Raw genomic sequence first — 128,667 nt, 5'->3', positions numbered from 1 at the left:
AGCGTTAAAATGCAGCGATGGCAAAAAAATACATTCATTACGATTTGTTCGCTCGTTGGATTCACATGAAGGCTAAAAAGGGTCCTTTTCAGGATCACAAAATTATCTTTAATCTAAAGAGTTTAATGTTTTGTTATCACTCGATATCCCCATCTTGTTCGGCTAAACCTTCCTGTTTAGCTATTGCGTTTGTCACTCGCCACAGCTTTCAAAGTTGGAAAATTTCTTCCCATCCAGCTTGTGACATGTTGTACAGTAAATCACATTTATCACCACCACTCAGTGTCGGATTGGAGGCAATTTTAACCTGTAATTGAACATTTGCGATGATAGTGGTACAGTTTCGACTTTCAATGTGGGGTCATAATTTGGAACCTGCACTCTATGTTTACAAAAATGTCCAACTAAATATGTCGCATTACATGACCGTCCAATTAGCTAAATGTCGAACGAACTAATTGTAAATTACTGTACTTTCAATCTGGAAACAATTTAAGAATTGGTGAAAATTGAATAATCAGGAAAGTCCCCTCTATAATAAGCTCAAAACAACTGCCAAATTCTCATACTCATCATATCCTGGAAAACAAATTATGAAAAAATCAATTTGTTTTTTATTATTATTTTGGATATTGTTTTAGAAAGCATTGAACTGTATTTCGTAAACTTTTTTTTGACAGGTTTAATGGCCCTGATAAGCGCCGTGTTTCATGGGATGGTTCCAATTTAGAAAACTTAGTACTCGTGGTATTGAAAAAAAACCATTTCGAACGCCCTCGATGCCGCCTTGTTCTGGATTTGTCACCAAAGCAGTTTGTATAAAGAACAAACTTTTTTCTTCTGCTACCTGCTGCCGTTTTGTGATTGCGTTTGAGTCTGCCTGTTGTTGTCTTGATGTCCACCGAACCAAAGAGCGAGCAGTTTTGCCAGCCAACTCGCTCACTTCAGCAGCCGAAACTCTATAACGGCTGCTAGGTGGACTGGTGCACTGGTAATAACGCGCTCGGCCTCGCTACCCTTGCGGAGCAATTGGCAAATACACCTACGGGAAACTGCAGTTCAACACGCTTCGAGCGGGATTTTGCCTTTCCCTTCACTTTTCCTCCTTTGCCATGTCCAGACATGGCTGCTTGTGTTAGTTTGTTGATGTGATGTGATGCGAAACGATGTGGTGTACGGTTTGGATGAGAATGATCGTCTGGCTCGCTCGAGAATTACGCATGTGTGAGACTGCGACCAATGTTTCGTTCATTTTTTTCTTTTTCCTTTCCAATCGTGCTTCATTCTATTTCGCTGCTGCTCTGGTTGCCCGTTTTGGTCGGTACGATTTGAGGAGTACAAAATGGACCAATCAAAAATGGGCACATAGTGCATTTTGACGATGCTTGATATTTCACAATTATTCAATTATTTATCTCAAGAAAAATGAAATGTTATTCGTAATGATAGCTACGTAGATATATTTCCTATCAATTGATGCAAAAACCTTTGCGATCTATTGAGAAATGCTCGAGTTATAAGCGTTCCAAATCTTGCATTTTTCCTACTTGTTCAGTGCCTAGATTTCCATTTCACCCCCTATATCTTCCGGTTAGACGTAGTCCTACGTCAATATACAATTGTTCACGAATCAACCCGAAGCAACGAAGTTTTTCAACCCGCGCAAAGATCCGATTGAAGGAAATTGCATCCATATCAAAATTTTCATTGAAAACTTGAGAATTGCTAAACATATCCTTTTAAGTTCACGGTGAAATAATTTTCAGAATGCCTTGGGACATTCGAACGTGAACATGAACGGGGAAATATTTTGACGTCTATATTCACCACTTTTTTCACGTTCACGTTCACCGAAGTCGGTGAACTATGGTGAGTTCACCAACATCTCGATTCCACGGTGGAAATTCAGAATCGTTGTGAAATATTGAATTAATCCACTTTTATCAATATGAATTGTGTTTAAACATGTTTTCAACTAGAAAATGTTTCTTCCTATCGTTTCAAGATGTTTTCCTCGCGTTTTATATATGGACTGATGAATTATTAACAAAAAAGTGTTTGTCCGCGTTCACGTTAACGGGAACTCTAAACCTACCTTAAGATTGGACCCCACCAGTGGTAATCCAACTTGGATATCGTCGTTTGGTTTTTCTGTTCGTTTTATGCGTTATTCGTATCGTGTGTTTTTCTTTCCGCGTCATAAATTGGACGCTTCGCGTAGTGTGTGATGAGCAAGAAGAAGAGGAAGGCAGGTTCGAGCCCTGCCTTCCTCTAAAATCAAACTGAAATCAAACTCCCCCCGCTGGTGGTGAAGGCGGTCGCTCTTGACAAACCCATCAGCGAATTTGAATCGATGGGTGTTACAGCAGTTTTGTTTGTTTTCCGTCATCATAAGGGCTTCGTTGGTGCCTTTGAGAATGCAACAATGCATTAAACTGACGTTATGGCTAAGCAGGCGGTAAGTTGAGCGCCAAAAAATTATTTGGGGCATCTTGAATGACTTACTGGAATGTTATAAGTTATTTGGGTTCGCGTGCCAATCGTAAAAACTGCCTTCAACTAGGATTGCATTTGTGCTAATATTGATCATAATGAGGCATTGCTACTGTTTTCGAGGTTGTTATTAACAAAAATGAGTTTATTTCGCTTGTTTAGTCACCAAGAAAGTAAATGTCGTTCTGGAATTTTGTATGTGATTAGGTTTTGCTTGCCAGTAGGAAAACCTCCTCCACTAAGAGTGACAGCTGCGCTTCCCTCGAGCATGAGAAAGTAATGCAACTTTTTTCGAGGCCAGTAATAATAACATAAGCGTTTCTCTTGAGAATAGCGCAAAATGATGAGAAGTGTTTATATTCCTAGTAGTTTCAAGCCACCAATGTATGGCGACTTATATAAAATAACAGTGTAGTTCTACGTCAACAATGCGGTCGTATCTTGGACACAACCCTCTATATTTTTTTTTGTTTATTTTCTACTAATTGAACTCAAACATAATTTGAATAATAATCACTAATAAATTGAAATAAAATGCCCTCCGAAAATCTGCAACATCTATAGTGTCTCTTAGCTTTCCCAATGTTCAAAACAGGCTAACAAAACTAGGCATTGAACTAATAAGAAACAGGCTAATGAAACTATGAAATGTAACTTGTCTTGCCTGTTTGAAGATTGAGAAAGCTTTGCTAGTCTATTTTTTTTATCTCATGTAGCTTAATAGAAGTTTATCTTGGCTATATTCATAGTCTCCTGTATTATCGCGCGGCGAGAATAAAGGGGACTATGCTAACTCACGAATGGCGTGAGATAGCAAAGCTTCTCGCTTTATTGTGGGAGCCGCCTTACTTATCACCTCCCATTTGATATGAGGACACGACTTCACGCAATTCGCTCGCGGGAAAACCGTGACTTGCGTAGAGACGTCGACTAATCGATCGGTTAACTGAAGTAATCGAATCTTCTTCTTCTTGAATGGCGTTAACGTTCCCTGTGGAACTTTTGCCGTCTCAACGTATGCATTAATTAGTGTCATTTATTAATACTTAGTTGAGTTTTCTTAAGCCAAATAACACGCCTTGAATGTATTCCGAGGGGCAAGCTCTAGAATACGCGTGACCACAGAGCAAGTCGAAGGAAATTTCTTTGACGAAAAATCCCCCGGCCAGAATGGGAAATCGAACCCGAACACCCGGCATGATAATGTGAGACGCTAATCACTCGGATACAACGAATAATTATCACAGTAATCACGACTAATGAAAAAAGGAATCATTTTCAAGGTTAATACGTGTTTAGGTCAAGAGTTAGGCTATACAATTATTTCAATTGGTGCAATAAAAATATTGTGCTTCATTTTCATTATGCACCCTTTTTTCATTCGTCCACGAAAAAATATATTTGAATTGACCAATATACTGAAATACCATTTCATTCATAAACCATTATTCTGCACCATGTTCATTTTAGAAATTTATTCAATGTAACTTCTAAAATTATGACATCATAATCTTTATTATCAATGTCTGTTCATTATTACAAAAAATATTCGCCCGATTAATCGAATACTGAAAGACAATTATTCGAATGAATCGAATGAAAAATGGCCCCACGGTAAATCGATAATCGAATAAACGAATGATTCTAATTGATCATTTGCTGTCGGTAGCCTCCAGTATCAACGGTTTCGCCAAATTGGAATAGCTCATAGTAGTTGACGTTAACGCCATTCAAGAAGAAAGAGTTGGACCAAACCCTTCCCTGCTCCCACCAAACACAGATCATTGTCTTCCGTCCACATTACGCAAATCGGCCTTGACCGCCCGGTAAAGCCGACTAAATGTGGACGTACCGCCCGGGCTTGCCGACGTGCCGAAAACCGACTCGAATCGAACCGAACCCAACCCGAAACAAGTGGGTCCGGTTCGAGAAAGTTGAACCAAAACAAAACGAAGTAAATTAGCGTTGACGATATTGTGCTTCGTGTGTTCGTGACGACTTCGAGCATCGGATGGGACTTCGGCTTCGTGCACCCGATGGGGCGTCCACATTACATAACGAACCGAATATGCCGCCTGGTACAGACCGATCGGCATCATTCGGCATGATGTGGACGCGTCTCAAGATCTTTGTCGCTCAGGATTCTCAAAATTAATCTATCTATTTCCTGTTGTATTTCGTTCAGTTCATTTAAACCCCACTTTTTGATCTGGGTCTTTCCCATGGCCTCCAAACGAGTGGATTTCCAAAGTAAAGGGTGTGTCACATCAAATTGCATCACGGAAAGAACGCTGTAGAAACTCGCCCAGTAGACCGATCCTTTTGAAAATTTTAGACAGTAAAATAAAAACTATTAAACAACTTTTGGCATTTTCTTTTTATTCATACTTCGAGCCCAAGCCCGTATGCTCGCACCTTCCTCTTTACCCCGTCCATAAGGTTCTGTACAACGTCAGGTTGTAGTTTTTTTTGAACAGAAATCCATTTTCTCTTGAAGTCCGCCTCCGATTTGACAACTTTTGGGTTCTTCCGGAGGGCCTGCTTCAGAATCGCCCAATATTTCTCTATTGGGCGGGTTCATTTCCTTAGGCACAAAGGTGACCCCGTTGGCTTCGTAGCACTCCAACACATCGTTTGAATAGTGGCACGAAGCGAGATCCGGCCAGTAGATGGTCGGGCCCTCGTGCTGCTTCAATAGTGGTAGTAAGCGCTTCTGTAGGCACTCCTTAAGGTAAACCCGCCCGTTTACCGTGCCGGTCATCACGAAGGGGGCGCTCCGCTTTCCGCAAGAGCAGATCGCTTGCCACACCATGTACTTTTTGGCAAACTTGGATAGTTTCTGCTTGCGAATCTCCTCCGGAACGCTGAATTTGTCCTCTGCGGAGAAGAACAACAGGCCCGGCAGCTGACGAAAGTCCGCTTTGACGTAGGTTTCGTCGTCCATTACCAGGCAATGCGGCTTCGTCAGCATTTCGGTGTACAGCTTCCGAGCTCGCGTCTTCCCCACCATGTTTTGCCTTTCGTCGCGGTTAGGAGCCTTCTGAACCTTGTATGTACGCAGGCCCTCCCGCTGCTTGGTCCGCTGGACGAATGAACTTCACAAATTCAGCTTATTGGCGACATCCCGGACCGAACTTCTCGGATCACGTCTAAACTGCTTAACTACGCGCTTGTGATCTTTTTCACTGACGGAGCATCCATTTTTGCCGTTCTTCACCTTCCGGTCGATGGTTAGGTTCTCGAAGTATCGTTTTAGTACTCTGTTGACCGTGGATTGGACGATTCCCAGCATCTTACCGATGTCCCGATTTGACAACTCCGGATTCTCGAATTGAGTGCGCAGGATTAATTCACGACGCTCTTTTCGTTCGACGACATTTTTCCAAATTTACGAAAAATTGCCAGTGAAGCATGGCCAACGTGATCTATACACTCTTATCTGATTATAAGCGAAAGCTGAAGATATAATTCCTAAAAATTAAATTTCTACAGCGTTTTTTCCGTGATTTGATGTGACACACCCTTTACAGGCATCTCTCAATCGCATGAATTTCTAAAAAATAATATTTTTTAAATTTTACTATTTTTAAAAAATCGGGAAACGTGAGAAAAAAACGTTTTAAACCGCGTTTTGTTTTTCAAACGGCCGCCATTTTGTCAAAAAAGATTTTTTTGACTTGTCCGAGGTTCAAAAAAATCGAAGCGTTGTGTAATCCAGGCGGCTGCATTGAGTTTGACGGTAACAAGGAAAGTGACAATATAACAGCAGAGAAACTTAACAATTTTTTCACGTCAAGTGTAGTCAATTTTGTTTTCATCAGCCTGTCTTCGCAATTGAGATGCTTCAAAACTATCAACATGGGAACTCTTAGGAAGGTAGTAGCCGTATTTATTGACTTGAAAAGGGCTTTTGAAACAATAGATCGAATAAAATTTATAAATTTGCTTTACAATTACAATGTTACTGGACCTGCATTGAACTGGTTTGAAAGTTACCTGAACGGACGATCACAAATCACTATTTACAGGGACAGTAAATCATCGGCGGGACCAGTGAATTTGGGTGTGCCTCAAGGAAGTGTTCTGAGGCCGTTACGTTTCTTGCTTTATATCAATGACATCAAACAGGTGCTATATGACAGTGACGTAAACTTATTTGCTGACGACACTGTAATATTCGTTGTAGCTGAGACATTGCAAGATTGCTATACAAAGATGAACCATGAACTGCAAAACTTAGACGAATGGTTGAAATGGAAAAAACTTAAGTTAAACTTGGTAGTATCGACACGCAATTTTGGCAGTGAAGGTTTTAGTATAAATATTGATGGGCAAACGGTGGAAAGAGCATCATCGATCAAATATCTTGGAGTTATTCTTGACGAAACGCTTGCCCTCGATGAACATATTGGGTTGGGGAAAAAGAAATGTCGTATATTGTCGAAATATGGCAACACTTAAACATATCTTGTGTTGTACTTATCGCATCGGGTCATACTATACGGCTATTTAAAGATGACAATCTGTGCTACAAGTGTCGTTTTGACAGTGTTGTGATTGTCTTTTTCAGTCTCAAGTTATAGCGCGTCAAAGATGGAGTCCACCAAGCAAGAAATTCGCCATATTTTACGTTTTTACTGCCTGCGAGGTAAAACTGCAAACTGCTCGCCAGAAGCTACGGGAGCTAGGATGGGCTCACCGTATAGTCCGGACCTGGCTCCAAGTGATTATCATCTCTTCCGGTCCATGCAAAACGCTCTTGGTGATACTAAGTTGGCCTCAAAAGAGGCTTGCGAAAACTGGCTGTCTGAGTTTTTTGCAAATTAGGAGGGGGAGTTTTATAAGGGGGGGGGGATAATGAAGTTGCCTCCTAAATGACAACAAGTTTGGGAACAAAACGGCGCATATTTGACTTAAATTGGATAATTTCACTTTCTATAAAGGATATATACTATACAACACATTACCAAGTGAAGCAAAGATAGCAACAAACCTTAGGAACGTTCCGTAGTATAAAGAGTTTTTGAAGCATGATCTAGATTTTCAACCCCGTATGCAATGTTAAGTAAAAGCAAATAAAGTAAAAGCAATTTCTTTCGAATAAAATAAAAAACACTCAGATTTTTTTGTGTTGTGGCGGATCTCATTGCAGAGTCAGGTTGATACGTTAATATTCCAGGTTGAATGTACCTAGCAAACATTAAATCGTATAATTTTGCACGTGCCAAGTCTTACAAGAAATCCGAATAAATCAGAATCGCATATAATATCAATCAAAGTATGTATCGTGTATATTTGAAATCGCATAAAATGTAAAAACTCGATTTTATATACCATTATCAAATTAAGTCGCAATTCGGTATAATAAACATCAATTTAATGATGTATATTGTCGTAAAATATATTCAATCCGCATCATATGCGTATATTACGCTGATGCAGTTTATGTGTCGTATAAGCGTATAATTTAAATCGATTCAGTACTGCAGTAAATCGTGTTGCATGCTGAAGCAAATCAGGAAACAGTAATCATATTAGATCCTAATAAAGAACCTATTACATCATATTGAAATGTTAATGAAATGCTGATGCCCTTGAAAGTTTTGACCGCTGTTGAATTAAATATCAGATAGCCGCACGAGATAGCTGGTGTATGATATTCCAGACGACCGGAGTTCGAACCCACATCGGAGCAGTTTTCCTCAAACATCAATCTGTGTCATTTTAAACATTCATATTCCACTCCCAACATAAGTCAATCAATCAATTATTATTTCTACGAACATAAATACTTATATATAAAAATGGCGATTCGTGAGGTTATAATAAACATTTCACGAAAATATTTTGCGCCATTTGTTTTTTTTCTATGTCTGTAATAAATTGTATATAAGTATGGCAAAAGTCGTATTTGGTGCTTTGACAATTCATGAATATATTCATATTAGATCGCAACTCAATTCCAACATAATCGCTATTATAGCCGGTCAAAGTTGCATATTCATCCAAACAGATTCGGTAAGCATTTGCCATGTATGTATATGGCCTCCACTTTTGCATGCAGATGCCAGTTAGGCGCATTATATGCCAACCAAATTTTAGGGCATATGATGTTATATATACGCTTGTTATGCGATTTAATGTTTGCTGGGTAGGGCCTGAAGTATCGGCTGGAATTCGGCTTAGGTTCGCTCAGCTGTCTGGTCTTGAAAATGACCATATTAGCAGGTCGTTGTCGGGTATCTAGTAAAGCGGGAATTCCTTTGTAAATTCAAGGCTAATGCTGAAATAGTTATTGGGTTCAATTCCCGATCGGTCTAGGGTCTTCCCGGGTTGGAAATTATCTCGACATGCCATTAAATAAATAGATCCAGATGATGATTTAAGTTGTTTTTTTTCGAATGGGAATCTATATTTGTGACATAAACAATCCCTTTTTTTCTATAAATTTCTTCATAATAATTATCAACAAGAGAACTCGTTCGGCTCAAGCCTTTGTAAGGGTACCATCATCATGATTTCATTTTTTTTTATTTCAAGACTTTGATGGTTGGGGGGTCTTCGTAGCCGCATTGGTTGCGCGTTCGCTTAGTAAGCGATCGATCGTGAGTTCAAAACTCAGGGCCCTCATTGACCATCTTTGTGTTGTTACAGAATAGCTACGTCCACGCAACAATCATCAGCGATGGAGATCGATCCACGGTCGAAATAAGATCGATTCATCCATACAACTGCTCTGCTCTGCAAGACACATCGGGCTGCTGTTCTATAAATAACTCAACAATGATCAATCAACTGTCTCCGCTGTCCGGTGGTCCAACTGGATAATGGAAGAACAGAAAGAATACTCTTACGCCTAAATGGCTACTGTGTGAATGTACCATATGTAATGGTATAGAAGGAATACTGGCGAATGGCAACTGTGTAATGTGCTAATTATAGATATGATAACCATGTGACATGTACACGATTAAAAATCGGCTTTGTTTCAGCTAGATTGTTAATGAGCCTTAAATAAATAAATGGGATAAAAAAAAAGACTTTGATGATGATGGTTTTGATTGATTTCTTTTTTATTTCATTTTAGTTTTTCAATTAATAAAAAAAAAAACTAAGAAGTCTGCAATAGTTTGAGCCCGCGCGCGTTGACAGACATAAAAAAACTTTAGATCGAATATAAGCAAAATAAGTTTTTCGCGAAAAAATTTAAGCATTCCAAGGAGTATAATTCTCCCATGAAGGAGAAGAAAAGAAATTTACGCCGTCCAACTCGTTTCGAGTCACCTTCGCTGGTTCAGCTCTCCCTGACTACGTGATGGTAGATAATTTGAGGTTAGCCGTGCGACTTTTTATTCCAAAGCCAATGACTTGTCTAAAGTGCAAGTCAGTTGGTCACACGGCTGCTTATTGTGCCAATAAAGAACGATGTGCCACTTGCGGAGAACAACATGAGGGGAAATCCTGCAGTGCGACTGAGCATAAGTGTCCATATTGCGGGGGATCCCCACACGTGCTCTCAGCTTGTGAAACATACAAGGCTCGCTGGGAGAAACAGAAGCGCTCTTTGAGGGAACGCTCTAAACGCACTTTCGCAGAAATTTTGAAGGGCGCTTCTCCACTGGCTCAAGAACAACAACCAATCAATACACACAATGTCTTCGCTACGTTGCCAGTTGACGAAATGGAAGCGGATACAGCTAACGGGGGCACGCCGTTTATTTCTCAAGGGATTCCCCGGCGCAAAAATGTGACCACTCCCAAAGTTCAAGGACAAGTCCCCCCGGTGATACCCCCTGTTAGCTTGCCCAAAAAATCGAGTGCAGCGGATAAGCAAAATCAGGTCCCTCCTGGCCTCCGTGGTAATAGTTCACCTTCGAACGACCCAGCACTCGAGGGGACATCAAAAACCCCAACTGTCCCTGTTTTTCCGTCAAGTTCAACTTCCCAATCGGGATTTATAAAGTTGTCTGACCTTGTGGATCAAATCTTCACGTGTTTTAATGTTTCCGACTCCATCAGAACCATTGTCACCGCAATGCTTCCAGTACTAAAGACAATTTTGCAGCAATTGATGCAAACATGGCCCCTCCTTGCAATGATTATCTCTCTTGATGTCTAATTTAAATAGAGAGGTCGGAGATATCACTGTTTTACAGTGGAATTGTCGTAGTCTTATGCCTAAATTGGATACATTCAAATTTCTAATTCATAAACTCAATTGTGATGTTTTTGCTCTATCCGAAACCTGGCTCTCTTCTCAAAATGATCTCTCTTTCCACGATTTTAATATAATACGCTTGGACCGCGATGACAGATACGGAGGGGTACTATTGGGGATCAATAAATGTCACTCATTTTTTAGAATTGACCTTCCACCTATTGGAGGGATCGAAGCTGTTGCTTGTCATGCAACCATCAGAGGCAAAGACCTCTGTATAGTCAGCTTGTATTGGCCTCCGAGAGCTGCGGTTAGCCGCAAGCAACTTGTTGACATGTGCTCACTCCTTCCTGAGCCACGATTAATCTTGGGAGACTTCAACTCTCACGGAACTGCCTGGGGGGAACAGTACGACGACAATCGTTCATCGTTGATATATGACCTTTGTAACAGCTTCAATATGACCGTTTTGAACACTGGGGAAACAACACGTGTACCTAAACCTCCTGCTAACCCAAGTGCTCTTGACCTCTCGCTTTGCTCGAATTCACTATCGTTAGATTGCAAGTGGAATGTAATCCAGGATCCCAACGGTAGTGACCACTTGCCAATCAAAATTTCTATCACCAATGGGTTGAATTCTTCTGAATCTATAAACATGGCATACGACCTCACAAGACACATTGACTGGAAAAAATATGCGGACGCGATTGCTCTAGCCATCAATTCCAGAGATGGTTTGCCTCCATTGGAGGAGTATAACTTCATTTCTCGTTTGATATATGACAGCGCGGTTCGCGCTCAAACGAAACCCATCCCAGGTTCCACTATTCGTCGAAGGCCTCCCAATCCATGGTGGGATGGCCAGTGTTCCAAGCTTTATGGAGATAAATCGAATGCATTTAAAGCTTTTCGGAAACGTGGAACCCCTGAAAATTTTCAGACGTATTTGGACCTTGAAAATCAATTTAAAAACTTGATCAAAGGGAAAAAACGTGCTTATTGGCGAAATTTCGTGGGAGGTTTATCACGAGAAACGTCAATGAAAAAATTATGGAAAGTGGCTCGAAACATGAGAAATCGCTCTTCATCCAATGAAAGCGAAGAATATTCACATCGATGGATTTTCAATTTTGCACGAAAGGTTTGTCCCGATTCCGCTCCAGTGCAAAGAATTATTCGAGATATACCACAAGATAGGTGCGATCTTGATTCCGAGTTTTCGATGGTAGAATTCTCTCTTGCTCTCCTTTCTTGTAACAATTCTGCTCCGGGATCGGATAGAATTAAGTTCAACTTGCTGAAAAATCTCCCTGATGTGGCGAAACATCGCTTGTTGAACTTATTCAATCGGTTTCTGGAGCATAATATTGTTCCAGATGATTGGAGACAAGTACGAGTTATAGCTATTCAAAAACCCGGAAAACCCGCGTCCGACTTCAATTCGTACCGCCCAATAGCAATGCTGTCTTGTATACGGAAATTGTTGGAGAAAATTATCTTGTTTCGCCTTGATCGATGGGTTGAAACGAATGGTCTACTCTCAGATACACAATATGGGTTCCGCAGGGGCAAGGGGACGAATGATTGTCTTGCGTTGCTTTCTTCAGAAATTCAAATGGCTTACGCCGAAAAAAAAACAAATGGCTTCAGTATTCTTGGACATAAAGGGGGCCTTTGATTCTGTTTCAATAGAGGTTTTGTCAGACAAATTACAATCTCGGGGTCTGCCGCCTCTATTGAATAATATGTTATATAACTTGCTTTGTGAGAAACATTTGAACTTTTCTCACGGAGATTCGGCAGTAAGTCGGGTCTCTTACATGGGACTCCCCCAGGGCTCATGTTTAAGCCCCCTTTTGTACAACTTCTACGTAAGCGACATTGACAATTGCCTTACACAAAATTGCAGCCTAAGACAACTTGCAGATGATGGAGTGGTGTCTGTCGTAGGATCAAACGAATCCGACCTGCAAGAATCCTTACAAGATACTTTGAACAATTTTTCAACCTGGGCCATTGGGCTAGGGATCGAATTCTCCACGGAGAAAACAGAGATGGTGGTTTTTTCTAGGAAGCATAGACCAGCAAAACCAAAGCTTCAACTTTTGGGTAAACCGATCACTCATGCTATGTCATTCAAGTATCTTGGGGTCTGGTTCGACTCCAAATGTACTTGGGGGGCCCATATTAGGTATCTGAGTAAAAAATGTCAACAAAGAATAAACTTTCTCCGTACAATTACCGGCACCTGGTGGGGAGCCCATCCCGAAGATCTTATAATGTTGTATCGAACAACTATTCTCTCAGTGATGGAGTATGGCAGTTTCTGTTTTCAATCAGCTGCCAAAACACACCTCATTAAACTCGAGCGAATTCAGTATCTTTGTCTCCGTATCGCGTTGGGATGTATGCCCTCAACGCATACCATGAGTCTCGAGGTTTTGGCAGGCCTACTCCCACTAAAAGATCGCTTCAATTTATTATCTCTTCGGTTCTTCATCCGGTGTAAGGTCATGAACCCATTGGTGATCGGAAATTTTGAGCAGCTGATCGAGCTAAATTTTCACTCCGGATTCATGAGTTCATATCATGAATTCATCTCCATGCAGGTTGATCCTTCTTCGTATATTCCCAACCGTGTTTGTTTCCCTGACTACATCAATTCCTCTGTGCATTTTGATCTGTCCATGAAGCAAGATATCCATGGATATTCAGATTACCAACGATCGAGGATCGCTCCAACGATCTTCGATGAAAAGTATGGGGGTATCAATTGTGATAATATGTACTTTACTGATGGGTCCACTATAAACGAGTCCACAGGATTTGGAGTGTTCAACGAATTTTTTAGCACCTCACACAGTCTTCAGAATCCTTGCTCAGTGTATATTGCTGAATTGGCAGCGATACACTGGGCGCTGGACAGCGTCGCCTCACGACCTGTTGAACACTATTACATTGTAACGGATAGTCTTAGCTCTGTCGAAGCTATCCGTTCAGTGAGGCCGGAAAAGCACTCGCCGTACTTCCTTGAGAGAATACGAGAAATTTTGAGTGCTTTATCCAGACGCTGTTATGTCATTACCTTTGTCTGGGTCCCTTCACATTGCTCAATTCTGGGTAATGAGAGGGCTGATTCATTAGCAAAGGTAGGTGCAATTGAAGGCGATATTTATCAGCGTCAAATCGCCTTCAATGAATTTTATTCTTTAGTCCGCAAAAATACCATAGTTAACTGGCAACGCAAATGGAACGAAGATGAATTGGGCCGGTGGCTCCACTCGATTATCCCTAAGGTTAGCCTCAAACCATGGTTCAAAAGTCTGGACTTGAGCCGGGACTTTATTCGCACCTTCTCCCGACTCATGTCCAATCACTGTTCGTTAGATGCGCTACTCTTTCGTATTAATCTTGCCGACAACAATCTTTGTGTTTGTGGCCAAGGTTACCACGACATCGAGCACGTTGTTTGGTCGTGCGAGCTGTATCTTGTCGCCAGATCGAATTTAGTAGTCACCCTTCGGGCCCGAGGAAGGCAGCCCAATGTGCCGGTGAGAGACGTGTTGGCTCGGTTAGACCTTGATTACATGTCCCAAATATATGTATTCCTTAAAGCTATCGATCTTCGTGTGTGATTGTCCTTATACCCTTAGTTTTTCCTTTTCCTTTTCCTTTGTGAGAGATCGGATCCCTTCTTAAGAATAAGATGAAATGTAAATACATATTAGATATAAGATAGGTTTAAGAATTGAGTGTGATGAGTGTGATTGAGAGTGTGATTGAGAGTGTGAGTGTGATCATTGTCAACATATCCTCATATCCCCTCCTTTTCCTGAAGAAAATATGTCACCCTTCTAAACTCGAGTTGACCGCGAGTAATCGGTTTCCTATATTATTAACATTAGAATTAAGGAAAAATGTTTATATACTAGTAACAATACAGTAAGGAGTTCGGCTCCTTTAAACCTATGTAACTGAGCCTGTAAAAATAAACGATTTAAATAAAAAAAAAAAGGAGTATAATGTGGAAACCAGAGGGATAGCTCAACTGGAATACTCGTAAATTCATCTTCTTAACAGATAATTATATCGTGATTTTTCTGTGTTGTCACAAATCTCATTGCAGATTCTGGTAGATGCGTTTATATTCCAGGTTGAATGTAGGGCCTGAAGTATTGGTTGGAATTAGGCTTAGGTTTGCTCAGCTATCTGGTCTCGATCACATTTGCAGAATGTTGTCGGGTATCTAGTAAAGCGGGAATTCCTTTGTAAATTCAAGGCTAATGCTGACATAGGTATTGGGTTTATTTCCTGATCGGTAAAGGATTTTTTCGGGTTGGAAATTTTCTTGACATGCCTTGGGATAAGTAATGGGCCTGAAGTATCGGCTAGAGTTAGGCTTGGGTTTGCTCAGCTGCTTCAACTCGGGAACGATCGCATCGTGGCCGGGGATCTAATAAAGCGGGAAAATTCTTGGCTAATACTGATATACTGTATTGGGTTCAATTCCCGATCGGTCTAGGGTCTTCCTGGGTTGGAAATTTCTTTGACATGCCATGGAATAAATACGTTCACATAATGGCTTAAATTGTTCTTTCGATTAGTAATCTATGCCTGCGAGATAACCACCCAGCAAACATTAAATCCCATAACAAGCGTATATATAACATCATATGCCCTAAAATTTGGTTGGCATATAATGCGCCTAACTGGCATCTGCATGCAAAAGTGGAGGCCATATACATACATGGCAAATGCTTACCGAATCTGTTTGGATGAATATGCAACTTTGACCGGCTATAATAGCGATTATGTTGGAATTGAGTTGCGATCTAATATGAATATATTCATGAATTGTCAAAGCACCAAATACGACTTTTGCCATACTTATATACAATTTATTACAGACATAGAAGAAAACAAATGGCGCAAAATATTTTCGTGAAATGTTTATTACAACCTCACGAATCGCCATTTTTATACATGAGAATTTATGTTCGTAGAAATAATAATTGTTTGATTGACTTGTGTTGGGAGTGGAATATGAATGTTTAAAATGCCACAGATTGCTGTTTGGTGAAAACTGATCCGATGTGGGTTCGAACTCCGGTCGTCTGGATTATCATCCACCAGCTATCTCGCGCGGCTATCTGAAATTTAATTCAACAGAGGTTAAAACATTCGAGTGCATCAGCATTTCAATGACATTTCAATATGATGTAATATGTTCTTCATTAGGATTTAATATGATTTACTGTTTCATGATTTTGTTCAGCATGCAACACGATTTACTAAAGTACTGAATCGATTTAAATTATACGCTTATACGACACACAAACTGCATCAGCGTAATATACGTATATGATGCGGATTAAATATATTTTACGACAATGTACATCATAAAAATTATGTTTATTATACGGAATTGCGACTTAATTTGATAATGGTATATACAATCGAGTTTTTACATTTTATGCGAATTCAAATATACACGATACATACTTTGATTGATATTATATGCGATTATGATTTATTTGGATTTCTTGTAAGACTTGTCACGTGCAAAATTATATGATTTAATGTTTGCTGGGCAGTCCGTTTTCTTTTCAATTTGCCTACTGGTTAGTTGATGAAAAAAATATAAATACCGTAATATAATTACTATCAATAAAATAACTCGTTCTGCTCAAACCTTCGAAGGGGAAAGAGGCGGGACCATCATCATTATTAACCCTCTACAGCCCAAGCCCGCCTTTAGACGGGCTTCGCGGATCCTCTTTTCAAATTATTCAGACATTATTTTCAATGTTCACCCCCAATAGAACGTCTTTAGAATATTTTCATCTATCACACATACACATTGTTTTTATGCTGGCAGCTTTCTGCTAGGACTATTTTATGTCGTAAGTCGGAAATTCGAGAAAAAAGTGGAGGAGTTTTTTTTAGATAAATAAAAAACTTGGGCGGTAGAGGGTTAAAAAAAATGCGTTAAATGAGCAGAATGGATAAATAGAATTCTTGCAACACGCTAACGTCAGACCACATACTGAAAATGTCATGAAATGGGTAGAAACAAGTAAAATCAGTACTTCTCTGTATTCTGTAATTACAAACATAAAGATGAGTAAAGGCTGCAGCTGCAGATAGAATATACTTCGTAGAAATAATCCTTTTTTTTCTTCACGAGTGTGTTTACCATCGGCTCTCTTATCCATTACCGGTACGTAATGTGTGATCGTTCCTCAAATTCAGACATTCAGTTCGCTACATTCACCCACGCGATCAGCTAGGGTTCACCTGTATTCATTCAAATCCTCATCGGCACCTTTGTTTTCATTTTACCTTTCCTCCATTCGAATGAATGAACGCTTCCCTCCCATTTGGACCGGCTCACCTCAGTCTACCATTACAACTCGAACGAATTGGACGTTGTTTGGTTAGTCGATCGGCATTTGCTAGTTTTTTGTTTTGCGGGTTCGTCGCCGGGTTTGTTTTCAAATCTTTCGATGTTCGGTATGTTTCGCTAGGCTTTCGTGTCCCGCGTGGTTGGAGTTTCGTTGGAAATCTTTATGGCATTACTCACCTGGTGGTGACGACGGTTCCATAGGAAGACGCTGACGACCGTGTTTGTGTTTGTGGGCTTTATGTTTTTGGTGTGTGGCTTTGCGATCGTGTTTTGCAGTGGTTTCGATGGTTGTCTCTCGAGTGTTTCATTTTGTTGGTTTTTGTCTTTTATCCTACGGTTGGTTTTAATCGAAGATGTTTTTTTCCGAAAAACTAAATCACAATCACTTCATTGTCCAGCGCGCATTGGAAAGCTCCTGCTTGTAGACATATTTTTATACTAGAAATGAAATTATTCAAACTTTGAACGTGGTTTTAATCAGACAATAAATTGTTGCGGAAGAAAGGAATCAATTGCGCGCGATTTAAATCATCGAGAGAGGGGAATCTGTATCGAAACTTTCTACATTGAATTTTGTAAGCAATAAAATTGCTAGCTATGGGTGTTTCGCGAGCTGTCGCAAAATCGTGTGCTTTCTTGGAGGAGGTTAATATGTAATATCCTGAAATATATTTCCACTAGTCTGCATATAATTGTACCAGTTTCAAGTTGTTTATCGCTCAGTTTTCTATTTTCATTTTCGGGTATAATAAACACTTTTTGTTGATACACGCGATACGAGCAGTCTCGAGTGAACATTAATGAAATGAAGTGATCGTTAATCAGTGAAGTGAAATCCAATCCAATCCGTTGATAAGTCATTCGGTGGATTATATGAGATCAATCGAAGAGGAAGTGCACAAATTGAGTGGGGGTGATATTATTTCTCCAAAAAGTGTGTCGATATCGCCACTGGTGATCAGGATTGAAGCAATTGAAGACACCGTCATCGGATACTAGTTTAGTAACGAAGACCCAAAATCGTAGCTGGGAGTATGTCACGAATTATGCACATGAGGAAGGTGGTAAAGACGTAAGAGTTGTCTTCTGAATACCAATTAGATTGGCGGCGGATACTTGACCGTTGCTGGAAAGCTCAATCCAATTCATGTAAGAATAAGAAATGTAAGTAGATTTTTGTTTCCTGGTAATAAACTATTTCGCGCTAACTACCTCAATGGAGTGTTCTAGAATATACATTCAAAATTTTCAAAGAAAATAAAATTTATAATGTCAAACACAGTATTCGAAATTACTTTCTTTTGGGATTTTCATTGTCCCTTATTTGTATACTGATTGCTCGAAATGAAAATGAAGAACAAAAGTAATCACTTTTTTGTATGAATTTCGACGTGTCATTTGTGACAATTGTTGGAATAAATCCTTCTTTAGAGATTCGTTCATTTCTTTCAATTGAACATAGTGGGGCACATTAGGAAGGTATAAATCCTTGGGTACCGCTGGTATCGAGAGTACCACGCTGCATTGCGATCATTCTGCACAATGGGTTGATGCAAGATTAGGCCAAAAACTACATTGTCATTTGCATGCTACTTTCGAATAAAAAAATCTTTTGGTAGACAATCGGCGCTGTGAAGAATTGACTGCTAGGCGTGAGTGAAAGAAAAATTGTATCGACTTTTTTGACGTAGGACTACGTCTTACATTACAAATCCGAAAACAGGTCACGCTTTTATGAAATGAAGTTAACGTTAATAATTTCATTTGCTACGAACGGATTACATCGATTTGTTTAATTTGTTTGATTTGTTTGATATGTTGTACATTACTATCCCATAGTCTGTATATGATTTAAATTGATAGAAATTGGAAGCATTCCAATTGCCCCATACATTTGTACTGTCCATTTGTGTGCTTTCCCGTTCAGAGCTGTCAATAATGAGCAACTTATCGACGAGCAACGAAGGGGAAATCGTAAGATTGAAAGTCTTCGTGAACAAAGGAAAAGAAGAAGAACGAAGGGGAATTTTTGCCTAGAATATGGATCTCTCTGAGGCAAACGTTTGTCAACATTCTTCTTGAGGACACCGACTGGACAACATCGTTGCTGGACGAACTGGACGGCGAGGGATCTAGTGCCTTTCTCAAGGCAATTGTGGTGGAGGAGTAATATGAGAAAAGAGTAGAGTTTTCCAAGGACCTTTTTGAAGGCTAGAGACGAACGAACCAAAGAAGTTTAAAGTCTCTTTAATTCAACAATGAAAGGAAAGGCAAACGTTCAGTATCGTTCTAGATACGAAGCAATTAACATCGCTTGTTCTTCCACGTTTTGCGCCATCACATGTCTTCGTTTCAGACTCAGCTGGGGACGCGACCAAGTTACTCACTCACTGATGTATCTGGCATTGGAATCATTGCATCAAACTGACGCCATTGCATTAATGTTTTGAGCTACACAATTGTGAGGGGAATCATCAAGCTAGCTATCGTAGGCTTACCAAGAAAATAATTGTTCTGCAATTCTGCCTGTGATTTGGTTTCGCATGGCGGTAGCAAAACTCTTTCCAACAAGCTTAGCTGTTAGCTTATCTAGACAGGCAAAATGAACAGAAAGGGTTTCTGTTGAGAAGAGCGCAAAACGGAGGTAAGTGTGTGTGTATTCAGATGCTTCAGGCCATCGAATATGGATATTTGTGTGCATTTGTGCGTGCTTCATAACCCGTACGTAAAAATAGTGCATTTTCGCTACGCTGAAACCCCATTTGAATCTGCTACCGTGTGCATTGGTGGTGCAAATTATGCAGCCGTAATGAAAAATTTAAACAAGGAGGCAGATAGTGGGAGGGAAATATTTGCGCTAGGGTAGTAGTGATGAATATCTGCTGCGACAAATATTCAGTCTTTTTCCAAGCAGTTAACATTGTTTGTATTCCGTCATCATAAAGGCTTCGTTTGTGCCTTTGCCATTACATCAATGCATTGAACTGACGCTATGGCGAAGCAGGCGTTAAGGTTGTGCGCTAAAACATTATTTGGAGAATACCAAGGATCTTGAATGTCGTGATCTAATTTTTTTATTTGGGTTCGCGTGCAAGCCGCAAAACTGCCTTCAACTTGGATTGCATTTGCGCTAATCTTGATCATAATGGAGCAATTCTACTCTTTTCGAAGTTATTGAGATTAACAGCAAGAGATTATTTCGTTTATTTAGTCACCATGAAAGTATATGTCATTCTGGAATTTTGTATGTGATTTGGTTTCGCTCGCCAGTAGCAAAACTTTCTCCACTAAGGATGACCACCAATGTATGGCTCTGTATGCATGCTATGGCAAACGCTTGTTTGGCGCTTGATTTACGTTGTACGAACGATGTCTAGAGGTGCGATTCTACTGAGGCAATACTAAATAACAGGCAGCATGATATTTGATACTTGCAAATATTGTCATTGTTGTTGTTTTCATACGGTGCCAAAGATATATTGATGTAGTTATAAGATGTAAAATAATGGTACTGGCGCAACAAGTATATGATCGACTGTAGCAGAGTCTATGTCCTCTGCGAAAAAGGCCACTGGAATAGCGTTCGAGGTGAATTTTCAATGCATTGACATGAAACAAATTGCGACATACGATAGGGCTAGTGTATTGCTCTGCGAGGGCGAGAATGAATCATCAATCAATTATCGACAATTGATTGTACAATAAATAAAACCATTTCAGGGCGATCAAACCATTCTACTAAACAGTTATTTCTGAAATTTCACAGCATTATAGAATAATATCCGATGTTATAAACAAGCGACATATATAAAATAACAACTTAGTTCTAAGTCAACAATGCGGTCGTGTCTTGGACACAACCTCCTATATTTTTTTTCGCTAATTTTTAGAACCTTTTGGGGTAATTGGGAATGTGCAATGAACTTTACTTCATCGGTTACAGGTTTTCTCGGAGATGCATAACAACCAGTTCCTTGCCATTAGTTCCCATCCAACGATGAACAGGTTTCGTCATCCATAATCATATAGTAATGTGATTATTGACATAAAAAATTGTTAACCATATTGCTCAGGTGTTACTTTTGGGTTATGATACTGGCGGGCGAGTTTTTCGTTTCCTCGTGGAAATACCAACTTGTTTCAAATATTGATTAAACGTTTTGTCAGCTAATTATAATTGTTTAACCAATGCGACGTGGGTTTTAGCACCTTCAGCTCTTCGTCTCAGTTTTTGGCGTACTTTTGCGTCCACAGTGGACAGGAACCATCCTTGTTCGAATCGGTTTACCATGTTCCAGCATAGAAACGCTCGTATAAATGTTTGACCGACCGAGACCCATTGAAACGTAGCTTTTCACTATAACACATTTGTTCACCTCACGATGCAAACGAACCATCACGTGGAGGCATTTCACACTTTTGGTCATAACTTCACGAGAACAACTCGTATCACCCTCAAATTTGGAATTTGAGCACTATTTTTTTTATAAATTCGTTAATTTTTATAGGTTTAGTTACGTATTTTTTAACGTCGCCAAACTCTCATCTTTTTTTTACTAGTATATAAATTTCATTTTTTCTCAATTCTATGATTAGCTAGCTGACCCGGCAAACGTTGTTCTGCCATACAAATTATTTCGAATGAATATACTATTTTAGTGAACATTTTGGCAAAATTCATAACTTCTGGGTCCGTTCATGAATCAGGAAACCAAAGATACTTCAGACAACTTCATTCGAAGATGATGTACCGGCGGATTTGGCAGAATAATATGATCATTGAATGTCTTGCTCAGCTGAGGCGAATATGGTACCGCCTGGTGTTTGTCAATGTCAATGTCTGCGTTGTTGATATTTGTGAATGATTGCCTGCTAATATCAGTATTTCATCATTGATATATTAGATATACGCTTACGCTTGTGACCATGTCGTTAGTGAAATCTTTAGGAAACATTTTCCATCAGCCATGCAAGCCGATAAAAAATTCAGATCATCATGCTTGTAGTAAAAGTATCTAACAATCGCTCAAATTCCGGAATACGATAGGTTTGAAACTCGATTGAATTTTATTGACTTGATCGACATTGGGCCTGATCACGAACGTCACATCACGGTGAAAACGGAATGAAATGCATACAAATCGCATAAAAATCTTTTCTTTTTCACCGTGAGGTGACGTTCGTGATCAGGCCCATTATCAGACACAATTTTCATCCAAAAATTTTCCCTCATTTGTAGTGAATCTGTTACATAGTACACATTAGGGTGAAAATGGCCATGTCAAATTTCAAAAACCGACCATCTACATTTTGTTTAACAAAATTACCTGTGCAATATTTCAGCTCAATCGGAAATGATTTAGGAGTGCCTCAAAGCGCTCAAAGTTTTGATTTTTTGACCCTCGAAAATCTCTCTAATTTTCATTATAAATTTTTGTTTTGAAAGCGTGTTTATTCCACCCGAAAATAAATCACCATTTTCCCTGAACATAAATAGAACACGAAGCTCAAAGTCGTCTAGTCTTCATAGTCGTTTATAATTGCGTGGAAATATTACCACTTTGCATAACTTGGTTGGAATTCAGACGAACGGATTACAGAATGCAAAATTCCGATCCGTTCGGGTAATTCAAGTTCTATCGTATTCAAGAATTCGGGTGAGTAGTATATCAGTAGACGGATCTGGAATTTCCGAGGAAACTTTAGTATCGATTTTCTCAGGGCGTATTTTGTCGAGTAAACAAACTAAACTATGTGTATGAGATAATCTTACATTTCGCCATCCGAATGCCGAATATATCCAGTAACGTGTCCAGAATTTAAAAATTTCATTTTTGGTGTGAACATACGTGCTGTAATGTCATGACAATGCATTACGTAGGGGAAGACGGGGTAAGACGGACAACTTCTAGTTTTATAAGAAACTAGCTAACCCGGAAAACTTCGTCCCGCCCATTTACTTGATTAATTCTCGAGTAATGCAGAAATTTGTGTTTTATTTGTATGGCAGCCACCCCTAAGAGAGGGGGGAAGGGTATCTAACCACCATAGAAACATTCATTGCACCCTAAAGTTTCCATATGCCTAATTTGGTTTAATTTGCTTGATTAATTCTCGGGTAATGCAAAAATTTGTGTTTCTTTTGTATGGCAGCCCCCCCTTTGAGTGGGGGAAGGACTGTCTAACCATCATAGAAACATTTATTGCACCCTAAAACTTTCACATGCCAACTTTGGTTTCGTTTGATTGATTAATTTCTGAGTAATGCAAAAAATTGTGTTTCATTTGTATGGCAGCCCCCTCTAAGAGAGGGGGAAGGAGTATCTTATCACCATAGAAACATTTATTGCATCCTAAAACCTCCACATGCCAAATTTGGTTTCATTTGCTTGATTAATTCTCGAGTAATGCAGAAATTTGTGTTTCATTTGTATGGCAGCCCCCCCTTTGAGTGGGGGAAGGACTGTCTAACCATCATAGAAACATTTATTGCACCCTAAAACTTTCACATGCCAACTTTGGTTTCGTTTGCTTGGTTAATTTCCGAGTAATGCAGAAATTTGTGTTTCATTTGTATGGCAGCCCCCCCTTAGAGAGGGGGGAGGGGTCTCAAAATATCACGAAAACCTTCCCCGGCCCCAAAAACCCCTACATACCAATTTTCATGTCGATCGGTTCAGTAGTTTCCGAGTCTATAAGAATCAGACAGACAGACAGACATCACTCCATTTTTATATATATAGATCCTCAGTATTTTGGCATATATGCTACGCAAGAAGCATTAATAGCATATTTTTGTCATTCCGAAACACCTTGCAACACTTGAGCGCACGAAATATACAAAATTGTAAACAAAACAAAGTTTTCGTCCAAACGATCTAATTTTCAAGGTAACCAAAATAAGGATTGCATTAGCAAAAACTGTATATTCCGTTAGTTGCCAGTATTCCAGTCCTTCAGTAGATTGTTCCGGTTCTGCTTGCGTGAAAAGGTATGTAAAATATAATATTAAATGCGTGTAAAGTGCAAAGTAATGCAAAAGGTGTTCTGGAGGGAAGACGGACCATTTCCTACGGGGTAAAAGCGCCACACGTTGTGATATTGAATGATTGTCATATCAAATAAAATACCATCGTTTTGCTCGTCTCTTTACACACAAATGCCTCGAAAGTACATAAAGAAGTCGTCGCGGATGCAATGGACGTTGAATAAGCTGAATATGGCTAAAGCGGCAGTGGATAACGGTATGTCCATCAGGACAGCTTCAGTCAGTTTTGTAGTTCCTAGAACCACCAACAAAATCACCGACGATGAAGCTCGGATCCATTGATCAATTTTTTACCACTACTCAAGAACAAGAACTGGTGGAGCATTTGCTGCAGCTGGAGAATCGAATCTACGCCATCACAATGCGAGATGTCAAGAAACTGACATTCGAACTGGCTGAACAAAACAACATATTGAATCGGAACTAGAAATGGCTACTTCGAGGTCATTCAGACTTCACGTGAACAGATTTGAGAGGTTTTAGACCCACGTAGATAATCGTCCTTATAGATTCCGAAAATTTGGTAAATTTTTCACGAATATATTCAAAACTCTGCACGTGGAATATGGATGGCCTTTCCAGAAGTTTGTGTGTAGTTTATAAAGAACCGTAAACATTTAGTACCTTAGACAACACTGTTACTGTTATTTTTACTAGACTAAAGTGTTTGAAAATAGCATCACTCCGTCTTTTCTGGTAATGGTCCGTTTTACCCCATGGGTGCTCCTTCTTACCCCGCCAAAAAAATATAATGTATTTTTTTGAATTTGATTTTAATGAATTTTAGTTTATTTTAAAAACTATTTTTTATCATTTCCAAAATTAATAAAAAAACGCCAAAAAAGTTATATCAACAGTTTCACATTTTTAGTAGTATTATTATTATATATAATATAATATATATTATAATATAATAAAATACTTCAATTATATTTGTCGACCATGGATTGTTGGCACAGCTCACGACATCATAGAATGACGTTTTCCTGACCACGTCGAAACATCAATCCAATTTCATTTTGTAATGAGATGTAATATTATTACGCATTTACGCAACAGCATCATTAGCTATGTGGATAGCTAGCTGCAATCCCAAAAAAGATGACCTGCTTCCATGCATACGATGTCTGCTTCCATGCATTCAACAATTTTAAAGCGTTGGGGGACAGATGATTTTATTTGCCCATTTGACGCTCCAAGACACGAAAAGGCATGGTTTTTGCCGAAAATGGAATGCTTTCTGGCAACGCTAGCTTGGGCGTGGAATTTGAGTGTTCCTGTGAAATTTTGATCAAATGAGAGAAGCGCTATGATCGATTTTTTAAGGTCAAGCAGCAACTCGATCGGCTTGGGCTGGACCTAATCGACACCTTTAGTCTCGGGTTGGTGCCTATGGCTCAAACTGTTCGATGTTAGATAGCTTCCAGCGGGGCTCAGCAATAAACCATCGCCCTTCATTTTTTGCAATATGTTCTAAACTACTCAATAATGCAGAAACCAAAACAGCTGTCCCGGTGGCTCGCCGATCTTCACGTTTTCGAAGATCGCCTCTAAGGTTAGCCTTGTACAGCTGTATTGAGAGAGAAGATGTTGGGAACATGGACATTCCTAATGATCAATCGATCATTACAAACAAACATACAAACATCGCTGAGCTCACGCATGACATCTAAGCTGTCATCCTTTGATTCGCGCAACAACATAAACATAACTAAACAATGTATTGTACTTCCGTGATCGTTCAGTGTTGTTTGTTTTTAGTTCGTTCAATAATAGTTTTAAGGCAGTATTCTAGTCTAGAAATTTGAAAAAAATCAAAAAAAAAATCCTTTCTTATTTCTGTAGTTTAGTCATTCAAGAATATACCCTAGAAAGGACTTATCGAAAATCCTATTATTTACCGAGTTAGAGCCATTTTAGTGACGTGGTATCTAACTTGTTACGGCCATAACAATGAACTTAAACGCGTTTTTCTCGAAACTATTTTTTTCAAACTGGCGTACACGATATCTCAAGTTCATCTGAACCGACTCATGTCGAATTTATATGAATACAATCTACAGGCGTCTCTCTATCGCATGAACCTCTAAAAAAATTTTATTTTTAGAATTTTACTATTTTTAAAAAAATATGAATCATGAAAAATCATTTAAATCGCATTTTGTTTTTCAAACGGCCGCCATTTTGTTAAAAAAAGATATTTTTGACTTGTCCGAGGTTCATGCGATAACAGCATCTTTACTGATTCAGAATCTGTTCGATTTTCTTGTTTCAGATAACCAGAAGGGCTGGAATCGTGTACATCATGGAACAACATTTTTTACAACCTCCTCATTTTATCAGCTACAATACTATTTTAGATTTGAGTCTTCGTTCAATTTATGTTTAAAATTTATGCTAAAAGATAGATTAACTAATAATTATATAATGGATAGTAAAAATATTGTTTGTTTTATTTTTACGGAACTAGTAAAAACGTCCGAAATTCGTGTCTCTACAGTAGTATACCCCCATAATTTGTTTGGAATTTTCGTTCGTACGAGTTCTGTTTGAACATTGGGTGTGTGTGGTGCAAAATTGCAGAAGCGCTCTCCACCAGACCACATGAAAATCGACGTGATGCGTTTATCGAATAAAATTGCGCCGATGTTTGCGATATTCTTTGTATCGAGCAAAAACTCTCCGTATGTTATCAACATTCGGAAAGCAAGCTATTTGCTCGATAGCTGGATTGAGAGATTCAATCATCTCTCTCAATTCAGCTATGGAGGCTTTAAACTTTTACAGATCATTCACCTGTAACCACGCCTTTTCAATTCAACTAGCAATAATCGCACCTCGGATGTACCTCATTGGTTACGATATCGCCACTGCGCAAAGCTTGTAACCACGCCTTGAAAAAGGTTAATTTAGAAACCTAAACACTCGGTCTTGAAAAAAAAAAATTTTGGAAGCCCTCGGCGCCACCGTCTAGTAGTTGCTAGCTGGAATGACTGCTGAATCGAGATTGAGTGATTTGAAATCGCAGATGGCTTATTTATATATAACTAGCTGACCCGGCAAACGTTATTCTGCCATATAATTTATTTCTAGAGAATATTTTGGTTGGTAAAAAATACGAATACATTTCAAGAGAGTTTGTATGTTATCGTTCAGATCTGTAAAATTGATCTAAATGATGATTTTCACTGCAAAACATAAATACGCGTACCTCTTTCTTTCGAATTTTCCCTTTTTTATTTTAAATATCCTTGTTCTATATATTCTATATATAGGTATGAATAGTAAAAGTTTTCGGATTTTCCTATTTATCTCTAACATCCTCCAAAGTATTCTATCATTCTTATTTGGGTGAAGACAAACTCACAAAATATAATGACGACGTAGATCTGATTAGCCGTTCTCCTGTGATGATGTGTCATACGTACGTGAGAAAAACCTTTTTTTTATATACAGGCAAACCTATTTTTTGTGCGGGGGATAGGGACCGCACAAAAAAGTCGCAGTCGCAGCTTTAAAAAATTGTGTTCGGTACACATTCTGAAAAAAACTTTTTTTTGTGCCTATCTACCGCACAAAAAAAGTGCGGGTGAAGTTTTGCACGGACCGCATAAAAAAAGTTTCCCCAAAGAAAATAACTCAAATCCCAGCCATTCACCGTTTGATTTCTTTTTGTTTTTCTGCTTTGCGATGGGACACTTTGCCTTTTTGGTTGCGCGTGGCTGTTTTGTGCTTTTAGTTGCATGTCGAAACGTTTTGCGGTTAGAAATCATGTCATGCAAAAACTTAGAAAAACTTAGAGCATTGGATGAGTGGAGGGGAATGATTTCAGATGTGGATAATTGTGGAAATATGCTTTTTTTCGCACTGAAATGCATATAAACCATCGAAAAAAACTAAATGGACGATAACTTCGTCAAATATGCTTCTTTTCATACACCGCACAAGAACAGAAAATCGCACAAAAAAAAAATTCGTACAAAAAAAATTGGCACAAAAACAGGTTTATGAGTTGAAAGCGGTCGAAGCGTGAACAAATGACACACTTCGACGTGCAAAAATACATGCGGGTACAAAAGTACAACCGGCTTGCATGAATCAATAACTGGAACTTAAATGTTTTATACTTTTGCCTCTGGGCTTCGTATTACAGCTTTAAACTTTATGGTTCACAAGCCTCTAGTATATGTAAGTCTGATTTCCCCAAGCTCCTTGGATTTGAAGTCTGTGTTCGGAAAACCGTATTTACCTGTAACTCATAAACCGTAAACCTGTAACTCTGGTTGCTCCTTTAGGTCGGTACAGTTTGAGAGGCACAAATCGGGCCAATCAAAACGTGGAATTTAACGCGTTTAGATAATGGTTTTATCACAATTATTCAATTGTTCATCTCAAGAAAAATTGAATTTATTGAATGTACTAGATGCATAGAAATATTTCCTATTAATTGATGCAAAAATCTTTGCGATCTATTAGAAAATGCTCGAGTTATAAGCATTCGAAATCTTTAATTTTTTCTACATGTTCACTATTAAGATTTTCATTTTACCTTCCCATATATTCCTGGTAGATGTAGTCTTAAGTCAGAATATTACGCTTTCCGTTCCGTTTGTTATAAGAGCGGCTTTGAATTTTTTCAGTTCATCCGTCTCTAGCCCTGAAAAGTGCCCTTGTGGGAAAGCTTAGCTCTAATTCCTCTCCATGTCTTGAGAAAGACAATTAATTCCGGCTAGACGTTCTTCAGCAAACGGTGTACAATCTGCAAGCATCAAACGGGGAAGTAAAGGTGAATATTACACCGTCGATCCATTAGCTGCCTGTTATTGACGGTACGGGTAGGTAAGCACACAAATGGACAGAACAAAAGGATGGAAAAATAGGGATGCTCCAAATTTTCGTTAATTTGAACTGTTTCCGAATTAGGGAATTGTATTATATAGCAAATAATTTTTGTTTTTTAAATGTGTAGGTTAGGTTTATCCTGGAGTGTATGGTAAATACCAAAATAATTTATAGGTTTATACTTTCTTCAATTTGTTATTCTATGTGATCGAAATAAGGTGGCGAGTCACATAAATGAAATAATGAGGATTGTTGGTGGTCCCCTTGCGTTGAAGCTAAAAAGTATTTGAATACATTGAGTTAATACCCATTGACTGAACTGCAAAAAACATAGATGACGATAGTTAACGTGGTATCTTCGTACGACGCCAATTGAATTGATAATGCTTTCCCAATAAATATGCTATGTTTCGCAGAATGCACAGTTATTTTGAATTTGTGATTGATCTTGCGTATGCTGTCGATCGTTTGCATTCAATGATCGATTACTAATTCATGATTCCTTCACCTCGCCCAGCTTATTGTGTCGTTAAAAAATATATGTCCCGAAATCGACCCCTCCCATTGGCTGGTGTGTCGTTGATGAGGCACGAACTTTGCAATATGTTCATATATCTTGCCTCCGCAAAAGCGTTGACCTAAAATCTACCAACGTTTGCGGGGATCTGTTTTTTATGGCAACCGCCTCCGCTTGATAGACAGTTAGCATGTCTATCATTTTCAAAGATTTTTGACGTGCACGAAAGGTGTTCTTCCTCTACCGGTGTGTCTCATTTGCGCTGTGGGGTGTGCGTGTTAAAACATTTTTGTGTTTTCATTGCCAGACGTACCAAATCGAAAATGATGACGTTTCGGTGGATTAATTCTGTGTATACAGTCGGAGTTCAAGTGGATTTGTGTGTACAAAAATATACCCCCGACACAATGGTCCGGAAGATATGCGTTTTACCGTTGGTCGCATAATAATCATCGTCGCCCCGGGGGTAGCGTTTGGATAATCAAAGGCGGAACAGCGGTTAGACCGTGAACTTACGAGTTCACGGGTTTCGCGTGGTTCCCATGATACAATGGAATATATCTAACCATTTATTGGATGAATTATGTGTTAGATTTTGTACAAATATTCACCTTCATGCGTTGTTTGAACCTGTTTGAACGACTGGATTCGTACTTCGTTCGTTGTTTACAGTGAAAGTCGTTCGCGATTTATTTTTCCACTTTATTTTTCCTAGAGGATCATTCACTCATGTGTGTTCATTGTTTCGCTTAAATGAATATACAGTGATACAAACTCGTAGATCTCTTTCTCCTTCTTTTGGTAGTCGAAAACAAGGTTTCGGAACATTCTATTCAGATGATGTCATTGTGTCATATGAGAGTTAAAAGGTTTGCTATCTGTTTTCAGAATGATGGTTTTTGACGTAGGATTACGTCTTTCGGGAACATATTGGGGTACAAATTGAAAATCGAAAATCGAGCCCACAGCGAAAATTGTCCAATTTCGAACGCTTATTGCTCAGTCATTTCATGATTAATTGATGAAATTTTCGCGTCAATCGTTTTCGGTACTCCATAACATTTTTTTTATATTGAAGAAAATAATATATGTCATGAAATTAACTATCGACCAATTGGAAAGTCTCAATCCCTATCCTAACGGAAATACCCACTTCTGATTGACGACACATGCGGCGGGTTCCTAACATAGGCATCAAAACCAAGCTGCCTGGGGGAAACCGGCATTGCAAATACATGAAGCAGGGGTAACTTTTGTTCCTACCGAAATGTGTTCCCTAACAGAGGCATCAGCACCAAGCTGCCTGGGGGAAATCGGCATTGCAAATACATGAATGTAGGGGGAACCTTTGCTCCCACCGAAATGTGTTCCTTCCTATTGAATTGTATTCCCTAACAGAGATATCAAAACCAAGGTGCCCGGGGGGAAATCGTCATTGCAAAGCGGAGACGAATGAATCATTAGATTTACAGCTTATTCTGTATTCCGACGGATTTCCATTTCGTTCGAAACCGTAACTACGTTCGAGTTATAATTTTGCATTCTCTTTTTCGAACGTTTCGAAGAGAAACAGATCGAACGAAATGCAAAAACAACTCGAACGTAATACAGAATGGAATTCTATCAAGTCGTTCGATATATTTCGAATCGTTCGAAGTACAGAATAGGGGTGTTAAAGTCTCCGTAAAAAAAGAAGAAGAATCATTGCAAATATATGCAAGTCGGGGGCATTTTTGTATTGCAGGTAAGGTGAGTGAGACGATTAATTCTAGCAAATAAAGTTTAAATTTGGAACTTTAATGTTGGTTGCTTTCTGAAATTTCATATCAATGACCGATTGTGTATTGTGAAAAATTTAGCACAAGTGTAAGTGTAAAATTCTGTATGGTAGCAGTTGTGTTAAAAATGACTTGGTATATGAAACGATTTATTTCAATTTCCATAAATAAAAACCAAGGTGTGTTCCCGCTCGAGAACGGGTCGTTTGGTTTATGCTGTCTGTTTTGTTGTGTTCATTTTCACCCAAGGAAAGTTTATACGGCGAGATAAATTGGAAAAGTGAATAAATATTAGAAAATGTGATTTACCATATGTTATACATACAATACTAGTTGTTAGTCCAATTAAAATTCGTATTCGGTTGAATATACATTCAGAAAGTAAAAATTATAAAAGAAAATTACCTTTTCTATTTCAAATATGTTTTCTCTATATTAAAGCAACATGTTGTTACTGATGAGAAAAATTGATAATTGTGTTCGGTATTGGTAATTATCTTATATTCTATTGGTGAGTATTTTTTTCTTTATTTCATCCATACATAACACAGGAGGCATCTCGTCTAGGTTCACAGAGGGCGGTTTTCATCATATCTCGTTCCACTTCGGTACCGTTTTGTCTCATATTCCGAACAGTCTCAAATTCCGAATACTTCATTTTTGAATGTAAATTTACTAATTTTCCATGTTATATATAATTGAATAATGAAAACACAAACATTCTTTGAGGTATAGGCTTCACTTTGACATCATTTACAGGTATCGATACAGCCTGTAATTTATAATATTAGACATTTGCAAAAAAGTGACAGACAAAACCAATGATAAAATGTTTGCGCCAGTTTTTGTAGTTGTTTCAACTTTGTTTGTTGTTTTCATGTTAAGTGTTAGAGAATGTTTGAACCTACAATAAATGGGTGAAAACAATGATATTTTAAGCAGAAATCTTCATTAAAATTAATATTGCAGTAGTGTTCGGAATATGAATCAAATTTCTATGCTTGATTCAAATTCCGAACACTTCATATTCAAATGTAAATTTACTGAACTTTAATGTTACAAATTTTACAAGAATTTCAGGGTTTTGATAATTCAATTATCAAAACTCTGAAATTCTTTGGGTTATTGCCTTTATTGTAACACCATTTACAGGTATCGATACAGCCTATAATTTATAATATTAAGCATTTGCAAAAAGGTGACAGTTAAAACCAACAATAAAATGTTTGCGTTAGCAAATTCTGTAAAAAACAAGCATCGTTAATTTTTCAGTGTTATTAGTTTTTTCACCTATTTTGTTTATTGTTTTCATGTTAAGTGCTAGAAATGGTAATGATCTACAATAAATGGATGAAATAAAATAATATTTTATGATATTTCAATCTTCATTAAACTTAGTGTTCGGAATATGAGTCAAGTTTCCACGCATGATTCAAATTGCGAACACTTCATTTTTGAATGTGAATTTACTGAACTTTAATGTCATAAATAATTTAATATTCAAAACCCTGACTTTTTTTGGGTTATAGACTTCATTTTAACATCATTTACAGGTATCGATACCGATATAGCGTCCTTGATCCCGAAACCATGTGAACTATAAGAAACAAATACAATCAATAATTACAAAAGCAAAACCCAATTTTTTGCGAGCATAATATTTTTCCGAAAAAAGACTAGCTAATTGATTTTAATTTGATATATCGATCATATGAATCGGTTCAGTAGTTTTAAAGTTATGTTTTTTTTAAATTGTATTTTTGCTGTTAGGAATTTGAGACAAAAGTGTTCGGAATATGAGTCAGTGACAAAATGGCGTTCGGAATTCGAGACAGAAGTGATTAAACATATTTCCAGTTTTTCACCATAAATATGCATTTGTGAATCAATTTTATTGCAGTCAAATGAAAAAGAAGGCTCTATTGTATCCAAAAATCAAACTAATTTCGTGAAAGAGTACCATTTTGAGTAATGAGACACTGTTTAATGGCCAGCAAAGCTTAAGTGTTCGGAATATGAGACAAAACGGTATCTTTTATCTGATACGCACCATCCAACGACGGTTTACCATTCTTCTGTCATCATCCCTCGGTAAACACTGGTGGAGTGAACAAACAATACCCAACAACCAAACAAAACGGCCCTTTTCAGGGCCACCAAATAATTATCAAAGAGTTTAACGATGTAATTCTTCAAACATATCCAAATCAACAGATAGCTTAACGGAATCCTACGTCAACTATGCGGTCATGTCTCAGACACAACTCTCCTGTGACTTTTGACGTGGGACTATGTCTAACCGGAGTATATGGGGGGTAAAATGAAAACCTAAACACAAAACATGGAAAAACTGAAAGATTCCGAATGCTTATAACACGAACATTTATTACTGGATCGGAAACATGTTTGCATTAATTGACAGGAAATATTTCTACGCATCTATCGCAATTAATAAAATGTTATTTTTCATTAGAAAAACAATTAAATAACTGTAAAATGTTAAGCGTTATCTAAACGCCCTAACTGCCTCGTTTTGATTGGCCCAATTTACGGTTTCCCCAACACAGCCTTCATAATCAAGCAGCCTTGGGGAAATCGGCAATGCATGAAAGAAATGAAAGTATGAAAGTATGGAGATTTTTGTTCTCACCGAAATGTGTTCCCTAACAGAGAGAAGTAAGAAAGGAGATAATCTGAAAAACATGAAAAAAGCAGAAAAGCAGAGAAACGGAAAATCAAAAAGCAGAAAAGCAGAAAACCAGAATAGTTCTAGTGTAAACGAACGAACGTGATGAATTATAGAGGTTTTAAACTTTTCAGTTCATTCGCCTCTAGCTAGTGTAAACAAATTGAGGAAGGTGCACACCTTGAGAAGCTTTGAAGAAGTCTCACTTTAAAATCAAGAGGAAATTGAACCTTGTTCTTACATTTATTATAAGCTCTCCGATCGCCAGCGATCAGTCTTCAGTGTGGGGGGAATACACGGATAGAAAAGCAGTAGCGATAAAGAAAATAAAGATATTCATTTCCCGAAATGTGTTCCCTAACAGAGACTTCGAAACCAAGTAGTGTTGGAGAAATCGGCATTGCAAATACATGAAAGTCGGGGGTATTTTTGTTCCGACTGAAATGTGTTTCCCTAACACAGACTTCAAATCCATGGAGCGTGGGGAAATGGGCATTGTAAATAAATTCAAACTGCGAGTACTTTTGAACTCGCCTTTGTGCAGACCAGAATGTGTTTCCTTAACATGGTCTTCTAAACTTAGGAACGTGGGAAAATCTTGCATACATTAGAGGTGAATGAACTTTTAAGTATAAAGGCTCTATAATATAAAAAGTATAAGTTGAAGTTGTTGCTGTAAGCAAGCCGGGGGTACTTTTGCACCCGCATGTTTTGTTGCACTCCGAAAAGTGTTTTCCTAACACGGATTACAAAAACGGGTACGAACACATCGCTTTGGTTCGGTTATAAGTGCCTGAAGTTCATTAAATCAAGCAAATTTGTGGTTCGAGAAGTACGTACACTTTAGAGATGCAAACTTCAGATGGAAATGTATAATAAAATAATCGTTTGATAATTCTTCCGTTCACATATTTTGTCCTATGCATCATACCAAACGTACAAGGACTGTCATTAAATTTATTTGTAACGAAGGACATAATCTATCACAATGGATGTTTCGACCTTAGATGGCATTTATTCAATCTCTTTTGTGAGTAATATATTGAATTCGATTGAATCCGGAAATTGTTTCATTCAATCATAAATTTAATCAATACAAACAAATGATTGCTAAGCTAAGCTAGTCCCCACGTCAACTTTGCGGTTATATCATAGATATAACCCACCCATTTTTTTTATTTCCCTAAGAATTGCGAATGTATGTGCGAATGTATGAAAATTGACTCAAACTCATAATCGTACTCTGGTTGAAATTTCAACTCGATTCATAAGGCGTTCATCAATTTCAGGGTTCCATCATTAGTATGGTATCCCTTGTTCATTGCAACTATCTTCAGCTGTCTTTAGCCGTTATCTACGAGTTTTTCGTGTATTCGGAAGGAATATTCATCCATTTTTTGATCAAGTGGTTTTTAAAATCGTTACATTTTGAAATTTGATTGTTTCTAAATTTTCTACATAGATAACTTTCATATTTTTTTACGCTTTTTACGCACACTCATCTACGAGAATAACATCTTCCCAGTCTTCCCCTTCCATTCTTGATCGAGTTATGCACAAATTTGTGTTTCATTTGTATGGCAGCCCCCCCTTAGATAGGGGGAGGAGTCTCGAACTATCATAAGAACCTTCCCCGACCCCAAAAACCCCTACATACCAATTTTCATGTCGATCGGTTTAGTAGTTTCCGAGTCCATAAGAATCAGACAGACGGGCAGAAATCCATTTTTACATATATGGATAGATAGATAGATAAACAGCTGTCTGAGTTCGAATATCCCATTGACATATTTTCAATGTATTAAAAAAAAGAATTCGGCTTTTTGTTCCAGGCTCATCTGAGTGCATCCATCCTTTCAGAGTTTCTAAAGAATTCCTATAGAATTTTAAAGCACACATTTCTTCTTCAACTTTGCTGTTTGAGTCGAGTCGTGTGAGTCGTGTATTAACACCCTTTATGCCGTGGCTACTATATGGCCACCCACAAATATTTTTTTTGTCGCGCATTGAATATTATTTCAATATTCTATTTAACCAAAGATATCTAAAGGTATCAGGGAATACTCCATTTTTTTAGGGTTGTTTCAAATGTTCGAAATTAATTTGGGAGTCATTTTTATGTAGAAAATCCGGGATTTTAGAGCGCCTGTAGAAAATTTTGTTGAAATGAAACAGGTTGATAAGTTTTTCACTGGAAACGTTCTATTTAGGATTTAATTTGTAAGATTTATAGGCCGTTTTTCAATAAAATAAATGGTGTATTTGATGAAAAATTCAAATTTTAAATTTTTTCTTTGTAAGTCTATATAAAAATTATTCTTTCTCTCTGCATCAGAAATATTGTTCTAATTTTTGCATAACCAAAGGTGCAATAAAGTGAGCTTACAAGGCAGTGACAAACAGTATTATTGGGGCTAAAGGGCAGTGGCAACTATATTGCCATCAATTATTTCAACTGTTTCAATTGTTTTTTTTTATCAAAGTTAAGCATGTGTTCTTCCTTATGCAAGGATTATGTTCTCTGAAGCTGGAGTCGATTGGTTGCCTAGTTTCCACGGCCTTATAAAGGGTTAAAGCGGGTAAAAGGGGTTAAATGTAAGTAAGCTTGGGATTCGCCGCAGCTTCAACAGCTCGTAAATAACAAAAAAAAGTTGCATTAAAAATAGATCATACGGAAATGGTATTTTAGGTTCCATATGAAAAGAGCTCAGGTAATCGAAGAAGGACTGGACTCAAGCGGCAGAAGAGCAGAAAAGGAGAAAAGCAGAACAGCACAAATCAGAATGCAAAAAGCGGAATGGTACCAAAACAGAAAAGTAGAGAAGTAGAAAAGCGGAAAAGCAGAGAAGCAGAAAAACAAAAAGCAGAAAAGCAAAACAAGAAACAAAAAAGTAGAAAATCAGAGAATTAGAAAAACTGGAGAAGGCAAAAGCAGAAAAACATAGGCAGAAAACTACAGAAAACAGAAAAGCAGAAAAGTAGAAAAGCAGAAAAGTAGAAAAGCAGAAAAGTAGAAAATCATAGACAGAAAACAGAAAGCAGAAAGGCAAAAAAAGTAGAAAAATAAGGAAACAGAAAAGCTGAAAAACAGAACAATAAAAAAGGAAAAAAAACCGAAAATCAGAAAAAAGAAAGGCAGGGAATCAGAAAAGCGGAAAACGGGAAACAGAAAAAAAGAAAGACAGAAAAATAGGAAAGCAGTAAAGTAGAAATGCAGAAATGAAAGCAGAAAAACAGAAAAGCGAAAAAAGCGGAAAAAGTGTAGAAAATCATAGGCAGAAAAGCAAAAAAAAAAGTAGAAAAGCAGAAAATTGGAAAATCAGAAAACAGACAAATGCAGAAAACAAAGAGCAGAAAAGCTGAAAGATCAGAAAAATAAAAAAACAGAGAAAGAGGAAGGCAGAAAATCAGAAGATTAGAAAAACTGGAAAGCAGAAAAGCAGAAAAGCAGAAAAACAGAAATGCAGTAAAACAGAAATGCAGAAAAGAAAACAGAAAAACAGAAAAGTAAAAAAGCAGAAAAGCAGAAAACCAGAAATGAAGAGAAGTAAGAAAGGAGATAATCTGAAAAACATGAAAAAAGCAGAAAAGCAGAGAAACGGAAAATCAAAAAGCAGAAAAGCAGAAAACCAGAATAGTTCTAGTGTAAACGAACGAACGTGATGAATTATAGAGGTTTTAAACTTTTCAGTTCATTCGCCTCTAGCTAGTGTAAACAAATTGAGGAAGGTGCACACCTTGAGAAGCTTTGAAGAAGTCTCACTTTAAAATCAAGAGGAAATTGAACCTTGTTCTTACATTTATTATAAGCTCTCCGATCGCCAGCGATCAGTCTTCAGTGTGGGGGGAATACACGGATAGAAAAGCAGTAGCGATAAAGAAAATAAAGATATTCATTTCCCTTCCATAGTGTGTTTTATAATCGCTCATCAGCAATTCCAAATGAAATCGTCCTAAAAATGCAGATTTTAAAAACTTGTATTTTTGGTTCAAATGAAAGTGTGTATTCCGTTTGGGTTGGAGGAAATATGAGTTTTCCACAGCAATTGGGAATTTTTTGACTCAAGCGTAACTTTTGAAAAGGGCTTATCGATTTGAGTAAGAGAAATCTTTGATAATTTATATCTCAAAAACTATGAGTCGTACCGTACCGAAATTCCTAAAAATTCGATGTTCCACAAAGTTCGTCAAAAATAGTTTTACCATCTTGGGCCCATTTTTAAAATTTTCTGCATGACTTCTATTTTGTATGAAAAAATTTAAAAAAAATTAAAAAATATGTATTTTGGATATTGCAAATTGAATTTTTATTTTGTAAATGAAAAAAAAGAGTACTATTTTTTTCTCAGTGTACATATTTTTTCATATTCAACCATCAATACTCTATAACTCTTTCTAAGACACTATTTCGGTACGACCCAAACGGAATACACACTTTCATTCGAATCAAAAATACTCATGTTTTGTCATTTGTTGATTTCATTTGGAATTACTCTCATACTATTATATTGTTTTCTCAGACATAAAATTGGACGTATCAATTCCCAACGTCTCAAGTTTCGCATTTCATCTCGATCGATTTCCCGCACCTCGTATCCGACTGTGCAACATACGATAAACGATGATGATTTCGCGTAAAATATAACCTTCGATTTCGAACGATAATTGGTATACGGTTTCAATGAGTTCAAAACGGATTCGTCGACACACGATGAACTTCTACGCTCAATACAATCTGGGAAAGCAGCGTACATCATTTTTGAAGGTTGATACAATTAAAGCTCTGCAAAATGCACAAGAGCACTCAAAGGAGATCTTTCGTTTGCAAGATTCATTGGAAAAACGCATTTTTTCGTTGTTTTGCTTTTAGGTGTTGCCTTTCAAAACAGGGTTACAATCGTTTGTGGATTGCTATCACTTTTCAATCGCTCCATGAAAGGGTCCGTATTGGTAATATTTCACTCAACATTTTGTGCAATTTCATCCCAAAGAATCTGCCCAACAATTCATTCATCATTCCGAAAAACCATTTAGGCTGATCATTCGAATGGGTGGCGAGGAGCCTTGTTTTCGGGGCTTGCTTGATTGGGCGCAAGTTTTCGCATACTTGCAGGTTACGGAAGCAAGCAGGCCTCATTATATATTTGATCTTTTCACTTTTCTCGAAGTGTTTTACCTTCCCTGTTTCACAATTTGCACTTGCTTGCGCCGCACTAAATTTGCCATTATCTCAACTTCCTTTTGGCTGTGGAGTTAAAATGAATTTAACGATTTACTCGTAATTTCTTGGGGTGAAGCAACGTTTCATTATTGTTTCCTGCGGTGCACCAGCATTATGGTTGCTGATGGTTTTGCTGCTAGCATAAATCAAACGATTGAACGTGAACTAGAAAGCGAAAGTATGCAGTGAATCATCTGCTCAAGCCGCATAATGTACCATTCTCATTCAATGTTATGTTAGCAAAATCCATTGGGAAGAATATTAAACCGAAGCAATGAGTTAAAAAATGCCAAATCATAACATCCAACTAGTGATTCGATGACTTTTGATGTGACGTTATAATTGTAAATTGCTAGCAACTTTTCCATTGCTTTGAAGTTACGATCAATGGGTAATGATCTTAACCTAGCTGAACATTTTCAATTAGTTCTGCTTAGTATTTTATGCACTAGAGAAACGGAAATATAAATTACTAGCTGGTTTGTCGAAAGGTTTGTTGGTTTTGTCGAAAGCGACGAACTGAAATTTTAATTCCCCAGTCTTTTGCTCGAATCTTCCTCTTAATGAGGAGTTTTTATCATTTAGGATTACATTATGCGTGTCTCGATTATCATTTATTTTGCTTTTTATGTCGGCTTGTCAATGTTCTTAATCCTGCGGATTTGTCTTCCGCAGATGGTCTCGAATTCATGGCGAAGCGCATGTTGCAGTACAAATTTAATACTTTTTCACTTCTTGTTGTTTAAGCTCTTTTCGTTTTTTGCTTATGTCACCTTTATTGACTGAGAAAAAAACTATGGATGGGTTATACCTATGATATAACCGCAAGGTTGACGTAGGACTGCCATTGGCTTAGTAATCATTTGTGTTTATTCAATTAAATTAGCAATAATCGCATCTCGGATGTTCCTCGTTGGGTACGATATCGCCGCTGCGCAGAGCTATCTTTTGCGTGTAATGATTCAACTAGTGAATGAATGAAACAATTCAATTGCAAACAAATCTCAATTTAGGTCAATTCATGCATTATGGTAGTATTTATCGCAGCAAATAGTTATAAAGAGATGAACCAGCCTATGACTGAAAGTCTCTATAATAAAGAATAAAAAAAAGGCAAATAGTTATCAACATTTTGCCTAATCATCGAACGGTATGTGTAGAAATTCAGTGAGCTGGCGACATGGAGGGATAGCTTCCAATGCAGTCTTGAATAACCGAGCCAAAGCGTTGCATTTGTACCCGCTTTTGTATAACGTGTTCGGAGTGTAAAAATGCATGGATGCGTTAAAGTACTGCCTACTTCCATATATCTACAATGTCGATGTTCCCAACTTCTTGGTTTCGGAATCTGTATTTGGAAAACAACATTTCGGTTTGCAAAAATGCAGCGAGCACAAAAGTACCCGCAATTTGCATCCATTTTGCAATGCCGATTTCCCTAGACTCCATGTTTTTGAAATCTGTGCTAGGGAAACATTCAGATTTGCAGAAATGCGAGCGAGTGCAAAAGTACCCGCAGCTTACATCTATTTTGCAATGCCGATTTCCCCAGGCTCCATGGTTTTGAAATCTGTGTTAAGGAAACATTCCGATTTGCAGAAATGCGAGCGAGTGCAAAAGTACCCGCAGCTTGTATCTATTTTGCAATGCCGATTTCCCCAGGCTCCATGGTTTAGAAGTCTGTGTTAGGGAAACGTCCATTCATCGTACCTAAATCGTTGCGCAATCACAACTGAGTGGATTACCGAGCGGCACTCGCTTATATACCGATTGGTGATTTCAATAGCCTGTTTTGAAAGCAATTTTAAGGCCATTGAAACAAGTTTTTGGAGAAAAAATAACAAGTATATAACGCGTAGACATTTTATCTTTTGAATGAAGTGTTTATCATACTATTTCGTTCAATCGTTTTGGAGCTATTCATACTCAAAATCTCGGTCTCCGGCGTAACGCTTTCGTTTTCGAAACTTTGATTTTACACCCCGGTATAGAAATGAAAGACGTAGTCCTACGTCAAAATGCTGAGAGGATTATTGGGACGACTCACCGGGACCACAGAGTTGCTGATCAAAATAGTATCCACTTCCTTGGAAATAATCAGTCCTACTCTGCCGTAATCTCGCAAAGTGACGCAAGCGCCAAGATTGACATTTCACTTTTTTTTATAAATTTATAAAGAATACCAACTGCTTTCAAACAACTGCGAAGTTTTACAGAAATGTGAAAAAATGACCCCGTAAAAACCTAAAAACAAAGTGGCGCAAGCGCCATATCCACTGTGATGTGGCGCAAGCGCCATTTTCCCTATGGTGTGACGTAATTTGATTGTGATGCGGAGTGATTTTTTATCTGATCTGATAGCATAGGATGGATTAGCAGGGACAGCAAATTTCCGACATCTTCCGTAATGAACATTTAGCATAATGAAAATCACGTTTCCGAAAAGCTTTTAATCCAAAACAGTCCATCCCCATGCAGTGCTACATTTATAATAGCAATTTTGGTTCAGAACTACAAATCATGTACTTTGCTCTGTTTATGAATTTTGTCAAATATTTGAATTCATCACATCAAACTCATCTCAAAGGAAAAAATATCCTAGGTCGATCACATATTGCACATAAAAATTGTAACTAATTAGTTGCAACTCATCAATTCAATTGTTGATTATCAGAATTGATGTCTTTTGATGGCAATGATGTCTTCTATCCTCAGGTATCTAGGGACAAAGGTTCTTGACGCTAATTATTTTCTCTTTCGGATGGATCGAAGCTGAGTGTTGATTGAAGGGTATATGTAGGATTTGGTGAAAAGCTGCATTTGTCTAAATTCTCCATCGACTGGTAGTCGTTTGGCCGAACGCAGAAACTCCCTCCACTTGATCTACCCTTTGATGTCCTCGGACCACCAATGCAGCGCTTCTTTGCCCGGAGTGGTTTTCGTTCTCGAAAGCAAGGAAAGCAATTCTGGAAGCAAGAATAGCGCTAAATTTTTGAAGGACGCGAAAAAACCCTTAACTGGAAAACGTTACTGCTCCCACCGTGTTCTCAAGACCTGGCACCATCGAAATATGACCTTTTTTGCTTCAATAGGACTTGCACTTCAAGAGCAGCTTTATGATCTGCGAATGGTTTTCGTAGAAACAAAATAATGTTTTATTGGAAAGGAATCCACAATTTGCCTGAGAGATGGGCGAAATGTGTAGAATTATATGGAATTCTTCGAATAACAAATATTTTGAGGTCGTCCAGAAAATTATGTGTTTTCTTTCTCGGAAAAATCCGACAATCCAACCTGCGCACCTGGTATAACGATACTACAGTATGTAACAGTACACCTTGTCCAATATATTGTCATACAATTTTTAACGTAGGACTACGCCTTCATTTCTGTGCCGTTACACCTCAAAGTTTCAAAGTTTCGAAAAGGAGAGTGTTACATTCATAGTGCGAGGTTTTGAATTAACAATGAAATTAACACATTGTCGGCAGAGTGGTATGATGACCACTGCATTCGAACGATAGGATTAAAAATTGCTTTGAAAATAGGCTATTGGAATCACACAAATCTATATATGAACTGGCGCTCGTTCAGAATCTATTCAGTTGTGATTGCGAATGGTTTCGCTCACTCGCCTGAACACTATGCTCTTTTCGTCCAATTGCATTTCTTTTCTGTCGTCGGACTGAACGGAGCGAACATTGATACATTGATATGAAAGCAGCAATTCTATTATCGAATGCTCACGAATGGGGGGGGGGGGGGTTGAGGAGGGGGGGGGGGGGGTTGTGGTATTTGCGCTGGGTATTTCCGAGGAGGAATCGATTCCACCTTTGAGCATTGATGATTCTTTTGCGGCTAAATGGAGTGTTATGATGATCACTAATGCTCGTCTCTCTCAATCCCATTTCTTTCCTGCCGTCGGACTGAACGGAGTCTTTAGCGAAAAACGAAGTATCGATGATAATTCGATACAGATTGCGTACAAATAGTGCCATTGGCTATGGATTGGATAGTGGATATTAATATTTCACTATATCAAACAAATTGCGTTGTTTGGAGGAAGCAGCACTTCTCTCACATAATTTTCACGAATGCCGCAATCGATCGATGAATTCAAATGAGTTTAATTTCAGTGTATCCCTGTATAAATAATTTCATATTTATACTCATACACTCGCACACCAACAAGAAAAACTTTGAGCGTTCGTTCAACACATTCATTCATTCATTGCGAATTTATTCAGATGCAACTTCAAACAAATGTTTACCGAGTCAGCGGTAACCCTTCGTCTACCTTGCGGTTATAACAAAGATATAACTCACTTCTCGTTTTTTACCTCGCGGTAGTGGTGAAGCAACACCGCATATACTATCTTTGTATTGGTGTAGTCTTGCACTATGTTTACACAACCCATTGACGGATATGTGCGATTATCTCCAATCAGTGTCCATTATCGAAATGTTACGGAATCGACAATGCATCATGTGTTTAAACATAACTTGGGATGTAAAGTTTTCAAGAAACGGAGTTTCGGAAACTTCGAAGAAGTAACGGATTGAAAAGGAAACTCTCCTACTATCACGGCACAGTGGACAAGACGTTGTTCTTTTGGATGAAAAGTTTTTACACTTGCAACAGTTACACAATGGCCAGAACGGCAGATTGTGGACCTACAGTTCAACAAATGTGCTAGGTAGTGACCTCAACATCCCATGGTTCTCCAAAGCACCGCATCCGTGATGGGTGACAAACTTCAAAAAAAGTAAAAAATGATTTTTTGGACTATCGATCAACTTTGGAAAATCATAACTCAAAAACGGAAAAACGCCTCTCTGGTTTCGACACATAACACAGTGGAAAATTCTCAGCTTTTTAGAAAAAAACATAAAAATATAGCGCCCTTGGTCCCGAAACTACGAATACAATGAAAAACGAATACAATCAATAATAACCAGAACAGAATTCGAATTTTCTGCAAGTGTAGTGTTTTTTCAAAAAAGGTGATTGGCTTTAGTTTGATATGTCGATCATCTAAAAAGGTCTAGTAGTTCAAAAGTTATGAATTTTTGAAAAAAAGGGGAAAAAGTTGATTTTTCGGACAACCCTGAAATGGAAATGGTTACCTTACTGAAAAAATACGGGTCTAATGTCTTGCGATAAAGAACAAAACTATCACTTTTCACGAAAATCTGTGAACCACCATATCGGATTGGCATGGAATGGCTGATTACAAGTTCTCATAATTGGGATGTTGCAGTCTCCAATGCTCTGTACGTGTGCCCGACACGGAATACTTCCTATTGGGATGCAGCTGACCATTAATCAGCAACGCCCCCTGGTCTGTACCCCACATCTAGCGTGGTGCGTTTTTCTCGACTCGAGGAATCCAGGAAAGAATGCTCACTAGCCGCCACAATCCTCAGCTCTTGGTGAATGATCAGTGGGCTGCACAACCTTCGGCCCGTGTATCTGTAGAGAGTATGTGTATGTATTACCGCGACTAAGTAAAAGTTTATAGATCGGATAGGAGAGATATAAAACAGGAATACAACGAATACAACAACGCATCATGGAATGCTGTATTGTTGTCTATAAAAAAAATGGAAGGTCAAATGTGTTGGTAAGCGCAAAACCCCAGAAAGGAATGGTCTGATTTTAACCATTTTTGTTTTGTTGTATTCATCTCTTCCCATATATCAATAGAACGAAGAGAAAAATCGGAAAATTTTCGGAAAACTCTGAAGGAAGGTCAGAAAATTCGGAAAATTGAATTTCCATATGTTCTACAAAGACATCTTTGTCAGTCTAGTTGGATCTCGCGTTTGCGGAACTATGAATAGTGTTCCATTGGTGTGAGGCGAAAATGGCAATAGATTTTCAGGTGGAATGAAAATTTACTCTTCTGCATGAAACATGTATTCCATGTAATGGAAAAACATGTTATTTGCAAGTGAATCAAGAATCTTGAGCGAAAATCTTGACGAGTTTCGGTAGAAGTAATAGGAAATTGTAAAAGGCCAATTAGAATATCAATCAACGGAAATTTCTGCGATTCAAATTCGCTTAGTAAGAAAACGTGAATGTTGATATCAAAAAATACAATTTTGGGCGGGACAAAGTTCGTCGGGTTGGCTAGTGTATGGATAAAAAAGATCGAAAAATGTTTTGCTAATTGCAAAACTCGAGAACGGATCGCCCGATTTGAACTATCTTTATTTTGTTGAGCTCGTCTCTACCCATAGATCAATGCACAATGGTCCAGGAGATGCATTTAAGTGGAAATTAGCATTTAGAGCTTGACAGTTATTCTCTAGACAAAAACTGTCTTAGACAAAGTAGTTACTCATGATAGAGCGCTCGTTTTTATGTTGCCAAAAATAGGGTGACCAAAAATGTCGATGAAATAAAAAACCTAACTTTCTTATCTTTATACATAGAGGTAAACATAGTACGACAATGTTGTAGCATCAATTATTTGAGACATCTTTGTAGAACAAAGTTTTTCTCTATCTCTTGAAATAACCGATATAGCGCCTTTTTTCTAAGTTACGTTAGGGTCATCATGAAAAAAACTGTTTTTTTGCTCTAACTTTTATATTTAAAATGTTACATGCAAACTGTCTTTGAAAGACTTTTAGAACTCACTAATACCAACATTTTTCGATGCAGAACTTGTCAATATCTCAACTTTACTAAAAGTTATTGATATTTCTTCCCAAAAAACACACTCTTTTCATTTGTTTGTCATTTTTTCTGGGGCAAACGTAAACAAAGTTTATTGGCGACATTTGAAAGAACATATTTCACTATACATGATGTGTGATTTTCAAAACTATTATTTTTTGTGTTTGAGTAAATTAAGATTGAAATCATGAGTTTTTGGATGAAAACCCATCAATAACATTGAGCAGGATTGAGATATTGACATGTTCTGCATCGCAAAATGTTGGTATTGATAAGCTCTAAAAGTCATACGAAGACCATTTTGATGTAGAATTTTAAATATAAAAGTTAGAATAAAAAAACCCGTTTTTTCATAGTTACCCTAATATGGAAGAAATGTGACTTTTCAACGTTAAGGTGAAGTTTAAGTGGCTATTACATGTATAATGGGGTAAAAATTGTGATTTTTGAAGATTTTGCTTGAATTTTCACCAGGAATTGTTTATATCGATATTGCAGCCAAATTAAGAAATATAGAAGTTGGGCGTCAAAGAACAAATTGTACAAAAATTTTCTCATCCTTCAAATGAAAGCAACAGAATCGTCTTCCGTAGCGTAGTTTTTAAAGTAGAGCTTCATGTTCCGTTGGTTGTAAACAAAAATGATAATGGATCCACAGGTGACGCACATTGAAAATTAAAATTATGAATGGACATATTTTTTTCAGTATCTAGATTCCATGTAATGGAGAAACATGTCACACAACACATATCATGGACGAATCAGCGGGTCAGAGCGGGTTTCAAAACGTAATCCGAATTTAACATTTCGAATGCCGGAAGCCATTTTAGACATGAAAAAATAAGAAAAATTACAAGCGCTTCTAGGTGATTTTAGTCTAGCCTTTTTGTTAGATCATTTTCAAGGCATTTTTGAAGACCTCCGAAACTTATCGAGTACATAAAGTTGAATGTTCAGTTAGTGTCCATCTTTACCACCCCATGTGTCCATTTTTTTCGCCAAGTGTCCGTCTCTCCCGACTCAATCCTACATTTTCAAAAATGTCGAACACATTTTTTTTCAAGATTTCTGCCTCAAAGACCAATTTTGTTATAAAAAGGAACCTAGACTATCAATTTGTGTCCTTCTTAACCACCCTTCCCCTAATTGTTTTGTGAATGATATATTGTTTCTATAAAATTGACAATAATAATCCGAGTTATACTCCCGTCCTGTTGTATTTACAAGAAAATTAAATATCTAGCAATCCCAACTGTAGTGTGTTATTTTTCAAAATATTGAAAATGAATTCTCTTCTACACGATTGTTAAATATTGGGGTTCACATTCAGCTCAATTCAATTCAATCAAAAGAACAAATCGGTAGCTGTGATGTAAAATTGGTTCCACCTTCCATAATCATTTCGTTGCGCTAATTTAGTTGTTATTGGAACAATTTGTTGACCCAGTATTTGCCACCCAACAAAAAAAAACATGGGCGAACCTCCAGCTGATCACTTCGATCCATCGAGAGCCACTTCCAATAAGCGCGTATGTTCGTTACGAACGACGACCTATGAGTCATCGTAAAAAGCCCAGGCCGCGAAAGTTTCTTGTTCGTTGTTTTTGTTATAACCTGAATTTGAACGAAACTCAAATACGCAGAATACAACACGATGTGAGGCGATTTTACATCACGGTAACATTAGACACTGTAATAAAAAATAAACAGCATCCGAAACCATCATTCAGATTGTTTATGAAGGCATCAAATGATTTTAGATACTCGTATGACATCATCTTTGATGATGTCGAACGATTAGCTTGGGATTGTATTAATCATCAAATGTTTCTTAGCAGACTCACAGTCGGAAGGCGCTAATAAAAAATAATAATGATCATCTAATTATCAACAAATCGTTGTCATATTTTATGATGATAAAATGCAATGTGGTTACTTTTATTACCAGACCACTTTAAACAATGCTTAACTCTACATTGCGCGATTTCGAATAAACGTAATATTATTAGTTTTTCTTAAGAACTCGCAACACGTAACCATTGTTTGCGCTGAACCGCGCACCGATTCAAATATGCACAGGGAATGCACCGCCGCAAACATTTCCCAAAGCATAAATTATGAATCTAGGTCAACCGTTTTGCGACCATTCTTTCCTTTTTTTTCGCGCACTTTTCTGTTCATTGGAACTGTTTCAACTGTTTCTCGTTGCTGCTCATCAATGTCTCCTTGACAGCATTTGAGTGGTTGACTTGATAGAAAATCCCAGAGGTTGATGCACTTTTTATCGCGTAGTTTTCGTTCGTTGCTTGTTTAATGTGAAAATTACTGGTGCCCGGCTAGTTTACCGCGACCGCCTTTGAAAGGGACAATGTGACAATGACAATTAGTTGTTTTATTATAACAGTGGTTCCGGCCGGTTGTAGAGGTCGTGTATCGAAACGGTTACAAGTGCATTCGGGTACGAAGTGGTTCAATGCTTTGCATCTGATATAGGGGCGTTTGCAAACGTGGGAAAATATAGCCCCCTTTAATCAAGATACGAGAAAAACTAGTTGTTAGGCTAAGAGTCTATCTTTGATTGATGCTGTTGTTCATGGCTAACACAGTTCTTGCATTGCTTCGCCAAAGTAAAAATGAAAATGGATTGATTTGCATAAATAAATTAATTGCATGGCAGTTTCTTTGACTTTTCGTTTTTAACAGTGATACGACTTTTCGACGTCTGCTTTGCCACATATTGTGTTTTTCGATGTACCAGAAAAAAATTATAGATATAAATTACCTTAACACCTTTGGTCGTTCGAAATGAGGTTGTACAGAAAGAATTTCCATCAGCGGTTGATTCAGTGCACAGTCAGCTGAAAATCAAACTGAGTAGTTGAAAATAAATTACATCTAGCAGATCCCAACTAATACAGAGCCAATGATAAAAAATTGAAGTTAAAGGTTGGACAGATTATTTAATTTCAATTTCAGAATTATTTGGGAAATTCTAGAACATCTATGACATGACAAATAATTCTACGTTTTGTTCTTGAACTCTATGGATCTATCGATATATGAACAAACCATGGACTTCTATACAACTGACTGATGGAGACACTTGTGTTTTCGATTGAGAAGTTACCGCAGCACATCTATAGGGGAATGTGGCCCTGATCGACCCCCTCAATTGCAACGTCCATTCATCACAATCTCGTTGCTACTTCGGCATTGAATTGTATTTCATAACTGTTCAACTATGTTTTATAATGGTTGGTGTTGTTCATGGGTCCTAAAAATAGAGAAAACAGAGGCCAAACCGGAAGTCCCCTTTTTCGACACCTTCAAAAATGGTGGTCCTAAACCGATCTTTATTTTTTTTGCAGCGAATCTACTTCCAATTAGCCGGAAATGACATACGCTCCCAATATATATGTAACTAGCTGACCCGGCAAACTTAGTCCCGCCCAAAATATATTTTTTGTTATCAATACCTACAAACATTCACGTTTTCTTACTTACGATCATAGACCAATCGCAGAACTGTTCAGTGGTTCATCTTATAATTGACTTTACAATTTACTTTTAATATAAATTTCGAAGACTTCTACCAAAACTTGTAATTATAATATCAGATTATTTTTAGACACAATTCTCGTTCAAGATTTTTCAATCACTTGCAAATAACATGTTTCTCCGTTACATCGAATAAATGTTTGATACTGGACATCTGAGAATGAAAAAAAGCCCTAAATTAGATATTTCCTTCTTCGAGTTTTGTTCTTATCAACACATTCGGCGATTTATTTTTATTTATAGAGATAGAAAAAGATATAGGAGTGCGTTTTATCACATTAAAATTCATTTCCACTTTCGAACAAAAACCAATTTCGTTGGCGCAAACATCGACTGGATCAACAACGCTTGTAACTATGTAATCATAGAACATATGAGAATTGAATTTCCGAATTTTCCCATTTCCCTTTAGAGTTTTCCAAAAATTTTCGATTATCATGTTTGGTTGAAATATGTTTCATATTTATACGCGACCCCCTCTCCATTCCAGGGGAGGGACGTTTCTCGTACCCAAAAACCCTCACATCCCAAATTTGGCTCCATTTGCTTGATTAGTTTCGAGTTATACAGAAGTTTGTGCTTCATTTGTATGGCATCTTCAGTTTCAAAAAGTTACCTCATGAAAAATGTTGACTACCTCGAAAAAACACCCTATGCATAATATCAGCTCAATCGGACTTGAGGGAGAGATGCGAAAAGCGGTCAAAGTTTGAGTTTTCTGAAAATCGAAAAGGAAATGGGGTTTTCGAAAAAAAAAAAAATTGATGTCAAATGTCTTAAAATTGCATGAAACGTCGAGATCTGGCATTTTATCGTTTTTCTGTTTGAAAAATCGATCTTTGAAAAATATTTTTTTTTGAGATAACTGTAAATCTCAACTTGTCATGCAATTTTAAGACATTTGGCATGATTTTTTTTAAAACATCACACAGGAAATTGGGCCCTTTCTCATTCCAGCCGCAATAGTGTTAAGATGTGTTACCGAGTTTCTGGGCAAGATAATATACCCCACGTAGCTGGGTCATTCACATTGGTGATCCTGCCAGGAACTGGAATTTTCTGTTGCATGGCGCGTGACGGTGTATATTAAGCGTAATGAGATAGTGAATGGAGTGTCTAAAAAGTTTCGGAAAATAAAATTCGTGGAAGGGAAAAAACATGGCTGTCGCCCGGGCCCAAAGAACTTAGACAGTTAACAGGTATGCTATGTCCTCGTGTTAGCATTAGTAAATAGCGTGCAGTTTGTGACGAATTTTCAACCAAATCTCCGAGTTCAATTTTATGAAAAAAACACACAGAAAAATGGGTTTGTATTAACAAAATTCACAAGTTCTTCAGTGTTTTTGAACACAACAATGCACACTATTTGATATGTTTTGATGTTTTTTTTGTTGTTTGTTAGATTTACGGATTGTGTGATTTCCACATGTCACACGGTAGATGGAAGTGAACATTTTTTTTCGCGATGGATAAGAAAGGAAGTGGCTCCTGATGAGCGCCCTAGATTCAATTGAAAACGGATCGAGACGACCGCGTTGGGTTCATTTGAAGGCGGATCGAGACGACGACGTTGGGTTCAATTGTAAGCGGATCGAGACAACCGCGCCAGGTTCAATTGGAATCGGATCGCGACGACTGCGCCAGGTTCAAATGAAAGCGGTTGGAGACGACCGTATTGGGTTCAATTGAAAGCGGATCGAGACGACCGCCCCAGGTTCAATTGAAAGCGGATCGCGCCAGGTTCAATTGAAAGCGGATCGAGACGACCGCAATGTGTTCAATTGAAAGCGGATCGAGACGACCGCGCCTGGTTCAATTAAAAGCGGAGCGAGACGACCGCGTTAAGTTTAATTGAAAGCGGATCGAGAAGACCGCGCTATGTTCGGTTGGAATTGAAATGATAAAGATACTAGATTAAAATATGTTCCGTGAGAAATAGGTTCGCACTCCTGAATTTCAAAGTGACTCGAAAAAATTCGATGAGATTTTATCGATCGGATCGGACTACGAAGGAACAGAAAAGGGGCGGTGTAATTGCAGGATGGATGCAGTGAGAATGACAGCTGCGGTATCGAGCGTGATAAAAGAGAGGAAACCTTGAAAATGATGGCAACTATCATTTGTGGGTGGCATGAAATATCGAAAATAAAAAAAGACTAAAGAGAGACAAGTTTTCACCCATTCCCAGATTTATGTTTTTTTAGAGAGGGGGAGAATGTGTGGATCCCAGAATGCACATTGCCAGCTATAACTGTCTCACCTTATTCGCTCATCGCACAAATCGCACATACCTCGATCACAGCAACTCGACGAGCAAACCTTGAGCTTGGCCTGACAGTTGATGTGAGAACATCACACAGGAAATCGGACCCTTTCTCGTTCCAGCCGCAATAGTGTTAAGATGTGTTACCGAGTTCCTGGGCAAGATAATATACCCCACGTAGCCCCACGTTATTCACAGAAACCCTCTACGATATGGGTATTGGGTGAAAGGGCTATAATAGTGGAAGTCGTATATCGTATTTTGATGCCATTTTGAAAACGAAGATGGTGGCTTCCGGTCCATTGAAAACGGCACCAATAGACTGGAAACACAAAACGAGACGAAGAAAGTGTTAGAACGAAATGGCGGTAGTAAAAGAACACATGCACAAACGGAAACGGAAACGGGTACGGATAAAGAACCGGAAGCGGGAACAAAAGCAAGCTTTATGGACAGATTGCTGAAACGCTGAAGATGATCACCGACTTCTCAGACTGAGAGAATGTAAGGGTTTTTGTTTTGTTTTGTAAGGAGAATAAAAGCTTCAAGGGCCAGACATGTGTCATCCCATGGCGTTTTGTTGGACTCACCTGATGTAACACCTAACTTCTAAAAACAACTTTTCAAATTTTGTCGCTATTCGTTCATCCACATTCACCTCTGCTGACGGTATTCCATGTGCCTTCATCAAGACACATTTCATTAACTCTGCAGCGCTTTGTTTCAAAACGTGAACATACGAATATCGCGTGCTCTGTAGTTTCAGCTACATGCCTGACATCCGAACAGAGAGACGACATTGTATGCTCGGGACATAGGTTGCCAGGAGCAACCTATGACTGGAAAGGAACTGAGTCAAATAGAAATTTACAACTCTGACTATTCACGTTGAGAATATCGGTATTGGAATGTTCGTCAACCTAACGTTCGCATCCGCGTTCGCCTCTTGCTGCCACTTGGACGATTGCTCTGCTCTCATCGTTTTGTGTATTTCACTGACACCCTTTTGCTTATAGCATTCGCTTCTCTCTGGGATGATGATGAATGGGATCATACCTGCTATAACGCATACTTCTTCAGACGATCATGTTCTATACACACTCATGGCTCGTAAACCCATGAATCGGAACATGGAATTCAACATTTTTCGATTGTGATCCGTCTTCAGAGGCAGAATCTTCATACATCGGTAGCAAACAACGATACACTAGCTAAAAGATATCTTTTGTCACTGCTAGGTCGACCGTTGTTCCAGCGTGATTCTAGATGTGGCATTGACGGTCTTCGCAAGCGTACAAAGACGTTTAAGTTTAGTCGGTCGTCAATTTTCACGTCCAGATACTTCAGCATGTGCTTTGATGGTATCAAATGTCCTCCGACGGTGATTTCTATCTGCACCATGCTCCGACGGAATCCCTGACGTGGCCTTGAAATCGGCCATCCTTGCTTTCCCCGACAAGAACTCCTTCAATAGTGCCAGCAGAGAGGTCATCGCCAAGGCGATAAACAGATTGAAGGTCCCTGGCTACCTGTACAGGATACTGAGAAGTTATTTCCAGAATCGGATCCTGGTATACAACACAGACAGGGGACAGTTACTAAAGAACATCTCGGCGGGAGTTCCACAAGTTTCCATCCTAGGTCCAACGCTTTGGAACACGATGTACGACGGTGTACTAAGGCTGAAGTTACCCAAAGGTGTGGAGATCGTGGGATTCGCGGACGACATCGTAAAAACGGTAATCGGCGAGACGCTCCAAGAAGTGGAAATGATGGTGACGGAGACAGTAGACAGGATCGGTAGCTGGATGGACAGTGTAAAGCTCCCCATGGCACATCACAAAACCGAGGTGCTGTTAGTGAGCAATCGCAAGGCAGTGTTGCGGGCATAAGTCTCGGTCGGAGGACATAAAGGGTGTGTCACATCAAATTGCATCACGGAAAAAACGCTGTAGAAATTTAATTTATAGGAATTATATCTTCAGCTTTCGCTTATAATCAGATAAGAGTGTATAGATCACGTTGGTCATGCTTCACTGTCAATTTTTCGTAAATTTGGAAAAATGTCGTCGAACGAAAAAGAGCGTCGTGAATTAATCCTGTGCATTCATTTCGAGAATCCGGAGTTGTCACATCGGGACATCGGTAAGATGCTGGGAATCGTCCAATCCACGGTCAGCAGAGTACTAAAACGATACTTCGAGAACCTAACCATCGACCGGAAGGTGAAGAACGGCAAAAATTGATACTCCGTCAGTGAAAAAGATCACAAGCGCGTAGTTAAGCAGTTTAGACGTAATCCGAGAAGTTCGGTCCGGGATGTCGCCAATAAGCTGAATTTGTCAAGTTCATTTGTCCAGCGGACCAAGCAGCGGGAGGGCCTGCGTACATACAAGGTTCAGAAGGCTCCTAACCGCGACGAAAGGCAAAACAAGGTGGGGAAGACGCGAATCCGGAAGCTGTACACCGAAATGCTGACGAAGCCGCATTGCCTGGTAATGGACGACGAAACCTACGTCAAAGCGGACTTTCGTCAGCTGCCGGGCCTGTTGTTCTTCTCCGCAGAGGACAAATTCAGCGTTCCGGAGGAGATTCGCAAGCAGAAACTATCCAAGTTTGCCAAAAAGTACATGGTGTGGCAAGCGATCTGCTCTTGCGGAAAGCGGAGCGCCCCCTTCGTGATGACCGGCACGGTAAACGGGCAGGTTTACCTTAAGGAGTGCCTACAGAAGCGCTTATTACCACTATTGAAGCAGCACGAGGGCCCGACCATCTTCTGGCCGGATCTCGCTACGTGCCACTATTCAAAGGACGTGTTGAAGTGGTACGAAGCCAACGGGGTCACCTTCGTGCCAAAGGAAATGAACCCGCTCAACGCGCCGGAGCTTCGCCCAATAGAGAAATATTGGGCGATTATGAAGCAGGCCCTCCGGAAGAACCCAAAAGTTGTCAAATCGGAGGCGGACTTCAAGAGAAAATGGATTTCAGTTAAAAAAAAAACTACAACCTGACGTTGTACAGAACCTTATGGACGGGGTAAAGAGGAAGGTGCGAGCATACGGGCTTGGGCTCGAAGTATGAATAAAAAGAAAATGCCAAAAGTTGTTTAATAGTTTTTATTTTACTGTCTAAAATTTTCAAAAGGATCGGTCTACTGGGCGAATTTCTACAGCGTTTTTTTTCGTGATGCAATTTGATGTGACACACCCTTTATCATCGACATAGCTTCCAGGTGGCCAGTGAAATACCTCGGAGTTATGATCGACGATCGGTTAAATTTAAACCAGGAAGGGTAGTCAGATTATATTTTTCATTATTAACGCTGCTATAATTTTTTTTTTGTACAATTTCTCGCTCTGCTCTTGTCTGTGCAGTGGTTTTCGCTATAATAGAACGGGACGATATATGCGGTTCAAACTTGTATGCAGGCTTCGAAAATTGTGTGCGATGTTTGGTACAGCTCGGATATGCAATCAACAGTCTTCGTTCCTCTCTTTGTTTAATCATTTAGTGTAACACAAGTGATTACTGTCATTCATACAAGTATCTGAATGATCCACTCATGTTCGGTTATATGTTCGTGAGAGGTTACTTGCATGACACATTTTGTATCATTTGATATTGATCGATATCAAACACTGGAGGCGCCTCTTGGCAAGTGTATCTTCGTCGATACTGAGGTACGGTGGCCCTGTTTGGTTGGCAGCTCTGGAAATCCACCGAAATCGGAAGAAGCTGAACAGCACATTCCGGCTCATGGCCATGCGAGTCGTAAGCGCGTACAGAACCATCTCGACAGAAGCTGTGTGTGTAATCGCCGGGATGATTTCCAGCTGCATCACTCTGGCGGAGGACAGCGAGTGCTACAAGCGGCGGGAAACCAGAGGTATCCGGAAACTGATAAGAGCGGAGTCGATGGACAAATGACAGCATTAATGGGATATGATGGAAAAGGGTAGATGGACGTACAGGCTAATACCGGTACTATCGACCTGGTTGAACAGGAAGCACGGCGAGATTAACTTCTACTTCATGCAGTTCCGGTCTGGACATGGCTGCTCCAGGCAATATATACATCGGTTCGGACACGCAGTGTACCCCCTCTGTCCGAAGTGTAGAGACATGGAGCAAACACCAGAGCACGTCGTTTTTGTCTGTCCCAGGTTCACCGCAAGGTGCGAGGAGCTGCATGCACCTCATGTCGGGGATATTGAGGAGGATATGTGTCGCGACGAGAGAATCTGGAATGCCGTGAACAGAGTAACCACACAAATCATGTCAGAGCTGCAGCGAAAGTGGAGGACCGACCAACGTTCTAACAATGCCTGACGGTGAAAGATGAAAAACGGATGCTACCCCACGAGAGTAGCTGTGACGTGGTGCGCGTTATGTTGGAGGGCTCTACATAATCGGCGCTCCGCTGGGAAGAGGTTCATGTCTCGACAGGTGAGAAACCCTGCGAGGGTGACTGTGACGGGTTGCGAGTCAAGTTGGAGGGCAATTCCTAATCGGTACACGTCTCGACAGGTAAACGGATTCTGGAGAGCAGGAATGTGAGCGGTGTGGAGTCCAACAAAATGCAGACTGGCAACGTCAGATCGTGAAATGGTAGGTGTAACATTGCGAGGGTCGTTCCGACGGAGTAAGCGTCAAGGAGTGCGTCTTCGAACCGAAGCATACCCCACGAGAGTAGCTATGACGGAGTGCACGTTATGATGGAGGGCATTACCTAATCGGCGCTCCGTTGAGAAGAGAAATCCTGCGAGTGTAGCCGTGACGGGTTGCGCGACATGTTGGAGGGCAATTCGGTTTACGTCTCGAAAGGGTGAACGAATGTTGGCATAATTGAAATGGCACGAAAAAAGAAAGAACGCACTTCACCTATTATCACCCTATTATTACGCTCCTGAAGTAGATGCCTGGATGTGGTCCCGGGGAATGAGGCTACGAATAGAGGGTTTTAGTGGATGAGAGCCCCACTCGACGTCTGGTTTATCCCTTCCCTTCTTCTTCTTCTTGAATGGCGTTAACGTTCCCTGTGGAACTTTTGCCGTCTCAACGTATTCATCAACTAGCGTCGTTCATTAATACTTGGTTGAGATTTCTATGCCGAATAACACGCCTTGAATGTACTCTAGAGTGGCAAGCTCTAGAATACGCGTGACGACAGTGCAAGCCGGAAGAATTTTCTTTGACGAAAAATCCCCCAACCAGAACGGGAATCGAACCCGAACACCCGGCATGATAGTGTGGGACGCTAACCACTCGGCCACGGGTATCCCTTCCCAGATAAGGCTAATAGAGCGTTCTTCACCTCTCAAAGAAAAAAAACCCGGTGGGATCTTGGTCGTATGCTGACAGGAACGGGAACCTATCTGAGTGTCTGTTCACCATGCAGGTACGGCTCAAAACAGCATCTGTCACTATGTAGCGGCACCTCGGGGTGATCGGAAGGTCCAGGCAGCACTAGCATGAACAACCGAACGGCCCGCAGACAGGAAACCAAGACGGCATTGAAGAGGACTACCCCGATACAGCGAACAATGACGCCGTACCGCCCCGTACGATGATTGCAATTGAGGAGGCCGTTAATCAGCTAGTGAATCGCAGAGTAGCTGATAAGGTTGGCTTCGCAACGGAGCTCTTCAAGGAAGGGTCAAAAAACATATACAGTGTATGCAGAATCTGAGGCACAGAACAGCTGCTGACGGAGTGGAAAGAATGGGTACCCTACACAATCTTTACAAAAGGGGACGAGAGGGAGCTACCGTACAATTATGATCCTAAATGATTCCTATAAATTTATGTCTCACATCCTTTCTCGCCAATATAAAGCATAGTAACTGTCCAATAAAAATTGCAAATTGAAGGGACGGCTTTGTTCTTCGTATGACTTCAGTCAAAGTGATATCGAATAACTATACTTAGATAACAGACAACAGCCCTACCCTTAGGAGCTAAATTTCCACCCTCATTGCCAACGGTTTCACCAAAACCCGTGGTATGGATACTCAGAGGACATGTCTCAATAACTAATCTTAGGGGAATGCAGTAGTTGATTGGGTGCCTGTTTTGCCCTCAGTCTCCAATAAAAAAGAATGGTTCAGCGATTGGAAAGATTTGCCTCTACAGTCTATGGATTCTGATGTTGTCAAATATTCGTCACAAGTAACCAAAGAGAACGCCTTCTCGCGATCAATGAATCACTAATGTTGTTCAAATAGCATAATCTTTCTGGAATTTTAAACGAACTGCAAAAGATAACCAACATTACATGCCAAATCTTCATAACGTAAACGGATTAAGTAAACAATTATCTTAGTTATAAAATAGGAACACAATGTTTACTGAGAACCACATTCCATATAATTGAATAGGAAAAGAATAATTCATTATCAACCATTTCGTTTCATCGATCATTACCGAAACAAACACAACCAGTTTCAGAACGATTTTTTTGCGATCGTTTATCCTCATGTCAACGTGGTTGTTCACAAATACGTTATGTAGGGAGCAATACGCAGCTATCATTTGTATGGTAATTCGGTTGACAAACAATTTTTAGGAATACTCTCGGAGTTTGCATTGATTTAGCACTGATTGAAAACAGGTATTTTCGAGGTCAGGTTACTGATATTTACTCAGTATTATGTTTAGAGCCACGCAAGTGCTGTTATTTTGTAAGACTCTCGCGCATGAAATCGAGATGTAGCCCAGTAGTCAAACGACAAGCCATTCGAGTATGTTTCTGCTGTAACTTTCTCGGCTGCAATCTCGCAGAACACACATTAGCATAAATTTGCATTTCTACCTCGGATCTCAGTGGTATTTTTTGCCGCCATTTGTTGGCGGATTTCTACGCGCGTGGTTTGGCGGTGTAATTCATTCCATGCGTGTTACGTGGCTGCAGCAGTGAGATGCGGGCAAAAAAAAATGAAGACAAATGTTGTAAATTGTTGTAAGTAATTGAGAAAGGTTATTCATTTGTGGGAAGACGCGCGCGGCACGCAAGCGAAATAAACCTCCAGCACCGAGAAGATGCATCTACCATTGCTGGGCGATCGAACTCTTGTGCGTATCGGCGTGTTTGTTCATTGAAAAAGGTATTGAGAAATTGATGATGAAACAGAGAGGCTGTACGCAATTCGCTTCGAGAAAAGTGCATCAATTTAGGTTCTAACAATGGCTGAAGGCTTCTGTTTTGGATGAGGAATAGCATTGTCTCAGCCTTTTCGGAGCCCATCGATGGTAGCGAAGAAAGAAACATATAGTGTGTGGTGTATACATGCGCATAAGTACAGTTATAGAAAGTCTTATGTATACTCGCTTCCACTGCTCCTGCTAATTAAGCTTTTATTATGAAACTACTCAGGAAAATTGATTATTTTCGCTTATCTTTGTTGTCGGCTGCGATTCATTCATTAATATGTTAAAAATGAGGAAGGGAAACGAAACGACCATGATTAATGTTGCAAATATGATACAAATCTCTTACTCGGGCCTGAAGACCCATCAGATACGAACTTATGCCTTACGAACGGTTGAATATTCCGAACAAATACGACCAAAGTGCTATTTCTGGTTATGTCTGTAAACCATATGAGCTCTCATGTCATGCGTAACATTCTTGGGAAATCATGAACCGTGAATACTGTATTACTTATAAATATACCTAATTGAAAAAACGCGCTCAATTCTGGAGTCCAGACAGCGTTCTGATGATTTTTACAGCTTCTGAAGGCTTAAATCACTTTGTACATTTTTATTCTAGATTCGTTAAATTCCAGTTACACTATATAAAAAAGCGCAAATATATTTTAACCAACAACGACTTTTCAGCATGACATTAGCGAAAACAGGTTGTGGAGAACACAAGAGAACAAGTTCCGGATGTTATTGTAAACACCAGAGAAAGAAACGAAACCTCCATATAATTTTATGCTTGACTCACTTATTCACACCAATCAAACAAGACAACCATTTCTGATTATTACTTTGTTTATGAATCTTTCCTCTTTCAGTTTATGGAGACTGAATTGATTGAACAAGAGTGACAGCGGTGATGAGCATTGGACAAGTTCCTCCTCGGGTCCAATAAGCGTTTAGGATCGAGTTTTTGTTCGAGTGAGGCGATTGATCCGAAGGAGATTCAGAAAATAGGTACCTGGCAGAATGTCGAAAACAAATTAAATTAGCGAAATGTACTTCCCGACGCAATTTTATCGGAATAAAATGTGAACAGTGTGATACGATTGGAAGAAGTGAAAGGAGCATAACAGTAGCAGCCACATCACCTTTTGTTTGCATGATGGGATATTTTTCAAAGCGGAACATCTTCATATACTGCTGCATTTCGGCGTGTTTATCATTGGTTTGTATGCGAGGAATATACTTTTACAAATGTTAATTGTGATCACACTAATATTATTCTGGAAAATGAACACTGTGTTAACAATCAAATATTATTAGGGGTATAAATTGAAAACCGGCTCTCGCGTCGTGTTACACCGCTTGTTCATGCATGTCGTATATCAATGTCATATCATTCGAACGATCTATTGGGTAGCTGTTTAAATCTGGCAAGAGTTTTTGATTTGGTTTGATAATTGTTGTCTGCGTAGTTATTGCCATTTGAAAAGTGTTTGTATATATTTCTATGTTTAATTTTCGGATGATTTTTGACGTAAGACTACGTCTTTCATTTCTATACCGGGGTGTAAAAAAGTTTCGAGAACGAAAGCGTTACGCTGGATACCGAGATTTTGAGCGTTAATAGCTCTTAAACAACTGAACGAAATGGTATGATAAACACTTCATTTGAAAGATAAAATGTCTACGCGTCATATACTTGTTACTTTTTCATCCAAAAACTTGTTTCAATAGTCTTAAAATTGCTTTCAAAACAGGCTATTGAAATCACCAATCGGTATATAAGCGAGCGCCGCTCGTAAACCCACTCAGTTATGATTGAACAGCGATTGGAGCATGTTGTCGCTGTTGTTGTGAAGCTAATTTCGTTTATCATGAAAACGCTGATGAACGGTGTCACCAAGAGCCTGTTTGTGCACCTAAGGCCAAAAGGGAATCCATCAGGAGGAGAGTGATGCCACGGTTCCGCTTGAAACATCGGAGCAGCCGCCACACAAACACACACACATACACGCGCGGAATTCTCGTTGCTATCATCGTTGCTTAAAAATAATCTGCCAGTTCCCCTGGGAATTGAAAAATACATTCATGCGAAAGAGTTTATTTTAATGTTTTCTATCCATATAACACTGCAACCAAATACATTTGGTTTTGTTATTTTTCAATCAATCGCTATTAACAGGAAAGCTTCTGAATATTTTTTTTCCCCATCAGTGGAAATTTTCGTATCCAATATTGGATGCATAACATGAAAAACGGAAAATGTTTCACATCGCGAAAATCAAGCCATTTTCGAGCGATTATTTGCTTTCTACTCATATAATGCTGCGACCAAATACATTTCGTTTTGGATTTTTTCAATCAAGTGCGATCAACGTAAGACCACGTCTTTCGGCAATTTATTAGAGGTGCAATAGGAATTCCTGCTCTACGCGCACTGGCAAACAATGTTTACTCAACAATTTCTCAAACGAGAAATGGGTGTTGTGAGAAAGGATTAGCGAACGCGAAAACGACAAACGGGAGAAAGATACGTTTGGAGGTTGAAGGAAATTGGCAGAAAACTTTTTCATTCTATCATTCAAATAATGTGATTCATACCACATCGTTTGGCCAGAAAGAGATTATTAATGTTCAAAGGAGGAATCGAGTCCTCCGAGGAAATTACCCAGCGCAAATTAGAGTCGACTATCGATTGCGGCATTCGTACACAAATAATTTTATAATGCAGTTTCACCAAAGTGATTTCTTCGGATATATTCACTACATCATGTCATGTATTTCATATTCTTCATTATGAAATCCATATCCATGGCACCTATCGGTAACGAATTATTATCGAAACCACGATTTTCGCTAAATACTCCTTTCAGTTCGGCCTGTAAAAAACTTTTCTGTACTCTAATCCATCAAATTTGGAGCCCTGAAAAGGGCCGTTGATTATATGCTAAGCTAATATTGCACGCTCTCCTCGGATACGATGGGCCAGCTGGATGTCCTTGGGCATGATGTGACGCGTTTTGCATGGATAGCACACAAATTGGTATCTTCGAATAAGCCTCCTGCAGCGTCATAGCCGCGGAACTTTGGAAGCGCAAGTCGGTTTTGAAGTCCTGAGCAATTCTACGATCCAAATGCTGCAAAGGTAGCTGCGGATCAGCAATTCGGTCGACTTCTGATAGCGATGAATTTCACGCAAAGTTCCCGGTCGATAGCGATGTGGCTTCTCCACCTATCCTGCTACTGGTGCGCTTATCCGAGCTGACTTCGTGTGCCTTACCACCGAATGACTAACGAGCTGTCTGCGAAAGACTAACGAGCTCGAGTCCTCACGGTGCGAGAGTAGAGTAAGAAATGAACGAAAGCAAAGGAAGCGTCATTTTATAAACCATAAAAGTATAGAATCTAAATCCCACCCTTATTATATTCGTGAGTATACAGTAAGCTTATATAATAAAGAGGGTGGGGTTTACATTCGATTCTTTTATGTTTTATAAAATGACACTTCCCTTGCTTTCGTTCATTTCTTACTCTACTCTCGCACCGTGAGGACTCGTTTCATCGGGACTAAGCAGACAGCTCGTTAGTCCTTCGGTGGTAAGGCACACGAAGTCAGCTCGGATAAGCGCACCAGTAGCAGGATAGGTGGAGAAGCCACATCGCTATCGACCGGGAACTTTGCGTGAAATTCATCGCTATCAGAAGTCGACCGAATTGCTGATCCGCAAGCTACCTTTGCAGCTTTTGGATCGTGGAATTGCTCAGGACTTCAAAACCGACTTGCGCTTTCAAAGTTCCGCGGTTATGACGCTGCAGGAGGCTTATTCGAAGATACAAATTTGTGTGCTATCCACGTAAAACGCGTCACATCCTGACATTCAGCTGGCCTGTCGAATCCAAGGAGAGGGTGCTATATTAGCTTAGCATATAATCAACGGCCCTTTTCAGGGCTCCAAATTTGATGGATTAGAGTTCAGACAAGTTTTTTGCAGGCCAAACTGAAACGAGAATTTTCGTTTGGATGCCATACAGCATCGAGAAAATTCCGGAAAGATCTAATCGTTGCTGAAAAATAATCTGCCAGTTCCCTGGGAATTGAAGAATACATCCATGCGAAAGAGTTTATTTTAATGTTTTCTAATTATATGCGAACACAGCGACCAAATACATTTGATTTCGTAATTTTTCAATCAAGTGTAATTAGCTGGAAAGCTTCTGAAGATTATTCTTTCCCATCAGTAGGATATTTTCGTATCCAATAATGGATGCATAACATGAAAAACGGAAAATGTTTCGTATCGCCAAAATTATATAATTTTCAATCGATTATTGCTCAGTCGCCGAAATTTTCATACTCAGAGAGTTCATTCTCCTCTAGTTTGCCTTCCAAATTGCCATCGTAAACCACACCTTCTCTCGATTCAATCACGCACGAAAAGCATACTGAAATGATATTCTGCTGGTGAAACCCATTCATTTTTCGTGAGGCGTCGTGCACAAATTACGTAACGCGATAAGGGGGGAGGGGTTAGATGTTGCGTTACTTTCTGTTTATTAGAGATAGGAAATTGCGTTACGAAATGGGGGGAGGTTCAAAATCCGGATTTTTGCGTTACGTAATTTGTGCACGACGCCTGAGGACATCGACAAGACAACATCGTTACTGAACGAGCTGAACGGCGAGGGATCGAGGGATTCATTACCTGGCTTGACTTGACCTGAAATGCAATCAGTTTGTTTTAACTGTGAGGGAGCGCAGAAAAGCCGATCGATCAGAAGGAGAAGAGAAGGTGACCAAGAGAGTATCAGCAATACGGTTCCTCGGGAAGACATAGAAGCAGCCGCCACACACACACACATACACGCGCGCAACTCTTTTCGTTTGCTGGTTATCGAGAGGAAACCTGAAAAGAAATGATCGTTGCTGAAAAATAATCTGCCAGTTCCCCTTGGAATTGAAAATTACATTCAAGCGAGTTTATTTTAATGTTTTCTATCCATATAATACTGCGACCACATACATTTGGTTTTGTGATTTGTCAATCAAGTGCAGTTAACAGGAAAGCTTCTGAAGATTATTCTTCAGAACAAGGTATTTTGTATCCAATATTGGATGCATAAAACCTTGAGTCTTCAAAGTAACACTCTCATTTTTGAAGTCACCCAAATATTTATTTATTCATTCATTCAGGATGGATTTAGATTCAAGTTCAAACAAATGATCTCTAAATCAACGATAGTCCTACGGTTATACCATAGATATAACCCACTTCCTGTTTTTTTTCAAAAAATCAATTTCAACCAAACTATTATTATATGTACATTTCGCCATTCATCGGGTAATTTCATATTTCGATCTGTGCAGAACTTCTGTGGTTTATCTGCGAACTCCTTTTTTCTAGTGTTGTTCGACAGCTCTTATGTCTGTTTTCCATCAAGAGAGTTCAAAAACAAATGGTAGACGCCAGAGTTGCCAAATATTATAAAATTTCAGATTTTTTTAATTTCTGTTTTTATGAATCGTAAAATTTAGTTGATGCGAATTTAATGATCTTAAATATTTTAAGTAAGGCAATCTCAAAAAGGATAAAGGATAAAATAAGTCTTTTAAATACCCATATCTATAATATAATAATGATATCCATAACAACTCGTCCAAGATTGTCTGGAGAATCTTTTCTCGTTGATTCGTGCAAAACAATGGCGCTCAACTCCATTGTAGTTCAGAAACAACTTAAAAATCGTGACTCTTTCGCCATACATGACCGTAGTACCGAATGCTTCGCATACAGCCGATACACAAGAACATCTTGTTGGATTAATTGACTTGTTATCAAAGCGGCGAGAAGAATGTTCAGTCCAGAAATTGATGGACAGTGAAGCAGCATCGACATCATATCGTATTTCAGCTTCATCTAATTTTAGTGATAATGTGGATGACATGAATATTGAATTCGACGATGAGTACACCGTTGATGAAGCGAAAACTTTCCTTGACAGAACAGAACAAAATTCGTAGCTCTTTACATCATCAAAATAAGTCAGCGGGAAAGAACATGTGTTCGGTAATGGTTTGCCGGCAATGTTCCGGTCTAAAACTCACGATTTTTATTTACGAGCTAGAGCTAACAACTCTGCCATCTGCATAGTGAATGATGAGACTTTCCATTTCTTCTTAGCAATGGAAATTATATTTCGAAATATGAAATCGCATTAGGGACCTAACGAAGCTAAATTGACAAATGAGTGTTTTGCCGTTCACTTTACTCCATTGTGAAAAAACACATACATAAAATTGCATATAATTCCTTCACATTTCCTTTAAACTAAATATCGTAATATTCATTGAATTCGCCATAACCATCTCTAAATTCGATACAAATCCAACGCTATTTATTTTTATTGGAAACACTGAAAAATCGGCTTTGTTTACAAAAATTATCGAAATCAGCCAATCAGAAATCAGAACGACTGACAGAAATTTGGTCCGTAAAAGACCCCCTATTGTCTGATCTTATCTTAGCTATTAATAGTCGACAGTTGATTTTTGCAGAATCGTAAAGTTTGGACATCTGTCAACCAATTATTGTTTACAAGTCTTGGAGTTTTGCACAACAAGTTATATTTATATTTAATTCCCATCAGAAGAAAAGTGCAGCTGAAGCGCATCGTATACTTTCGGAAGTTTGTGGTATCTCTGAACCCTCGGATAAATTCAGTAGGGAATGGTTTGGACGATTTAAATGTGTTGATTTTAGTGTAAAAGACAAAAAGCGTTCGGGTCAACCGAAAAGGTTTGGAAACGTAGAATTAGGGACATTACTCGATCAGAGCCTGGAGAATCATTGGGAGCAACTCAACAAGCTATTACGAAAACATCCAGAAGCAAGGAAATTATGTTCGATGCCGTACGCTTTGAGTGGAATACGCTTTAGTTAGAATCCGTAAATTATTAGAAAGAAGGAAAAATTAATGACTAGCAAAACATAATGTATTGAATAATGTATTAATTGTTACTCAAATAAATGTGTTTTTCATGCAAAAACGAACGAGTTAAGTTACATACCCAATAAAAAAGTACAAGGGTCTGTGCCTAGAGGCACGAACGGAAACTTGACGTAGGATTTTTAGAACAATTGCTTTTGAATCGATTTTTATAACTGTTTAGAAATCCGTGAATTTAGCTCATTCAATACTTCATATGGTGGTCCTAGAAAAACGGTTTGTTATTAGAACTGAACTGAATTACAAAAGGGTTGTAAGGGTTTTTTTCTCTCGAAAAACCTTTATTAATCAGATTAAGTTACTTATCATCTAACGTTCACAGAGTCAAACTTCACCTTAAAATATACTTATTTGCTACGAGGGTCGTTCAAAAATAAGTTTCAGTTCTGAGGTACTTCAGGCGTTCGGCGGTCAACGATTCGATAACACTGAAGAAATTAGTGACGCAATTACATCGTACATCAAAAAGTTGGACGCTACGCACTTCGCGCTCGGAATAGAAAAACTCGTGCCAGGCTATGAAAAATGCCTCGAACGTTACGGCGATTATGTAGAAAAATAGAAAATAAAACGTAGGTTACGAAAATTACCTTATTTTTTGTCCTAACTTTATTTATTCGCAATTTCTGAAACTTATTTTTTGAACGACCATATATACAAAAGCAACAATTTAATAATAACTTCATTTGATACTAGATACTAGATTGATTGGACAGGATTAATTTTTTTGGGCTCGGATGGAGTGCGGTAGTTTGGATTGAAGAGAAGGCTAGGAATCAAACAGTGATATCATTTATTTTGAGAAAATGATGAAGAGAGAGCACAAGGTTGAGGTCGCGACTAGCTAAAATGTCTCTAGCCGATAAGTCAGATCGTCTTCCTAGTGCCCTGAGTGATTCCGATAGACGAGCCGAGGCAGAATAAAAGTTTGTACAGGATCAGACCACGTGCTCGATGTAATGATAACCATCACCACAAATTGTATGAGTTGTAGTGGTAGAAGAAATCCGGAACCATTAAACATTAATGCTTACCATTTTTAATAGTAAAATGCTGAAAACAAACACGAAACACATAACACAAAAAACTCGACGTTAGTCGCACATAAAAATCCTTATTAATAAAACCGTTCCTACAGAATACGAGGGCGGTTCGATAAGTACTTAGCCTCATCGCCCGATGGTGTCAGTATCGCAAGAGAGGTTACTTATCGTGTAGTACATTCTCGGCTACTGTCAAAATTTCAGCCGAATCGAACTCGTTTTGTTTTGACCGTGTGTGGAAGCGGGCGTGTTCGCGGATTCTATATAAATGGAAAAAAAATGGAAATTCCGCCGTTGCCACGGTCAAATTGGTCGAATTGCACTATGAACTGCTGCCCCATCCACCGTATTCTCCAGATTTGGCCCCGCGTGATTTTTTTTTTCGTTTCTAAACTAGAAAAAGTCACTCGCCGGGCAAAAATTTGAGTCGAACGAGAAGGTCATCGTCACCACGGAGGCCTGCTTTGTAGACCTCGAGAAAACGGATTTTTCAGATGAATTAAAGAAATTGAGCATCGCTGAGTCGAGTGAATCGAGCTGAAAGGAGACTATGTTGAGAAATAAATCACCACATTTCCAAAATTTTTGTTTTTTTGTAGGCTAGGTGTAGGCTAGTCGATTGATCGCCATTTTTCATCCGTTAATTTAATTTAGCTGAATACGATGAAAACCCATAATCTACAATGCATTCTTAAACTTAAGTTTAAATAGCTAGCTTGCCTCGGCCAAATTACAATTGTCTGAATTGCATGTGGTGGGTTTTATCGTCAGAAGATTATTTGTTTATCCAAACCATGAATTGTCCCAGCTTACTTCAGGTTTTTTTTTTCTGATGAACAGACAGTATATGTATGTAACAAATGAATTGAAAAAACCGCTCGCGAACGGTTGTCCCATCTCTACCATGAAGGCCAGAGTTCGAAATGTATGCAAACGTTTGTCGTTGGTCTTACGTCGAAATTGAATCATAAATGAACCAACCGTTATAGTTGCAGATATGACTTACGATGTTGTAATGTTGTTCTACTAGATAAACGGGGTTTTACACAAATAAATAATATCATATTTTCTTATGACAGCACATTTAGTCTAACATTTAGAGCCTCTAGTTTTATGATACGAGGTGATTTATGACATAATCAGTATGCGTATCATCAACGATTCTAGCAGTATTCCTAGTTAAAAAAAATAACTAGTTTTGATTTTTTACTCGAGATATTGCTAGTACACCAAAAAATAATTTTCATCTCATCTTATGACATCCTCATTTATAACAATCAACGAGTTGAACCATAACAAAAATGTGCTACCCTCCCATACTGGCGAGACTCAAGCGAGAGGCGAGTTCGTGTATAATATACAGTCAATCTCAAAATTGAGTATACACCTCGTGCTGATTTGTTATCTAGAGTTTTTCGGGGTTAAAAAGTGAATAATTAAATGCGACTTATATTCATCTTGGTGCTCCCGTTGTGCTATCATGCCGGGTGTTCGGGTTCGATTCCCGTTCTGGCCGGGGGAATTTTTCGTCAAAGAAATTTCCTCCGACTTGCACTGTGTTCACGCGTATTCTAGAGCTTGCCCCTCAGAATACATTTAAGGCGTGCTATTCGGCTTAAGAAATATCAACTAAGTATTAATAAATGACGCTAGTTAATGCATACGTTGAGACGGCAAAAGTTCCACAGGGAACGTTAACGCCATTCAAGAAGAGGAAAACCGCGGGTAATACGGACAGTGAGGGTAATATGGACAGGTGGTTGATTTCTATAGATACATTTTGAAATTCCGATTTCTGTTAATGAGAACACCTTCTACATATTATTATATTATATTTAAGCCACCTTATGGTAATGAATACTGATCAAAAGTGGAAAAGGGAAACAAAAACCGAAAATCATACATGATTCCGCGTGAGGATGTAATTTTTGCTGCTTCGATATTAGTTAAAGTGGTTAAATAAAATTCAATTCGCTGATGGTTATATTTCGGTTTGTGATTTGTGAGTTAACAGAGAAGCGATATCAGGTATGCACGGAAAAGTAAATTCATTTTTGAGTGGGAAATTTTTAATTATTGAAATAATTGTAGTGGTGGGATAAAACGGACAGTTGCCAGTGGAAGTGAGATGAACTGTGAAAAGTCGGCTTAATCTATTCCTAAGGAATGCCCTGCGTTTATAACTGGAAATCAGATAGCCAAATGTGAACTGTTTAGAAGCTGACTGGAACCAAAAGCAAAATAGTTGAGGGTCTGTCCGTTTACACTGCTGAAATATCAGTTTTAGGTGGATTAGTGCGTTTTTTTCATCATTTAACCGACATTCGTGATGAGTTCAGACCTTGGTTGATCGCGATCGATAAACCTCTACGCTTCATATTTTACAAAACTGTCCATTTTACCCCCATGTCCATTATACCCGCATCGAAAAGAATGTTTTACTTTTCGGTCTGTTTTAATTCTAGTAAAAAATATTGAAAAACACTTTTTTGTAAAATATTTGGCCAATTAGGTAGAAAAACAGTATATTGAATTGCAAGAAACTGCATCAAAGTTTTGGGAAACATGAGTTTCCAAGAATATAATTGAAGTTCTTCTGTCCGTTTTACCCCCACCTCCCCTACTAGTAAAATTGACGCAAGTAATACTATGTTGAGACGGCGAAGTTCCTCTAGGAATGTTAGTGCCATTTAAGAAAAACAGGAAGTGGGTTATATCTATGGTATAACCGCAAGGGTGACGTAGGACTACCGTTGATTTAGAGATCATTTGTTTGAAGTTGAATCTGAATTCATTCTGAATGAATGAATATTTGGAGAACTTCGAAAACGAGAGCGTTACGTTGGAGGCACAAGGTTTTATGCATCCAATATTGGATACGGAAATATCCTACTGATGGGGAAGAATAATCTTCAGAAGCTATCCTGTTAATTGCGATTGATTGAAAAATCACAAAACCAAATGTATTTGGTCACAGTGTTACATGGATAGAAAACATTAAAATAAACTCTTTCACATGAATGTATTTTTAAATTCCCAGAGGAACTGGCAGATCATTTTCCGGATCTTTCTCGATGCTGAATGGCATCCAAACGGAAAGAATTCCGCGCATGTATGTGTTTTTTTTTTTTTTTTATAGAGGTGAGGAACGCTCTTCCAGCCTTATCTGGGAAGGGATAACCCAGACGTCGAGTGGGGATCGCACCCACAAAAACCAAGCCCTCTACTCGTAGCCTCATTCCCCCCGGGACCACATCTAGGCGACTACTTCAGGGGGCGGCTGTGCTCATGTACTTCACGAGTTTTCAACGCTAACTAGCGTTGATCCTTCCCTTTTTCTCTATACATCTTAATTACGTTTCCGTTGTACTCCGCCACGCACATCCGCAGCACAGGCTTCCTTTTACCCGTCGAGACGTGTACCGATTAGGAATTGTCCTCCAACATGACGCGCAACCCGTCACAGTTACCCTCGCGGGGTTTCTCACCTGTCGAGACGTGAACCGATTAGGAAGCGCCCTCCATCTTGACGTGCGCCCCGTCACAGCCACCCTCGCAGGATTTCTCTTCCCAACGGAGCGCCGATTATGCAGTGCCCTCCAACATAACGCGCACTCCGTCACAGCAACTCTTGTGGGGGTACCCACGATTTGATGATGCTCTCCTAGGCTCTCGCTCCGCCGAAACGACCCTCGCAATGTTCCTCTCTCTATCCACCAACAGGCATTGCCAGCATTTTCTTGACCCTGCTCTCCAGATACCGCTTACCCGTCGAGACGTGTACCGATTAGGAATTGCCCTCCAGCTTGACGCGCAACCCGTCACAGTCACCCTCGCGGGGTTTCTCACCTGTCGAGACGTGAACCGATTAGGAAGCGCCCTCCAACTTGACGCGCGCCCCGTCACAGCCACCCTCGCAGGATTTCTCTTCCCAACGGAGCGCCGATTAGGCAGTGTCCTCCAACATAACGCGCACTCCGTCACAACGACTCTCGTGGGGTACTACACTTTGCAACAGCCCTCGCATTAGTTCCTCTTCTATGGTCAGGGGTTATTACTACGCTGGTCGGCCCTCCACTTCCGCTGTAGCTCGGACATGATGTGTATGATTACACTGTTCACAGCGTTCCAGGTGCCCTCGTCGCGACACATTTTCTCTACTATGTTCCCGGCATGAAGGGCAGGCAGCCCCTCGCGTCTTGCGGTGAACCTGGGACACTCGAATACCACGTGTTCTGGTGTTTCCTCCACATCTTCACACTCCGGACAGAGTGGCGACGTTGCGTGCCCGAACCGGTGCAAATATTGCCTGAAGCAGCCATGTCCAGACAGGAACTGTGTCAGATGAAAATTCACCTCCCCGTGCTTCCTGTTCAGCCAGGTCGATAGTACCGGTATGAGCCCATACGTCCACCTGCCTTTCTCCGCCGTGTCCCATTCCTGCTGCCACTTCAAGAGTGATTCTACTCTCGCTGTTTTCCGGATACCCCTGATTTCCTTTCGTCTGTAGCACTCTCTGTCTTCCGCCAGAGTGATGCCAATAGGGATCATGCCGGCGATAACGCAGACTGCCTCCAACGAGATCGTCCTATAAGCGCTCGCAACTCGCATCGCCATGAGCCGAAACGTACGGTTCAGTTTTCTACGATTCCGGTGGGTTTCGAGAGCCGCCGACCAGGCTGGTGCTCCGTACCGCAGTATGGACGAGGATACAGCAGCCAGGAGACGCCTTTTGCTACTGCAAGGTTCTGCGTTATTCGGCATTATTCGCGCTATCGCGCTAATGGACTTCTCTGCTTTCTCGCAGACGTAGTCGACGTGGTTGTTGAAATTCAGCCGGTCGTCGATCATAACTCCCAAGTATTTCAACCTACGCTTAGAAATTATCACGTGTTCCCCGACTGTGATTTCCGCTCGCTGCACGGCTTTGCAGTTACTCACCAACAATACTTCCGTTTTATTATGAGCAATCTGCAGTTTCGCTGCTTGCATCCAGTTCCCTACTGAGACGATGGACTCGGTTGCAAGCATCTTCACCTCTTCGAGTGTCTCGCCTGCCACTGTGAGAGCGATATCATCCGCGAAGCCCACGATCTCCACGCCTTTGGGAAGCTTCAGATTCAGTACTCCGTTATACATTACGTTCCAGAGCGTTGGGCCCAGGATAGAGCTTTGTGGTACTCCGGCCGTTATATTCAACGTTGTCTGCCCCGTGCTCGTCTCGTAGACTAGGACGCGGTTCTGGAAGTAGCTTCCTAGAATTCTGCACAGGTACCCAGGAACCTTCATACGATGTAGGGACTCGGCAATGGCTTCCCAGCTAGCGCTGTTGAAAGCATTCCTCACGACGATCGTTACTACAGCACAGTGTCGGTCGCCCCTCCGCTTTTGCTGTGATGCCTTCTCTGCTTTTTCAACCACTGTCCGGATAGCATCAACGGTGGACCAGCCTTTCCGGAATCCAAACTGCATCTTTGACAGACCATGGTCACTCTCCGTACATTTCGTCAGTCTGTTGAGGATAATCCTTTCCAAGAGTTTCCCAAGAGTATCCAGCAGGCATATAGGCCTATAGGATGTTGGTACCCCCGGGGGCTTTCCTGGTTTTGGCAGCAGCACTAACTTTTGGATCTTCCATTTCTTATGAAAGTGACCATCATCCAGGCATTTCTGTAGCACTATCCTGAAAATGTCCGGGAACGCCTGAATCGCCGTTTTCAAGGCCGCGTTGGGGATTCCGTCGGGGCCGGGCGCTTTGTTTACCTGCATTCTCTTCGCCACTGCTACCAGTTCTTCACTGGAAACTTGAGAACGTTCGGTAGCTATTTCGGCGTACGGTGTCGGTGGCCATATCGTAGGATCATGCATCGGAAATAAACCCTCCACAATGACCTTCAGCTTCTCGGGACACGATTCGACGGGCGTCACAGGTCCTCTGATCTTCGCCATCACGACTCGATACGCGTTGCCCCATGGGTTGGCATCTGCATCTCGGCACAGCTCCTTGAAACAGTTCGCTTTGCTCAGTGTAATTCCCTGTTTCAAGGCGGCTCTAGCTGCTCGGTACACCGTATTACGTTCCTCTCTATCAGCGCTATTTCGTGCTCTCTGAACGCGTCTTCTGGCTTGAAGACAGCTAGCGCGAAGGTTGCGAAGAGAGTCGTTCCACCAGTAAGCTGGGCGTCTTCCATTTTTTGGTACAACTTTCCTCGGCATGGTAGTGTCGCATGCTCTCACCAGTAGATCTGTCAACTTTTCTGCGTTCCAATCTGAAGCTCCGCTAGCTAGACGAAGTGCTTCGACGAAAAGGTCATTGTCGAAAGCATTCGTCTTCCACTTCCGCTCACCGCTTGTTGTCCTCCGAACTAGCACGTGGTTTCGTTGACCGATTCTGTACCGGATCGCCTGGTGATCACTGTGCGTATACGACTCGCACACTTTCCACTCCGTACTCGCCAACAGCGACGGACTGCAAAAAGTAACGTCGATAACGTCGCGCCCATCTTTCCGGAAAGTGCTGGTGGTACCTTCGTTCAGTAACGTTACATCCAGCTTTGCTAGAGCTTCCAGTAGACTGTACCCTCTGATGTTGGTGCATCTACTTCCCCACTCCACCGCCCAGGCGTTGAAGTCGCCTCCAATGACGATCGGTATTCTACCGATTAGTTCCTCGGTCATTGCGTCTAGCATCTGGTGGAATTGCTCAGTTGTCCATCTCGGGGGTGCGTAGCAACTACACATGAAGATTCCATTAATTTTGGCGATTACGAAACCTTCATGTGAACCTCCAACCACTTCCTGGATAGGATATCTGCCCATCACCTGTATTGCAGCAATCCCTAAGCTATCCGTCGCCCAGCTGCCATTATCACGGGGTACTCGGTACGGCTCCGCTATGATTGCAACGTCGCATTTTGTCTCTGTTGTCGACTGCCACAACAGTTGCTGAGCTGTGTTGCAATGGTTCAGATTGATCTGAATTATCTCCGTTACTGCGATTCTGCTAACGCCTTCTTATACGAGGGACACTTGAAGCTTCCTGTCGCATGGTCGCTGCCGTTCTCTGGTTTGCAGAGCAGGCATTTCGGTTGCTGCGTGCAGTCTCTCGCAACATGCCCTTTCTCACCGCATCTCCTGCACAGTTCAGACCTGTCGGGGCCTGTGCAGCTTCTTGCCTGATGTCCAAAGCCCATGCACTGGAAGCATCTCTTCATCCGCTTGGCCACCCGGGGCACCATCTTCAGCGAGCAAACCGACCAGCCAACTTTTATTTTGGTCGTTTCTACCATCTTATTGGCTGCGACTGTTGAGAGCCGTATCGACGCCGTCTGCGTGCCACCATACGCCTTCCTCATACGGATCGTCATTGGTGTATTGTCCAGCTTACACTGTTCTATTAACTCGCGCCTTAACTCCTCGTCTGTCGTGATTTCGTCGAGATTTCTGCATTCGACCACTGATTCCTGGGATAGAGCCCTCACCTTCGCCTCCTCACCGAGCGACTTCGCAACCAGTTCCTTGAAGGCTGAACTTTTGACCGCCGGATCCCTCTTGAGCTCGAAGAGCATCTCTCCTTTCTGGGTGCGCCTGGTTTTCACCACATTCTCTCCCAGTTCTTTCAACTCCGGATTGTCTCTCACTTTCCGCAGGAGTTATGCGTAAGTCACTCCTTCCTTCACCTCGACGATCAGAGCATCTCCCTTACTTCGCTCGCGTCTGGGCCTGTTTTTTTTTTGTCTCCTGCACACCTTTCTTCTTTTCTTCTTTCTTCTTCCGTTTCTCCGTTTGTTTTTCGACAGTGCGCCATCCACTGCCTTCACCTTCCTTTTTGTTTCCCAGGTTGTCATTTTTAACCTTCTTCAGGTCTTCTTCATCCCCTGGGGTATCCCTCTTCCTTTTGTCCGATCGTGGGTTTCGTGGCGTCTTAGGCGTCTCCTGTATCTCGACGGACATCTTCTCCCTTGCTTCAGCGAGTGCTTTTTCAACAACCTCTGCTCGCGTGATCATCTCCTTCTGTTCGCGGTCAGCAGCCGTAACGGCGGATTTGATGCTTGTGACTAAATGTTTTATCTTAGTATGGACATTGTTTTTGTCCTTAATGAACTCGTAGAGCTCGTTCACTTTTTTCTTGACCTCCATCAAGCTTGACCTCCCGACCTGCAGCCCTTCTAAAGAAGTGGTGGTGTTGGCTTTATGCGTTAGCACTTGTATCAGGCTAGTCTCTCCTTGTTGTGGATGCTGTTGGCGTCCTATAGGATTCGCTATGGCTGTCTGGTTGCGAATTGGTGATCTCTGGAGCTTACCGCTCCTTGCGAACACGCTCGCCTCTCCAGTTGGTGTGTCTTCATTACCGTCGTTTCGTCTGTTAAATTGTTCGATGGTTTTCATGTCTGTTGGCATGTATGTGTGTGTGTGTGTGTGTGTGTGTGTGTGTGTGTGTGTGTGTGTGTGTGTAGCGGCTGCTTCGAGATCTTCCCGGGGAACCGTTTGTGGCATCACTCTCCTCCTGGTGGATTCCTTTCTAGCCTAACGTGCACAAACAGGCTCTTGGTGACACCGTTCATCCGCGCTTTCATGATAAACGAAGAGCATCACCACAACAGCGACAACATGCTGCAATCGCTGTTCAATTAGAACTGAGTGGATTTCCGAGCGGCGCTCGCTTATATACCAATTGGTGATTTCAATAGCCTGTTTTGAAAGCAATTTTAAGACTATTGAAACAAGTTTTTAGATCAAAAAGTAACAAGTATAGAACGCGTAGACATTTTATCTTTCGAATGAAGTGTATATCATACCATTACGTTCAGTTGTTTAGGAGCTATTAACACTCAAAATCTCGGTCTCCGGCGTAACGCTTTCGTTTTCGAAACTTTGATTTAACACCCCGGTATAGAAATGAAAGACGTAGTCCTACGTCAAAAAGAGAATATTCATCTTAAAATCGATCCATTTTACTTTCATGTAGTGGTAAGAAAAATATTAAAATGGTCACATTTCTTCTTCATATCTGAAATACACACAAAAAAAACGGGTAGGTAATGTCGGGGACATAACCGGAGTGACGTAGGACTATACAAAGGGGACAGCTTTTGTTAAATATATATTTTAAATATATTGTTTTATTTTCTTCTCCTACGTGAATACCTACCTATCTACCTGAAAAATGGATTAGTTTACTGTTTACTCTTTATGAATATGTTGATGGTTCTGAAAAGAACCTGTGGTGTTGTGTTTTTGTTATCACTCGATATTCCCATCTTGTTCGGTTAAACCTTCCTGTTTAGCTATTGCGTTTGCCACTCGCCACAGCTTTCACAGTTGGAAAATTTCTTTCCATCCAGCTTGTGACATGTTGTTCAGTAAATTACATTTAATGCGACGTGCCGGAGAAACACTTTACCACTCACTGAAACTAATTGTTGCCTTGATAAGCGCCGAACCGAAGCTGCTCTGTTCTTGATGCGGGTTTTCTGATTGTCGTGAGCAGCTTTGCAAGCCAACTCGAGCACTCCGACGGCCGAAGCTCTATAATCGCTGTTAGGTATACTGGTGCTCCGGGACCAACCCGTTCGGCCTAGTTACCCTTGCGGAGCAATCAGTGAATGCGACCAACAGGGAACTGGAGACCTGCACGGTTCGAGTGAGACTTTGCCTTTCCCTTAACTTGTCCTCCAACCACACGGGTTTACGGTTTGAAAGAAAATAAGATATTTTTTTGGGGTCCACGTGTTTTATACTCAAGCGGTACACACTCACAGGATAGAGACAAATCGGCAGACTCAGCCAGAGGGGCGAGTCCAACGAGACGAACGAATGAGCGTTAAAAGGGAGCGATGGCAAAAAAATACATTCATTACGATTTGTTCGCTCGTTGGATTCACATGCAGGCTAAAAAGGGTCCTTTTCAGGATCACAAAATTATTTTCAATCTAAAGAGTTTATTGTTTTGTTATCACTCGATACCCCCTTCTTGTTCGGCTAAACCTTTCTGTTTAGCGATTGCATTTGCCACTCACTACAGCTTTCACAGTTGGAAAATTTCTTCCCATCCAGCTTGTGACATATTTTACAGTAAATTACATTCAATGGCATGTCGCATTACCACCACTCAGTATCGGATTGGAGGTAATTTTAACCTGTAATTGAACATTTGCGATGACAGTGGTACAGTGTCGACTTTCAATGTGGGGTCATAATTTGGACCCCGAACTCTATGTTTACAAAAATGTTCAACTAAATATGTCGCATTACATGTCCGTCCAATTAGCTAAACGTCGAACTAATTGTAAATTACTGTACTTTCAATCTGGAAACAATTTAAGAATTGATGAAATTTGAATAATCAGGAAAGTCCCTTAACTATCAATAAGCTCAGAACAACTGCCAAATTCACATACTCATCAGATTATGAAACAAATTATGAAAAAATCAATTTGTGTTTTATTATTATTTTGGATATTGTTTTAGAAAGCATTGAACTGTATTTCCTAAACTCTTTTTTGGGAGGTTTAATGGCCCTGAAAAGCGCCTTGTTTTATGGAATGGTTCCAATTTAGAAAACTTAGTACTCGTGGTTTTGAAAAAAACCATTTCGAATGCCCTCGATGCCGCCTTGTTCTGGATTTGCCATCAAAGCAGTTTGTATAAAGAACAAACTTTTTTCTTCTGCTACCTGAAGCCGTTTTGCGATTGCGTTTGCCACTCGCCACTCGCTGCAACTGCCTGTTGTCTTGTTGTCCACCGAACCGAATGTGTTCTGTTCCGTATGCGGCTTTTCGTATCGTCGCGAGCAGCTTTGCCAGCTAACTCGATCACTTCGGCGGCCGAAATTATATAACGCCGGCTAGGTGGACTGATGCACTGGTACTAACGCGCTCGGCCTAGCTACCCTTGCGGGGAACTCCAGATCAACACGGTTCGAGCGGGATTTTGCCTTTCCCTTCATTTTCCTCCTTTACCATGTCCAGACATGGCTGCTTGGGTTGGTTTGTTGATGTGTTCTGATGTGAACCGATGTGGTGTACGGTTTGGATGAGAATGATCGTTACGGCAGCGGAGCGGGGATTTTTAAGCTGACTGGCTGGCTCGAGAATTACGCATGTGTGAGACTGCGACCAATGTTTCGTTAATTTTTTTCTTTTTCCTTTCCAATCGTGCTTCATTCTATTTCGCTGCTGCTCTAGTTGCCCGTTTTGGCCGGTACGATTTGAGGAGCACAAAATGGACCAATCAAAAATGGGCACATAGTGCATTTTGACAATGCTTGATATTTCACAATTATTCAATTATTTATCTCAAGAAAAATGAAATGTTATTCGTTATGATAGATGCGTAGATATATTTCCTATCAATTGATGCAAAAACCTTTGCGATCTATTGAGAAATGTTCGAGTTATAAGCGTTCCAAATCTTGCATTTTTTCCTACTTGTTCAGTGCCTAGATTTCCATTTCATCCCCTATATCTTCCGGTTAGACGTAGTCCTACGTCAAAAATCTCCAATTAAGACGTAGCAAAATTGAGTGTAAAGTAAGTAAAGTAGAGAGTAGAGAGTAGAGTAGAGAGAGAGAGTAGAGAGTAAAAGAAAATTGAAATCAGTTCAGAAATGTTAACAGATAACAAAAATTAATCCCCTAGTATTTGGTCCCCCCTTTGGCGTCTAGCACTACTTGCCTCCCAGATTTTCGTAACCGTCGTTTTGAGTTCCGCCTTGTTCCTTGGATTTTTATTCTTCAGATGGTTCTTGATTTCCCACCATCGGTACTCAAGAGTGTTCAAAACCGGTGATTGTGGAGGTGTTTTGAGTTGATTGGGACATTATAGAGCAAGCATATTCGCATCATGAAGGCAGTTTGCTTTGGGTAATTATTCTGTTGAAAGTAGTAATCACGAGGGAGACCCAATTTCTGAAGTTCACCTTTGAGGAAGATCAATTAAGCCATCTTGAACATCGCCGATTCGATAAACTCCATGGTTCCAGCTTCAGAAGCCGCCACTGTACCATACGTCAACTGACTACCACCCCCGTGTTTTACTGTGGGAACCAAATGCTCATCCCGTAGCACCGATCTGGTTTCATCCACACAATCTGTCTTCCATCCGATTCAAAGAGATTGGCTTTCGGCTCATCCGTATAAAAGACCCTGTTCCAAAACTACTTAGGTCTGTTTACATATGCCTTAACAAACTGTATTCGTTTTATTCATATTCACCTTTGAGATTACTCCTTCATCATCAGAGGACAGGATCCGTTTGCGTTCTCTACCCGGGAGATTTTCCATGGTTCCTTCGTATTTTCACTTGTTTATGATTTTCTTTACTGTAGAGTAGGTTCTTCCGACAGCAGCTGCTATTTCCCGCAATGCCTTTCCTCGACATGTCTTACTTATTATCATTGTACGTGTAATAATATCTATTTCTTTCCTCTTACTTGCCAACTTTTTCAAACACAAAAAAAAAGAAAATAAAAACCATCACTGCCTATATGCATCAAAAGAAAAAATGTATTTAAAATATTTTATTCCAAATAAATGGAGAGTGTCGTCAATTAGCGGTTGTACACTCATTTTTGCGATTGACTGTATATTTTATAGCAATATAGTAGCAACATGATAGAGCGAAGCAAGAGACACATTGCAAATAAGCATGCATTAACTCTTTTCGCATATTTTGCCACATACACTCTTGAAAAGGTGCTTTTATTTGTGCATTTTATTCTTCAGTAGACGAAAAACATTTTTCGAAGGAAGAGGAAGAGGAAGAGGAAGAGGAAGAGGAAGAGGAAGAGGAAAGTGACTCTCGGGTCAGAAACAAATACATCTTTCCTCTCGAACCCCTCGTACCTCATTATCTTGTAGCGTTTAACGTCATCTGCGGGATTAGTGGTATCCAGGTGGATGTAGTAAATAGAACAGCTTTGAGGGACTTCTGATTGATGTCGCAGTCTGCGCAGATCCAACTTTGACACATAATCGCCGATCTATTAGATACGAGTGAAACCATCTCGCAAATCTGGAATGAATCTCGAGTTTGTTCAGCCTTGTTAGAAGAATTTTATGATCGATACGGTCAAAAGCAACCATAAATTTTATTTATACTGCGTCCATCTGAGCATCTAGCTCTTTTCTGTGCAGACAGAATGAAACAAAGTAGACCAAATTGGTAGCGACTGACCAATCCATGCTGATCTGATAATAAATAGTTCCTGCAACAGGAAAACATAGCATCATTTTGAAAACTTTCGAACGGGTGCAAAGTGATGTCTTTCTTATGCACTGAGAACATCGTTGTTTGCTTCCATAGCGAAGAAAATGTACTCTGCTGTACAGTGGAGTCGAATAGAACCGATAGAGGGTAAGCAGAATAACACTTTTGTTTGATATTTAACACGCAAGAAGGAATACCGTCAGGCCCGGGAGCCAAAGAATACTACAATTCTCGGGTCGCAGTTTCCACAAATTTACTGGTAACCCGAAAGATGCCGAGATTCACTATGTTGGTTCGAGTGTCTCTCAAGGCAGCAGTAACTTGCATTTCGGAGGATGAACGAAATGCAAAATGCTGCTACAACAAGTTGAGTGCTCGCTGGAAGCTCTCCGCGCTTGTACGCTTTCTGGAAATTGAGGCAACTCAGCAACTATGTCTTCAAATACAATTGACGACGGTATATAGACAATGAATAATTTTTTTCCGGACCAATGAAGTGATATGGCAATAATTTTGTTCGAAAGATAAAATGTCTGAGAGTAATATGTTTGTTACTTATTTACCCGAAAAATTATTTCAACAGCTTAAAAATATACCCCGATAACAGGCTATTGTAAAAACACAAATCTGTAAATGAACTTCCGCTCGGGAATTCATTTAGTTATACTTGTGAAGTGGCTGGAGAATGGTGTCACTCGTCAAAGCACTATGCTCTCGTTCTCCTAATTCCGTTTCTCTTCTGCTGCCGGTATGAACGGAGTCTGTAGAGAAAAACGAACTATCGATGATAAGTCGATATAGATTGTGTACAAATGGTGCCATTGGATATGGATATCGATAGCGGAGAATACTACATGTTTAATACAGATAATATTTCACCATATCAGAGAAACCACATTTTTTTGATAAGAGCAACAGTGCCAATGTCGAATGTTCACTAAGGCTTTGAGTTGATTGGCGTAGAAGCTCACATGGGTTCCGTACATTGTTGGTTTTCATACCATTAGTTGCAGAGAGGGTGAATTTCAAGTGAATCGTTGCGAATAATACAATATTAGTGTGTGACTTCTATTATCGAGAAATCACCCAACACGCTCCTGCGAAGCCGAATCGTTCTTTCGTTATCGTTGGTATGTCAAATGGGGCGATGCTTGTTGCTGTACAACTGGATGTGGGTAACGTGCGGTGTGTGTGTGCATCAAGTATATGCATAAAAGGTGGGATATTACTGTGAGGCATAACAGGCGATATAGGCTACTATTATAGCTTATGGTGCCACACATCCTCCCCCATTCCAAAAATTTAGAAGAAGTGCAAAGTAAAACGTAAATAACGAAATGATCATTTGGTTAACCTTTCATCGGTTTCATATAGAATATTTCTTAAAAATTATATTGCTATACCTATCGTTCGGTAAATCACTGTCAAAAAGAATCTGGTCATCCTGATACGCTATCGATAACATCCGTCATGAGCCATTTTTACCTGCTCTAAGTAAAAAAAAAAGTTGGCATAAAATCTTTCGCGAATGATTTCGCTTGCTATCAGTTTTAAAAAAAGCGATTGATCAACAAGATTCTGCGCAATCATACCGATCCGCTATTGACAAAATTGCGCGCACTCATTCCGAGCCGCTATCGATCGAATCCTGCGCAGTCATTTCAAGTCGCTATCGACATAATTCTACGCGGTCATCCCGATCCACTATCGACAAAATTTTACGCGGTCATTCTGAGCCGCTACAAACAAAACGATCCGCTGTCGATTTAGAAAAATGCAGTCATCTGCGTCATCATGCCATCATTCCGGCCCGGTTCCGAATGTGAAACAACAAATATATATCCTATGAAGATCTGCTGATGGCAGTATGTTGTGGATCAATTTAATGTCTTAATAAAATATTTCAACTACCTTTGTAATATAAAAGCTTATTTATGAGATTTAATTAACTAAATAACGAGTCGATTTCTGTTCTCCATACGGTCGTCCCTAGCCGTACTTGTCTGCGCGGTCGTCTCGATTCGCATATAGTTTTACTTCCATTTTTACACTGCACGGTCGTCCCGATCCGCACTCTTATCATTATAATTTTTTCTACGGTCGTTCCGATCCGCAAATGATTTTACTTTCATTTTTACACTGCACGATCGTCCCGATCCGCACTCTTATTATTACCATTTTTTATAGGTCGTCCCAATTCGTACTTATTATCAATAATTTATCTATTTTTACCTCATTATATTTAAAAAAAGTTGAACATATCGGTGTTAATAATTAGTTCGTTTTCCTTTAGAGTAACGCTTATTATTATTCTATGACTCGTAATCTTGATTTTCAATGCCCCCGTCGCACAAGAGAACCACTTTTGAAGACATTTAATTTTGTGAAGACTGTTCAGTGTGATAGCCTACGTGGGCTTTTAAGGGATCTTATTACCATGAAACTCCAATTATTGGTCGAAAATATCACCCAAAAAAAAAAGGGAGAGCTATCGTCTCAGTGTCATTCGCACGCTTGTGTCACTTGTTTACTTTTGTTCTTAGTAATTAACGGATACTTTTGTCCCGGGGTCACTTGCTCAAAATCCACAAGCATACAGAATGAATTCAAGAATGAAGCGACCCCCATTTAAAATTCCGGAGAACCTCCAGCGGTCTGAACACATATTGTCTCTAAAAGACACTAGTTCATTTGCACTCGAGAGTTCGAACGATTGTGACACTGTATTTCCATTATTGGGCCCATACTATACAATAGATTAACTTATATTTTTCAAACGACCACTTCACAAATCGAAGATTTTCCGGTCACATACCGTTTCAACAAGTAGCTCCGTGGATATGGTCTGAGTTACAACCAAAACTACAAAGCTGAAATGAACAAATTGAGTTATCACAGTTCCGCCTTTGTGGAAGAACTGGGGCTACATGCACTCAGTCAACGGTTCATCAAGCCAACTATCATTTCCAAGCCCATAAAACAAAGTCCGCAGTTGCGCAATACATTCTTTGTTCACACCTAGTGAAATAAATCTCAAAACAATTAGAATAAACACTGAATATTCCATCAAATCCATCACTTGTTCAAAAGTAAATTATTCCTTTTTTTTATCCCTTTTGTTTATTTTAGGCTCATTAGCATTTTAGCTGTAACAGAGCCGAATTTTAATCGTGTACATGTCACATATTTATCATATCTATAATTAGCACATTACACAGTTGCCATTTTTTCGGCGTTAGAGTATTCCCTTCTATACCATTGCAAATGGTACATATTTACACAGTAGCCATTTAGGCGAAAGAGTTTTCTATCTGTTCTTCCATTATCCACAGTTAAGACTGGAGAGCGGAGACAGTCGTTGATCCATTCTTGAGTTATTTATAGAACAGCAGCCCGATATTTCTGCAGAGCAGAGCAGTTGTATGGATGAATCGATCTTATTTCGACCGTGGATCGATCTCCATCGCTGATGATTGTTGCGTGGACGTAGTTATTCTGTAACAACACAAAGATGGTCAATGGGGGCCCTGAGTTTTGAACTCACGATCGATCGCTTACTAAGCGAACGCGCAACCAATGTGGCTACGGAGACCCCCATATATTATTCCTTTGAAGACAATTGAATACCCTTTTTTTACGCACCACGTGAAAGACATTTAAATAAAAATACCTGGCATCCCTTCTTACGTCAGCGATGGCGATTGACCAACGACCACTTTCCGGATCATGCTTAAGTTTCCGTTTTTTTCACCTTTTATGAAACAAACTCACTTGCGGTGTGGGTGATTCCTCAGTAAAGATATCCAGAATTTCTGCTGAAAATTCAGCAGTCTGGCAGGATCGCCAAAATGTATGACTTCTATTTATTACCGAGAAATCACCCAACACGCTCTGCGAAGCCGAATCGCTCTTTCGTTACCGTTGGTATGTCAAATGGGGCGATGCTTGTTGCTGTACAACTGGATGTGGGTAACGTGCGGTGTGTGTGCATCAAGTATTTGCATAAAAGGTGGGATATTACTATGAGGCATAACAGGCGATATCGACTACTATTATAGCTTATGGTGCCACACAATTAGGTTGGGGAAAAATGATCCATTATTTTCTCGATAGCTAGCTGTAGCGATCGATATCTCGCGTAATATCGAGCATACAATTTCATGTTTATGCTAGTTGTAAAGGTGACATTTCACACTAAAAAATTCTTTTGCTGTTTTTTTTTATTCTTCCATTCAGTTGTGAGTTACAGGGTGTTAACAGTCGAAGTAAATAAAGAGAAAGTTCGGTACATTTTACCTAGTTATAGTTCTACTAGTTAAGCTAGTTATTGAGCTAGTCGTATAGGACATGGTACCGAGCGATCACTCGCATTGCAAAACATCCTGAACAATAAGAAATTAGGGGGTCTCCGTAGCCACATTGGTTGCGCGTTCGCTTAGTAAGCGATCGATCGTGAGTTCAAAACTCAGGACCCTCATTGACCATCTTTGTGTTGTTACAGAATAGCTACGTCCACGCAACAATCATCAGCGATGGAGATCGATCCACGGTCGAAATAAGATCGATTCATTCATACAACTGCTCTGCTCTGCAAGACACATCGGGCTGCTGTTCTATAAATAACTCAACAATGATCAATCAACTGTCTCCGCTGTCCGGTGGTCCAACCGGATAATGGAAGAACAGAAAGAATACTCTTACGCCTAAATGGCTACTGTGTGAATGTACCATATGTAATGGTATAGAAGGAATACTGGCGAATGGCAACTGTGTAATGTGCTAATTATAGATATATGATAACCATGTGACATGTACACGATTAAAATTCGGCTCTGTTACAGCTAAAATGCTAATGAGCCTTAAATAAATAAATGGGATAAAAAAAATAATAAGAAATTGGGATCAAGAGAAGACTGTAAAAATCGACTGTAAGAATGGTAAGAAATTTTACAACAAAACGGTGTATATTTGATCCAAATCGGACAATCCGAAGCTTAATTGATAAAACTTTAAATTTAACTCAAAACTAATGGATTACTATTCCCCAACCTAATATTATAAAATAATGTTGACAAAGATATATAATGATGGTAATTAAAGCAATATAAAACTACCTGTGGTGGCAACAAATGTCTTGTAAAAGAGATACATACTGACAATAAGTGCACAAAACACGTGTATTGTTCTCACAAGAATGAAACTATACATGTATCAACTATCTTCAGTTGCTTCTAAGAAGCCACCGATCGATCCTTTTCAGGACCACCAGCCAGTTCAAAAGAATCAAATTTTATGTATTCCCCTGTATTAGTTAAAACTCAACAGTTATACTTATCTACTCACATTTACAAGAAAAAATGTTCAGCAAATTATCGAAATATCCATTCATTTAATCAGAGAATCAAACAGATGATTACTAAGCCAACGGTAGTCCTACGTCCACCTTACGGTTATATCACAGATATAATCCACTTCTAGTTTTTTACATTAATTTTAACGAAAACCAAAACGTGCTTGTTCATGATGATGATAATATAATGGTTATCAACTGTTATGAGCTACAAGATGCTTCATCCTCTGTCATGTGATCTCGATTTATTGAGGAAGTAGGACCCACTTTTGAATTGATTTCTACCAATGATGACTACACACTTTGTGTTTAGTACAAATAAACGTGTATGCGTGACAAGTATATTATCACTTCGAAGGAAGGAACAGGTTTCCAAATGCATAACTTCCGAAATGATCGATGCAATGAACATAACACCAAATTTTGACGCACGCGATACACATTAGATTTGGCATTCGAACTGCATTTGAAATTAGTTTCTTCTCAAACGGAAGGAATAAATGGCACGTGGAAGCAAATTTTCATTACCGTCAATTAGTGTGTGGAGGAAGTTTGAATTGAATCAGCCTTTGTGAGGAGGATACTCCAGTGCTTTCGATCGCTGGTTTGAATGGTATTTCAAGTCGTTCAGCACCATTAGCTGGCGAGTGAACAAAATACCAACCAATAAATCAAAAGGATTCTGTGTCTCCGGAACAACAAAAGTTACACTACGAACATCCTTCCATCGATGTTTATGATGTAATATGATGTCCAGTATCTGTTTATATTTGTGAAAGCTCTTATCTACTATGTTGTTCATATCACAGTATGGTTGCAGTAATTGATCAATGTCGGAGATAGAGTACTTCTGATTTGGCGAAAAGGAATGCCAGAAATGTTGAATTCTCTTCTTTTGGAATTATATTTCCAAGTATGTTTGATACCATTTTGTATATGTTTGTATTTATCAGGCGATCCGACACGAGACGCGAAACACCAGAGACTTTCTGTTTCATTCGGTACACCTTGTTTTGTCCATTCCATTTTATTTTCATAATTAAATTTGCCTTCTCGTTATTGCTTGTCATCAGCCTAATTATGCATTATGATGTATACGCTAATTGAATAATCGAATCTGTTGATTGACAATCGCTTTTACACAGGAAAGTATGTATTATCCATTGTTTGTCGGTCCTCATCGAATTTGTACCATTTATTAGCATGGCATCGAATCCATCTAATCATTCGACCATAGCAAAAGTAGCGCGATCATATCGAAAGACCGAACAAAGAGGCCAGCATGAGTTTGCATGTTCTCACTGACCAACAACCCAACATAGTGTAAGTGGCGTTTTTTTCCATTTCATATGTTGCCCTTGCAAATAACTATGCAATCATGAACTTGTTGTTGGCTGATTTTTCTTCTTCTTCTCTCGACTAATTCCGCACTGGTGCTGGCCGGCTAAACATAGGCTACCGACTACTGATACGCGCCTGTCTAGTTCAGCTGGTGGCTTTCGAGGTCAACCCGCGGGTACACACTTGTGCGTACAATATTTTTAAACATCGGCAATTAACAATGCATTTATGGCAGCTACCCGCACGGCGGTCGGCATGTATTGTTTTGGAGAAATTTCGGTCAAAAGTGAAATTCCACGCTCGGTGGGAAATGTTAATTAGCAGCGTAATTGAATGCCCGCTGCCGGTGCTTAACAAACCACGGTAAACACCAAATCGACACAGGTGATGGATTCGGAAAATTGACGCGCGGTTCGCTGACACGTGGCCGGTTTGGGAGTTTGCAGAATTGTTTTGATTCGTTATCGTTGAGTGGCCCTAAGGAATTTTAAGGTGAGCGTGGGCATGAATGTTCACAATCGATTCATGGACACTGTTGAATTGTGATTTTTTGATGCGGAGGCTTCTTTTCGTTGCAAAGGATATTTTTAGCATCTTAATTGTGTATCAAGGGTTTTTTGAGGTCAACTTGTCTATGGAATTGGTATCATCTTCTCGAAATTCATTCAAACTTTGCTCGCCAAAGCACGAGTAAGTTTTGGGCAGCACTTTAATGAGACCACGGCTTGAAGTAATTTCTCTGGTACGATGAAATTCGTATTCGCTGATAAATTTGCAAAATTTGCAAACTAGACTATGGTATCGAGGTGGCAGATGTAAATCGATTCATCATTGAAAATGGCCCCTCACATTAAGACCTACCCCGAAGATGCTAATGGCCATTACCATGTTTTTATCGCCCCGTTCAAAAAGTTCTGCGGATTTTTAAAAAAGCCAGACAACTGAAAATAAATTTTAGTTCGGTCGATTCCATTAAACAAATCAGGTACAACAAGCTTTGCGTGATTGTTAAAGACCGCAAGCAAGCAAATGAAATTACTCAGTGTAAACTTTTTTTTTATCTTGGCTTATTTTTCGTCGGCCCTCCGGAGGAAGACGTAACCAGAGATTTTTCGCCTCAGAAATTCCCAACGACACTAGCTGGGATTGAATCCAGGCCGATCGGATTGTGAGCCCAGTAAAGTCGGATAAGTGTGAATGTGCCGCACGGGCTTGCCGACATGCCGAAAACCGATTCGAATCACACCGAACCCAACCCGAAACAAGTCGGTCCGGATCGAAGAAAGTCGAACCAAAACAAAACGAAGTAAATACGCGTTCACGGCATTGTGCTTCGTGTGTTCGTGACCGCTTCGTGCACCCGATGGGGCGTTCACATTACATAACGAATCTTAACGAGTCGCCTGGTGCAGACCGATCGGCATCATTCGGTATAATGTGAACGCGCCTCTACGCTTACCATACAACGACTGGCGCCGTCTAGTGTAAACTTTTCACGGAGAAATGTGTTGTTAATATTCCTTCAAAAGAAGTTGAAATTGATTTCATTCAGTATCTTATTCCGAAAAACGGAAATAATATTCCAAATCAGGTTCGTCTCGGGTAACCATTCCCGGAAAAGCTCTTCCACAATTCGAGGAAATCAACTCTCTCAACCAACGCTCCAAGATGTCTTATGCTGAAATGCTCAAAAGGGTTGTGGCAAAAGAGACCCCTAGTCCTGAAGCACAAGAGAACCCTTGCACAATTCTGCCAACCGATGATTGTGAGAATTTTACTTCCAATGAAGAAGCATTCAAGTCATTACTGGGAGGCTTGAAAAAAGAAACTCACACACTCTTTTGGGGATCAAAAATGACACTTCTTCTCTAAAATCCCATTACCATCGCTTCCAGGAATCGAGGTAGTCGCTTGTGAGACAAAAACGAGGAGGAAAGATCTATACATTGCTTCCGTGTATATTCCTCCCAAATTCGAGATTTCATGCAACCAACTAGTTGGCATTATCGACTTTTTACCTGAACCCAAGTCGATATTGGGTGATTCCAAATTCACATGATACGGCCTGAAGAGAACTCTACGATGATATTCGTCTCTCAATCATCTATGATCTGTGCGATAATTTCAAAATGTCAATTTTAGACACTGGAGAAACTGCAAGAGTACCCATACTTCCTTCAAGATGAAGTAGACTTGTATCTCTGTTCATTCGCTTTATCGTTAGATTATAAGTGGGAAATAATCTAAGATCCTCACGGTAGCGATCAATTACCTTGTTTGCTTGTTTCTATTGCCAATGAGATGTGCCCGCAGGAATTGATCGAAGTTGTATACGTTCTTACCCTCAATATTGACTGGGAAACTATATCACAGTGTATCAATTTGACATCTGAACTCCCACCTTTTGAAGAATATGATTTCTTTGTCAGCTTGATTTACAACACTGCCATTCAAGCACAAAATATTAGTTTACCTGGTATGAAATCTCGCCGACGTCCTGGTGCTCCTTTGTGGAACAAATGCTTATTTCGTTATAAAGTAACGTTTCGATTATATCACTGGGCGTTTTTATCACTCCTCGTTTATATCACTCATGATTTTATCACTTAATGTGTTTCGTTTATATAATATAACGTTTTTCGAAACAAAAGAAATAATAAAAACATAAAAAAAATCAATTCGACGTTGTTGAACAAAAAATAAGGATTAGGCAGAAAACATAATTTTTAAGTGTTCATACCGCGTCCAGTGATCAGTTATATTCACGTAGGTTACGAAAAGTTTTCTTACTGTGGGATTTGTAGCGAATATTGCGCATTTATTTTGACAGCATTTTGTATTATTTTCATAAGCTCAGAATCAACATTATGGATGACTCTGAGCAACTTTTTCTTTGATTTTTTGGAATGAGGTGTACCTGTGTCATTTTTCAAGTTTGATCCTTGTATGAACCAGTAGTACAGTATTTATTTCGTCAATTATTGGAGTTCCATGTGAAAGTAGCAGTAATACATTTTTGTGACAGCTTTTGCGAATTGATTGCTTCCATACAAATGAAACACAAATTTCTACATTACTCGAGAATTAATCAAGCAAATGAAACGAAATTTGGCATGTGCAGGTTTTATGGTGCAATAAATGTTTCTATGGTAGTTAGTCACCCCTCCCCCCTCTCTAAGGGGAATTAATCAAGCAAACGATATAAAATTTGCAATAAATGTTTCTATGGTGGTTAAACTATCTACCCTCCCCCTCTCTTAGGGGGGGCTGCCAAACAAATGAAGCACAAATTTCTGCATTTCTCGTTAATTACTCAAGCAAATGAAACCAAATTAGACATATTGAGGTTTTGGGGTGCAATAAATGTTTCTATGATGGTTAAACTCTCCACCCCCCTTCTAAAGGGGGGGGGGGGTCTGCCATACAAATGAAACACAAATTTCTGCATAATCCGAAAACTAATCAAGCAAATGGAGCCAAATTTGTCATGCGAATGTTTTAGGGGACACGAAACGTTTTCATGGTGAATAGACACTCCTCCCCTCTCTCTGATGAGGGGGGGGGGAATGCCATACAAATGAAACATACATTTCTGCATAATTCAAAAACTTATCAAGCAAACTGAACCAAATTTGGCATGTGGAGGTTTTAGGGGGCAAGAAACATTTCTAAAGTGGTTTAACAATCCTCCTACCTGGAAACACAATTACAGGGGGCACACAAACACAAACTTCTGCATAACTCGAGAACTAATCAAGCACAGTTTGGGATGTGATGGTTTTTGGGTATGAGAAATGTTTCTATGATGGTATGACACCCATCTCTCTTCAGGAATGAAGAGAGGGTCCCATAAAAATATTACACATATTTCAACCCAAAATATTCCAACCAAACATGACAATTCAAAATTTTCGAAAAACTCTATGTTGTTCTATAATAACAGCCATTAGTCCATATGATGTTTGCGCTAGCGAAATTAATCTTTGTTCGAAACTGGAAATGGATTTCAATGTGATGAAACGCACACCTATATCTTCTTCTATCTATAAAAATAAAAATGGATCGCCGAATGTGTTGATAAGAGCAGAACTCGAGGAAGTAATTGTCATATTATATCATATTAGCATTTATTCCATACAACGGAGAAACATGTTATTTGCAAGTGGTTGAAAAATCTTGAACAAGAATTGTGTCTGAAAATAATCTGATATTATAATGATGAGTTTTGTTAGAAATACTAGGAATTTTATAGTAAAAGGTAAATTCAATGGGGTCGATTAGAAGATCAATCAATGAACAGATCAGTTTTGGTTAAATCAGTTAAGTTACCACAACTGCCATGAAGCACTAGAATGCTAACATGAAAAGGGGTAGATTCAGTCGAAAAGCACTACAGTACGAGGGCAGTCCGATAAGTACTTAGCCTAAAAAAACAAACATTTTGGAAAAGTGGCGATTTATTTCTCAACATAGTTTTCTGTTAGCTCGATACACTTGACTCAGCGATGCTTCAACTTCTTTAATCCATTTTAAAAATACGTTTTCTCGAGGTCTGCAAAGTAGGCCTCCGTGGCGGCGATGACCTCCTCATTCGACTCAAATTTCTGCCCGGCGAGTGACTTTTTCAAGTTTGGAAACACAAAAAGTCGCACGGGGCCAAATCTAGAGAATACGGTGGATGGGGCAGCAGTTCGTAGTGCAATTCGACCAATTTGGCCGTGGCGATGGCGGAATTTACATTTTTTCCATTTTTCTAAAATCCGCGGACACGCCCGCTTCCACAAACGGTCAAAACAAAACTACGAGTTCGATTCGGCTGAAATTTCGACAGTAGCCGTTTACGAGAATGTACTACACGAGAAGTAATTTTCCTTGTGATACTTACATTATCGGGCTAAGTACTTATCGGACTGCCCTCATACTCAAACAAAAATTGAAGAAGAGTGGAAAGGTGACTCGGGTTGCTGCTGAAATAAAAAGATTATGCATTTAAGATTCCCATCGATACAACTTTTTGATATTTTTTTTCTTCAAGAAAGTGCAATGCATATAACTTTCATTTTCATTACCCAACATTTTACAAACTATTCCCCAGACAAACCTGATCATTTTGTTCCGGATTTTGCTAAAATCGAACATCATCGAACGGATTCGCTGAAAAGGCTATTTGAATACCAGTTCGAACATAAGCAAAAAAAAAAATGTTTCCAGTGTAAATCTTGCACCGCATAGAGCACAAAGATTATTCATGAATGGACATCGTTGTACCCGGAAACATTTAGAAAAGATTACGAAAAAAACTAGCCATAAAAAGTAAACAACAATAATGTAATCACATAATAAGATAAGAACAAATCGTGTTAATATATTCATTGAAAACTGCTGTCACTAACTGTCGATAAACGGTGCCTTAAAATCTGACGAATAACGAGAAAAGTGCAACATTTTTGTTGCCTCTCTCCGTATACAAACTGCATTGTTTTCCGCAGTCGGGGTTTATGACCTTCGTGAATTGGTGCAATTGTCTGTAAAATCACGATATCTTGCACTCGAAACAAAAGTGAACGCGAAATTCCGACAACCGTTTGTTCGTGCCTTGGCAAAATACAGAGCTGATTATGGAGCTCCCATTATTATATAATTGACAGTAATTTTGTGAGGTGTAACACCCTATGCTAGCCAGATAGACAGATAGCACGCATAACACAATGCCGTGGGAAGCATGCACTTGCTCCGTGGAGGATGGCATTTAAATCGCACGCGCGAAATGCCGACGCAGCGGTTCAGCGCAATTATGAGGGGAGTTCAGTGAACGCATTGTCTGCCCACCAGCGAGATCCACCGTTGAAACCTAAAAGGTACCTAGAAACGGGTGTGCTCCCGTGGCCGAGTGGTTTGCGTCATAACTAACATGCCGGGTGTTCGAGTTCGATTCCCGTTCTGGTCGGGGGAATTTTTCGTCAAAGAAATTTCCTCCGACTTGCACTGTGATCACGCGTATTCTAGAGCTTGCCACTCAGAATGCATTCAAGGCGTGTTATTTGGCATAGAAATCTCAACTAAGTACTAATAAAAAATGACGAAAATAATACTACGTTGAGACGGCGAAGTTCCTCTAGGAACGTTAGTGCCATTGAAGAAGAAGAAGAAGAAGAAGAAACGCTGAAACAATTTCTAATATAAATATAGTCCTTCAACCAAAAAATACATAAAAACGCATTGTCCGCCAAATAAGTGGCGCTGGGCTTAGCACCGAATGTTCTCACGAAATGGTGGCCCAGCCAAAGATCACGCGTTTTTCGGAAGTGTTATTCTATTCTTCTGACGTGTAATAAAATGCTTTTGTTGTTTCCTAAGGTGTGCTCCAATTCTCTCATTCATTATTTTTATTTGGAAATCATGCTGAGGAAAGGGGTGGACTCAAGCGGTTGCGCCATTTCTGCCACTCGTTCTCATATTTTTTCTTCAGTCAAATGCAATCTCACATTGCGCCAGACTCGCTCTGTGGGGCAAGGTAGCTCGCGATAAGATCTTGACTCTTTGATGGCGTGTTACTGGTGCCATGAACACCGCGAACACTTGGCTGGAAACGGCGTAAATTGGAGTAGCATTATATTTTAAGGTGAATGTAATGTTTGTTTTGACTGTATGATTCGTATTCTCGAATGGCGTGTTTTCCGACAGTTAACGAAACAACAAATTAAGAAGAAATATCATAACTGCTAAGTGAAATGTATGTACTAACAATGCTTTCATTAGATCGTTGACACTTCGAGTGGTCCTGGGTTGCAGCACAGTAAAAGTATGAGAATGCACATTGAACACAGCAAATTTGGAGGAATATTTAAAAGAGTCTTTTTTCTAAAATACATTTCATTGCTTGTTGTTTTGATCGATTCTCAGTCACTTTCGATAATCACGACCATGTAGACAGATTTTGCGTCAGTTTTGCCACATAATTTAACAAACGAGGTTATCTTTGATCGTCGAACACATCAGGAAATGCTTCAACCGCTGAGTTATAAACGAAAGATAATGTGGAGGAAGAGAATTGATCAATGCAGATAGGTCCTCTTAAAAAAATACACGATATTTCTACAGGGTTTTCCATTTCGGGCTTCCGAAAGTATACAGCCCTGCGCTGACAACCGTTTGACATAGCTGTCAACCAAAGCGTCATATCGTTAGTTGAATGTCTGCCATTTTACAATATGGATCGTTTTAGCATCGCACAACGTGTTAATTTTGTTAAATTATACTATAAAAATGATGAAAAACCGGCAAATGTTTTTCGAGCATTACGGACGGATTTTGGTTCTCATGGACGGCCTACAGAGCACACAATCGCTAATGTAGTGCGTAAATTCGAACAAACTGGATCCGTAGCGGATATTGTGAAACCTGTGCATCATCGTAATGTGCGTTCGGCCGAAAATATTGCTGCTGTTGCTGCCAGTGTGGAGGATGACCCGAATGTTTCGATTTCACGGCGTGCTCAGCAATTGGGCTTGTCAAACACACCATTGTGGCGAATTTTGCATTTGGACTTGCACCTACATCCATATAAAGTCCAACTGGTACAAAAATTAGAGCGTGGTGACCATGGAATGCGTCGGGCATACGTCGATTGGGTGAACGAAGAACAGCAGCAAAATGCTGAATTTTCGCATCAAATTTTCACACATTTCGAGCTCGGTGGCTATGTGAACACCCAAAATTTCCGTATATGGGGCTCAGAAAATCCACACGTGATTATTGAGAGGCCATTGCATCCGCCAAAAGTCACTGTTTGGTGCGCATTATGGTCTGGTGGAGTCATCGGGCCGTATTTCTATGAAAATGAGGTCGGCGAGACGGTAACTGTGAATGGTGAGCGCTATGGCCGCATGTTAACCGTTTTTTTTTGCCACAAATTGAAGATATGGATACGGATGGTTTCATGAGGTTTTAGCAGGACGGCGCCACGTCACGACCGAACATGGCCATATTGCGAACGAAATTTGAGGGACGCATAATTTCGCGTTTTGGTGATGCCAATTGGCCGTCCAGATCATGCGATTTGAACCCGTTAGACTTTTTTTTGTTAAACATTTGAAAGACAACATTCGTGAAGTTATGACCGAGATACCGCCCCATATGTGCCGAAAAGTCATCGAAAATTACCTGTTCCGGATCAAGGTGTGCGAGGAAGCCCTAGGTGGACATTTGATGTTGTATTTCACACATAATGGCATAAACCAAACTTTAATTTGAAATAAAAGTTTCATCGACATTCGAATTCTAAGTGTGTTTTATTTCAATTTACTTTTGGAATTTAAAGTTGGGAAACCATGTATATCTTCCGGGAGATTTGTGGGTAGCAAGCTAGAACATAATCACTTATTTTATCCATGTATGCTGTAAGCAAGATTATGTTTTTTTCAAATCTTCGGAAGATAAATTCTTCTTCTCCTTGAATGGCGTTAACGTTCCCTGTGCAACTTTTGCTGTCCCAACATATGCATTAACTAGCGTCATATTTATTAATACTTAGTTGAGATTTCTTAAGCCAAATAACACGCCTTGAATGTATTCCGAGCTCTAGAATACGCGTGATCACAGTGCAAGTCGAAGGAAATTCAAACCCGAACACCCGGCATGATAATGTGAGACGTTAACCACTCGGCCACGGATGCATTCAGAATTTAAATAATTTCAATTAATACAATACAAATACATCATAAAAGAGCAACAAGCAGGCGAATTAATATGTCTGACAATAATGAATGGATGAATGAATTGAAAGGAAAGCAACACAATCTATATTTCTCCATCGCTTCTAACTTCATGAAGATTTATTTATTTATTTTATTTATTTATTGTTCACCATCTTCGACAGCGTCGAACAGATTCTTTACTTAAAAATAAGTTGATTTAAACTCCTTATTCTAACACTAAACATATTTTTGGACGAAGAAAAATCGAACTCCTTACAAACATCATTAAACGATCGCAAACACAAATTAAAACAATTGTTAAAACCATAGATCATTCTGTGGAATAGTAACATAAATAATGGAGAATTCCGGAAACGATGAGGAGGAATATTCCATGGAACTTGCTGTAGTAATTCGGGACAATCGACGTTGTCTGTTATGAGATCGAAGATGAATAGTCGCTGTAACTTTCTACGCCAGTCAGAGAGGGTTTCCAAATTGATCAATTTGCAACGGTCAGGATAGCTGGTAAGGTTGACTGGATCATTCCATGGGAGCTGACGCAAGGAAAACCGCCTGAAACTTCTCTGAATCCGCTCTATTGCTAGAATTTGCGTAACATGGAATGGAGACCAAACAGGAGAGGCATATTCCAAAATGCTGCGAACAAGAGCAACACAGCGTCTTGAGGCAATATATATCGGTGAAACCTGAATTTAGGCGTCAATCAAACATCAAAAAGGGCTCTAGAAGATTTGTATGATTTCAACATAAAATCATTAAAAGCATAAATGGGTCGGATAAATGAAAAGGTGAGAAGGAAACAAAATGTAATATCATATTCGAAGAAAAATGATTGTACGATAGCTTTTAAAGTACACACGCGAAGGGAACACGTCAAAAACGGTAGACCAATTTTTGATCGTTCCACCCTTTAAACATGAGCTTGAGCGTTTATTTGTTTCGTTTTGTATATTGCGGCAGGAGGTTTGGTAAAAATCGTTGTCTATTTTTGACGTAGGACTACGTCTTTCATTTCTATATCGGGGTGTAAAACCAAAGTTTCGAGAACGAAAGCGTTACGCTGGAGACCGAGATTTTGAGCGTTAATAGCTCTTAAACAACTGAACGAAATGGTATGATAAACACTTCATTTGAAAGATAAAATGTCTACGCGTCATATACTTGTTACTTTTTCATCCAAAAACTTGTTTCAAGAGTCTTAAAATTGCTTTCAAAACAGGCTATTGAAATCACCAATCGGTATATAAGCGAGCGCCGCTCGTAAACCCACTCAGTTATGATTGAACAGCGATTGGAGCATGTTGTCGTTGTTGTTGTGAAGCTAATTTCGTTTATCATGAAAACGCTGATGAACGGTGTCACCAAGAGTCTGTTTGTGCACCTAAGGCCAAAAGGGAATCCATCAGGAGGAGAGTGATGCCACGGTTCCGCTTGAAACATCGGAGCAGCCGCCACACACACACACACACATACACGCGCGGAATTCTCATCGTTGCTATCATCGTTGCTGAAAAATAATCTGCCAGTTCCCCTGCGAATTGAAAAATACATTCATGCGAAAGAGTTTATTTTAATGTTTTCTATCCATATAACACTGCAACCAAATACATTTGGTTTTGTTAGTTTTCAATCAATCACAATTAACAGGAAAGCTTCTGAATATTTTTTCCCCCATCAGTGGCAATTTTCGTATCCAATATTGGATGCATAACATGAAAAACGGAAAATGTTTCACATCGCGAAAATCAAGTCATTTTCGAGCGATTATTTGCTTTCTACTCATATAATGCTGCGACCAAATACATTTCGTTTTGGATTTTTTCAATCAAGTGCGATCAACGTAAGACCACGTCTTTCGGCAATTTATTAGAGGTGCAATGAATCTTTAGGAATTCCCGCTCTACGCGCACTGGCAAACAATGTTTACTCAACAATTTCTCAAACGAGAAATGGGTGTTGTGAGAAAGGATTAGCGAACGCGAAAACGACAAACGGGAGAAAGATACGTTTGGAGGTTGAAGGAAATTGGCAGAAAACTTCTTCATTCTATCATTCAAATAATGTGATTCATACCACATCGTTTTGCCAGAAAGAGATTACGAGTCCTCACGGTGCGAGAGTAGAGTAAGAAATGAACGAAAGCAAGGGAAGTGTCATTTTATAAAACATAAAAGAATCGAATGTAAACCCCACCCTCTTTATTATATAAGCTTACTGTATACTCACGAATATAATAAGGGTGGGATTTAGATTCTATACTTTAATGGTTTATAAAATGACGCTTCCTTTGCTTTCGTTCATTTCTTACTCTACTCTCGCACCGTGAGGACTCGAGCTCGTTAGTCTTTCGCAGACAGCTCGTTAGTCTTTCGGTGGCAAGGCACCACGAAAGCAGCTCGGATAAGCGCACCAGCCGCAGGAAGCGTGAAGAAGCCACATCGCTATCGACCGGGAACTTCGCATGAAATTCGTCGCTATCAGAAGTCGACCGAATTGCTGATCCGCAAGATACCTTTGCAGCATTTGGTTCGTGGAATTGCTCAGGACTTCAAAACCGACTTGCGCTTCCAAAGTTCCGCGGTTATGACGCTGCAGGAGGCTTATTCGAAGATACCAATTTGTGTGCTATCCATGCAAAACGCGTTACATCATGCCCAAGGACATCCAGCTGGCCCATCGTATCCGAGGAGAGCGTGCTATTTTAGTTCAGCATATAATCAACGGCCCTTTTCAGGGCTCCAAATTTGATGGATTAGAGTACAGAAAAGTTTTTTACAGGCCGAACTGAAAGGAGCATTTAGCGAAAATCGTGGTTTCGATAATAATTCGTTACCGATAGGTGCCATGGATATGGATTTCATAATGAAGAATATGAAATACATGACATGATGTAGTGAATATATCCGAAGAAATCACTTTGATGAAACTGTTTACCGTTTGTCGTTTTTAAGTGTTGGGAAAGGGCATTATTTTTGCTGATTAAATTCCAAGAAAAAATCCATTCCTTCTTTAAGCGTGATTCATTCTGCTTCGGAACAACGGAACAGTGATAATCATTTCATACAAAAGATAAAATGTCCAAGAGTTATATGATTGCTATTTATTGAGTCGGAAAATTGTTTCAATAGCTTAATGATAGCTTCGAAAACAGGTTATAAAATGACGCTTCCTTTGCTTTCGTTCATTTCTTACTCTACTCTCGCACCGTGACGACTCGTTTGTTTGGGACCAAGCAGATAGCAGGTTAGTCTTTCAGTGGTAAGGTACACGAAAGCAGCTCGGATAAGCGCACCAGCCGCAGGATAGGTGAAGAAGCCACATCGCTATCGACCGGGAACTTTGCGTGAAATTCATCTCTATCGGAAGTCGACCGAATTGCTGATCCGCAAGCTACCTTTGCAGCTTTTGGATCGTGGAATTGCTCAGGACTTCAAAACCGACTTGCGCTTCCAAAGTTCCGCGGTTATGACGCTGCAGGAGGCTTATTCGAAGATACAAATTTGTGTGCTATCCACGTAAAACGCGTCACATCATGACATTCAGCTGGCCTGTCGAATCCAAGGAGAGGGTGCTATATTAGCTTAGCATATAATCAACGGCCCTTTTCAGGGCTCCAAATTTGATGGATTAGAGTTCAGACAAGTTTTTTGCAGGCCAAACTGAAACGAGAATTTTCGTTTGGATGCCATACAGCATCGAGAAAATTCCGGAAAGATCTAATCGTTGCTGAAAAATAATCTGCCAGTTCCCTGGGAATTGAAGAATACATCCATGCGAAAGAGTTTATTTTAATGTTTTCTAATTATATGGCGAACACAGCGACCAAATACATTTGATTTCGTAATTTTTCAATCAAGTGTAATTAGCTGGAAAGCTTCTGAAGATTATTCTTTCCCATCAGTAGGATATTTTCGTATCCAATAATGGATGCATAACATGAAAAACGGAAAATGTTTCGTATCGCCAAAATTATATAATTTTCAATCGATTATTGCTCAGTCGCCGAAATTTTCATACTCAGAGAGTTCATTCTCCTCTAGTTTGCCTTCCAAATTGCCATCGTAAACCACACCTTCTCTCGATTCAATCACGCACGAAAAGCATACTGAAATGATATTCTGGTGGTGAAACCCATTCATTTTTCGTGAGGCGTCGTGTACAAATTACGTAACGCGATAAGGGGGGAGGGGTTAGATGTTGCGTTACTTTCTGTTTATTAGAGATAGGAAATTGCGTTACGAAAGGGGGGGGAGGTTCAAAATCCGGATTTTTGCGTTACGTAATTTGTGCACGACGCCTGAGGACATCGACAAGACAACATCGTTACTGAACGAGCTGAACGGCGAGGGATCGAGGTATTCATTACCTGGCTTGACCTGACCTGAAATGCAATCAGTTTGTTTTAACTGTGAGGGAGCGCAGAAAAGCCGATCGATCAGTAGGAGAAGAGAAGGTGACCAAGAGAGTATCAGCATCGAAATACGGTTCCTCGGGAAGACATAGAAGCAGCCGCCACACACACACATACACGCGCGCAACTCTTTTCGTTTGCTGGTTATCGAGAGGAAACCTGGAAAGAAATGATCGTTGCTGAAAAATAATCTGCCAGTTCCCCTTGGAATTGAAAATTACATTCAAGCGAGTTTATTTTAATGTTTTCTATCCATATAATACTGCGACCACATACATTTGGTTTTGTGATTTGTCAATCAAGTGCAGTTAACAGGAAAGCTTCTGAAGATTATTCTTCAGAACAAGGTTTTTTGTATCCAATATTGGATGCATAAAACCTTGAGTCTTCAAAGTAACACTCTCGTTTTTGAAGTCACCCAAATATTTATTTATTCATTCATTAAGGATGGATTTAGATTCAACTTTAAACAAATGATCTCTAAATCAACGATAGTCCTACGTCACCCTTGCGGTTATACCATAGATATAACCCACTTCCTGTTTTTAAAAGAAATTTTCCGTTCTTTCTCATTCGAGTGAATATTACATTAGGGTTTGTGTTACATTTGGCTACATGGTGTTTTCAGTTTCACCCAAACTCCTTTTTGTGCAGACCGTATCCCAAGGGGTGTCAGGTAGACGAACATTCCGGATATTGTCTCGGTGTGCGGGATTTATCTTTTTCACTTTAGAATCAGCAGTACAAATAACGTTTACTTTTATCGTCTTCTTGCTGACCCGGTGAACTTCGTTCCGCCCAAAATGAATGTTTTAATATAATTTCGACGTAGGATTACGTCTTTCGGGAACATATTGGGGTACAAATTGAAAATCGAAAATCGAGCACATCGTGAAAATTGTCCAATTTCAAACGTTTATTACTCAGTCATTTCATGATGGATTGATGAAATTTTTGCGTCAATCGATTTCGGCACTCCATAACAATCTTTATATAGAAGAAAATAATATATGTCATGAAACTAACTATCGAACAATTGAAAAATCTCAACCCCTATCCTAACGGAAAAACCCATTTTTGATTGGTCGAAAATGACGAAACATGCGGCGGGTCCCTAACAGAGACATCAAAATCAAGCTGCCTGGGGGAAATCGGCATTGAAATACATGAAAGTAGGGGAGCTTTTGTTCCTACTGAAATGTGTTCCCTAACAGAGACATCAAAACCAAGCTTCCTGTGGGAAATCGACATTGCAAATACATGAAAGTAGTGGGAGCTTTCGCTCTCACCGAAATGTGTTCCCTAACAGAGATATCAAAACCAAGCTGCCTGGGGAAAATCGGCATTGCAAATACAAGAAAGTAGGGGGTGCTTTTGTTCCTACCGAAATGTATTCCCTAACAAAGACATCAAAATCAAACTGCATTGCGGAATTCGACATTGCGAATACATGAAAGTAGGAGGAGTTTTGTTCCCACCGAAATGTATCCCCTAACAGAGACAGCTGCCTGGGGAAATCGACATTGCGAATACATGAAAGTAGGAGGACCTTTTGCTCGTACCGAGATGTGTTCCTTAACAGAGACATCGAAACCAAGGTGCCCAGGGAAATTCGGCATTGCAATGTATGTAAGTCGGGGGCCTTTTTATATTGCAAATAAGATGAGTGATACGATTAATTCTAGCAAATAAAAGTTAAATTTGGAACTTTCATGTTGGTTGCTTAGTAAAATTTCATATCAATGACCGATCTTATATTGTGAAAAATTTAGCACAAGTGTAAGTGTAAAATTGTATATGGTAGCAGTTGTGTTAAAAATTACTTGATATATGAAACGATTTATTTTAATTTTCATAAATAAAAACCAAGGTGTGTTCCCGCTCGAGGGTGCATCCGTGGCCGACTGGTTAGCATCTCACATTATCATGCCGGGTGCTCGGGCTCGATTCCCGTTCTGGCCGGAGGATTTTTCGTCAAAGAAATTTCCTTCGACTTGCACTGTGGTCACGCGTATTCTAGAGCTTGCCCTCGGAATACATTCAAGGCGTGTTATTTGGCTTAAGAAATCTCAACTAAGTATTAATAAATGACGCTAGTCAATGCATACGTTGAGACGGCAAAAGTTCCACAGGGAACGTTAACGCCATTCAAGAAGAAGTGTTCCCGCTCGAGAACGGGTAGTTTGGTTTAAGCTGTCTGTTTTGTTGTGCTTATTTTCACCCAGGGAAAGTTTATACGGCGAGAAAAATTGGAAAAGTGAAGAAATATTAGGAAAAGTGATTTCCCACATGCTCTGCATATTCGGTATTGATTATTATCTTATATTACATTGGTGGTTTTTTTTTTCTTTATTTCATCCATACATAACGCAGGAGGTATCTCGTCTAGGATCACAGAGGGCGGTTTTCATCATATCTCGTTCCACTTCGGTATCTTTTATCTGATACGCACCATCCAACGACTGTTTACCATCTTTCTGTCATCATCACTCGGTAAACACCGGTGGAGTGAACAAACATTATTCAACAACCAAACAAAACGGCCCTTTTCAGGGCCACCAAATCATTATCAAAGAGTTTAACGATGTAATTCTTCAAACATATCCAACATCAATATATAACCTAACGAAATCCTACGTCAACTATGCGGTCGTGTCTCGGGCACAACCCTCCTGTGACTTTTTTTTCGAACATTCTCACTTAGCGAACGTTCGTGGATTCAATCGCAGAACTCGCCATTAATTGATCAAGTAATTTTCCTATTACTACTACCAAAACTCGTTATTATAATATAAATTTCAGACACAATTTTCTCTCAAGATTCTTGATTCACTTGCAAATAACATGTTTCTCCGTTACCTGGAATACATTCGAATACAACAAAATAAAGACGACTCAAATCGGACCATTCCTTTATTTTTTTATCTTCGTTTTCTTTGTAGAACGAAATATTCTGGTGAAAAAAAAGGGGGGGGGGAGGTGGTAGTGAGTGGAAATGGATGAATCATTGCGTGAGTGAGGGAATAAGTGACTTAGCGAATGAGGGACCTTTTCCTAGAGAATTCAAATTGCTATCCGATTTCATCGCTCGAGGTGAAGAGAACGTCAAATCAGTATTAATGTCTCCAGCTACAAAACAGTATTTGCATAATTTAGATATATTAAGCTTCAGAGCATCCGTTTCTGGGAGGGATGGAAACACTACCAAGAAGAAATTCATTATTATTCAATTGAACATCAAGAAACAGAAACTCGGTGATCTCAGAGACGAACCAGCCTACGGCTGAAAGTCTCTTAAATAAAGACAAAAACAAAGAAACTCGGTGAAATTCACATTTTCAACTACATCAGAGAAATCAGAATAAGATAAATTTTGCAAATCAAACATTGTTTGTAGTAAATACAGAGCCGCCGTCTGGGCTGTAAATTCTGTCATTCCTGATGATGTAAAAACCTTCAATAGCAATCACGTCATCGGACACACTCAGAGAGCCATGTTTAGGAAGTACAAACTATACCCAGTTTACTGTCAAGTAGGATCATTTCACTAATTTCACTCAAATTGCGAGCACACCATTTTTTATTTGCCACATAAAGTTAAGCACAATTCATAACTACTTGTGGTATACATTCGAACCTCGTATTTGCGGGAACATTCTCTACATTAGGTAACACCAAACATCACTGAATAACGGCGAAGCAATACAACCCATGAGTGGAAATCGTGATGCTGATTTTAATGCTGATTTGAGCTAAACATTGAATGAGGCTTCACATGCACAATATAAAAATTTAGTTCAACATAATCAGTTAATAGTTTTATCAATGTATGTGGTTTGATTCATTATGCAGCGAGAAGAAAAAAGTTCACACAACAATAGCAACAACAGCATGCATCATAAAGGCAAAAACAATCCAAGTCAAAACGGTGACAGCATAACGTTTGGAGGAAATGATTGAAGGGAGAAATGAGGAATGGGGTCAAGGAAAAACTTTGGAGGAATATACAAAACCTTATTGGATATAGCTAAATTTCATTCGACTTTTATGAGTGTAATAATCAAAGATTATTATGATCGGATAAATGGAACGTCAATGCAGGAAATAGGAAAAAAATAAGCAAAGGCTAATTTCCACATCAGTTGATCCATGGAATTTATTTCTTTTGCAGCAGCATCCACACTAGACTTCTCCAGAACTGTATCATCCGTTGTAGTAACATGGAACAGCTTCCCTGCTTTCTTAAGTTTGGCTGTAAGCGTCTTGAGTTTACGTGCCTCCATTGACATGTTTTCGTTGATAAAAATTCTTATATTGACTGAAAATCCCATGAGAGGTTGCGATAAGACACATAACGATTGTAAAAGTCGTCACGGGCAAACTTCAAATGAAACTGGAATGATATCGGAGGTGTAGAACCAACAACGATGGGATGTTTAGCTAATCTTTCAGCATATACTACATGGGCTGAAACGTGCCGGGATTTTTAATGAAAACAATCGTTTTCTGGACAAAGCTGTATTTGTTTCTCAACATAGTTTCATTCGAGGGCAAAACACGGGTTTCCAACATTTCGATTCCCATTTCTGTTGTACGAAACGTCTAAGTCTTCGGAATATGCCTCAGTTTCTGCGATGACTTCCCCATTCGATGTGAATCTTTTTCCCTGGAGCCACCCCTTGAGGTTTGGGAACATATGGTAGTCACTGGGGGTCAAGTCTGGAGAACATGGTGGGTGAGCAACCAATCGTGATTGGTCCAACTTGGCCATCGCTTTTAAGGACTTATGCGACGCACAGTGGTCTCTGAGAAAATTTAAGCAGTTTAAAACTCTGGTTTTTGAGCTAAAAATTAAATTTTTGGTAGACTGGGGTTATCTGATACACTGAGTTCATTTTTCAACTCTGTTTCATACAAAAACCAAAAAAGGGGAGAGGCAATGGGGCAAAGTTCAAAATTTATATTCGTAATTTTTTTTCAGGCCTCCCTCCTAGAGATGAACCATTTTCTCTACTCGGTGCCGCAGTCCCTAAATAACATAAAAAATATTGTAACCTTTAAAATATTTTTAAAGCACCATTTATAATAAGTAAATACTACAATTACCAGTTTCTGAAGGAATTACAAATTCTAACAACAGCCATGCAACTTTTTTATTTGAAAATCTGTCCACCATATTGTTGGCAGAACCCCATTTCTCTACTAATTTACTAACAAATCTCCCAATTTTCTTTCGTAGAAGCGCTTGCAAAGTTGACGAAATGTTGGTTGAATTTGTTTTTCCTATAACGAAGTCGTATAAAGAATTCCTCACGGGAGTTCAGGCTGTTATATTCTGCCCAGTTGTTCTTAAATGATCGAACAAATTCTTATTACATAACTGGGAGGCCATATCCACAAAAAAATATTCACATTATTAAGGAAAGGGCACAACTTCAAATAACAGAACCAGAACCAACCGAATTTTGAAACTGACAACAAAGGCAAATTCTCCGTTAAGAATGCTTCAAGAAACATAATGAGACAAAAAAAAAATCGTTCAAAAACCAAAACACATGTTAGAAAAACACACGCGAAATAGTGGCGCCGGCGAGGATGCGAAACTGGTATCTTATCGCGTCGTCAGGGCAATGGTGCGCGCGCGGAATGGGGTGAAACACGTGATCCTAGATGCCTTGAACATCATAGAATATAGGATATACTATAGGATTTTTTTTTTCGTGCAACTTCATTTTTTTTGGTTTTGGCCGGCTAAATTTTCTCAGGGACCACTGCGCGACGGTGCGTTGTCGTGATGGTACACAATTTATTTTTTCGCCACATGGGGCCGTTTTTTCTTTGTTTCGTCGTTCAGTTTGTTCAACAACGCTGCATAATACTCTCCGGTAATTGTTTTTCCCTTCTGCAGGTAATCGATGAGAGTTATGCCATGCGCATCCCGAGAAACGGATGCTAAAACTTTCCCGGCCGACCATTGGTTTTTTTAGCAGCTTTGGCCGGTTTTCGTGCCTTGTCAGTCACTCTGCAGACGGCCTATTGGATTCAGAGGCAATGGATCCACGTTCCATCCATTGTCACGAAACGTCGAAAGGTGTCCACGCGATTACGCTTCAACAAAGCCAAACCGGCTGTTGTATTATCAACGCGCCGCTGGTTTCGATCGGCGGTCAACAAACGCGGCACCCACCGCGCGGATAGCTTTTTCATGTCCAAAATGTTGTGTAAAATGAATTCCATTTGTTCTTTTGAAATGCATACGGCCTCAGCTAACTCGCGTAACTTCACTTTACGATCAATATATTTGTTCTACGGTTTCTGGGTTCGTAGCCTCTTATGGCCTTCCAGAGCGAGGTGCATCTGCGGTGCTTGTACGGATTATTTTAAATTCACTAAACCACCGATAAACTGTTGTTCTCGAAGGAGCAGAAGTGAAATAACATTCCATCAACCACTGCATTGATTGTTCAAGAGATTTTCCCATCAATAAATGTTTGATCAAAATACGATATTCCTCCTTTTCCATTTTGTATACGAATGCTCAGGTAGTGACACTTAAACAACTATTACTACTACTTAAACTATTACTACTACTTAAACTATTACTACTACTTAAACGAAATGTCATGAAACTTCAAACATAAGCTAGTAACAGATGAACCTCTCGGAATGAATCTAGTTCATTTTTTAGTGGCGCCATCTTTTGAAAAATCCCGGGACTTTTCAGCCCAAGTAGTATGAGCGGAACATTTCCCACGTCATATCCGAGGTTATTCGCAATCTTCACGAAATAAATCTGGAAATCTTCCGAAGATTGGAAAGGCATACCAGAAAAACGCGAATCATTCCTTCTTCACGAAAACTAACCGACCAAATCAGGTAGTCGTCTTATCTCAGATCAGGACTCTGCATAGTCATAGTCAACTGACTATCTGACTGACAATATCCGTATTCAGTTAATAATGACTTTTGGCTTCTTCAAGCAGTTTCTCCGCCAAAACGACAAAACAGTCAGTCGGGCGTTTAGTCGCTATCTCCCTCTACCGACTCGACTATATCATTTCATTCTTCCCAGTCAAATTGTCCTCATTGCATTTTGAAGTGACTTCCCCCAAAACGAATTCGTTTCTCTCTTTCTCTGGTTTGTGGTTTGACATACGCTACAGGTGAGCTAGATTTAAAATTACCCACACGTATAAAATGGCGTGTAGTGTGTGTGCGCTATTTTGCACGCTATTTACTAATACTAACGCTAGCACCTTTATATCATACTTGATAAATGTCTAAGTTTGTTGGTTTGAATTCACGATGGGTAGACAATAAACCGTCCATTTCTGGGGTAACTTATTTTTAGCATCAGAAATCATGTTGTCGTTCCTCTTTATATGGACGTAAAATAAGATTGCGTACGCGGGTATAAAATTAGTGTCAAGGGGAAATGGAAGTGTGGATTGAAGTCAGTTGAATGAAGAGGCAGATTTGTATTCATTAGTCGCGTCAGTTAAAATAACCACTGACTGGCCTAGTTCACATTTTCTCCATCCTGTTCCAAAGCTTGTCCAATGATTCTACAGGACCATCTGCTTTTTCGTCCATAGTTACTGGTAGCAGTGTTTTTTTTTTGTTCATGGTTTGCACTGTCCACGTGAGTGATATTTTGTAGTTTCCAGAACGCGTAAACATTTGTGAATCGTAAATTGAGAGACGATTATGCGAACGACTCCAAGTCAACACAATATAGTGAACGAAGCAATCAAATTTTGAGAGAACCAAAATCAATTAGATGATGATATCGATCTCAATAGTTGCAATCATCAAAAAAATCGTGTCACTTGTTGAGAAAAACTCCGTCAAACTAGTATAAAACGCGAGGAAAATTTATGAACCGAGAATTTTAATGTAGAACTAGCGTTTCAACTTCAGTCAATAGTAACATTCAATAATTCCTTCAGTAACCCTGTCCGATTCCACGATGTTTAACGTAAAAATGGTTGTTAACATACAAAAATTCGAAGTTTCGGAAATTCATAAAAATTGTATGTTCCACAAAGTTTGTCGAAAATAGTTTTACCATCTGGACTCATGTTTTAAATTTTCTACATTTTTTTTATATGAAAACTTTTTAAAATAATTGAAAAATACATATTTTAGATATTGCAAATTAAAGTTTTTTTTTGTAAATAAAAATAAAGTACTAATTTTTTTCTCAGTGTATATTTTTTTCACATTTCAAAATCAATACTCTATAACTCTTTCTAAGATACTATTTTTGGGCGATTTGATTTGGAATTGCTAAGATAGAAAAATAGTAAATTGTTAACACGTTGAGTGCTACGCGGATTTAGAGCGACTTTCCCATCAAGATTTCTGAAAAAAAAATTAATTTTTATCTTTATTATCATATTTTATACTGTCAGTCATCGGTGACTGACACGACTTGAACGGAAAGCTCGGTGTCAGTCACCGATGACTGACATGGCACTCAACGTGTTTATAAAAATCATTAAAGTTTTCTGTAAAAAAAATCAATTTTTACCTTTTTTATAATATTTTCTACTGTCAGTCACCGGTGACTGACACGGCCTGAACGGAAAGCTCGGTGTCAGTCACCGATGACTGACATGGCATTCAACGTGTTAAAAGTTTTTTTTTGTTAATAAACCAGCATAGATAATCTGGAAAGCATTTACTTGCTGGTTTTGAGAGGGTGGGCTTATAGTTTCATTGTTGAATGCTCCGTCAGGTCCTGATTTAATAAATTATTGATTTTATTTATCTCATCGCCAGACAAAATATACCAAACATCATTGAAGCCAATGTTTGATAATCTGGAAAGCATTTGCTTGCTGGTTTTGAGAGGGTGGGCTTATAGTTTCATTGTTGAATGCTCCGTCAGGTCCTGATTTAATAAATTATTGATTTTATTTATTATACCAAACATCGTTGAAGCCAATATTCTTACCCTTTCCACGACTCTAGTCCACATTTTTGATGATGAATGAATTCGCATTGTGCAGCACATTGAATCCATTAGACAATATTGTCTTTTTAATACCATTTTCGAACCTTTGAATGATGCCCAATTTATTTTTAGCGTTGAAGATTTTCGTGTATTTCAACTCATTTTGGGCAGTGAATGTTTTCGAAGTGAAACAAACGATACTTTAAGTTATTGCCTAAATTTGATATCAAAAGCTTTATCCATATAGCAAACTATACATTAATTTTTAAATTTATTGCAAATTTAATGCAATTTTTTTCTTTTGCTCTAGGACGGAATTTTTGTACATTTCTTCGATTAATTTGTTTCTATGAACTTTCCCTAATTTTTATGGTTTCAATTTCTGTTTTTGTTAGTATCCGAAATTTTTAATCAGTTGGGCGTGAACAGATATTCACAGTTGATTATACCTTATAATACACAACATAGGCTAATTACGTTCGTAGGCACTGACATTGACATACACCCACACTATGAGTGGAGTGGAATGTGAAATTGTCGCAATAGAGAATGTTAATGTTTAAGTAAATAGAAGCGATAATGGTTATAGGGAAAGGTCGTTATAGAGAAATGTCTCAATAAAGAAAATAATTTCTATGCGATTTTAAAGCGGCTTTCGGACATGGCGTTATAGAGAGATATGTCGCTATAAAGATTGTCATTATAGAGAGCTGTGACTGTATGTGCAAGCTCAAGAGCTTAAAGTACTGTTCGTTTCACTTTAAAATGTTAATTTCTTCTTCTCTGTGGACCCCTGGGTATAATCACTGAGTTTAGCTTACTAATTCAAGCTTCGTCGAAAATTTCCATCATCTATATTCCAAAGCAATTAAGCTTTTTGCATTACGTACAATACTTGGGACAAACCAAATTCGTTTCCTGCTCACTGCTCAGATGAATGGAAGCTTGCCGAAAATAAAATCGACTTCCCTTCCATTGCCAAACTTCGATTTGATGACACCATAACCGCGAAAGTACAATAGAGGAGAAACAACTTCTTTCAACACTTACCTAACTCTTACCATTACAAAAAAGATCTCTTCCAAATTATTAAATAACCCGAATATTTATCTCGATTCCAGTTACGATAATTAGTTCAAGTAGGCGTTAACGAAAACAAATTAACGAATGCCTTCGCTCACGCCTACGCACAAAAATTATCTTTCACCAAATTTCATTGCTGTTTTCATTTTGGGATCGGAGAGACAACAAAAAGAAAGGGGATTTTTATATTGATTGATGCTGCGTTATTTTTGCTCGAATGGCATTCTCTCATGTATATATTTTTTTTCCTCTACAGATCACGTACCTAATAGCATTTTCCTGCGAAGTTTCGTGGGTCCTGGAGGCAAAAGGAAATCTGCCTATACCGTCCTATTTGCTGTGTGCGGAATACTTCATCCTTTTCGTGTCCTCCGCCATTCTAATCCATGGGCTGTCAACGGTGAGTTTCATTGTGGTGTTGTTCCAGAGTGACCCTTTACTCGGCTTTTATTTGCAGGGCATATCGTGGGGTTTACTCAGTTGGTCGATTATCATTGGGGCGCTCTCGGTGCCGGAATTGGCGCTAGTTATGTATATGACTATCCAGTACTGGGTAAGTGAGACAGGGTGTCGAATTTGTGCGGCGGTGGTAATATTATCTTTGTTTCCATTTTAGGGCCTCCAGTCGGCGCATGGACTAACGGAATTAGTAGGATATTTAGTACGTTTAATAGTCAATTGTTTGGCACTGCTTTGCGTCATTCCGACTGCCTTAAGGTGAGGAATGTTGCTGATTGAAAACGTGCGGTTTTTCGCGCATGCATATAAAACAGTCACCGAACAGGGTCCGATCGGTTTTGATCTGTTGTATAATTGTGAATCAATCCATTTTCCGGCATAACTGGCAATACAAATTGGGATATCCGGAATTTTATGGCGGAACAGAGAATGCCCATCAGTATATTTTGCATCGGTTGAATAATGTTACGATTTTGTTACCAAACCGAAAACCATGTTGAGATATATGAGCAAACAAAAAGAGGCAAGATTGGGCAAAATTTTGGCCTCCATACAGTATTATTAGAAGTGCTACTGTGTGTTTGGTGACTGGACAACCTTGCCCTTTATTTTCTATTTCCGATAGCGAACGTGCAATTAAGGTTATAGAATTTGAGAAAAATAACAAACATTATGCATGCATCTTTTAATCTTGACACATTTAAAAACACACATTATTGATACACCTAGGGCTTCTTTTTACATCTAATAAGTGTTCATCAACAGTAGACACTCTAGCAACTGTTATAAGTTATCCACAAGTTTCGAAATAACTCTTGTATTTGTTTGTTTACAGATGGCGCCAGGAGAAGAAAGTCCTATCACAGCTCGAATCCCTTGCATCGAGGCTTCAGTTGACAACACCGACGCCTTCCACTCCGTTTGACGCCGCCAATGGAATGAGCTCGTTGCGAGCCAGCAAACGAAGCCATGCAAGCCGACGTCCTTCCACTGGCTTCGACAATCCGGGTTATGTTCCACACGAAACCAATACGTTGGATATCGTCCAGCAGTACACGGCCTACAACAACTTGTACGGATCGCAGAGTGAGTTCAACGCGAGTATATTCGGACTGAATCCTTCGCAGTACATCGGACCACCTCCGCCACCGATGGCGGCAAAGTGTAAGAAAACCCAATCTCTGTTGGATCTACGATTTATTTTCCCTCCTAAGTTTCTCACCATGAACGAGAAGAAAGATGCCAAAGAAAAGGGAAATGACGAGACGGATAGTGTGCTGAACAACAATCTGAAAAATAGGATACACAACAAGTTGAACGAAGGGATCAGCAAAGCTAGTAAGGACAGCAATAGCATCATTGAGATGAATACTGATCCTACGTCTGCGAGCAACGATCCAATTTACCACACGATCGAATCAACGAAACCCAACAAAATTCTCGGTCGAAATTGTGTATCGTTGGAGAATTTGGGTAACATAACCCTCTCGGAGTCACCACTGCCATACAAAAAGAATGAATACGCCCAGTATCGATACGGCAACAATTTGCTCAAAAACTTCACTCTAAACCCGTGGAACGTAATTGCGTACAATCCGGCATACAGCGCGTATCCTCCTTCATATTTCCCCTACCACCCACATCCGTATGTTTATCAGATGCATCATAATCATTTCCCCCATGGCGGGGGTGGGGGATACTTCGGTTCACCGCATCATCACCCTCCGCCACCTTCGCATCATCATCCAGGAGGGGGACATGGGGCAGCCTACAATACCAACCATTCGACCATTAGTTATAGTTACAACAATGGCTATGTGAATAGCGCGAATAACAGTCGTCAATCGCTCGGCAACGAATCGGATGACTTTCGGAAGTACCGCGATGTGGCGCTGTGAGTTTTTGAACCATGGCGTTCAGGCCGGGAGCGAATGTGCATGAGAAAACATTGATAGTATTGATGAACCAGTTACTTTTACGAAGAAGTATTTATTAATCCCGTTGCGATTAGATGGAGATGTTCGGGTGAAACGCAGCGTTGACATAGGAGCGGGAAATTTTTGTTATATCTTTGGTAGCGATTATTATACACTCAAGGATATATCCCAATCCGTCACAAATGGAACACCTCATTCGAATTATATTGTCACAGTTACCTTCGTTAGACCTAAGAACACTCGAAAATGATCGAACAAAGAGAAACAAAAACCAACAACGAAATATAGTATATTTAATGAAAGTGTCTTTATTTTTTATAGAGAAAACTGTATGTAACAACATTATATTAGATGCATTTGTTTATTCTGTTTATTTCCTCCCTTTCACTATTCATCCGACTGATATTTCGGATTTATATTTAATTGTAATTTTGATTAAATTTTTACACCACTTGTAACTCGTATAACACATATGCTGGAATTGAGTGGTCAATAGTAATTGCACTATTTGTATCGTCAGCTGGTACCGTTTTGTCTCATATTCCGAACAGTCTCAAATTCCGAACACTTCATTTTTAAATATGAACTAGCTGACCCGGCAAACTTCGTCTCGCCAAAAATTAGTTTTTTGTTATCTATACCTTCAAAAATTCACGTTTTGTTACTACGAGCAAGTTCATGGGCCCAATCGCAGAACTGTTCATTGACTGATCTTCTATTCGTCTCCGTTGAATTTACTTTTTACTATAAAATTCCTAGTATTTCTAACAAAACTCATCATTATTATATCAGATTATTTCCAGACACAATTCTCGTTCGAGATTTTTCAACCACTTGCAAACAACATGTTTCTCCGTTACATTGAATAAATGATTAATACAGAAAATATGATAGAATAAAGACAGCCCTAAATCGGACAATTTCTTCCTCGAGTTCTGCACTTATCAACACATCTGGCGATCCTTTTTTTGTATAGATAGAAGAAGATATAGGAGTGCGTTTCATCATATTAAAATCCATTTCCAGTTTCGAACAAAGATCAATTTCGCTAGCGCAAACATCAAATGAATTAACAGCACTTGTCACTATGTAATTGTAGAACATATGGGAATTTAATTTTCCGAATTTTCCCTTTTTCCATCAGAGTTTTCCGAAAATTTTCAATATTTATTGCATCCTTCAACCTCCACATGCCAAATTTGGTTTCGTTTGCTTGATTAATTCTCGAGTAATTCAGAAATTTGTGTTTCATTTGTATGGTAGCCCCCCCTTAGAGAGGGGGGTGGAGAGTCTAACTACCATAGAAACATTTATTGCATCCTAAAATCTCAATATGTCTAATTTGGTTCCATTTGCTTGATTAGTTCTCGAGTTATGCAGAAATTTGTGTTTCATTTGTATGACAGCGACCCCCCCCTCCCCCGCACCCCCCTTACAGAAGGGGGTGGAGAGTTCAACCACCATGGAAACATTTATTGCACCCTAAAACCTCAATATGCCCAATTTGATTTCATTTGCTTGAATAATTCTCGAATAATGCAGAAATTTGTGTTTCATTTGTATGACAGCCCCCCCTTAGAGAGGCGGGAGGGGTGCCAAACTATCACGAAAACCTTCCCCGGGCCCAAAAACCCCTACATACCAATTTTCATGTTGATCGGTTCAGTAGTTTCCGAGTCCATAAGAATCAGACAGACAGACAGACAGACAGAAATCCATTTATATGTATATATATATATATATATATATATATATATATATATATATATATATATATATATATATATATATATATATATATATATATATATATATATATATATATATATATATATATATATATATATATATATATATATATATATATATATATATATATATATATATATATATATATATATAAATTATGCCGTGACTTAACTCGCGGTTTAAAAAAAAACTTTTATTTAATTTCTAATTACCCTTTTTATTCGTTTATAACACTTTACATTCGGTTCATAAACCTTTATGCCCGTATTCAACTCGGCTACGCTCAAGACTAAATTCTATAATCGTATTACAAGGCTTAAATAGACTACATCTGCTGATCTCATTATTTCCGTCGGTGGTTCGAACCTGATCGAACCTTTGTTCGCGTCGTTCGATTGATTTCCGCGGCGTCGGCAAATGTTGGTTTACACGCGCGGTGTAACTTTGACGCCTCTGTCTGTTGCTATGGGTCTCGGCTGGGCTTTTGCTGACGTCTTGACTTCTGGGACGCCTTGGTCGGTCGGTTGTGGTGTAACGCCTCCCCCCTTAGATTCTCGTCCGTCCTCGGACGATCTTTCGAAAAGGACGAGACTCGGTAATGGTCCAAATTCTCCTTTTCCAATGGTTTGTTTAAGTTCCGTGGTGGTTCCAACATGGCTTCGAATTTCCAGAGTTGCTCTTTCCTTCGCTTTGAATCTTCTGTCGATGATATAAATGGTAAAAGAACAGATAATGATTAGCATGAGGAGGACTCCTCCTCCGATGGTTGTTGTCCTTTTTGAACGATGCAGGTCTAACTTTATGTCCTGCAGACTGTTAAGGTTTTCCAATTTGAGGTGGTTGATTTCATTATTCTCCTCTGTATAGTTTAATTGTATCAACTTATTTCCGTATATTGGGAGAAGGTATTCTTCACTATTTCCAAAAGTTACTTGGTTATTGAAGGTGATGTTCATCACTTTGATTGTACAGTTGTTTGTTTCGATGATTGTCGGGGTGTTGATCAGTCTGGAATTGTTGCATGAATCAGAGATCAATACATTTTTGTTTGTGTCAACAAGTATGACTCCTTTCTTAATTTCTTCGACACGGATGGGTTGTCTGACGGGTTTTATGATACATTTTGGTGTTTGGTGATTCAGAAGGTTATAGATGCAATCATCTTCGAGAAGGGTTGTAGCTTCGCAAATGTCGCAAAGTTCGCTTTGTCTGTAAATGATGTCTCCATGCTTTGCCACCAGTTTTACGTCTGTGCTGATTCGTGTACTGTTTATGTTGAGCGTCTGAATGTTGATCAGGTCGAACTCGTTGTCCCCGAGGATGGGTATTTTCACCAGTATTATAATTTCACCTTGGCTTACAATAACGCTTCCTGAGCTGTACTGGAATATTTGATCTAAATAGTCTAGCTTTAGCTTTTGAGCATTGAGTCTGTTGAAAATGTACTTCTTCTCTTCAAATGAAAATAAATTTCTGTTTAAAATGTTGAGTTTAGCAAACTCGATTTGTTCTTCAATATTTCCGAGAATCTGAATTATAGAGTCAAGGTTTACAATCATGTTGATATATTCCAAATCTGCTCTGGTTACCAAAGAATTGTTCCTCTGTTCCACAATCTGTTTATTGATCTTTTTGAGTACGTCTGTTATGTTATTAATTTTGTTTTGTATTTTATCGTTAATGATTATTTGTCTTGATATAGATTTCGATAGTAAATTTTCCTGTTTCTCTAAAGTTCCCAAACTATGGTTTATAATTTCTAAATCGTCATTATCAGGGTTTCCTGCTATTAATTTTATTGCTGTTCCTAATGCGTTTACTAATGCTCTTTTACTTCTGTGGGAATACAAGCTCATCAATTTACCTTTTGAGTTTTGTATTTTGAAATCTAAAGTACTTCTTAAGTGGTCTATAACTTTAATATTTCCTGCGATTTTTTCAATGTAATTGATATTATGTTCGATAGAGTGGATATTAATCTTTTGGATAATTCTCTCGAATCCTATCCTAATCCTGACTTGTTTTAATTTTATGGCAATTATACCATTGTTGTGAGATAGATCTTTAAGTTTTGTGCAATTTATTATGACGATGCATGAAAATCTGCAACGAGAGTTAAATAATTGATTTATCGGTTATTTCTTTATTCTATTTTTGTGGATTTTAATATTATTGACGTCTTCAAATGTTAGTTCGTTGTTGTGTTTAATCGTTGTTATTTTAAACGGATCTTTGTCCTTTGTTAAACGTTGAGAGTTTTTTATGTATTTAATTTCGCCTGGTTGAAGATCTTCAGGTTTTTCGTTATTCATATTTTGTTGTTCGTATTTATCTTTTCGTCTATTTAGTTCGATTTTAACTGCAGATTGCAGGTTTTTAGATTTTTCAGATATTTCTTCCATATTCGTAGATCCAGAGTTATTAAAAATCAAATTTCGCGGTTGGGTTTTTATTACTGAGTGGAAACTATTATTGTAAATGTCGATGGCGATATTTACTTGCTCGTTTAATGTTAAATCTTTAAATTTTGCTTTGTTTGTGCGGAAGGTTTCAATTAAAGTGGAGTGGAAACGTTCCACGATACCATTTGAATTGGATCCACTTGCGAGGTGTATCTCTATATTGAGATCATTTAGGAATCCCATAAAGTCTATGGACCTGAAAGATGGCTCTTGGTCACTCACTATAGTTTGAGGTCTTCCAAAATTTCGAATGTGTTCGGTTATTGCGGTTTTGATATCAACTATTGTTCTTGTGCTTAATGGAATCGCGTTTGCAAATTTTGAAAATGAATCAACTATGGTGAGCCACTTTTGACCTTTTAGGAAGAAAATGTCAATGTGGACTCTGTCGAAAGGTTTCTGTCCAAATGTGCTTTTTCTAATTAGTTTGGGTGGATTTCTGTCATATTTGGCTTTTTTGCAAATATCACAGGAATCGACATAAATTTTGACCTTTCGATCGAGTTGCGGGAAAAAGTGTGTTTGTAGAATCTGGTTCCGGTTTTCTTTGATTCCTCTGTGTCCGTATTGGTGAATTCTTCTTATGATCTCGTCTTGCTCGACTTCCATTCTGATGTCCTCCAACATGGTCTCTGAAATAAATACTTTGTAAATAATATTTGAGGAAAAATGTTTTTTATACGTCTCCTGCACTAGTTGTGCTAATGAGATAGGTACTTTTATACAACTCAAACCCTTCGGATTCAGGGTCCGTTTCAACGTTTCAACTATGTCTTCTTCGGTGTATGTTCTTTTTACTATTGTGTGTCTGTGATATTTTGGAAAAATTTGTTCGTAGGCTGCAAGTTCTACATTTCCTATTTTGAATATGACTTGTGTCCGAAAAACGTTGATAGGTCTCTCAGTATACCGAATAAAGTAGTCATCACTCGTATCCGCTGAGTGTACTGTCGTTCCGTCACTTTCGTCGTCTGAAGGTTCGTTTCCTCGCTCAGAAGGTTCAACATTTAGGGAAAGCGATGATTGCGAGTGTGCGTTCAGGTGTTTTTCTATGTTTACGCGCGACAGCGCGTCGGCGACAACGTTTTGTTTTCCCGGTTTGTAGATTAGTTCGTAATCGAATTCCTCTAAAGCCAGCTTTCCTCTAATTATTCTGTGGTTAGCGTTCGTGAAAGAAAATGTTAGTGGTTGGTGGTCGGTGAACATTTTAAACTTTCTACCATAGAGGTATGGTCTGAAATGTTTCACTGCCCATACTATCGCGAGAAACTCCTTTTCGGTAGTGGAATATCGTTCTTCCGTTTTATTCAAAGTACGTGAGGCGTATGCGATGGGTCGGTCGTTACCTGCTGGCCCTTGTGACAACACTGCACCAATAGCGTGGTCACTCGCATCCGTTGTTAGTGAAAATTCTTTGCTAAAATCAGGGTAAATTAATACCGGGTCGATCGTCAGAAGTTGCTTACACTTTTCGAAGCATGTTACTACTTCTGGTGTAATTTCGAATTCAATATCCTTTCGGAGAAGTGCTGTTAACGGCTTTACAATTTTTGCGAAATCCTTAATAAATCGCCTGTAGTAGCCAAGCATTCCTAGGAATTGTCTCACTTCTTTTTCGCTTTTAGGTATTGGCCATTGCCTTATTGCATCAATTTTGTCGCTGTTTGGTCGTACTCCCTCTTCAGAGACTGTATGACCTAAAAATTGCGTTTCTTTCCTAAAGAACTCGCATTTGTCCAGCTGAATTTTTAGTCTTGCTTCTTTCAATTTTGCGAAGACTTGCGACAAATTTTTCAAGTGCTCTTGAAGCGAGCTGGAGAAGATGATGATATCGTCCATATAGACGAAACAACATACTCCTACTAAATCTCTCAGAATGCAATCCATGACTCTTTGAAAAGTCGCTGGGGCATTCTTCAAGCCAAATGGCATACGAGTAAACTCATATTTGCCACCGTTTACGGAAAAAGCAGTTTTTTCTGTATCTTCCTCCGCTAATTGAATTTGGTGGAAGTCAGAAACTAAATCGATTGTTGAAAAATATTTCGCCTTTCCTAATTTATCCAGAATATCCGTAATTTCTGGTATAGGGTATTTGTCATTAATTGTTTTCTCGTTTAGTTTTCGGTAATCGATCACTAAACGGAATTTTTTTCGTCCAGATGCATCGGACTTTTTAGGAACCACCCACACAGGTGACGTGTAAGGCGAGATTGACTCTTTTATGATTCCGTCTTTCAGCATCTTTTTAACTTGCTCCTGCACCTCGCTTTCGTACACGTAGGGGTACTTATACGATTTGGAGTGTATCGGAATACTGTCCACGGTGCGTATTTTATGTTTAATTTTATGGGTGAATGATAACTTATCACTTTCCACATATAAAACGTCGTTGTATTTCCTGATCAATTTCCTGAGGGTATATTTCTCCTCCTCATTCATATGATCGTCTCTTATGGTGTAATTTTCAGAGTCAACCTTTTTCGGTAGCTCTGTCAGCTCGAATGGGTCAACCTCTGTATCCAAGTCATTGCAAAGCTTGATCTCGTTCGAATTGATTTCCATCGATTTTTTTGTATAATTTTGCACTGCTACAAAGGCTGTGTTATTAGCACTTCTGTAGAGGCCTGGCAAGATAGAAAATTTTCCGTGAGGCTTTTCTTCCTCTATAAGAAAATCTCCATTTTTCTTGGTTTTCAATTTTATGAACTGATATTCTTGTTCATTTAAATTGATTTTATGTTTCTCGGGAAATCTCTTTTTCATTGCGAAAGTTTTTCTCCCGATCCTCAATGTATTTTTACTGACGTCGATTTTAGCATTTAAATTTCTCAATGACTCGTATCCGATGAGTCCATCGAAAAATTTATGAAATTTGAAAATGAAAAATTTCAGTTTTTTATTTATAAGAAATGGGTCGAAGGAAGCGGATTTATCGATTGTAAAGGTTCCCTTAATGTTGGTTACTTTTGAAATCGGTTCTGTTTTGCAGTTTTCTATGTTTACATGCTCGGGTGATATGTAATTTTTGTTCGCTCCTGTGTCGATCAAAAATTTCATCTCGCCTTTGGATGTTGCAATGGTGATGTAGGGAATAAAGTTATTATCGTTCATTATTTTTCTTTTTGTAGCGCCTCGGCCACGTGAAAATTTAGTTCATCGTTGACGAAATAATCGTCATCTTCCGAATCGAGGACGGATTCGTCCAGCTGTTCCGAAGTGTCAGGTTCTGTTTGATGATTTTTGCTGTGTTCTGCTGTTTCGTGGCTGTTAACCTCTGCCCGCGATTTCGCTGTCCTCATCGAGACATCGTCATCTGGCGGTGGAGCTCTAGCTTTGAATTTCGCAGACCCGTATGGTTTTTGATTATGCAAGTTATTGTTAGAATTTGAGGTGGATGGCTTCGCGTTAAAGTGATTGCCATTACTATTGGGGTTGGGAGACGGTTTCGAATTATGTGAACCGTTACTATTGTTGGATCTGATATTTTTATTTGTGTCAGATGGTTTTTGGTTTAACTTCTGCCTATATGCAGCGTTGGCATATTGTATGGTGATTGCATACGCTTCCTCCAGACTTTTAGGTCTGTAGCTTCGCACGTGCATAGACAATTCCTCTGTGAGCCCATCTATGAATCTAGTGAGAGTCATAAGGCTCACTAGATTATTTATTGCTCTTGTAGAGTTGTTATAATCATCCATTGTCGCTGCTGTGGATTTAATAGCAGTGTCTATGGTTTTGATTCGGTTGTAGTATTCAGTGATGGATTTTTTTCCTTGGTTTATATAAAACAACGATTGGATATGAGATGTCAAATCTCTCCTATCGCCGTATGAATTTAGAATAATTTCTTTGATTTCTGCCCAACTGTTCGGGTTGCCGGCAGCAATCAAAATTTCTTTGGCCTCTCCCACGATTTTATTCTTTACCGCTCTGACCAATTGGCTGTAGACCGGATCATCTCTGTATCTTTCAAAAAGATGCAGGGTGTTTTCGGCGTCTTCAAGCCATGCGTTTGTTTCCCGTTTGTTTCCGGAGAATGTTGGTAAATTCTTAATAGGATCCGGAGTTCTAAACTGCATAAACGGATCCTCCGCTTTTGCTTTAAGTGTTCTCAATTGCCCAATCAGTTCGTTCTGATTGTGAGTTAGGCTCCTTATGTGTTGGAGTAACCCTTGAATTGTTATTTCTTGTTGCGGAATTGGTGCATGATCATCCAATTCCGGGGCCAGAAGTTCCGGAGAAATCATTTGCTCCCGCTCGGCCATTTTAATAAATTTGTTTTTTCAAAAGAGTTTGTTCTTTTTTTTTTTTTTTTTTTTTTTAAAAAAAAATCTTACGTACTTTATACGCGCGAGAAAATGTGTTGTTCTACACTTCACTTGTTAATGAATTAGTTATTCACTTTGTGATATATCAAGTGTCCGCTTACCACTGGTGGGGGCTCGCACTTCTGAATTAGTATTTTGTTGTGTTAGGTTTAGATAATTGTTCGTGTTTACTTACAGGAAGATTACTGCTTTCATCTCCTGGAGTCTGGGTAGGTTGAATCGGTTTCCTCGTAGATCGTTCGTTCCAGGTGGCGGGATTAGTTTTCCTAACGGCAGCGAGTCCTTGATTTTCGCTCAGGGGGTCCTCTCGCTTGTTCGTTTGGTTTCTTCAGTAGATGTAAACTTCTCCTCTTTAACTCGGTGGCGGTGCTTCCAGATATCCGCTCTATAAACACTACTCACTTCGTTGTACCACTTGGCCAATGACTGCGCCAATTATGCCGTGACTTAACTCGCGGTTTAAAAAAAAACTTTTATTTAATTTCTAATTACCCTTTTTATTCGTTTATAACACTTTACATTCGGTTCATAAACCTTTATGCCCGTATTCAACTCGGCTACGCTCAAGACTAAATTCTATAATCGTATTACAAGGCTTAAATAGACTACATCTGCTGATCTCATTATTTCCGTCGGTGGTTCGAACCTGATCGAACCTTTGTTCGCGTCGTTCGATTGATTTCCGCGGCGTCGGCAAATGTTGGTTTACACGCGCGGTGTAACTTTGACGCCTCTGTCTGTTGCTATGGGTCTCGGCTGGGCTTTTGCTGACGTCTTGACTTCTGGGACGCCTTGGTCGGTCGGTTGTGGTGTAACGTATATATATATATATATATATATATATATATATATATATACATATATATATATATATAGATTTACTAAACTTTTATGTCATAAATAATTGAATAATGAGAACACAGACATTCTTTGAGGTACAGGCTCCATTTTAAAATCATTTACAGGTATCGATACAGTCTATAATTTATAATATTAGACATTTGCAAAAATGTGACAGCCAAAACCAATGATAAAATGTTTGCGTTAGCAAATTCCATAAAAATCAAGCATCGTTCTGTTTTCAGTTTTTGTAGTTGTTTCAACTATTTTGATTGCTTTTTTCATGTTAAGTGCTAGAAAATGTAAGAACCTACAAGAACTGGGTGAAAAAAATGATATTTTCTGCAGAAATCTTCATTAAAGTTAATATTGAAGTAGTGTTCGGAATATGTATCAAATTTCTACGCATGTTTCAAATTCCGAACACTTCATTTTCAAACGTAAATTTACTGAACTTTAATGTTAAAAATAATTGCATAATCAAAAGCCTGAAATTCTTTGAATTATAGCCTCCATTTTAACATCATTTACAGGTATCGATACAGCCTTTAATTTATCATATTGAGCATTTGCAAAAAAGTGACAGTTAAAACCAATGATTAAATGTTTGCGTTAGAAATTTTTGTTAAAAACAAAAGCATGGCTATTTTTTTTTGTTTTTGTAGTTTATTCCACTATTTTGTTTATTGTGTTCATGTTAAGTGCTAGAATTTGTACGAATCTACAATAAATGGATGAAAAAACGATATCTGATGCAGAAATTTTCATTAAAATTAGTGTTCGGAATATGAATCAAGTTTCTATGCATGATTCAAATTGCGAACACTCATTTTTCAGTGTGAATTTACTGAACTTTAATGTTATAATAATAAATATAAATATTTAATAATCAAAACCTTTTTTATCCCATTTTTTTATTTATTAGGCTCATTAGCATTTATGCTGTAACAGAGCCGGGTTTTAATCGTGTACATGTACGTATGTTTATGTTTCTATAAATTGTCAATTACAAAGTAGTAGTAGGCATTTAGGCGTTAGGTTTTCTGTTCCATTACATTATGGTAAATTACACAGTAGTAGCCAAGGGTATTCTTTCTGTTCTTCCATTGTTCAGCAGACCGGACAGCGGAGACAGTTGATATTGATCATTGTTGGATTATTTATAGAACAGCAGCCCGATGTTTCTTGCAGAGCAGAGCAGTTGTATGGATGAATCGATCTTTGTTTCTCCGTGGATCGATCTTCATCGCTGATGATGGTTGCGTGGACGTAGTTATTCAATTACAACATAAAGATGGTCAATTGATGGCCCTGAGTTTGAACTTACGATGGATCGCTTAGTAAGCGAACGCGTAACCAAGTGGCTACGAAGACCCCAATCATCACCAAAACCTTGACATTCTTCTAGGTATAGACTTCATTTTAACATCATTTACAGGTCTTGATACCGATATAGCGCCCTTGATACCGAAACCATGTAAACAACAACGAACAAATACGGGACGAAAATTAATGGATTTTACGAAAGCAATATCCATTTTTTGCGAGTATAGCATTTTTCCAAAAAAGACTAGCTGATTGACTTTAATTTGATATATCGATCATGTGAATCGGTCTAGTGGTTCTAAAGTTATAATTTGAAAAAAATACATTTTTGATGTTCGGAATTTGAGACAAAAGTTTTCGGAATATGAGTCAGTGACAAAAATGGTGTTCGGAGTTTGAGACAAAAGTGGTTAAACTTTTTTTTTTAGTTTTTCACCATGAATATGTATTTGTAAATCAATTTTATTGTAGTCAAATGAACAAGAAGGCTCTATTGTACACAAAAATCAATATAATTTTGCGAAAGAATACCATTTTGAGCAATGAGACATTGTTTAATGACCATCAAAGCTTAGATGTTCGGAATTTGAGACAAAACGGTACTAATTTGAATAATTTGCAATGGAAGAATATACTGCGCTCTCGAAGAGCAATCCAACTCCAAGTTAGACGAAACACAGTCGATACTGAACCGTTTCCAAATATTGAATGGTTTTGTATCTCGAGAAAGGGGTCTTGGTATTTTTAAAGATTGTATTTTACCGGGGTTGTTCGAAGACTTACTCAACACATGGCTGATCGAGCAGCTGAGTTTGGTTCGTGATGCTGTTAATAATATCGCACAGAGGTACACACAGAGTAGTACAAAACTCCCCAATGTATGCAAAGTGTACATCTTATGGCAGTGAAAATGTTGTGTATCATTACCTCCGGTAGCTACATTTTCGTAATACAGGGTGTTGCTTTCCACAGTTTTGTTATACAGCAATATCGTAAAAAAAAAAGAACTATCGGAAACAAAGTGCTCCGATTTTATTCAAACTTTGTATATTTTTTATTGTTTTTATTGGGTTGCCTGGAAAGTAATTTTTCCTATAACGTTCCTGTAGGACCTTTCAATACCGAGATATTTTTGTCTGAATTATTCCTGAACTGACTATTTTGATTTGCCACTTAGAACGTAGAACGCTCCTTGAAGGTGTCGTAATTTTCGCGTATGAGGTTTGATTCAGTTTCGTAACTTACCGGATATCCGGTATCCGGCCAAACTACTATTCGTTTCATCTCTAGTTAAAAGGCAGCTATGTGTCAATAATAGACGCTATATTCAACTTGGAGTTTTGCTGTCAAAAAACGTGAAGGGGATTCGAATATAATGTGAATTCTAGTGCAGATGCACGAATTTTGCACGTTTTTGCGAGCTCTGAAGAAACAGAACAAATAATATTTTTACCATTCATCATTTTATCATTTGTGTATTCGTTTTTTGGCAATACAATAAGAACTAAACGGGGAAAATATAAAAAATAGAACAGTTACAACAGTTATGAACCTCGGACAAGTCAAAAACATATTTTTGACAAAATGGCGGGGGTTTGAAAAAAGAAATTCCTTTTTGCCCGTGTCGGGTGTCGTGCCATTAACCATAGTAAATTTAAAAAAAAATGAAGGGTTGTATCCGAGACACGACCGCTTAGGACCTAGGACTACGTAATTTTTTTTTAAATTTGTTCGTTTATCATTTCGGATATTATTTGCGAATACGTCGAAATGTCATAAATAACTCTTTAGTAAAAAGTTCCGGGGACCCTGAAAAGATTTAATGACTTGCGTGGTTTTGAAGAATCATTTTGAGAAGCAACTATTATTTATTGCCTTAGCGAGAATTTACTAATTAGTCATATGTCGCAATTTGTTTCTTTGCATTGCACTGAGTATTCAACGAAAGGCATCTTCCGTGCATCGCCATTCAACAAGCATCAAACACGCGTCTAACAGATGCACACAGTTGAAGCGATAAAAATGCAACATCGCGAGAATGGCCGGTTATGAAAAATCGTTTCTCGACTCTCGGTCAAAATCATCAACAAAGCTAGGAGCTTGTTGCATCAGAACAGAGCCGATGCGCACGAGAGCAAATACGAATGGTAACTAAAAGGTGTGCTATTCACATGTACAGGAAATGAACAAGTTCTAAGTTTCGCGCAACGAAAACAAGCAACACACAAAAAGCCAAACACTGATGGCTAGAAGCGACCAATGCTAGATGCACTTCAAGTGAAATGTTCGCTAGCGTTCACAGCTCGAAAACTAGGAAAACATAAAACACAAAACGAGTAGAATAAGCGACGTTTGTTGTTTCGGGCACAGAAAGATTCTGAGAAATTTCCTCAGAAAAGATACAATACTTATACGCTAGCGACAGCTTACCTAATATGCAAGGGTGGAGTTTACTTCGCAAATATTCTTTCTGTTGGAGATAGCCCAACAAGAAGAAAATGAGTAAGCTGGTTTCCGAGTTTTAATATGTATTCATACGAATATTAAAAGCTTCCTAGAAAGGCATACAATCATGGTAAGTAATGAATACATACATTGACATAACCGTGAACTTACGTTTAGTACTCTTTCTCTTTTTCTTCTATTTCTTCTTTACTATCCGCCTGTTGCTAAACTTCTGCTAAATTATTTCTCCTGTAAATATTGAATTTTTTATACTAATTTTATATCTTTTCTCGTTTCAGGTTTCTACTTTCTCTTTCAGGTTCTGTTAGTGACGAAACGGTAACATATGGACTCAATCCGCGATAGTTTTCAATGTGCAATTTAGGTTATCCTCAATTTGACTAAATAATGAACTTGTAGTTTCCCACTTCACGTGCTCGCGTTGTCAGAACAATTCTTTTCTGCTATCGTAAATTATCACGTAGCTGCTCAAAATGACGTTTAACCTACCAAGAGCCCGTTGCGTCACCGTGACGTTTCTTTCGTGCTGTCTGCAAGGCTACCTCAAATTGTGAGGTGAGTCGCGCCGACCGAGGGGTCGTAACACTCCCCCCCGGGTACGCCCAGTCTGTGGCTTACCTCTTCATCGCGTCGAACCTCCATGACGGCTAGCTTTGTCGCCGGACGCTCGTAGATGCCTACTAGAGTCTGCACAGCTGCTGATCTTACCTAATCGTCTTTACTTCGATTAACCGAGATTATCCGTCCCATCGGCCAACAATTTCTTGGTAATCCGGGATCGACTACCACTACGACATCGCCCACCTGAATCGGCTTAACCTCATTGTACCACCGCGTACGTTTGGTTAGATCTGGCAGGTAATCCGGCATCCATCGTCGCCAAAAAATGTTAGCCTCGACCTGTGACGCACACCATGACCGTCGAAGAACCAGTGCACTATCGTCCCAGGCTGTGGCCGGTTTGAGTCCACTTGAAGAACCCAACAGAAAGTGGGTGGGAGTCAGAACCGGAGCATCAGGATCTTCCACGGGTACGTGTGTCAGCGGACGAGAGTTGATTATATTCTCAATTTCCGTTAACGTGTTCCGGAGTGTTTCGTCGGTGGGATTACGGTGGGATTACGTGGGATTACGATTGGTTTCATCGCAGCGAGGTTTTTCTTCACCGACTGTATCAGCCTCTTCCATGCTCCTCCCATATGTGGTGAAGCTGGGGGTAGGAATGTCCATTCCGTCTCGGTACTAATGATGTTTTGCATGACTTCCTCTTGATCCATCTTCTTAAGCGCCTCTTTAAGCTCCTTGTTCGCTGCTACAATCTCCTTGCTCGCTGCGGTAAAATTTGTACCCCTATCGCTGTAGATTTTCCTTGGTACACCCCGCCGTGCCATGAAATTTTTCAATGCCATTACGCACGAACTCGCATTGAGCGAATGTGCAATTTCGATATGTATCGCCCGTGTAGTCAAACAAGTTATCAGCACACCCCACCGTTTCTCAGTGCGACGCCCTATAACCACTACTAGCGGACCGAAGTAATCAATGCCAATAAATGAGAATGGCCTTGTGAAAGCTGCCAACCTTGCCTCTGGAAGATCGCCCATCGGAGGTGGACGCGGTATTGCCTTTTCGTTTTTACATCTTTGACAACTCGTTTTAACACGCTGAAACAGTTGCCTGATCTTGGGAATCCTAAATGTCTTGCCGCAGTTCGTTCACAACGGTAACGTGATTTTGATGATGATATCTCTCGTGATGGTTCCGTACTATCAGCCATGTAACGTGGTGATCCTTCGGGAGAATTATCGGGTTCTTAGCGTCCATGGAGGCGTATTCCGAAGCACTTATTCGACCGTGCATCCGCAGAATCTTTCATTCATCCAGAAACGGGTTTAATGAGTAGATTGAGCTAGACTTTGGTAGCATCTTGGTGTCTGTTTCCATGCTTAGGACAGCTATCTCGTCCGAGAAAGAATCCGCTTGAGCCAAACGGTACAGATAAATGGTTGCTTGCTGAAGTTCCTTAGCTGAGAGTGGACCAGTCATGCGTTCAGTTCCATTTGGGTGACTTTTGAAGTTGCGGCTCTATAAATCGTCGATTTTTGCGCGTAATGCTTCTGCTAGCACTGGCTGCTTCTTCATTCTAGCCTCCAAGCATTGGAAACGCCGCAACGCTACAGGTTTACTGTTGGGTAAGCGAAACTCGTTGTATTTCCATAAAAGCCGTACCTCGTATCGACCACTCTTCGTTTGAATTACCGATTGCAGAAGTTGCTGAGCGCGCTGTTCTTCGCTGGAAACCAAAAGCATCTCAGTCTTGTAGATCCGGAGTCCATCTAGGGAGAAGTAGTCTCTCACGGCTTGCTGCAACATTTCGTCGGATTGCTCACTGCATGTGCAAGGATGAACGCTGTGGCTGTGATGTCCAACTAACGCGTGTTCAGTTTCTGCTCCTCCATGAACAATCCAACCTAGACGAGTCTTCGTTGCAATTGGCTCGTGCATTTTCCCTTCTTTTCCCTTCAGAGGAAACGTAAGATTAGCATTATCGATCCCAATCAAGATCCTGGGCTGTACATTTCTATAAGACTCGATTGGAATTCCTTGCAAATGGGGATATTGTTCGCACAATTTTCGCATGTCTACTGTCTGATGGAACAGATCCAAACTGGCAACCGTATGAGCTCCCGCGAGGCGATATTTCTTTTGAATTTCTCCTGTTCCTGAAATTTCGATATCCAATCTCAGTGATTCACTCTCTGTTCGTCGTTTGTTGCCGGTCCACTTGAGGCACAATGGTTCTGGCTTTCCTTGTAGCTTCAACTCTTGTACTAGGGAGGAGTCGACTAACGTGAGTGATGATCCGTCGTCGAAGAATGCGAATGTCTTGATGGATTTACCCGGACCATGAATAATAACCGGAGCAACTCGGAACAATCCTTTATTAGTGGACTTATGATGGGCATTACATTCACGTACGGAGGTATTCTGAGCCACTGTTACCGATGCATTGGAACCACTTGTTGACGCGTCATCCCGCTGATTGTTGTAGAGAAGTTGATGGTGTTTGAATGTACACCCACTTTTTCCGCATATTTGCTTGGATTTACAAGCCCTGTTGTGCTTCCGAAGACACTTTCGGCATAATTTGAACTCCTTCACTGTTG

General features: G+C 39.4%; 1 protein-coding gene and 1 pseudogene across 12 annotated transcripts; one reads left to right on the top strand and one right to left on the bottom strand.

Annotated features, from left to right (window-relative positions):
* Positions 1-17,059: 17,059 nt before the first annotated feature.
* Positions 17,060-112,597, top strand: LOC129779497 (uncharacterized). 12 transcript variants are annotated; one of them, XM_055786997.1, is made up of 7 exons: positions 17,060-17,167; positions 17,845-18,224; positions 59,683-60,032; positions 110,187-110,330; positions 110,388-110,483; positions 110,547-110,647; positions 111,225-112,597. In XM_055786997.1, exons 3-7 carry the CDS (start codon positions 59,967-59,969, stop codon positions 112,285-112,287), a joined length of 1,470 nt encoding a protein of 489 aa, XP_055642972.1. In that variant the 5' UTR covers positions 17,060-17,167; positions 17,845-18,224; positions 59,683-59,966; the 3' UTR covers positions 112,288-112,597. The 12 variants fall into 12 exon arrangements, with proteins under 12 accessions (XP_055642972.1, XP_055642970.1, XP_055642971.1 ...); XM_055786995.1 differs by having other exon boundaries at positions 17,068-17,279; XM_055786996.1 differs by having other exon boundaries at positions 17,068-17,285.
* LOC129780765 (U4 spliceosomal RNA) lies at positions 26,923-26,990 on the bottom strand (annotated as a pseudogene).
* Positions 112,598-128,667: the final 16,070 nt, after the last annotated feature.

The sequence above is a fragment of the Toxorhynchites rutilus genome, chromosome 3, assembly GCF_029784135.1.
Source record: "Toxorhynchites rutilus septentrionalis strain SRP chromosome 3, ASM2978413v1, whole genome shotgun sequence".
In the NCBI taxonomy this organism is placed as follows: Eukaryota; Metazoa; Arthropoda; class Insecta; order Diptera; family Culicidae; genus Toxorhynchites; species Toxorhynchites rutilus.
The sequence above is the reverse complement of the archived record's forward strand: the minus strand, read 5'-3'. Positions and strand labels throughout refer to the sequence as shown.

Bases quoted from the DNA above. Each gene is read 5' to 3' on its own strand.
- LOC129779497 (XM_055786997.1), top strand. From the start codon at position 59,967: ATGATGGGATATTTTTCAAAGCGGAACATCTTCATATACTGCTGCATT. The intron at 60,033-110,186 runs GTTTGTATGCGA...TTTCCTCTACAG, and splicing joins TTTCGGCGTGTTTATCATTG to ATCACGTACCTAATAGCATT. The intron at 110,648-111,224 runs GTGAGGAATGTT...GTTTGTTTACAG, and splicing joins GTCATTCCGACTGCCTTAAG to ATGGCGCCAGGAGAAGAAAG.